This window comes from Dipodomys spectabilis, unplaced genomic scaffold (genome assembly GCF_019054845.1).
Source record: "Dipodomys spectabilis isolate Male_0828 unplaced genomic scaffold, ASM1905484v1 ptg000002l, whole genome shotgun sequence".
Classification (NCBI taxonomy): domain Eukaryota; kingdom Metazoa; phylum Chordata; class Mammalia; order Rodentia; family Heteromyidae; genus Dipodomys; species Dipodomys spectabilis.
In genome coordinates, this window is record NW_024870679.1 from 19,149,825 (window position 1) to 19,293,286 (window position 143,462).

General features: G+C 45.8%; 2 protein-coding genes across 4 annotated transcripts in view; one reads left to right on the forward strand and one right to left on the reverse strand.

Moving 5' to 3' along the window:
• Window positions 1-1,340: 1,340 nt before the first annotated feature.
• LOC122110210 (phosphodiesterase 4D interacting protein) lies at window positions 1,341-113,848 on the reverse strand. 3 transcript variants are annotated; one of them, XM_042682709.1, is made up of 47 exons: window positions 113,756-113,848; window positions 102,627-102,682; window positions 101,259-101,410; window positions 93,076-93,186; window positions 77,987-78,063; window positions 76,084-76,207; window positions 75,284-75,459; window positions 73,945-74,062; window positions 57,811-57,942; window positions 57,227-57,346; window positions 56,962-57,054; window positions 56,610-56,822; window positions 54,536-54,694; window positions 52,805-52,918; window positions 52,488-52,625; window positions 50,964-51,143; window positions 50,400-50,594; window positions 49,127-49,294; window positions 48,886-48,967; window positions 46,995-47,086; window positions 46,747-46,863; window positions 46,381-46,518; window positions 45,426-45,538; window positions 44,084-44,211; window positions 34,041-34,129; window positions 26,644-26,876; window positions 25,405-25,831; window positions 23,848-24,037; window positions 22,672-22,788; window positions 20,708-21,239; window positions 19,594-19,829; window positions 18,582-18,633; window positions 17,761-17,984; window positions 16,660-16,812; window positions 15,000-15,176; window positions 12,589-12,819; window positions 11,051-11,182; window positions 10,354-10,473; window positions 9,219-9,408; window positions 8,715-8,839; window positions 7,893-8,129; window positions 6,923-7,039; window positions 5,924-6,150; window positions 5,093-5,236; window positions 4,674-4,812; window positions 4,078-4,124; window positions 1,341-2,221 (listed from the first exon to the last, which is right to left on the reverse strand). In XM_042682709.1, exons 1-47 carry the CDS (start codon window positions 113,773-113,775, stop codon window positions 2,180-2,182), a joined length of 7,197 nt encoding a protein of 2,398 aa, XP_042538643.1. In that variant the 5' UTR covers window positions 113,776-113,848; the 3' UTR covers window positions 1,341-2,179. The 3 variants fall into 3 exon arrangements, with proteins under 3 accessions (XP_042538643.1, XP_042538651.1, XP_042538657.1); XM_042682717.1 differs by lacking the exons at window positions 1,341-2,221; window positions 4,078-4,124; window positions 4,674-4,812; ... (25 more) ...; window positions 102,627-102,682; window positions 113,756-113,848 and adding exons at window positions 31,940-32,114; window positions 64,737-65,911; XM_042682723.1 differs by lacking the exons at window positions 1,341-2,221; window positions 4,078-4,124; window positions 4,674-4,812; ... (26 more) ...; window positions 102,627-102,682; window positions 113,756-113,848 and adding an exon at window positions 64,737-65,909 and having other exon boundaries at window positions 43,707-44,211.
• A 19,966-nt stretch (window positions 113,849-133,814) lies between these two features.
• Window positions 133,815-143,462, forward strand: part of Sec22b (SEC22 homolog B, vesicle trafficking protein) — a 15,571-nt gene continuing 5,923 nt past the window's right edge. The window contains exons 1-3 of the mRNA XM_042682099.1: window positions 133,815-134,029; window positions 140,264-140,373; window positions 142,240-142,400. Coding sequence (XP_042538033.1) covers window positions 133,955-134,029; window positions 140,264-140,373; window positions 142,240-142,400 — 346 coding nt within the window. The 5' untranslated portion in view covers window positions 133,815-133,954. The remainder of the gene's footprint in view (window positions 134,030-140,263; window positions 140,374-142,239; window positions 142,401-143,462) is intronic.

Below are 143,462 nucleotides of genomic sequence, written 5' to 3' on the forward strand. Positions count from 1 at the left end.
TGGTAGAGTGCCAACCATGAGTAAGCAGCCAGCCCTGAGCTCAAGCCCCAGTTGCGGCACCAAAACAACGACAACAACAACAAAACCACCTAATTTGTGAAGATAGCCAGAGAGACGCCTTTGGATAAAGGGAGGAGTCATAACTGCAGGGATGATAAGCAAGGACCTTTGCTCTGTCAGTTCTCCTGATTTCCCATCACCAGCTACAGGAATCCAAACTCACCCAGGCTGTCTGTCTCCTGGGCCGGGCCAGCCGCCACCTTAGAGCAAGGATTGATTGCCATTCCTCCCTGCATCACCACTGAGGAGATCTCACAAACCATGCCCGCCCAGCATGCTGCCTCCAGCCAGGACACTGGAAATATCCATGATGTGTTCACATTGTGTGTGTGTGTGCACGCACACGCGTGCGTGCGTGCGTGTGTACCCATATGATTTGTGTGTACATTCAGGATTGAGGACCACTGCTGGACCCCCTCCTAGATAGTATATATTATTATGTGTAAAAATTGATTATAGGCAAGCTGCCAGGGGCTCATGCCTATACTAGCTATTTGATCTGGAGGATCAAGGTTTGAAGCCAGCCTGGACAGAAAAGGAGTGGAGGTAGAGGATCTGAGTGTGAGGTTAATGGAAAAGGTTGAAGACGTAGCTAAGAATGTTTTTCACAGAATAGTTTGAGATTTTTATTTCAGTGGTTATGTACCTGACAGATCTTTTTGTTTTGATTCAGTGATCTACAGCAATGTGTTTTATACTGTGGTTTGCAGCGACCTATGGGGAGGCTTATGTAGCTTATGTAAAAGGTGCCCAGGCTGACAAAGCCTCTTGCAATCACTTCCCAGGAGCTGGTGCCTGCCACCTCACAGCCCATCCCAAGACCTGCAGGTTTAGGAAACACTCCATGTTTCTGGACTGGGGCAAAGGAGTGGCAAAGCATCTTTGTAATCTTTTAAACTCAGACTCGAGGTTTCTTTTATTTTTTGTTTTGTGCCCATATTGGGGTTTGAACTCACACACTTGGTGGCATTTTCATTCAAGGCTGGTACTCTGCTATATGAGTCACAACACCACTTCTGGAGTTTTGTTGGCTAATCAGTGATAAAAGTCTCATGGATTTTGCAGCCAGGACTGGCATTGAACCGTGATCCTCAGATCTCAGCCTCCTGAGTAGCTAAGATTAGAGATGTCATCCACTGCACCCTGCTCAAGGTTTTTAGTGACAATTTCTCTTCACTATTCTTGCACACTGGTTCTAGAGACTGGTGTTGAGATGGAAAACAAAGCACAGACAGAACAACGATTTCTTTATACGCATTTTAATAGCCACTAAAAGGAATTTTATTTCCTCTCACTTGTGGGTCTGCGTGTTGGCTTCAATTTCAAGGCTGCAGCCACATCTAGCAATGTCTATCATACATTTATACACACATGCCCACACACGCTAAGCACCAGCGAGGCGGCACTGGCCTGGCCGGCCTCCTTCCCTGGGCGCCCAGTCTGCTAAACATCTGCTGTTTGTCTGCTGTGTGCCAGACATTCGAAAAGCTTGGTGTGGCACCAGCCCTCATTTCTGCATGGGAAGTTAGGATGCCAAACTGGGGTTGCCTATTTGGAGGTTGTATGAAGAAAACAGAAGGTGCTCGACTAAACATGAGAGGGCAGCACGGAAATCCCCAGGGTCCACGCATGGCCATGGAGGCCCCGTGGTGCTGCCACGGTCGGGGCAGATCTGTAGGCCCGGCAGTGTGCCTCTATTGCTGCCCTGGGGCCTCCCCTGTCAGGGCCTTGTGCCCTTCTGTAGCAGGCAGGGCCCTATTTCCCCTGAGCGTGTGGAGCGTGTACAGCTCGCGGCGTGGGGCCTGCACTCTCAAGAGCAGCACTGCAATGTCCTCGGCGCCATCTGCGCGGGCCCTGCTTAGTCCTGGGTATGCAGACCGTGGCTGATGGTATTCTGTCACTGCCATGAAGTCCTCACGCCTTGCTGGCTGTGGCCTGGGCTCTGCCTCTCCCACACTTTGGAGACAGTGGGGTCACCCCTTCAGCACATGGGGAGCTGCCCGGGATGGGCGTGGGCCCCGGCTTCCAGCTCTGGCAGCCATGTGCAGGCCAGCTGGCTGGCTTCGCTTCCCAGCTGGCTCCTGGAAGGCAAGGGTTCACAGGTCCTGGAAGGCGAGGGTCACAGGGCTGGCGTGCACAGCAGAACCCCGAAGGATTTCACCTGCGGGCAAACATAAGTCGTACGTAACTCCCAGCTGGCAGTGCCTGCGGCTGGGGTTAGAGCAGCACTGGAAGCTGGTTATGGGGATGAGCTGGGGATTTGCTGGATCTAGACGAGACACAGAGCCCCCTGGAGAGGAAAAAGCCTCTGTGCGTTCAGATTCCTATAGCTCAAGCCATTCCATCCTCCAGGGTGGGACCCTAATATTTCCTTGGGGGGCGGGGGGAGACAGCCCATGCTCCAGGAAATTGGAGCCAGAAAGAAAAAAAATAAATAAACAAGGCCTTTTCCATCCTCCCAAGAGAAGAAATGCTGAGCAAAAACAGTGCACACAGGGCAGCTAGCTGCAGGGAGAGAGGCCCCCGCTACGGTGAGGAGCGGCCCAGCCAGCCGGGCTCTCAGATCATCCGAGACGAGGCCAGCCAAAGCCACGCATCCTGTCAGCCACAGCCTGTAGCGAGCCGAGGCAGAGGGGAGGCAGAGGGGAGGCTGGCACACTGGAGGGCTGGGCCTGGGACTGCTGAGTTACCTTAGCAGGGGCAGGAGAAAGGCTGCACAGAGGTAATCTTGTGAGTGAGGTGCTCTCAGCTCGAGAGAAAGGGATCACCAAAGAAAAACCAAAGGATTAGAAAAGAAAGAAATACCACGAGTGAGTTCAATCACGACCTAACCCATTGCCCACCGGGCTCAGCACAAGGTCAGGTTACGCTGTAGGTACACTTGTAAGAAAATGCTCAACGACTCTGACATCCGTTATTACGAGGCTGGGTGTGCCCTCACACTCCCCTAGCTTCTTAACTACCTCTATCATCCGAGCCACACTTCCACTTCCAGCTTTTTGCTGGTTAATTGGAGATAAGAGTCTCACAAACTTTTCAACCTTGGCTGGTGATCCTCAGATCTCAGCTTCCTGAGCAGCCAGGATGGCAGGTGTGAGCTGCCAGCACACTGCTTACTCTGGCACTGCAAACCCAAGGTTAAAGGTTTAGCTTCTGATCTTTAAACCTGTTTTAAGCCAGTTTTTCCTAGGGAAATTTTAGGACATGGCATTTTAAATAAATGCAGAGAATGTCTGGTCTGTTTTAAAAACCTCTCCCTTTCTAGTTCAGTGTTTATTATCTAATTTTCTTTTAGATCACAGAGAGTCAGTGGATCATGGTATTCTTTGTTTATGTGTGTGAGTAGTACTAGGGTTTGAACTCAGGGCCTAAGTGTTCCCTTAGCTTTTTGGCTGAAGTCTTAGATACTACCTGCTTGAGCTACAGCTCCACATCCAGCTTTGTACTGGATAATGGAGATAAAAAGTCTCAGACTTTTCTGTCCAGACTGGCTTGAACCTTGACTCTCAGAGCTCAGCTTCCTGAGTAGCTAGGATGACAGGCGTGAGCCACTGGTGCCTGCTTTCATGGTGTTGTTTAGAGGAAAAGATAAAAGTCAAATTACAGCTCTCAATCTCACAGGGCACAGGAAAGCCAATTTAGAAGTTTGCATCTGGTGTTTCACAGCAGTGTACAGGCCGCTCCAGCATGCACACCATCTGCAGCCTGCCTGATGTTCGCAGACTCCGAATGTGAGAACCAACTGAACTGCATTTCCCCAGACTCTCATGTGATGTAAAGGAGGGGGTGTGGGAATGGAGGGAGGATGAGGATGAGGATGAAGATGAGGTCAGGAAGGGATGAAGACAGCAGAGTAATGGAAAGGAAGACAGGAAGAGGCCCCTTGAGGAACAGAGACCCAGTGCAGGGTAGAAACCCCTCGGAAGGGCCAAGTATGCCCAGGTCATCCACAGACCAATGGCAGGTGGTCCTGGGGTGGAGACAGGCACTCTGGCCTGCGTCTAGTGGCTTCCCTACCTCCAAATTTGTCCTCGCTTTCTTCAAAACGTCATGTGTCCTTGTCACTGAAACAACAAAACATCCCACAGAGCACAAGTTACCAGCTGCACCCTACTCGCTTTGCAGATGCGTTCTCAGGCATTGCCTTCTGACCCCTCAGTTTGAGGATCTGTCTCTATCACTCTGTCTCTCTCTTTGTCTCTGTCTCTCTCTTTGTCTCTCTGTCTCTGTCTCTCTCTCTCATGCTGCTCAAGGGGCTTGAACTCAGGGTGCTGGCACTGTCCCTTTCGTGTTCACAGCTAATGCTCTACCACTTTTGAGCCATGGCACCATTGACAGCCTTTTGGTGGTTTATTGCAGATAAGAGTCTCACAGACTTTCCTGCCCAGGCTGGCTTTGAACCCTATTCCTCAGATCTCACTCAGCCTCCTAATTAGCTAGGATGACGGGCGTGAGCCACCGGCACCTGGCTGGGAGTCTCTGGGTGGCTGGCCTGTTCCCTTATTGGTGACACAGGGGTTGGGCGTTTTGCAAGGGTCTCCCTCCCCAGCCCCCCATCCATGGCCTCTGTGCTGCACAGTAGGATGTCGGGGGGCCCAGCTCGGGGGACCCACGCTGGCTGACGATGAAGTGCTCCATGGTCTCCCTCTGCCGGCTGGCAGCCCGCAGGCGCTCAGCCGAGCTCTGGAGGAGCTTCTCCTGCGTGGACACCTGGCTTCGCAGGTCCTGCAGCTCCCTCTCCACGGACGCTCCCTGGGGACAAGGGGCAGGATCTCAGATGGCAGCAGAAGGCCACACACTCACCTGTGTGGTTCTTACCAAACCAGAGCAGAACCCTGCCATCTCCCGCCCTCTCCTGCCATTTCTGGACTGAGTCCGCCCCTTCAGAAATGCCTCTCCAATGCACACCTCAAGCATGGGGAGAATTCCCACAGCCAGGCCCCTGGGCAGGTGGGCCCACTCAGCACTCAGGCCTTAGTACTGGCATGGAAGGGAGGGAGGAAGGGAAGGGCAGACAGACATGGCGTCTTACCACTTTGCCTGATGGCACAGGACCTCGGGAGCTGGGCAATGCCGCTCTCCAAAACATGGAGAGGAGGGCGGCCGCCTCGTCCAGGCTGCGGCTCAGGGCGCCCGCACTGCTCCGGAGCTCACGGTAACCTGTGCTGCTCCGCACCTAGGGAGGGCAAAGGAGGACTTAGTAAACATCACTGCAGTGGAGGACTTAGTGAACAGCACTGGCTGCCATGTGGGGAGCCAACACATGAGCCTTCGGAGCTCATCCATGTGAGCTCATCCATGCAAGCCAGATGCTGCATGGATGCTGCCTGACAGAGCCACGGCCCCGTGCGGGCCTCTTGAAGGTAGGCCTCCTCGAAGCCAGGCCTCCCTTGCAGCCACTGACCCACAGTCACGGGTGTCTGCGAAACAGGCTAGGAAGCTTTGCAATTCGGCAGTCCTGCCCTGCTCTGTGTAAACAAGGAATCCCTAAGCTATTAGGCTTCCCACCCTGTCCATCCACAAGAAGCAGGGAGATCTGTCCACCGCCAGCCACGTGCAGCCACAGCTGTAGCCATGACCAGGGTGCTCAGCACAGCATCCTAGTAATACTATCAAGTGTCTGCCGAGGATGGTGACAACGCTCCTGGCTTTCTGTGGTTCTGAGGGACAACACCCTATCAACTAGATGGTAGCAGAGGAGAACTCGGGGTGTGGCCCAGGACGGGGCGTGGCTAGGGTGAAAGGACTTCCTCAACTATTGGCAGATGGAGATAATGGAAATAAATATAATTGGCAGAGGAGGGAAAAGCAGAGGAGTAAAGGCCCAGGGACAGAGTCTGCCTAAGAGCGCAGGTGTGATTACCTCTGTGTGCTGAGGTTCAAGGCCAGGGAAGGCGCATGTCGGCAGCACAAGGGATAGAATCTTCTGGACCAGCAGTTTGCCTTCCCCAATCTGCCGCCTTAGAGCACTGTAGTCGTCCACGTGACCTATGACATGGCGGCCGTTCTTGTTGGCAAAGCAGCCATCCGTGGCTTCACCCTCCAGCAAAGGACCGTCCCTTCTCGCTGGAGAAGCTTCTGAGCCCGGCTCTGAAAAGAAAAGCCACAGAAAAATTCATGAGTACCAACTCAGTTCAGTCCAGAGACCAGGACTGAGAAAGGCAGTCTTTAAAAATACAGGGTGGGGGCTGGGAACATGGCTTAGTGCTTGCCTAGCATGCATGAAGCCCTGGGTTCGATTCCTCAACACCACATACACAGAAAAAGCTGGACGTGGTACTGTGGCTCAAATGGTAGAATGCTAGCCTTAAGCAAAAGAGGCTCAGGGACAGTGCCCGGGCCCTGAGTTCAGGCCCCAGGATTGGCAAAAAGAAAAAAAAATATACAGGATGAGCCAGACCTGGGGTTCATGCCTGTAATGCTAGTTATTCCAGAGGTTGAGACCAGAAGATTGGGATAAAAAGCCAGGCTGGAGGCATGGCTCAAGTGATAGAGTACCAGCCAGATAGCACCATACTTTGAGTTCAAACCAACAAAAATTGTACAGAGTGGGCAACGTTCATAGTCATTCTAGATTCTCTAGTCAAGACAAATGTTAGTACAAAATGAGTTTTTAGAGCAACAAGAAAGTCAGCTGTACAATAGGGAATGCAAGGAGGAGGAGGAGGAGAAAGAGGAAGAGGAGGGGGGGGGAGTGGGAGGGGAAGGAAAAGCAACCAGAAGAGTACAATGAGTTTGGGACAGGCAAATTTAGAAAACACTTGGAATTCAGATAATGCAGTTATAGAGAACCAAGGATCATTTGCATTGGTGAATGGAAGCAGTATTGTCTCTGAGACCTTTCATTGCCACCCAAATTTACCCTTTGTCCTGGTGACCCTGGCGGCATCTGACCCAGGGGCAGAGTAAGAGTTGTCGGGGAGGACCAGAGCTGGGGAACTCAGACCAACATCCCGGACTGGCGGGGAAGCAGCTGAATCTAGGGAGGAAGGACAAACGCAGTTTTCAGGCCCCTAGACCCCAGCACACACTAGGCACTGGGCCACCTGCAGAGCCCAGGGCTGTGGGACTTGGTGGATATTATTGGTATTCGCTCCTGAGGCCATCATGAGAAGCAAGAACCAACAGGTGGCCTCACTTGCTGCTTCATTCTTCAGAAGCACAGCAATGTTCCTTTACCAAAGGGTATTTGAGAAAGAACAACTTCTGATGGTGAAAAAAACTAAAGTTTTGAGTATAATTTTGTATGTGGGATCTAGAACATTGCCTTATAATAAAATATAAATACTAATGGTGGGTGCTGATGGCTCACACCTGTCATCCTAGCTACTCGGGAGGCTGAAATCTGAGGATTGAGGTTTGAAGCCAACCCAGGCAGGAAAGTCCATGAGACTGTTACCCCAATTAACCGCCCCCCCAAAAGCTGGACATAGAGCTTTGGTTCAAGTGGTAGAGTGCCAGCCTTGAGTGAAAAAGCTAAGGGATAGCACCCTAGCCCTGCGTTCAAGCTCCAAGACCAATACACACACACACACATACATACACACACACACAATTAATGTCCCAAATAAAACCATGCAATGTATTTAGTATTAATAGTAATTATTGCTCCCATCTTCAAGTTGAAAAAAAACTGAGGCTTAAAGACTTGAAAGTTTAAGTACCTTGCACAAAGCAAACATCCTGGCTCTGAATCCTGGCTCTCATTCAGAAGGGCACATACCGCTTCCCCAATGTCAACCCAATGCTGTCTACTCGTGGAGCGCTGGCCGCAGCAGCCACCATGCGCCCCCTGCTGTCCAAAGGCTTCCGTGGTCCCTTTTCCTTCCTACCTTGGAAGAGTGGAGGCTGGTCGCTGGGCTTGGCATTGGCTGGGAAGCCCTGGCTACTGGAGGGGCTGAGGCTGGCTTTGCCAACTCCACCATCCAGTTGTTGCTCCAGCTGCAGCCGCAGGCCGGTGTTCACCTGAATGCTCTGCTCCAGTTGTGCCCTCAGAGCGCGAATCTCTGCCACTAGGTGGCTCAAGTCGCCGTTCACAAGGACCTGAGTCTGGGTGTCCAGGCTGGAAGCTGAAGGAAGACGGGGGAGGGGTCAGGTGAACACGACCCAAGAACCCCCAACGTTTGTAAGGATGCTGCCCTGTGCCATCCCTTCCTACCAGGGACCCCACTGTCGCCACAGGCATTTAGGAACGTATCTACAAGACAAATGTCACTCGTCTGGGGTGGCACTGGGGCCTGCTGGGACAGTACAGAGCCAGCCTGGAATTTCTCTGGGGCTCCAGCTATGCACGCACACCTTGAGGAGAACAATTATGGCAAGTAATTATGAACCTAGGGTTTCATTTTTGTATTAACCGTGCATTAGGGAGCCAGACCTCCTCCCCCCAGCCCCCAGGCAGGAGGTCAGCCATGAACTACAGAAGGACATTTAATGAGTGTTGAACTCAACAACCAAAAAGGAGAAGGAGAAGTCAGTCACTGATGATAGCTCACACCTGTAATCCCAGCTACCCAGCAGGCTGAGATCTGAAGATCATGGTTCAAAGCCAACCCAGGCAAGAGAGAAAGTATGTGGAACCTTCATGTGAAGTTTAATTCTTGTGGCAGCCCCTCTGCCCGGGACTTTGTAGGAGAGGGGAAGGGAACGCAAACCTTTCAGGCTTTGCTCAGAATTTCCATAAAGTGCCTCGTAGATCTGAAGCTCCGACTGCAGGGAGCGGAACAGCTGCTGCTTTTCCTCACACTGTTGCTGTAGCAGAGTCAGCTTGTGCTGCAGCCTGTGGGAGCGGCAAGGGTCCACTGAGCTGGCAGGGTAATGGAGCCTAAGTCCCAGGTTAGGAAGACCATCCCTTTTAACTGACAGGTTGAAGGGAAGAGTCTGGGACAGGTACATTACTGAGCCTCAAGATGCAGCTTTGGTTATGTCCACTGGGAGCATCAGAAACACACCAGCAGCCTTGTGCTTGTGCACGTAGTGCCCTTCTTGCTAATGGAAGCCAGTGTTCACTCTAGCCATGCTGGTACAGTTTGTGGTCAGAATAACTGGAAAGCCCTTCCTTTTGCTCAAAGTCACCCATGAAGAAAAACTGAGGTGTCCGGAATTGGTCTTGCCCATCTCCCTTCTTTTAAACTGATAATGGGCAGGTCTGCTCTCACCTGGAGTCATTTTCCCGGAGGGACAGGCGCTCCTCCCTGAACCGCAAGACCTCCTGCTGCTTCTCCTGCAAGTCTTCCAGCAGCTGCTGCTTTGACCCCTTCTGCTGCTCCAGCTCCTTCTCCAGCTCTTGGAGTCGGGACTGGGCAGAGAGCAGAGCCTCCCTCAGATGTCCCAGCTCCTGGGAGTGTCCTGGTGGGCAGAACCGAATATTTAGGGCTTGGAGGCAAACCTCAGCAGGAAGAGCAGCTGACAGCATGCCAGTCCTGACCAACAGAACCCAGCCAGTTGCAGGACATGGGGGGAGATTGGCTCACACTGGGGGACAGTTTGCCCCTGTCTTTGCAGTTCCTTGAGCCTCTGCTTCCCTTGCTTTTAGAGGAGATACTCTGGCCCATTGTTCTCTAGGGACATGTAGGCTATCGATTCAACAATCTACTACATTTTGCCAAAGATCAACAAAGTTTTCTTGTGTATGGTTTTTAGAATATTTTTTTCATTATTTTGAAAATTGGGGCAATTTTTGTTTCCTAGGCTGTCAAAATCTTTTTTTTTCTGACTCTCTTTTTGTCTCTTTCTCTTGGTGTGTGTGTATGTGTGCAGTACTAGGAGGACTTGACCTCAGGGCTTGGATTTTGTTCTATAGTGTTTTTCACTCATGGCTGGCACTGTACCACTTGAACCACAGTTCTGCTTCTAGATTTTTGCTGGTTCATTGGAGATTAGAGTTTCATGGGCTTTTCTGCCCAGGCTGGCTTCAAACTGTAATCATCAGATCTCAGCCTCCTCAGTAGCTAGGATTACAGGTATGGGCCACCGGCACCCAGCTTTCAAAAATCTCTCTTGGTCACAAAATCTCCAAAATGATGTGCGCATTCCCCACCCATTTGACATCTCCTGGCTTCACAGAAGTAATGGCCTCCAACAGCCACTCATCCCAGCAGCCTGGGAGTCTGAGGGCCATCCATGGCTGACACCTCTGAGGGTACAGCCTGTTGTAGACCAAGAACAGCTATGAAAATACTGGATGGGTCATTGGGTGTCCAGTCGATCTCCTTGCTGTTCCAATGGGTGATGGGTATGCAGGGAAGGAAACAGATGCAGAATGCCCCAGTGTGTGACTTCTCCATCGCCCACCTCTGGAAATGTGACTCAGCTGAGCCTGGAGGCTCCGGTTTTCTTCCTTGAGGACTCTGTTCTCATTACAGAGCTGGGACATGGAATCCAGGCCCTGACCACCAAAGTGAGGGGTGGATCCTGTACCAGAAAAACACACGTGAGTAACAGATGCTTCCAGATGTTTCCCAGTCTCCATCTCCCAAAGATCTACTGTGTCAAACCATTCAAAAGCCCTAGGAGTCAAAATGGAGGACTTGACTAACTAGGCACAATGGGCTGAACGCCCGGCACTTTGGTGCCTCCTCTCAGTGGCTTCTGGGCATGCCACCACCACATGCCATAGCTGTAGTTCTGCTGCAGGCTCCTTCTCCCTGTCTGGCTGCCATTGTAATGCAGAAGAGCAGCCATGTGGGAAACGTGGTCTCCAAGAGGATTCAGGGAAGAGTCTGACTTGGGGAAGGGTCCTCACAAACCTGGCCCTACCTCTTCCCAGGATGAGGCCAGGAGTCAGGAGACCCTCCTGCCTTAAGCAGAGCTCCTCTGTACCCTCAGACACTCCCCTAAAGCAAAAATCCCCCCACCATCACGGCTGGGCTGCAAATAACAAGTGACATAAAGCATAGGAAAATGCTCAGAGCGCTGGGAAACTCTGCCTAAGGGTCCTCCCGTGTGAAGCTCCTGAAGCCCAGCCCCAGATGGTCAGGGCCAGGCCTACCGCTCCCTCGGGTGGTAGAGCTCAGACGGTGCTGCAGCTGCTCTCGCAGCCGGTCATTGACACAGATGGACTCCTCCAGCCGCTGGCGCAGGTTCCGGATCTCCCCCAAGTGCTCTTCTAGCAGATCGGCGCCTGGACACGGAGAAAAGTGGGGAAGAGTACATGTTGCCAGGAGGGTGGGGAGCTCAGCACGTGGGATCTCAAGATCACTAACCACTACCATCTAATGCCAATGACTTCCTCTCACATGGGCACCCAGGGGACACAGGGAATTTGTTTTGCAGGGCACTGGTGGCTCACGTCTGTAATCCCAGCTACTCAGGAGGCTGAGATCTAAGGATTCCAATTCAAAGCCAGCCCCCAGCAGGAAAGTCTGTGAGAGTCTTACCTCCAATTAACTAGCAAAAGGCCATAAGTGGAGGCGTGGCTCAAGTGATAGAGCACTAGCCTTGAGCAGAAAAAGCCAAGCAAGAGAGCATAGGTTCCCTGAGTTCAAGTCCCATTATCAGCAAACAAGAAAATAAAAAAAGAGTAGCCGGTCTGGGTAAGCATGGGCCAGCCCTGGCTATGGCGTCCTTGTGGGCATCCTCCCACACAGGTTCTGGAAAGTGGAGGCCACGCCACATGGCTTAGAAAGGAAACTGCTCTCCCTGGATGGAGCTACTTTCCACCAGAAAGTTGTGGCTATCTCCAGAGCATGGTGTTGAGATGACAGCCAAGGCCTCCCTCCAACGCCACCTTTCTCCTAATACCTTTATTCTCACTCATATATGACTGAACGATTTTTACCAAGGGCCAAAGTCCCGCCTGGTCCACTCAGAGAGATGGCCTATGGTACCCACATGTAACCTTCAGCTCATTCTTCATGGTTTGATGACTGGCACTGAAAGATTCCTTCAAAGCACTAGTACTTGGGCTTGAACTCACAGCCTCATGTTCTTGCTTGGATTTTTTCACTCGAGACTGGTATTCTACCTCCTGAGCCACACCTCTCCTTGCAGCTTTTTGCTGTTAATTGGAGATAAGAATCTCACTGATTTTGCTCTGCAGGATGGCTGTGAATTGAAATCCTCAGATCTCAGCCTCCTGAGTAGCTAGGATTATAGGGGTGAGCTACTGGCTCCTGGCTGTTTGGGTTTTAGACAGGGGACATACATCTATGTCTGGTGAAGGAATTGTGTTTCTTTCTATAAAATTTCTGACTGATGGGAGCCAGTCTCTGTAAATGTCTGTGCCTGGCCTTCTAGAAGCCTCTAAGATAAAGGGCTGTAAAGCGGTAAGGGAGCGAGGGACAGGAGCATGACAGTATGGGAAGTGGGTCCCCAACTTTCTTGTGGCTCTGAAGAGCACTTGAGCTGTGGACAGAGCGAGTGGAGGGACGGCCTTAGGAAGGATGGACACTATGAGAGTCCTTTGAGCTTTTCCCACTGTGTTAGCCAGCAACTACAGGAGCACTGCACAAAGCCCTGCCCAGGTAGGAAAGAAGTGGTCAGGAGGAGATCTGCTGCCAGAGGTTGCCCCTCAGCTCTGTGCCTTACCTGTGGGCTTGGAGGTAAGCTGGTACATGGACGAGCCTGAAGACAGATCTCCACACACACTCCCTTTTTGGGGCCTCAGCATGTCCCACTGGCACCCAGGCTCCAGGCTTTGTCCCAGTTCTTGGGGGCCCCTCCTGGGGGAGTGGGGGGGCCCGAGGTAGGGGGAGGAGCTGGCATGGGAACGGGTGCTCAGCAATGGAGCTGTGGGCGTAGGAGGCACCGTGCCAACACCTAGGCAGAAAGAACAGTGAGGACATGAAAACTACCAGGGGATGGACAGACAGACCCCCGGTAATGCACAACCCCAAGCCTGTAAACGCCACCTGCTGTCTTTCCTAGCAGGAGACCCTGAAAGGCAGAGGATGGAAAAGATAAGTCAAGTCATGTGTGTACCCAAACGACAAGACCAGGGGCCCACTCATGGCTCCTACTGTAATTCCTGACAGAATCCAGGAAAGTTTCAGAAGCAGAACTCTTTTCCTATGTTAGGAGTCAAGAGGATAATAGGGGACTGGCACTGGTGGCTCACGCCTGTAATCCTAGCTACTCAGGGGCTGAGATCTGGGGATCGTGGTTCAAAGCCAGCCCAGGCAGGAAAGTCTTTGAGACTGTTATCTCCAATAAACCCCCAGAAATTTGGGAGTGGTGCTGTGGCTCAAGTGATAGAGCACCAACCTTGAGTGGAAAAAAGCTAAAGCCCAGGCCCTGAGTTCAAGCCCCAGTACCAGCATAGAAAAATAAATCACCCCAGGAGATTCTAACAGGATGCAAAATTTGAAAAGAACCATCACAGTTCTATACTTGTCCAGTTTATAAAATATTAAATGTTCATTAGAATCACTGTGAGTGAAAGAGATTAGAAACATAAGTACTTTTTCTTTTTAGTAGAGATTCAAATAAAGAGCGTTGCCTACCCCTTTCGTACCCTCTCCATCCTCACCCCAACACCCAGCAAAGGAGAGATTAGTGGTTACGCACAGCTTATTTTTTAGCCAAGAGCACAAGCGGTTTGGAGATGACCAGTGGATGAGCAGAATTCTCCTGCTCCGCCTCCGCTGGCCACACACACAGTGTGCGTGTGCCACACCATGCAAAGCGGTACCACAGGGATGTGCGAGGAGCTCTTCCCCCAGCACCCACCCAGAAGAAGCAAGATAGAGCTGTCCACTGACGCACTGCGTGCTAACTGATGGGCCAAAGCCTCTGACCATCTGCAACTCTGGTTCAACTCACAACAGATGTGTGTGTGTGTGTGTGTGTGTGTGTGTGTGTGTGTGTGTGTGTGTGTGTAAGACAGACAGACAGAGAGAGAGAGAGAGCGCACGCCAGTGTACTGGGCTTGAACTCAGGGTCTGGGTGCTGTCCTGTATCTTTTTCATACAAGGTTGGCATTCTGCCACTTGAGCCACAGCTACATTTTTTTTTTTTTTTTTGCTGGCTAATAGAAGATCAGGTTTATCTGCCTGGGCTGGCTTTGATCTGAGATCCTCAGATCTCAGCTTCCTGAGTAGCTAGGGTTGCAGGCGTTGAAACCAGGAATGGATTCCTTTTTCTGCACAGTGCAATCCTTCTGTCTTTACCTGTGGACAAAGACAAGGTGGCAAATCTGGAAAGATAAAGGGAAGGAAGTTGTTGGGAAGAAAAGGAAGCTAGACAATACTGCTGTCATGTTGGCACAGGCATATTTGTTACCCAAGCTGCCGGTGCCACGAGTTTCAGGTTGCAAATGGCAGCACCTAGGGCCCTTCCTTCTCTAAATAGAGGGGGAAGCACTACTACAGGGGCTCTGCAGAGGGACCCCACCCCACCCCGCCACCGCTGAGCTTGGCCTGACTCCCGTAACAGGATGGGAACAATGATCCTGAACACAGAAGGTTTGTGGACACCCAGAGCCAGGAGCAGAGGACACATCTGGCCTCACCAACCACTTAGCAGCTCCTTTGAGCCTTCGTTCCCTGCTCTGATTATGTTCCACGTGGTCTGGCCAGGCACCGGCGGCTCATGCCTGTCATCCTAGCTACTCAGGAGGCTGAGATCTGAGGATCATAGTTCAAAGCCAGCCCAGGCAGGAAACTCCGTGAGACTCTTATCTCCAAGAACTACCAAAAAACAAAAACAAAACAAAAAACCGAACCCAGAAGTGGATCTGTGGCTGAAGTGGTAGAAAACCAGCCTTAGATGGAAAAAGCCAAGGGGCAGCACCCTGGCCCTGAGCTCAAGCCCCAGTACCAGCACACACACACACCAGGAAGATGACAGTAAACATGGTCCAAAGAAAGCAAGCAGAGATTTCCCCTCCATCTGGACTGCGCGCCCCCGGGAGTTCACTCCAGCTCCCCTCAAGCCAAAGCCATGCAGAGCCACACTGCGTGCGCTGCCACCAACACGCACGCACGCGCAGGAGTGCTCACTTTCTCCCAGCTGCTTCTGTAACATCTGCAGCTCCTGTTGAGCCTCAGCCAAGGACACCACGGGTGTCTCGCAGCAGCCAAGAAGGGGAGGACCAGGGGGACTGAGAGGCAGGAAGCCCAGCGGAGCTGGGGGCAAGGGTGCCTGGGGGAGCAGAGGGCTGGAGGTGAAATGAAAGCCTGGAAACAGAAAATGAGGCAGAGATGAGACACGTCATTAGAGAGAAGGGGGGGGGGGCAGAGAAAAGCACAGGAAAGGATTGAAAAGGGGAAGGCTATGCTGGCCTAGAATGATCGGTACTCTAAGGAAGTGGGTCTGGCTACCCTTTCCTCTCCACCCCTGCCAGGGCCATCCCATACACATCTTGGGAGCGACTGGCCGCAAGGTGGCATGCCTGAGCCGGCCCAAGATCAGGGTGGCTGTGTCCCAGTGCTCCCTAAGACTCCTGTAGTGCTCTGGCACCCGAGAGAAGACTCTCCCCACAGCCAGCACTCTTCTCTAGGGGGAGGGAGAGCAAGAGTGAAACTGTCCTCTCCAGTAGATGGAATCTGGAACGCGGATGGAAATAGAAACCCAAATCAATGTGCTCATATGCCAGATGAAAAGCAGACACTGTGTTCAAAACCAGCAGACAAATTCGAGAGATTCTTATCTCCAAATACCAACAAAAAAAGCTGCAAATGGAAGTGTGTCTCAAATGGTAAAGCATCAGCCTGAACAAAAACAGCCAAGTCAGAGAGTGATGGCTCAGTACTGGCACCAAAAAAAAAAAAAAAAAATGTCAGAGAAGATGCTGGTGCCTGGCCAGGACACAAAGGCCTACAGCCCGCCTGGGCATTTAAATAATCACTTACAGAAAACTCTTTTGACCCAGGCTTGCCTCAAACTTGCTATATAGGTCAGACTAGTCTAAGATGCATACTCCTTTTGTCTGACTTGTGCCACCAGGCCCCGCAAGACAAACTCTTAACACAAGCAGATTCCCCAGGTCTTAATACAACCCTGCAGGAACCTAAACTATAGGAGTAGGACTTGGAACTTACATTATAAAACTCCTTCCTAGGTGATCTTTGTGCTGCATATATACAGACAGGTCTTTAAGAGACTAGCAAAGACCCAATGTTTGAATACACTTCTTCTAGTTGGAGGGCAGGGAGCCCTAAGAAATCAATGCTGCTGTAATCAGAAGGCTGATTACCTTCTAAAACACATCATGCTTGCAATCCTACCTACTGTGGAGGCTGACATCTGAGGATCACAGTTTGAAGCCAGCCTAGGAAGACAAATCCTCAAAACTCTTATGTCTAATTAACCATCAAAAAGGTTAAAGTGGAACTGTGACTCAAGTGATAGTCAGCCTTGAGTGAAAAGCCAAAGGAAGTATGGGGTCTTGAGTTGAAGCCTCACTATGGGCACCAAAAACCAGTCATCATCATCATCATTATTATTATTACTATTATTAGCTAACTTTAGGTCAAAACTTTGTACGCAGATCAGAGCCTGCTGTGAATTATTTACTCTCTACAACATTTTTTCATCAAACACAAATGGTGAGTGAGATGGTAACTGGATTGCATCTAGAACTTGGGATACACAGGCCTCTAACAATCAAATGGGGCACTGAGGAAAGAGAAGCCGCTTGTCCCGCTGGCGGGTGCATACCTGGTTGGGCCTGGCTGTTCTCCTGGGGGGGGCTCTGGGGAGTTGGCAGGCTGATAGGGTTGCTGGTGGATCCGGCCTGAACCCCTTGAGATGGACTGGTTGTTGATGGTTTAGAAGACAGTACAGCGGGATGACTTGAATGATGGATGGAATCTATAAAACCCATGAATGAAAGAAAAGGTTTGGTGGAACTCTGGCCTTCCATTTACCCAGGGAACCAGGGCTACAGTCTTGCTGTCCCAGAGAGCACGGAGCCCAAGCCCTGCAGTGTTTATTTTCTTGCTTGTAAAGTGCTCTGTCTGTGAGGTGACACACCTTAGGCTGACAGTGGAGCCAGCCGCCCTGAAATTTAAAAAATGGCCCCACCAAGACTGGCGACATCTGTGGAGACCCACAGATATTCAGGGCACATTGGAATTGTAAGCACAAGATTGTTGAAGGACAAATGGGACAATCTAAAGAAGGATATCTCTTTGCTAAAGTCATTCACCGAGAGAGAGAGAGAGAGAGAGAGAGAGAGAGAGAGAGAGAGAGAGAGAGAGTTGGGCACAGTGGCTCATGACTATAATCATAGCTATTCAAGAGATTATGATCTGAGGATTGAGGATCAAAGCCAGCCTAGGCAGGAAAACCGGTCAGACTCATCTCCAATTAAGCAGCATAAAGAAATGGAGGTATGGCTCAAGTGGTAGAGTGCTAGCCTTGAGCAAAAAAGCTATGCGACCGGTATGTCCAGGCTCTGAGTTCAAGCTCCAGTACAAGAAAGAAGAAAGAAGGAGGAAGAGAGGAAGGAAAGAGGGAAGGAAGGAAGGAAGAAGGGAGAGAGGGAGGGAAGAAAAGCAAGCAAGAAAGTTCTGCTAGCATCTTTTCCCTTTGTGCTGGTTTGTCTTGGGGAGGCTAGCATGGGCACACCGGTGGAGACAGAGTGACAGAGCACATGTAGACTCAGGAGCAAGGGCAAGGATCCGAGCCATGGGGGCCTGTGGCTGATCCTTGAGAGCCATGTTCAGCCAGGTTACACACCCAGGTGGAGCTATAGGGCCTGGTTCCTAAGGTCTCCTCAACCTAGGCAGGAATGGCACAGCTCACAGTGGAGACTACCTGAATGGCCAGGGGAAGCTTTCTTCTCTTCGTAGTTTGTGTACTCGCTGGCTACGTCCATGTCAGAGCAGCCTTCCAGCTCATCCGATAAGAAGGAGGCAGTGCTGGCAGAGCGGTGGGAGTCTGACAAGGCGTGGCTGCAGGGGGGCGAGAAAGACTGAGCATCCAGCTTGGCCTGCAGGACTTCAATGACCTTCTCCTTCTCCTGGAGCTCCTTGCTAAGCCTGGTGGGGAGGCAGAGAGGCAAATCGAGGTTACCAGCCAGGCTCCAGCACTCACGCCTGTCATCCTAGCTCCTCAGTAGGCTGAGATGTGAGGATCACAGTTTAAAGCCAGCGTGGGCAGGAAAGACTTTTACCTCCAATGAATAAGCAAAAAACCAGAAGCAGAGCCATGGATCAAGTGGTAGAGCACCAACTTTGAGTGGAAGAGCCAAGAGAGAATGCAAGGCCCCTGAGTTCAAGCCCCAGGTACTGGCACAAAAAAAAAGAAAGAAAGAAAAAGAAAAAGGAAGAAAAAAAGAAAAGCTTATCCTGGTCATTAAAAAACTACAAGGAAAAGAGGAGAGAAGGATCCCAGGAGCAAGAAGACCTGAAACATAGCTCGCTTATATAGGTAGACAGCTTCTGGTTGCCAGACCTGGAGAATTAATGTGCCAGTAGAATTAAGTGAGAAAAGGATTACACAACAGCAAAGTGTGCAGTGAATCAATGAACTCCTTCTATTCAGTGTGCCCATCCCCGGCCCCATGTTATACTGTTCACTGCCCTTGACACCCTGGGCCCTGTCAGATCCCCTTACCAGATTCTCTTCTGATTTACCTGAGGGCCAGTGGTTCAAGTCCAGCCTGTTCTTTCTCATGCTTATGATCCTCTGCAAAACAAATTCAGAAAGAAGTCAGATGGTGAACAGGTCTCACGCCATCCATTACAAACACGGGGGCCTGTTCATGTGGTCCAGATCAGTTAGGTTGAGGGCTTTAGCTTCTATCATTTTTGCCTGTGTATGCCAGTACAGGGGTGTGAACTCAGAGATTTATGCTCTCATTGAGGTTTTGGCTCAGTGTTGATGTGAGCCACACCTCCAATTTGCTTTTTGCTGGTGAACTGGAGATAAGAGTCTCACAGGGTTTACTGCCTCGGCTGGCTTTGAACTGTGATCCTCAGATCTCAGCCTCCTGAGTAGCTAGCATGACAGGTGTAAGCCACTGGTGCCCAGCCTACTCTTTTCACTCTTTTGTTTTTTTGGGGGGTCTGGTTGTGGGGCCTGAACTCTGGGCCTGGGCGCTGTCCCTCAGCTCTCCAGCTCAAGGCTAGTGCTCTACCACTTGAGCCACAGCGCCACTTCCGGCTTTTTTCTTTTTGCTTATGTGGTGCTGAGGAATCGAACCCAGGGCCTCATGCGTGCAAGGCAAGCGCTCTACCACTGAGCCACCTTCCCAGCCCCTCTTTTCATTCTTAACAAGGCTCTCATCTATCTTGGATCTCATCTGTCTTTCTCCTCCTTAGCACTAGATGTTTCTGCCCCAAAGGTCACCTTCTATGTGTGAGGAAGTCTCTGTAGTTGGTTTGTGTTTTTTGAGCCCAGACTGGCTCCAGCTTATGATCTTCCTACCTCAGCCTCCTGACTTAAGTATGCCTGACTTAAGTCTATACAATGGCAACCATGGCATCTCCAACCCTGTGTGTACCTCTTGCACCCACCACCTAGTCCTCCAATGCCTTTTGGGAAATGAAGTGAAGAGGAACTAGTGGCCCTGAAGGTATGGTGGCCACCTGTGTCTGGGATACTAGGAATGATGGAGAATATTCCAGAGCTCCAGGGCCAACTTACTGGTGCTGAGTTTGCTGGTGAGCCTGTGGGTCAGCTGGCTCCCCTGGGCAAGCTGCTCCCGGAAGCTCTGGCCCAGGTAGTAGTCGATGTCGTTGCTCCTCAGCAGGTCCTCAAAAGACTTCACCGTGTCTTTGGCGTGCTGGGTGAGAAGGTAGCAGAGACCCCTCCCTTCTCGGACCTTTTGCCGCAGGTATGAAAGCTCTCGGGCCTGGTCCTGAATCAAGGAATCGTATTTCCTAAGGCAAGAAAGGGAGGTCTAAGAGCGGAAAAGAGTGGATGGCGAGGGATGGGGATGGCCTTGGAGATGTTTGTGAGAGCCAAACGAACACACTCCCCTAGGCTAAGTTTCACATAACCCATACCCAGGAAGCATTTAAAAATACGGGTTAGAGCCAGGCACTGGTGGCTCACACCTGTAATCCTAACTACTCAGGAGGTTGGATTTGCAGTTCAAAGCCAGCCTGGGCAATAAAGTCTGTGAGACCTTTATCTCCATTTCACCACCCCCAAAACAGGATAGAGTTGTGGCTCAAAGTGGTAGAGCCTTGAGCAAAATGAAGCTCAAGGACAGTGCCCAGGCCTGCGTTCAAGACCCATGACCAACAAAAAGAAAAATAAAAAGTATTAAAAATAGCCAGGCAGTGGTGGTTCACTCCCGTAATCCTAGCTACTCAGGAGGCTGAGATCTGAGGATTGCATTCAAAGCCAGCCCAAGCAGGAAAGTCTTCTCTCCAATTAACTACCAGAAAACTACAAGTGGCACTGTGGCTCAAAGTGGTAGAGCACTAGCCTTAAGCAAAAGAACTCAGGGAAGCGCCCAGGCCACGAGTTCAAACCCCACGACCGACAAGAAATAAGTAAAATAATAAGCAAATAAAAATTTACAAATATGGATTGGGTTCTCATTATTATCATTTAATAGGTAAGCAAATAGGCTCAAGTAGATGACACAGCTAATAAGTGGCAGAGTTAGTGTTTGAACTCAGGCAGTCTGATATCTAGTCTTACCAATACCCGAGTGTGCTTGCCCTGCCCAGAGCCTGGCTTCTCTCATTCCAGGCACAGATCTAAAGCATCATGGATCAAGAAAGGACCCCGCTGGTGCCACCTTTACCCGGGCCACGAGGCTGGCTGTGGCTGCTCGGCCAGCTTTCCCTCTACTTCAGTTTTTGGAAGCTGAGCCTCCAGCTGGGACACTCTCCGGATGAGACTCTCCAGATCCTTCTGGGCCTGAAGTCCAGGGGGATAGAACGCGCCAGTGCCGTCCGACAGCCAGCCCTCGTCCTCGTCGGTGACACTGTGAGGCAAGAAGCCTTCCAAGGTGCCAACTGCCCTCAGCTTTCGAGGTCTTTCCAGGCTCGAGGAGTAATCGCTCGTCACCGAGAGGGAGCGGACCCTGCTCTTGAGATTCTGGATGACCTTGTGCGCATACTGCAGCTGCCCTTTCAGATCCTTGATGTCCTTTCTCAGGACAGCGATGTCTTCGGACTTTCCGTAGGCCTGGAACTCATCCTGCTTCCCTAGGTGGCTCTCCCAAGGCTTCTTCCCGGAAGGAGCGGCCGGGGTGGGGCTCAGAGGGCCCTGCAGAGAACCTAGTCCTTCCATGAGCACCAGCGAGCTCCTGGGGCTGTCTTGCTCCTCACACTCTGCAAGACAGAGAATCTTCCTGAAGGAGAACTGGAGGGCTGCTTGGCCACACCCTCATGCCCTCTGAGGGGAACAGCCAGGTGGTAGAAGAAGTACTAGAGGCAGAGCTGCAACAGGACTTGCTTCAGCTCTGACTCTGGCATTCGAGGATACTATTCCAAATCCTTCCAACAACTCTGCAAGTTAGGTATGGTCAAAAAAAAAACAAAACCAGAGAGAGGTAACCTAGCTAGTTTGTAGATCACTCAAGCTAGCCCACCAGAGAGCCAGCATTCAGATCTTCAACTTTTCCGTGGCTTCCCACCCATGCTGATGATTCCTAAGTAAGACATTAACACAAAACGTATGTATTTTATTCCACCCTCCACCACCGCCCCTATTACTGGGGCTTCAACTCAAGGCTTCCCATCCTTCACTTGGCTTTTTCTACTCAAGATTGATGCTTTCCCACTGGAGACACACCTCTACTTCCAACTTTTTGCTGGTTAATTGGAGATGCAATCTTGTAGACTTTTCTGCCCTGGCTATGTTGGAACCTTGATCCTCAGACCTCAGCCTCCTGGGTAGCTAGGATGACAGGCGTGAGCCCCCCAGGCCCAGTTTGTTTTATGACTATTTTAGGTGAGGCACAGAGAATTTTGCAAGCAGTTTGGCCTCAGCTCCCATGATATGCCTGCAGGGTAGGAGGAGTGAGTTGCTCTTCCTCCTCTGCTTCCCCTGCGGAGATGCTTTGTAGTTTCAATCCTTGACAATGCAGAAACATTTTAAAACAACAACCACAACAAAACCTTATGGGTGGCGGGGCACCTGCAATCCTAGCTACTCACAAGACTGAGAGCTAAAGATCATAGTTCAAAGCCAACCCTGGGCAAGAAAGTTCTTAAGATTCTTATTTCCCATCAACCAGCAGAAAGCCAGAAGTGGAGCTGTGGTTCAAATGGTAGGGTGAGCACAAAAGCTCAGGGGCAGTATCCTGGCCCTAAGTCCAATCCCCAGGAATGACAGAAAACAAACAGAAGACTTACAGTTTACAAATACCCCCAAACTCATATGGTCTCTTCCTTGATAAATAGGCCTTAATATTTTCTCTATAACAATTCGTCGTTGGTATATGTATCTGTGATATATATGTGTGCATGTGTATATACATATATGTGTGTATACATACACATTTATATATAATATATGTTATATATTATATATGTGTGTCTATACACGAATTTAACAGCAGTCTTCTGAAAGCAAAGAAGTTTAAACTCATACCCACCCTCACTTTGGACCAGACTTCTCCAAGCTCCCTGACCTCTGCCCTGTGTTTCCTTCAGAGCCACCCCCTGCGCCACTGCCCATTTATAGAGGGCGTGGCCTCCTGCCCCCACCATGACGCTGCCCCCAGGGAAGGAGGCGAGCCCCCCCATCCCGAGCCCTTACCAGGGCTGGTGCTCTCCTCCCGCTCGGCCTCATTCTCGCTGCGGCCGCACGTCTCATAGCCCAGGTCCTGTAGATCCACCTGGACCTGCTTGCTGTCCTGCTGCACTGGGGATTCGCCTGCTGAGAACAGACAGTGTCATCTGGTAACACACGTGGCCTTGGGGGTCCAGTGGTCAGCAAGGGAGGGGGACTGTTGTCTGGTCTTGAGGTCTTCCTGCAGAAGGACTTACGCCCCTCCCCCAGCCTGTACCTGGGCTACAGAATCTCATTTCTGATCATGGAGCAGACATCTGTGACATTCCTATACTATTATCTCTCCTAGCCCCAGGGAGACTAACAAGTCCTCTGATCCCAAGGGTCAGGGAGCATTCGGGGTGCCTCTGAACTGACTTACAGTCCCAGGACATCTGGCCTGCACCCTCTCATCAAGTACATTAGTAACCATAGGTGGCTCTTTTGTATTAAGCTAATGAAAACGAAAGAAAGAACAGCATTTTTGGGTTTCACTGGCTACATTTCCTGTGTTCGATAGCTCTATGCAGTGTGGGCATACAGCAAAAACTTCCATGGGACAAGGTCGATTCTAGACCAACAATGACAATGTTTGGTGGGGGAAAAATCAGTTGTGCCCAGAGAAAGAGGAGAGAGACAATTATACTGAAAGAGGAAAGGGAGTTTACTGACTGTTTCAGAAATCAGCTAATCTAGATGTTAGTTCTTTTCCTCTCCATACCCTCCCTGCAACTTTAAGAAATTCTTTTGGCCAGATACCAGTAGCTGACACCTGTCATCCTAGCTACTCAGGAGGCTGATATCTGAGTATCACAGTTCAAAACCAGCCTGGGTAGAAAAAGTCTCTGAGACTCTAACCTCTCATTAACCACCACAAAACCAGAAATGGAGGTATGGCTCAAATGGAAGAGCACCAACCTTGAATGAAAAAGTTCAGGGACAGCACTCAGGCACTGAGAACAAGTCCCCAGACTGGCACAAAACCAAAATCTCTTTGTTCTTCTCTGTCCTCTGAAACTTAAAGGAAAATATCCACTTCCACAGCTGTAGGACTGTGGTCAGGACTATTGTTCTGAGCTTGGGGAAGTAAAGTAAAATCTATAGAACACACAGCTTGTCCAGGCGAAGGAAGACACCTAGTGATGGTGAGCTCATAGTACTTACTGAACAGGACCCTGTACTTCTCCAGCTGGTTTGCCTGGGCAAAGACTGTGGCTTCGGAGATCAGCAGCTTCTCCTGGAGGTCTTGGTAGCGCTGTCTGCACTGCGCCAGCTGGGAGCGCAGGTGCTTGGTGGAACTGGGCAGGCTCGATTCTGACTGAGGCCCAGCGGTCTGGGCTTCACACTGGTGGGACTAATAACAAAGTGATTAGGCATCCTGAGGCCACCCCACGCAGGAACAGCCCCTTCCCCCGGAACTCGACTACATTCACAGTCTGAGGCACTTATGCCATCTGGCGCCATCCGAGAGCCAGGGGATGTTTTATTCATCCCCGGATCTACAGCAACTGCCCAGGGCCAATCAAGTCTGCAGAAGAACCCTCAGGTTAAATGATAGTGGTTAAAGGAAGGGCAGAACTGGAACACGCTCCCCCCCCCCCAACCCTCCCCACAGTCCTGACCCTGGTCTCCTAAGAATCCTCTGCAGTCTCCCTTTCGCCGCCTTCTCAGTAAAGCCACCTCCCTTTATTGGGGGAGCCAGTAACCCTTTCTGAGACCCAGGCACAGGTGCTGGCATGAAAACAGCAATGATAAGGAAGAGATGTCATTACATGCCACTTGTCTGGGCTGCCTCAAAACCAATGCGAGCTGGGTGCTGGTAGTGCACTCCTGTAACCCTAGCTTCTCAGGAGGCTGAGATCTAAGGATCAAGCTTCAAAGCCTTCCTAGTCAGGAAAGTCTGTGACTCTGGTTTCCAATTAACAAGTTTTTTTTTTTTAAAAAAAGACAAACAAACATTAGTGGAGGTATGGCTCAAGTGGTAAGGTGTCATCCTAGAGTGAAAAAGCTAAGGCATAGTGCCTAGGCCTTGAGTTCAAGCCCACAAAAAAGTAAAAGAAAGAAGGAAGCAAAAAAAAAGGAAGGAAGAGAGGGAGGGAAGGAAGGGAAGGAAGAGAAGGAAGGAAAGAAGGAAGAGGAAGGAAAGAAAGAGGAGGAAGGAAGGAAAGAGAAGGAAGGAAGGAAGGAAGAAAGGAAGGAAGGAAGGAAGGAAGGGAGGAAGGGAGAGGGAGGGAGGGAGAGGAAGGGAGGGAGGGAGGGAAAGGAAGGAAAGGAAGAGAAGAAAGGAAGGAAAGAGAAGGAAGGAAGGAGGAAGGAAGAAAGGGAGGGAGAAGAAGGAAGGAAGGAGAAAGAAAGGAAGGAAGGAGAGAGGGAGGGAAGGAGACAGGCCCATGAGGTAATGATGTTGCCAACCACTGCCCAGGTGACAGGTGTCAAAAGTGTCCTTTCCTCAGTACCCCTGACCCACAAGGCAGAGCCATCTAAGATAAAAACTAAACCCTTGGTGAATAAATACAGCAGTGGCACTCACTAGACACCATGTTGGAAATGAATTATACAATGTGTGGTTGGGGATGGGAGGGAAAAACAGAGAGAGAACGAGAGAAGGGGTGACATTGACCAAAAACAAACGTGCTCTTTCCCTGGCTTGTGTCACATCACCTTTATAATAACAATGAAAACAGCCCTCTCCCAGGGCCTGTCTCCCATGCCCTTGCTTACCTGGGGGGCCTCCACAGCAAGGCCGGCCGGGAGATCGAGGCTCTGGGGTCTGCGGGTTGGTCTGGCGGTTGCAGGCTCCTGCTCCGGGCGTGGGCGCTTGCCAGGAGAACAAGTTGGGCCTGAGTTCGCCTCCACGGCCAGGGGCCGAAGGAGGGCAGCGGTGAGCTCGCTCTTCCCTTCCTTGGGGCTCAGAAGCAGCTGTTCTTTGAGGAGGCTGATGATGTTGTGGGCTTTCTTCAGTTTTCCCTGGAGCTTTCGGAACTCAGCCTGAAGGCCGTTCCCCTTGGGAGCCTCCTGGGCAGGCGCAGTGTGCCCCATCCTCTCGCCCTGCTCCCTGTCCTCCTCCATCTCCCATCCATCAGACATGGCTTCTCCCATCTGCTCTTTCAGCTCCGCGTTCTCCAGGCACAGGCTCAGCATGGTGTTCCTGTGGGGACACATAGTCAGGCGTGGCCCCGGGTTCCTGGCACCCACATCTAAGTCCACGACAGAGTCAGAGCGGCCTGCTGATGTAGAGCAAGCCCCTTCTTTTAGATAAAAGAAAGCCAGACCTGGGAAGGTGGCTCAGTGGTAGAGTGCTTGCCTAGCATGCATGAAGCCCTGGGTTCAATTCCTCAATACTCCATACACAGAAAAAGCCAGATGTGGTGCTGTGGCTCAAGTGGTAGAGTGCTAGTTAACCTTGAACAAAAGAAGCTCCAGGACAGTGTCTAGGCCCTGAGTTCAAGTTCCAGGACTCACAAAAAAAATGTAGATAAAAGGAAACCAAGAATGAGGGAGAGTGAGAGATCTCCCTGGCACCAGAGACTCCCGTATATATTTCCCTAGGGTTTGAACTCAGCACCTTGCACTCCGACTTCGCTTTTATACTTAAGGCTGGTGCTCTACCACTTAAGCCATACCTCCACTTCTGGCTTTTTCACTGGTTACTTGGCGAGAAGAATCTCTCAAATTTGCCTGCTTGAGCTGGTCTTGAACCTTGATGATCACATCTCAGCTTCCTATGATTACTGGCTCAAGCCACTGGCTGATAATAGGCATGTCTACATTGAATTAAGACCAGCTTGTTTGAGTCACAAACGTGATTACTAATATCTATTAGTATTAACTTGTCTGTAAAGAATCTGTAGCATTAGTGTATGGTACCTGGGATGCAGCCTAAGGAAACACGAAGTAGGACAAACGCCTTGTCTGAGGCAAGGCTGTCACTGGGCTCTCAACCCTGGGGAAGAGTCTCACCTGATATGAGCCACAGAGGAGAAGCCGGCTTCCTCAATTTGAGCCTTTAACTCCTTAAGTTCCCCCTCGGCTTTTCTCTTCTCCTCCAAGTGCTGGTGGACCTCAGCCTTCAGGTGGAGAATTTCCTCCTGAAAACACCTGTGACTGTCCTCGCCTGATGGGGAAGGAGGGACAAGAGAGAGGTCCTGCGGCTCCACAGTTGCTAGACTTTTCTCCAAAGCCACCTTGATGAGCTGCAAGAACAAATCATGGTTTGAAGAAGTTAGGTCAGTCAAGAGGCTACAAGAGAGACATGAGATCACTTATGACACTTTTAATGGGGAAAGACAAAATGAAAAAGAACTTCCTTCCATCTGGGCACTGGTGGCTCATGCCTATAATCTTAGCTACTCAGGAGGCTGCAATCTAGAAGCCATCAATTACATTTGAGACTTTTATCTGCAATTAACCAGCAAAGAGTTGGGAGTAGATGTGTGGCTCAAGTGATAGAGTGGCAGTCTTAAAAAGCCCAGCAAGAGCACTAGGTCTAGAGTTCAAGTCCTAGTACTGGCAAAAAAAAAAAAAAATGGCAGGAATAATTTCCCAATGCTTTTCTTCTTCTTGAGGATTCTCTTGAAGTTATTCCCCAAATGCTTCCATTCAGGCAGATCTTACAGATTTTCCTCAAATAGGAATTTGTATACTTTAGACTTTATCATCCATTTTCAGCTCTCCTTCAAGTTGTCTTCCACATTTTTTAAAGCGAAAAAAATAAAAATCAGAGTCTGATAACCTGTGTAGTGTGTGACTGGGTGTCTTTGTTCAAGAATTTCCTGCCTGCCTGTCCAACAGTGATCTAAACACAACCCTAAGTCATATAGCTTTCTTCTCAGCAGCAGTAGTCAGGAGTTAACATTCTCAACTCCAGGTCAGATCCAATTCCTAATTTCTCACCCCCACCCCCACCTATTTGCGGGTCATGCTGTTTTCTTTTCTCTCTACAAATATTGTGACTTGTAATTGTCATTTATAAATTCATTCCTGCTAGACAGAATCATTTACTTCATAAATCATGTAGTGGTTGCTTAGCTAGGGGTGATTAACAGAATTAATTACATGTTCATATCATTTAGGTCAACAATATATTTAACAAAACAGGGCTCGGAGCAATGTAGCTAAGTCAATGATGGACACCACTGCTTAGGTTTGACAAAGCCACTGACTCTTGATATTGCTCACAACAAAGAGTGGAGGATCTGGGTGCTGGTGGCTCATGCCTGTAATCCTAGCTACTCAGGAGGCTGAGATCCAAGGATTGTGGTTTGAAGCCAGCCCAGGCAGGAAAGTCCATGAGACTCATATCTCCAATAACCACCAAAAAGTTGGAAGTAGAGCTGTGGCTTGAGTTTGTGGGAATGGCTTTCAGGCCCTGAGTTCAAGCCCCAATACTGGCATCAAATACATAAATAAAAATAAAGGGCGAGAGGGGGAAGGGGGGAAGGAAGGAAGGAAGGAAGGGAGGGAGGGAGGGAGGGAGGGAGGGAGAGAGGCAGGGAGGGAAAGAAGGAAGGAGGGAAGGAGGGAAGGAAGGAAGGAAGGAAGGAAGGAGGGAGGGAGGGAGGGAGGGAGGGAAGGAGGGAAGGAGTACAGTATCCAAGCCAGAGGTTGGTGGCAGGTTAGTTCACAGCACGTGTACACATAGTATTTAGAAGCACTGCAGTTGTGTAGCTGTATAGCTGTTCAGACAGTGTCACAGAGATGCTACTCAGCCTGTAGGCATCCAACCCCATCTGGTGTCTGAGAGCCTGACACGTGACTGGTTGTGAAAATGGTGGTCTCTAAGACTCTACTACCTGCCTTAGTCAGCCTCCACATGTGCCACCAAGCAGTTGGGACACAGCAAAGGATTGGGTTCAGAATAAAACTTTTGAAAGTCATGATCATACCCTTCATTTAACCGGTATGATATTATTTTTAAAAATAAAGTCTATGGACTAGCATAAGGAAAACCCTCAGCCTTGTTTATGGGTACATGGGTCTTTTCCCCAACTTTCAGGATTCCTTCTGCTTAAAAATAATGTCTTAAGATGGTGCCGGTGGCTCTCTCCCAGTCATTGTAGCTACTCAGGAGGCTAAGATCTGAGGATTGAAGTTTGAAGCCAGCCTGGACCTTCCTACTTTAAAAAAAAAAATAAGGAAATAAACCATTGCCTAGAAGAGATCTAGTTTTTGCCTGAGCCAATTTGAGTTTCTCTAGTTCTGTCTCAAAGGGTGTTTGATTTAACATTATCTTGGCTAATGTTAAAATGTGTATATAAATGCATGAAAACCAACTCAGGATCTAGCCTTCTTGTTCGTTTCCAGTTCCAAAAACATAATATTTTTGTAAATATTTCTGTTCTTCTTTCAAGTGAAACCCTGTTCCAGTATGTGAGATGGTAGACGAAACCCAATAGGTCTATTTTCAATTATGTCTCTCGTACAGCTTGTTTTTTCACATGATCTTATTCACTTGTGTGATTGTATCCACACATTTAACCTTTTGGATCCTGGGATACTTTATTAAAGAGATTTAACAGAGTTGTTTTGTTTTTCCTTGTTTTGCTTCTCTCACAATGTGAGTAGTTTTTAGGCCGAATTCAGGGCATTTTCTCAAATGCTGACAGCATCACTAATCATCAATGCAAGCTGGGCATTAGTGGCTCACACCTATAATCCTCAATACTCAGGAGGGTGGGATCTAGGACTGAGATTCAGAGCCAGCCCTTGGCAGAAAAGTCTGTAAGACCCTTTTCTCCAATTAACTAGCAAAACCTAGAAGTGGAGGTGTGGCTCAAGTGGTAGAATGCCAGTCTTGAACAAAAAAGCCAAGCAGGTGGGATAATAAGGACTTGATGATACAGAGAAATTAAGCTTCATAGAGAAGAATATGTTTTCTGTGCAAGCCAGTTCTAGGGCTTGAACTCAGGGCCTGTACTCTTGCTCAGCTTTTTTTATTTTTCTCAAGGCTAGAACTCTACCTCTTGAGTCACACCTCTACTTCTGGCTTTTTGCTGGCTAAACGGAGATAAGAGTCTCACAGACTTTTGTGCTAGGCTGGCTTGGAACCATGATCCCCAGATCTCAGCCTCCTGAATAGCTAGGATGACAGATATGAGCCACCGGCACTTGTATAGGAATAGGTTGAGATCAATTATGTAACAATGTAACGACTATCAATAATAATCTATATTTCCAACTAAATTTCAAAATATCTTACTAGAAAAATGATAGGAAAGAGAGATGATGGATGTATTGACTTGATCATTCCCTATCTATCTATCTATCTATCTATCTATCTATCTATCTATCTATCTATCATCTATCTATCCATACACACCACATTGTTGTCTCTACTCTGTGTGTAATTATGACTTGACAATAAAAATATTACTATTTTGGGCTGGAAAGGGGGCTCAGTGGTAGAGCGCTTGCCTTGCATGCATGAGGCCCTGGGTTCGATTCCTCAGTACCACATAAACAGAAAAAAAATCTGGAAGTGGCACTGTGGCTCAAGTGGTAGAGCGCTAGCCTTGAGCTGAAGAGCTGAGGGACAGTGCCCAGGCCCAGAATTCAGGCCCCACGACCGGACCCAAAAAAGAAAAATTACTATTTTAAAAATCATTTTTCTCGGGCTGGGAAGTTGGCTCAGTGGTAGAGTGCTTGCCTTGCATGCCTGAGGCCCTGGGTTCAATTCCTCAATACCACATAAGCAAAAAGAAAAAAGCCGGAAGTGGCGCTGTGGCTCAAGCAGTAGAGCGCTAGCCTTGAGCTGAAGAGCTGAGGGACAGCGCTCAGGCCCAGAGTTCAAGCCCCACGACTGGACCCAAAAAAAAAATTATTTTTCTCAAGTTCATAATATGTAGTTTACTGACCTCTCTCCTTTTTACTTGATTCATGATTAGCTTTTCTCTATTATAAAATTTAAATGAAGAACAGCAATGGCCAGTTGCTCTGCTTTCTTTCATGAGAATTTCCTAGGAGTTTATTATAGCTCTTACCTCGCTTTGCAACTGGGAATCTGTGATAGCTAGGGACAGTCACCATCCAGACTAGACCTACTGTTTTCTAAGGGGACTGAGTCCAAAAACCAAGGAGAAATGCTGAGTTTGGCTTTAAAAGTGTGTCTCGCTCAGGCACAAAGCTGGATGTGTTTTTAAGGGGTTTTGTGTGTGCGTGTTGTGTGTGTACATGGTCTGAGGAAGGAAGGGAACAAGGTGTCAAAAATAAAGTTCACCTTCCAAGAGTACCATCAAAAGGACCTCAAAGACTAATCTTAAGGAACCATTTCCTTGGAAACAAGCAAATAAATATGTGAAAATCTGGACACAATATGGTTATAGCAAAGTAAGCTTTATTTCATTGGTAGCAGGAGAATCACAACCTCAAACTCCAGAAGAGATAAAATGAACTTACAGTGACTTCACACACCCAGGTCCTTCCTGCACAAAGCTGGAGACTAATTTTCAAGGAAAGAAGTTAGAAAGAAAAACCATGCTTACCCAAGAGAGTCTTCATCCATTAGGTCTATACTTTGTCTACCAGGAGCAAAGCCCTAACCCAAAGTTTATGCTATAATTGTCTTCCCTGCCAAGTCATATGGCAAACACTTATTCCAGAGTGTGAATTACCTCAAAATAGGGTTGGATCATATTCTTGATGCTAGGTTACAGAAAAGGAAACTAAGGAAGAAATTACTTTAAAAACCAGTTAATTGTTGGGCACAATGGCTCATGCCTGTCATCCTAGCTACTCAGGAGGCTGAGATCTGGGGATTACAGTTCAAAGCCAGCCTGGACAGGGAAGTCTATGAAACTCTTATTTCCAATTAACCAGCAAAAGCTGGAAGTGGAGCTGTGGCTCAAGTAGTAGAGCATTTGCTTGGAGCAAAAAAAAAAAAAAAAAAAAGTTCAAGGATAGTGCCCAGGCTCTTAGTTCAAGCCCCAGTGCCAGCTAACACACAAAAATTCATTAAAAGCCAAGTGCCAGTGGCTCACATCTGTAATCCTAACTACACGGGAGGCTGAAATCAGGATCGCAGTTCAAAGCCAGCTCGGGCAGGAAAGTTCATGAGACTCTTATCTCCAATAAGCCACCAGAAAACTGGAAGTGGCACTGTGGTTCAAGTGGTAGAGCACTAGCCTTGAGCTGAAGAGCTCAAAGACAGCACTCAGGCCCAGAGTTCAAGCCCCACAACCGCCTAAAAAAAGTAATAATAAAAACTATCTATAGGATTTATACTACCAGAACTAGTTTGGACAATGTCAGTCAGAATCTGCTTGTCCTCATATCTGTGTCTCCTATTTGTTTATCCTGAAGTTACTCTTGTCCAGTTATACCCATTAGGGAGCAGCCGACAGTTTGCATGGTTAGAGTGAACAGGTGTTCATCTTGTAGACTCCGCCCTCTTACCCAGGATCCTCTGTGATATCAGGGAGTGAGGGCGAAGGCATCTGCGCACATAAAGTCACAAGCATCAGCGAGAGGACTCAGAGGAAGCTGTTCAAGCAAAAGGAGAAGCAGAGCTGATGCCAAAACTCAAGGGAGAAGATTAGTGAGGGCCAGAGCAACAGAAAAGTAAAGAAAGTCTGAAGGAGTCAGGTACCGGTGACTCATATCTGTAATTCTAGCTACTCAGGAAGCTGAGATCTGCAAGCTGAGATCTGAGGATTGAGGTTCGAAGCCAGCTTGGGAAGAAAAGTCTGTGAGACTCTTATCTCCAATAAACCAGCAAAAAGTAGAAAGTAGAGGTGTGGCTCAAATGCTCGAGAGCTAGCCTTGAGCACAAAAGCTAAGTGATAGTGTCAGGCCATGAGTTCAAGCCCCAGTTCCATCATACATTATTAAAAACAAAAACAAAATACAACTCAAGGACTAGAGGCATACCAGACAACTCTTGTCTTCCAGAACCTAAGACTGATCCAAATTTTACAGGATCTGGGGACTGCTTACTGGGGATCTTACTAGGTTCATGGACGTCTTCTCTTTTTCTTATGCAGGAGATGTAAGAGTAGACTTACGGATATCATTTTCCCCACCATGTTTCTAACAGAATAAAAATACATGGCCTTCACTGGATGTGCACAGCTGACTTCACAGATCTCTCCTAGTAACTCACTTTCTCTGTAAAAACTTAAACAGGGTGCAGGTGGTTTGTGCTTGTAATCCAAGCTCCTCACGAAGCTGAGATCTGAGGATCTTGAGGATCTTGAGCCAGCCCAATGAGAAAATTTGTGAGATTCATCTCCAATGAACCACCAAGGCCAGAAGTGGAGCTGTGGCTCAAGTAGTGGAACATAAAGCTGGAGTGAAAACGTGATGGGTTAAAGTGTCCAGGCCCAGAGTTCAAGCCTCAGTAGCAGCATAAAAATGAAAACCAACAAAATCCACAAAACTTAAGAAGAGTCACCGACATGGTCCCTTTAGGGGATGTGTTTGTTAAATGTCACTGGCCCTGGGGAGACATGTAAGTGTGTCAATGAATGCAGTAGGATCACTGTTGGTGACATAATCTCTGAAGTCCAGGATATCCATTCCTGGGTTTGAGAAGGGGTGTGTTACAGCTTCTTCCATGGCAAACATGAAGCGTTTGGGCCTTGGATACCAAAATTCTGATGCTCAAGGTAGCAGTTTGCTGTTGAAGTGCCACCAGCTGGTCACGAACTTTATGATGATATGGGGTGTTTGCACAGCAAAATGCTCTTCTGTTTCATGAGATTTAACAGTTCCGATGCTTTGGAGTTTCTCAGTGAGTACTGTTCACGCAGGTCCCAGGCCCTGCCACCTTCCCCCATGCTCTTTTGGTGTCTCCATGTCTTATGTGATATGTTTCAGTTATCAAAGCCCAAGAGGGAACAAATCCATTGTCTTATGATTTAAAAAAAAATCTTCTGAAGCTACAGCTACAGTCACTGAAGTAGCTAGAACAAAAGAGTGGAGTGACTGGGCATGGTGGCTCACCTCTATAATCCCAGCTACTCAGGAAGCTGAGATCTGAGGATCCCAGCAGGAAAGTCTGTGACCCTCTCATCTCAAGAAAAACCAGAAATGGAGGGGTGGCTCAATTGGTAAAGTGCCAGCTTTGAGCACTTATAAAGCTAAGGAAAAGTGCCTGGCCCCAAGCGCACACCCCAGTAAGAACCAGCACCCAAATAAATAAATAAACAAACAAATAAAACTAAAGAGGGGGGTAAGTGGACAGAGAAAAAGGGTGTGCATATGTTTGCGGAGCTCAGAGAGGAAGGGAAGCAGACTGGGAAGTGGTTTCTAGAAAAGATGTCTTCTGGAGGCAGATGCACCAAGACCAAAGGTGACCCTCAGACCCCGGGAGGCTGTGCGCCTTTCACCCTGGCAGCCCCGGGGAACTGACCCGGACTTACTTGCTGGTGGCTGTTGTGGGCAGCTTCCTCCTCGATACTGTCCGTGAACTCAGTGCTGGCATCCTCCGTGTCATCCCCTGCAGCTGCTCCTGCAAGCAAGGCCACAAGAGAAAGGTGATTCTCTTCCCTGATGGCTTCCAGCAGCAGCAGGGAAAATGACACTGTGCCGTCCTCCTCTGATTTCTTTCCTTGCATGCATGGCCCCTGCACCAGTGGTACTTCCTTCCTAACACTCAAAACGAGCTGGTTCTGAAGGCAAACATCCACACAACAAGCCACACCCACACCTCACAAACCATCCAAGGGGATGCTCCTGTGTGTGCCAGTACTGGACCTTGAACTTAGGGCCTCATGCTCTTGCTTGGCTTTTATTGCTCAAGGCTGGCACTCAGACATCTGAGCCACACCTCTATTTTGGGCTTTTTGCCCAAAGTCTCTATCTGCTTTGTCTGGCTTCAAACCTTTATCCTTAAATCACAGTCTCCTGACCAGTTAGGATTACAGATGTGAGCCACCAATGCCTGGCTTTCTCTCACCTACTTCAACATAGCCAAAATTATCCCCTTATCCTGGTCATGTAACAATTTTCATGTGTGTGTGTGTGTGTGTGAGCGCGCGCGCACGCCCCAAAACTGGGGCTTGAACTCAGGGCCCAAGCACTGTCTCTTAGCTTTTTCACTCAGGATTGCCGCTCTACCATGTAAGCCATAGTTCTGTTCCTGGTATTTTAGTGGTTAATTGGAGATAAGAGTCTCACAGACTTTCCTGCTCAGGCTGGCTTGGAACCATGATCTTCAGAGCTCAGCCTCCTGAGTAGTAGGCTCACAGTTGCGAGATACTGGTCCTGGCACAACTTTCTCTTCTTAACAAACCTTTCTTTAGTCTCTATTTCTAGGGGCTGGGCATCTCTGTAGCTCTCACTATACAGAGGCAGTATATCTGAGGATCTCTTCTCTGGGAGGCCTGTGTATTACAGAAGTTAAGGTCTGGTCAGGATTTGAGGCACAGAATGGTTTGATGGTATCCTAATTCTTTCCTGTAACCTTCTCTCCTCTCCATCTCTCAAACTCTGCTCAGTGCCAGCATCCTTTGCCTGCAGTTTCTTGAACTGCTTTGTACAAACAAGGTTTAATCCATTCTGTCATTCCCCAAAGGAGGACGCAGTCACCCCAGAGTCTTGACCTCTACCACCTGCTCTAAGGAACAACTAGATGCCCTTAGCATTTGGACAAAGGTGTAGGGCAGGGATGGCTAAGAAACTTTGTGTGTACTAGCAGTGGGGCTTGAACTCAGGGCCTGGGCTTAGCTTTTTGCTCAAGGCTGGTACTCTACCACTTGAGCCACAATTCTAATCTGGCTTTTTTGGTGGTTAATTAGAGATAAAGAGTTTCACAGACTTTCCTGCCCAGGCTGGCTTTGAATCTTAACCCTCAGACCTTAGTCTCCTGAGCAGCTAGGATTATAAGCATGAGCCACCAGTGCCTAGTTATAGAACTGTCCTTTATGATAGCAGTGTTGTGGCTGCACTGTCCAAATCCCTGTCATACGTGGCTCTATTATGCCTTTGAAATATGGCTAGTATGACTGAGGAAATGAATTTGCTTATTTTTACCTTATTGAAATCCGTGTATATTTAGTCACATTTGGTTAGGGGCTACTATATTACACAAAAATAGAGGATATTTCCTTTTTAACTTGGTTAGAACAAAAGCCAATCCATATGATTCTAGATCAAGCACTGTAACCCACATTACGGGTGTTTTGTTTTTCCTCCACAGCATACACAAGGACTGTGCACTGTGACACATGCTGGAGCTTACAGAGTCTGCCCAAGTCAGACAGTCTCAAGCTCCACTTCTGATCCTGCCCTCAGCAATGACAGTTCAAATCCCTCTCCTGACCTCTGGATATCCTGGGCCTCCAAAAGGTTTGGGAAGCAAAGGGAATGGCTGCACAGCGGTCCTGCCACCAGCTGTATCGTGTGTCAGAAGTCAAGCATGTGGACTCCTAGGGGCCATTCAGCTTCTGCTCATTACAGCTCAGACTGTGATCTTCTTCCAACACCAAAGATCCTGCGTCTGCTCAGGTGCCTGAGTCTCTCCACGGATAGGAAGCATTTGCTGCCAGTGTTCCTGTCACCTCTTCCAGGCAAGGCTGTTGTTCCTCATGCTACTGATGAGCAGAATGGGGACAGCTCGGGTCTGCATTCCATCTCTTGGCATCTTCAAGCTCATGCCAGAGGGTCTGCAGGGGCTCTGGTCTGATCTCAGCAGCAGGAAGTAGGGAGCATGCAGCCCCAATAGCTGAAGTTCTCCTATCTTCCCTTGAAGGCTGTACTAACTTCAGACCAAGGCAGGATCCCATGCAAGACCTTGAGGAGGGTTCATGTATTTCTTAAGCTCTGGCTGCTTTGCAAACTCTGAAGCTAGTATGCTAACTCCCCTGACAATATCCATATCTTTTGCTTGCTTTGAAAAAATCTTTCCCATTACAACAGCAAAGATCATAACCTTTGATTTTTTTTTTTTCCTGCAAAGAAAATGAGCCTAAGAAAACACTTGTCATATCATTTTCTTTTGGGACATGGGGGCTATAGAATATGTCTGTGGGTAGAGAGAGCTCAACACTGCCGTTAAATGTTTATCTCTAGATCATTCTCCGTGGGCTGTGTAGCTCACACTTAAGCCTATGCTAGGTTCCAGGCAGGATTGTTACTTACCTTTTCTTTTTTGGTGCTGGGGCTTGAACTCAGGGTCTGGGCGCTGTCTCTGAGCTTTTTTTGTTCAAGGCTAGCTCTCTACCACTTGAGCCACAACTCCACTTCTGGCTTTTTACTGGTTAATTGGAGTCTCATGGACTTTTCTGCCTGGACTGACTTTGATCTCAGCCTCCTGAGTAGCTAGGGTTACAGGAGTGAGCTTCTGGCGCCCAATGACCTCCACTTACCTTTCTTTGTGGGCCTTTCTGAGCCACATAGCTTTCCTATGTGACATTCTACCTTTAATTTACTGAGTCAGGCTACCTTGTCTCTAAATTCATTAGGAATTAAACAGAAACGATTGAAGGATGCCCATCTATTCCAACTCTGCTACACTGGGGTTTTCCTTCCCCCCCCCCCCCCGCCCCCCCTTCTACTTTTTTTCTTTTTGTGCCAGTACTGGGGCTTCAGATTAGGGCCTGGGTGCTGCTCCAGGCTGGTGCTCTTCCACTGAAGCCACATACCCACTTCCAGCTTTTTGTTGCATAACTGAAGATAAACGTCTCACTGACTTTTCTGCCTGGGCTAGCTTCGAGCTGGGATCCTTGTTGAGTTGCTAGGATTACAGACATAAGCCACCAGCACTTGGCTTCTCTGTACGAATACTAAAGATGGCATAATGATTAAGAACCTAGGCTCTGCAGTCCTATTACCCATTTGAATTCTGCTTTAGCACTGGGTATGTGACTTCAGGCATGTCATGACCTTTCTGCAACTCAGAGTCCTCATTTATTAGAATTTGTAATGTTATCAGGGTGTTATCCGCTCCATGCAGTTTTGAAGGTCAAAGGCTTTGCTGATTTTGAAGTGCCTGGAACATGGCTGGGTGCAGTGTTCTCCTTAAGTCTTAGCCTTGAGCAATATCACCGTCTTCCTGTTACCGCTGGGGATGAACTAAAGCAGTCCTTGTGCTGAACATTGGAGGCTGACAAAGCTCAAGGCCACAGACACCAAATACAGTCAACAGGGGCAGATGGAGACCTGATGTTAATTACTGGACGATCTGATAGATTCTACCTGTCACATAGGGGCTCACTCCTGAACCCGTTTACCTCAGCAAGAGGCTTGAAATAGTGCATTTTGCTCTTCTTGAGTTTTAGGACAACTGAAAAAGCATAGGGCTGCCGGTAGCCCCTGGTCTTCTGAAAAAGTACCATAGAACAGGATTCATGATCATTCAATTATAACTTCACCTAACAACTCCACATCCTGAATAAGCTTTATAGGGAAAAAAAAAATCTATGAAGTATCATTTAAAAAATACTAATTACTAAATTACTAAAATTACTAATAATGAGCCAAAACAGTGAGGTAGGAGCTATTTTCTACAGTCATTATTACTTGTCCATTATGCCATCTTGACGAAAACAAGAGGAAAGAACTAATATTTTCCCCACAGTTACTTAGAACATAGTAGTCTTATGTTACTAGTGTGTGTGTGTGTGTGTGTGTGCTGGTACTAGGGCTTGAACTCAGGGTCTAGGTGCTGTCCCATGGCATGTTCCACTAAGGCTGACATTCTACCACTTAAGCTACACCTCCAGTTCTAGCTTTTAGCTGGTTAATTGGAGATAAGTCTCACAGACTTTTCTGCACGGGCTGGGTTAGAACCATGATCTTCAGATCTCAGCCTCCTAAGTAACTAGGATTATAGGCTAAGACACTGGCACCTGGCTTCAATAGACGTTTTGAGTTCCTACTTTCAAAAAAGAGTGGTTATTTAATAACTGAATCACCTATTTTCAAACTGAGCAGGATGTATAAATTCAGATAGTCCTGGGAGATAGAAAATATGCCCCAGGTGTGATTGTTCTGTAATGGCAAGGACTCTCTGCTTAGGGTCTCTTGCTGAAAGAGCAGAAGTGAGGGGCTTTTGTGGGAACATCCAAAGGACGAGCACCCACCATAGCAAGTGGATGCTCAATTCTTTTCTACCACTCTCCCTCAGCAGAGAACAAGAAAGGATTTTAAGGAAAAAGTGGCCCCTGTCAATTTTTCTCTGGAAAGTACAATGCTGTTTCTTTGCCTCTTTTGTGAGGAGTAAAATTCAGGCTGCTTCTTCCTTCCTTTAGTTAAGTAACTGCTCATTCCACAGATACTGACTGTGACTTGAAATTTTAGTATAATGATCAATAGATTGATTTTCCTATAAAGGAAAAGAAAAAGAAGGTATGAGCTTTCTCTATTTCTTTGCAATCTTTTAAGAATGAAACCAAATAGTTTGGTTAGCCTTTGATACTTTTATTAGATCAGTAACAATTCTTTTGTGTCTTAATCAAAGTAGCTGAAATTCTAAGTTACATATCAAAAAGCATACTCCTCACTTCAGTACAAATATTAACAGTTTCATGGCACAGTTCTATAAAAAAAAATAATGATACAGCTTATTGGTGTAAAGTCCTGAAAATAATTTAATGCCAGCTCTCTGGTCATTTACTGTTGCTTCTTTCTTCATCTCAAGTTGTCATAAATCACTTTTTCTCAACAGCCCACCACATTTTAAGTGATAAAAGTGAGTAAATCCTTTTTTTTTTTTGGTCAATTGTGGGGCTTGAACTCTGGACCTGGGTGCTGTCCCTCAGCTCTTCAGCTCAAGACGAGTGCTCTACCACTTGTGCCACAATGCCACTTCTGGTTCTCTGGTGGTTAATTGGAAATAAGAGTCTCACAGACTTTCCTGCTTGGGCTGGCTTTGAACCAGTATCCTCAGATCTCAGCCTCCTAAGTAGCTAGGATTACAGGTGTGAGCCACTGGTGCCCAGCTTAAATCCATTTTTTATTATCAAATGAATCGTATTTCATGCACATAGAAATTCATGATTTATAAAACATACTTGTATGTATACATGTTCTCTAAAGTTCATAGATTGAAAAGTCCCTACTTTAGGGCTTTTTTTTTTTTTAGCAGCACTGTGCCAGGCACTGATGGCTCACACCTGTAATCCCAGCTACTCAGGAAGCTGAGAGCTGAGGATCCCAGTTCAAAGCTAGGCAGACAAATCTGAGATTCATATCTCCAATTAACCAGAAAAAAAAATTGGTGACTTCAGTGGAAAAAGCCAAGTAAGAACACAAGGCCCTAAATTCAAGCTCCAGTTCTGGCATAAGAACAAAGGGGGGGAGGGGGGAAGCAACACTGTACATCCATGCTCTATATTAAGAGCAAAGCTACAAGGATTTGCTACCCTAGTAGAAGTTCTTCTGGGAAATAAGAAAGCTAAGTTGGTTCATGTACCTAGCAATCTGACTCCTTGTATTCTGTAGACAAGTCATGTTCTGATATTGCTGAACTTTGTATTTTATCCTTCCAACTGTAGCAAGAGGAAGACAGTATACTAATAAAGGTTTTTATTTCTGGAATTTGACCTCAAATAACAACAACAACAACAACAACAAAGGAAATCATACAAAAATAACAAGTACAGTACTTTATAACCTTATTCTTATTTAAAATTGGGCAAAATTAGTCCTTTCAGTTCTATGGTTTTGTCTTTCCCTTCCAAAATCCCCTCTCTGTTGGAAGCAAATAATGCCAATTTTTGTTCAGAAAATTCATCCTGACTCATGTGCTTACACAGGAAAAAAAATTGAGAACTTACCTTCTGTAAACACTCAGACTACATAAAAATCATGTCTTAATCTAGCTATCTCTACAAATGATAAGGGAGTTGTTTAAATCCATACTCCAAAAAATCACTAAGACTCACAGACTTTAAGTGTGTAACTAATAATTTTTTCCTAATTTCATAGGGAGTTTTTCAAGTTTGCCTGGAAGACATTAGCGATGAACCTGCCAAATACAACCCAGGATCCTATGGAAGAGACAACTTGAGTTTTTCCACAATATTTTCCCCACAATTTTATAGGCAAAGATTCTATGACTTCATATAAAATTCCATGAAATCAGAAACCAATGACTTTATCCACACAATGGGAAATAAGGGTTTTCTAACACTAGTTCAAGGAAAACAAGAAGACTGGAGTTGTTATAAGACAGCTCAAAGGAAACTCAAAGAAGGAACAATTTTTGCTGCACTGTGAACTGTTCCTTTCACTAATCAGAAGATTCCAGATCCAACTCAAGGGTCAAAGCAGACAGAGTTCAAATCAACCCCTTGAAGTTTTGAAGCAATGAGCCCAACTTCCTACATACTAAATCAGCAGTGGAGACTGCCCAGCCTGCAGGCTATACAAGGCTACAAAATTATTTGATAAATGATGGGATAGACATGTGTGCTTCTCCTTGGCTGCCTGTGTCCTACCTGTATTGCTAACTTTGTATGACCTTCAAATGATTTATAAATGACCAAATGGCCCTTTGCAGAAAATAACATTCCCACCTCTGTGCTAGATGATGAATACAAACATACAAACAGAGCTTTCATGCATTATCTTTCACAGAAGTCACTCATGTATAAACATGTGAGCTGAACGTACTAAAGAACCTTCTGAGAAAATACTTCTTGTGGCTGGGATCCTATTCAGGTTAAGGTTTCTTTGATTCTTGCTGGGTGCCAGCGGCTCTCACCTGTAAGCCTAGCTATTCAGAAGGCTGAGATCTGAGGATCCCAGTTCAATGCCATCCCTGGCAAAGAGTCCAAGAGACTCTTACCTCCAATTAACTAGCAAAAAGCCACATGTGGAGGTATGTATGGCTCAAGTGGTAGATTACCAGCTCTGAGTAAAGAAGTCAAAGGAGAGCATGAGGCCCGGAGTTCAAACCCCAGTACTGGCACACTGACACATAAACATACACACACAAAAGACCAGAAAATTAGTACCCGATTTTAGCCACATTTATGATAGCATTCTTAATTTATCCTTCCATCAATCTACTCCTATTATACATTGTCAGAAGCAGTAATTAATAATGCAAAATACTATAATCACTAGAACTCAAGAATGATTTAATAGTCAAACTTAACAGAAGACTTTAAAAAAGTTTCCTTGGTCTATTAGTAAAATTAAAAAAAGGCATTTCCTAAATGCCCTGCTATAATAGACTAGTGTTTGATGGACTGACATCTCTACAGCTCAATTTCATTAGTTTCCTTAACTCTACTTGGGAGAAGTTAAGTTTTGCACAGGAAAAGGTCTCTCTAAAATAAAAAGACTAAGATAGTTCACTTCCTATCATTTCTCCCTTGTGTTACTCCTTTGTCCCCTCCTAAAGACTATTAGAAGTTGAATGGAGCTGGGTACGGTAGCTCATGCCTATAATTCCAGTTACTAGAGAGGCAGAGGATGGAAGATCACAAGACTGAGCCCAGTTTGGGAAAAATGTAAGATGCTATCTCAAAAAACAAAGTCAAAAGAGCTGGGAAGCTGTGACTCAAATGGTAGCCCTGGGCTCAATCCTTAGTACCACATGAAAAAGAAAAAAAAAGACCGGAATGGTATAAAGCATCAAAAGGCTTTTGGCTATCAGTCCCCGAAAATTACTTAATCCGATTATTCTGGGGTATTTTTCCAATAGAATATTTTCTCCCTATCCAGTAGTTTGGTGGCGATTCTATTATAGACATGGCTATAGCTAATAAACTGGTTTAGAATTTGATATAAGCCATGTCAATATCTGAATGTGAAGAAACCAGGTATCATGCAAAAAACAGAAGCAAAAAGAAAAGTTATTATTCCCCCCATCCTTCCTCCCCCACCTACACTCCATGCTAGAAAGTTAGAATACTAGTTTCCTTAACACCATGTCTAAAGTAACTGAAATCTTAGCTTCTAATCTAGGGAAGTTATTATCCACAGAAATAACAATCTCATGATGCTGAACCTAGAAAATCTTGGTTACTTTTCATCCGCTTAACATTGAAGATATCAAAAATCTGCTCCCCAATGTCCTTTCTAAACTTAGCCATGGCTGGAATGGACACAGATCAGTGAATTATATTCTAAACTATTCAAGTACTTAAAAGCCTAAGGCCTATGACATATTTTCACATGAAAGAATGCATCCACACTAATGGAAAATAAAGGACTTCACTTTGTACCACCACAAAATAGAAATATACAAGTTGTAGGGGCATACCTACTGAGATACCATTGGAAGCCAGCCCAGGCAGACAAATCTGACAGATTCTTTTCTCCAACTAACTAGCAAAAAGCCAGACATGGAACTGTGGCTCAAGTGGTAGAGCACCATCCTTGAGTGAAGTAAGCCAAATGAGAGGGTAAGGCTGAGTTTAAGTCCCACTACTGGGAATACTCTTCTCTGCCTATATGAAGTATTTGAGAAAACACTTGTTTTAAAGGAAAATATTACATAGAAAACTGTCTTCATATATAGAGAATTCTGACTGAGGAAGACCTCTCTTGAAGTCATGTTCTGATAAATAGCATGATCTTGGTTAAATAAACCTAAGGAAGTTGGAAACTAGTGATTCACACCAGTAATCCTAGCTACTTTAGCTACTTACAAGGCTGAGTTCTGAGGATTGAGGTTCAAAGCCAGCCCCAGGCAGAAAAATCTGAGAGATTCTTATCTCCAACTAGCCAGCAAAAAGCCAGAGGTGGAACTATGGCTCAAATGGTAAAGTACCAGGCTTGAAGAAAAAAGCCAAGCAGAATGTGAGGCCCGAGTTCAAGAGATCAAAAAAGAAAAAAAACATTAATGAAATTTAATGTGCACCAATCTAATTTCATCTGTTCTGAAGTAATATAGAAAAGTACTTAATAATCTATCTCCAGCTCTTTAACTTGGTACTCTCCTGGTTTTGATTATCTTAGGAAAAGGCTATCACTTTTGCAAAGTCATTCTTAGAGATTCTCAATCTTTCTCTCTCTTATCTTGAAATGTTTTCTTTATTCTTTTGATTAAGAAGGGCTCTCAAAGAGCAGGAGTTGATTGAGTGGCAAAAATAATACACACACATGCATTAATTATGACATGATACGGAACATATGACTGAATGGGGGGAGGGATAAACTTTATTGGCCCATACGAGGGATGGAGGGATGAGGAAAGGCTAGGGCAAAGAATTGATATGCATGGGAAAACTAAAGCCGAATGATTTGAAATGTGCAAAGTACACACTACAACCTCCACCACTCAACTGAGAGAGAGAGAGAGAGAGAGAGAAAGATGCACAGTGAGATACAGGTAGGCTAAAGTGAGCTTCATTTGAAGTTGATGTTACTTGTACCAGTTCTACCATTAGTAAGTCACCATTTAATTCTGGTTAGTGTAAACAAGGCTTTCCATCCGGGGCAGCAGTCTGACCCGCCAGTGCTCAGAAGGCATGCTTGGGACGAACTCGCACACTTTCCAGTTCCCCACCTCCAATGGCGGCCAGGGTCTCCAGCCTGCTCAAACGCTCCAGGCTTCTTCCAAGAACTTCTTCTAGTCGACTACGTAACACCTGGGCCCCTTCCAGTTCCACCTGCAGAGTTCGGTCTCTCTCAGAGCTGATTGAACATGCCATACGGAAGGAAAACAGGTTAGCCATCAACTGTAAGGTGTCTACATGTGAATACAAAGAGCCATCAGCAGCACTCTGGGCCATGAGATTTTTCTGAAGTAGTTGTTTCCAGGACATAGCAAATGAATGCATTCTCCATTGAGACTTGTGTTCATTGCTGATAGATTACCAGGCTCTGCTCTTTTCTTTAAAGCTTGCCCCTTTATACTAGATTCTGGGCTGATCATGCATAAAGTTATAGCTCCTGGATGATCTTATACTTCTATAGCTAACAAAAGAGCAGTTTCATTATGTGATGATAAACTTTAGTGCCTGAAAAACTTAAGCCCAGGAAAAATTAAATGTAAACTAAAGCAAGTCTGAGCCAGATAGGATTGCTAGTGAAGGCAATCTGCTTTCTAGTGTTTCCCAAATGCATGACACTGTGGAAAGAAATCTAGTTCACCAAGAATAATGATCCAGAGCTCTTTAAAAGGCAACATAAGCAAGTGGTCTTATCCTATTTTTACTCTACTTTCATTTCTCTGAGGTAGAAAGAAAAGTTTTTCTTTCCAAAACCCTAAGATATCAAATAATACAGGTTAAAAAAAATGGTGTGAGAGAGAAAAACAGAAGAGGAAAAGCAAAATGAGAAAAAAATGAAGGAAGTATAATATAAAATGAACAAGAAAGACATAACACACACGATCAATTAAGAGGTATAAGAATTAAGAGGTAGGAAGTGGCGCTGTGGCTCAAGCGGTAGAGCGCTCACCTTGAGCTGAAGAGCACAGGGACAGCGCCCAGGCCCAGAGTTCAAGCCCCATGACCGACAAAAATAAATAAAATTAATTAATTTAAAAAAAAGAATTAAGAGGTATAGGAAAACATATTCATCATGATGGTTTAGTGATTCTGGGGTGATCACAGCCATCAGAATGAATATATTGTTTTTCAATGATGCTCAGTGATATTGAGTATAAATGTCCTCTACAGCCTTGAACAGGACACGGACACAAAGGATGGGAATGATCTCTTTAGATGTACAGCTGCCTTCTCTTTGCAACCACTGGGAAATGCACACTGTTCCCTGACATAATGCTTACACACTAAGGCTGAATAATTCACACAACAGATGACGAAGTAATACTATAAGCAATGACACTTAAGAAAGAAGAAAGAAGAATAACAGCAAAACAAAAGAGCAATAGTCTTTCTTACTTCTCGGGATGGGCATGGAATTTCACCAGACTGCTATAGAGCTGTCTTTCAGCCTGTAAGGCCTCATTAAGTCGACTCCGTTCATCTACTAGTCCTTCCAGCATAAGCAGCAACTGAGGAAAGAAAGGAGAAGTCATGGCATGCAAACAACCAAGTGAGGCATAAAGTTGGGTTTAAATTATTAATATTAATAGTAGTAGTAGTAGTAGTAGTAATATTCTGCTTGCCCTGAGGCTTGAACTCAGGGCCTCCTCCCACTCTCAACTTTGCTCATGGCTAGTGACCTCCTTGAGCCATGCCTTCACTTCCAGTTTTTTTGCTGGAGATAGAAGTCTCTTAAATTTGTCTCCCTGTGCTGACTTCAAACCATGATCCTTAGATCTCACCCTACTGAGGAGCTAGGGTTATAGGTGTGAGCCACCAGAACTTGGCTTCTCTTTTTCTTCGTAACAGTGAGAGGTCTGAATATGGCTAAACGAGGGCAGATGAGAAGATTCCGTTGTGGGGTGACTTCTGTATGAGGAGGTGTTTGTGGGGTTTCGGGGTGGGTTTTTTTTTTGGTAGTATTGAGGATTGAACTCAGGACCTCATGCTTGCTAGGCAGGCACTCTATCACTTGAGCCACACTCCTGGTCCCAACAGATTGCATTTGTAAAGAACTGCAACTCCTTTCATAACTTCAAACATCCAAAGGGGCATCAATGGCTGCTGACTGTGTGAAGAAACTGCAGAGCACAGATTTTCTACAAAATGTCATCCACTGACCTTTCCACCAGAGGTTGAACCTGGCAGTGCCTGTACTGCTTATCCCAAGTAAAAATAGAAAGCATTTATGGAAGTAGAGGTATGGCTCAACTGGTAGAGTGCCAGCCTTGAGTGAAAAGGCAAAGGAACAACACCTAAGCCCCAAATTAAGCACACCCACACACAAAAAGTTTACATTCCAATAACTCACTTGTTGTCTTCGGTTTCCTGAAATTTCTTGACCCTGGGACTCTACTGAAGCCACCTTTTCCCGAAGAATTAAGACTTCTTGGGTGAGGCGTTCCATAGCTGGTATGTCTTCAGGATCTACTAGTTGCATTTGCAGGTCCTGGAAGTGGTATAAAAATAAGTAAAGAGATAAAAATAGCATGAAGAGACCATTTAACAGAGGCTCAAGGGAACAAAGGCCCTTAAAGCAGTCTGTTGTATGTTCCAGTGAAACAATGAGTTCCCTGGCCAAGGGACTCATAGATTCATATATATCTCATTCAAAGATGCCTGCCAGGCATGCTGAGCCGCACCCACTTCCAGTGGACATCACACAGTTTCACGAGACCTTTATGAGATCCTCTTTTATCTGAATGTTCCTCGTCAGGGACTCCAGATCAGCAGCCTGCACCTGTAGCTCTTCCTCCTGTACAGCCATCATGGACTGTAAAGCAGAAAGCTCCATCTGTGAAGGAGAGAAATACTGAGGTCAGAGAGGAGACAGCAGTGTGTGGCATACTTCCAGTTGAACCTGGAGGCAAAGGCTTTTCCAAACCGTACCACAATTAGCCAATGAGCTGAGATGAGAAAACTCACCTGACTCTCTCTCTCTTTTTTAGCCATGAGTTCGAGTTCCTCCTTGGCATTACTCAGTTCCTTCTCCAGCCCTGTAACTGTGTCCAAGTCTCCTAAAAGAAATGCACACTTCTAATCACTAACAATGATGGATCTCCACTGCCTCAATTCTGAGAAACTCATAACACTGAATATATATATATATATACATATATATATATATATATATATGTATATATGTATGCATGCATGTACATATATGTACACAGGCATTATTTTGTAGCTTCAATTAAGCTACATGCTCTAAACGAAAGTGGGACAGCTGGGCTGGGAATGTGGCTCAGTGGAAGAGTGCTTGCCTTGCATGCTTGCCTCATGCATAAGGCCCTGGATTCCATTCCCCAGCACCACATAAGCAGAAAAAAAAAAGCCGGAAGTGGCACTGTGGCTCAAGTGGTAGAGTGCTAGCCTTGAGCTGAAGAGCTGAGGGACAGCACCCAGGCCCAGAGTTCAGGCCCCATGACCGGACCCCCCCCCCTCCAAAAAAAAGAAAGAAAGTGGGATAGCTTTCAATGCAAGCACACAGTGGATTCTATACAGCTATAGGAAAGAATGAGGAACATAAATGGAATGGAGTGATTTCAAGGATACACTAAGTAAAACAAGTAAAATAAAAAGAAGGCATCTACAGAAAAGGGGAAATATACATTTCATATATATACACATAGATTCATCTGCTTATTTTTGCCAAAAAAAAAACAACACATGGGCGGGGGGGGGGTAACCCAGATGTGAGACTGGCACCTTTCGATCGTGAACAGAAACAAGGGAGAAAGGATAGGAAAGTAGATAGGACCTCTAAGTATACCTTTTTATAAACTTGATTTTTGAACTGCTTCAATGAGTATTGTGTATGTGCACGTGCTAGTCCTGGGGCTTTAACTCAGGGCCTGTGAGCTGTCCCTGAGCTTTTTTTGCTCAAGGTTAGCATTCTACCACTAGAGCCATAGCTCTACTTCTGGCTTTTTTGCTAGTTAATTGGAGATGAGTCTTAAAGTTTTCTTCCAGGCTGGCTTTTAATTGTGATCCTCAGCCTCCAGAGTAGCTGACATTATAGGGTTGTATCTTTTGTTTTTCTAACTGGTACCAGAGTTTGAACTCAGGACCTGGCCTGTAGCTCAGCTTTCTTTTCCTTTTTTTTTTTTGCCAGTCCTAGGACTTGAACTCAGGGCCTGTGCACTGTCCCTGAACCTCTCTGTGCTCAAGGCTAGCACTCTACCACTTGAGCCACAGTACCACATCCAGCTTTTTCTGTGTATGTGGTACTGAGGAATGGAACCCAGGGCTTCACGCATGCTAGGCAAGCACTCTAACATTAAGCCACATTCCCAGAACCTGGCATGTAACCTTTCTGTTGTAGTATTAATAGGATCACCACCTCGTCAATCATCCCAAGTTCCTGCCTCTGGAATTCCCTGGGAAATATTTTCCTTAAGGCAACCCTAAACACCAACCTTTGTTCTGTAAATGTCAGAGACTTTCCACTTGAGTTTTGTTTGTACTATGTATGGAATTCAGTTCTCTTTCAGAAAATCAAGCCCTACAGTCTGAGCCCTAAGGCTGAGCTTAGCAAAAATTCAATTACAGTTCATATCCCTCCTAATACTTCAGTGTAGAAAACGAAGCAAGCGTCTGCCCTATAGTCCTGCCCCGCACTGGTAGCACTACCTCTGGCATCTTTGAATCCCCACAAAGCTATCTGAAAAGGAGAATAAACATGCAGTTTCCTTAGGCCAAACTGTGAACCTAGAGAAAGAATTTCTATCCAACAGGTGAGGATGGATCTTAGAATTGACATGTCTTCCGCCTTCCAGGAAATCCAAAGTTTAGAAAACAAAATGGAAATACTTACCTAATATAGATCTGGGTATGCTGGCATCTTCTTTAGCAGTTAATGAAGTGCTCTCATCTCTGGAGGGTATTTGCATTGAACCCTGAAAATTGGAAGGGTTAGGGATTTAGGAAGATGTGGGAACTAAGATCACAGTGACAGGACATGGAAGATACTCACAGAACTTGCTAGCCAACTAATGCCTTATTTATAAAAGGAAATGCAGTCAACACAAATATCTACAAGAGTCTACAGTTATTACTTGATCAGTCTGCTCTCCAAGATGGGGGCCGATGGAGGGAGCATCCACTTGCTGGTTAGCGATGGGAGTCTGGGATATTGTCAAGTCTTTCCCTCCTAAGTACTGGCGCAAGGCCTGTAGTTCTGAATTTCTTTCCATCAGCGCTTGTACCATCTTCTCTGCGGCAGCCTAGCAAAGAAGAAATCATGAAGTAACATAAGAGATGATTTGCTAAGTGCAAAGGAAGGAAAGGTGAACAAATACAATCATGACATTTAGTATATACTATGTGGAAAAAGAACTATGTAACCTGTGGGCAGGGATAGGAGGAGGAAGTTCAGTGAAAACAAGAAAGGAGTGACACTACCCCAAAACAGAAAATGTACTCATTACCTGATTTTTGAAATGGTAATCCCTCTGTACAAGACCTTATTAATAACCATAAAATCATATTTTTTAAAAGCTAATTATATGAATCTTTTGCATGTAAAACTTGCAAAGAACATGACTGCTACTTTTGTTGAATTAAAAATCATGTGTAAGTGGCGCTGTAGCTCAAGTGGTAGAGCGCTCGCCTTGCGTTGAAGAGCTGAGGGACAACGCCCAGGCCCAGAGTTCAAGCCCCACGACCGACAAAAAAAAAAAAAAAAAAAAAAATCATGTGTAGACAAACACTGGTGACTCACATCTGTAATCCTAGCTACTCAGGAGGCTGAGATCTGAGGATACTGATTCAAAGCCAGCCCAGGCAGGAAAGTCTAAGAGACTTATCTTTAATCAACCACCAAAAAAGCCCAAAGTAGAGCTGTGGTTCAAGTGATACAGTACCAGCCTTTAGCATAAAAACTGAGAGACAGCAGCCAGGCCCTAAGTTCAAGTCCCACAACCAGCACAAAAACAAAAACAAAGAATAATCATTTGTGTTTCCATGCACCAGTAATCCTAGCTACTCAAGAGGCTACAGTCTAAGAATCACAGTTTGAAGCCAGCCTGGGCAGGACAGTCAGTGAAACTCTTATCTTCAATAAACCACCAAAAAACTACAAGTAGAGCTGTGGCCCAAGTGGTGGAGTGACAGAAAGCCTTAAGGGGGAAAAAGCCAAGCAACAGCAAGAAGCCCTGAGTTTAAGCCCCAGTACCAGCAAAAAAAAGAACGCATAACTGTAGTTAATAAAGAAACTGAGCTGACTATAAGAAACCAAGTAAACATACATGTGCTATGAGGCTCAGCTGCTCCCCATATGCATGCCGCAAAGCACCTTGGGACAGCTCCCATCCAGGCACTAGTCCTTACTTGGCTCTCCTGCTCCCGAGTGCTCAGAGATTGAAGCAGGCCTTGGATCTCCATCTCATGCTCCACAGTTTGTTTGCTGCGGTCACTCAGCAGGTCCTGCAGCATCCTTTCCTTTCGCTGCAGACGCTGGCACAACTCCTCAGCTATTTCACTCTGCCCTGGGCCAAGCTTGCAGAGCAATGTTGCACTAAGACCCTAATGTGAAAGGAATAGAGTCAGTTTCTGGAGGGAAGCACTCTTCCTATTGCATATATAAAGATACAAAGGGTGTATAAGGACCTATTATAAACTGGTGGCTGATATATGAAGATTCCAGTTCAAAACAAACCATGGCAGAAAAGTCCATGAGACTGTGGAAATGGAGATGTGGCTTGAGAGGTAGATCACCAGTCTTGAGTGAAAAGTCAGGGGAAAGCACAAGGCCCTGGGTTCAAACCTCACTTACTGGCACCATATGAAAAAATAGTAATAAAGATTTGGGACAGTGACCAAGACCTCAAGGGTCCTTATCCAGGCTGGGCCTGCATGGCCCCTAAGTGACTTCTAAGTTAGTTGAAGCCTTACCTCAACCTCTTTGTTCCTGTCGTGCAGAGATGTCTGCAACTGCTGAACAATACTCTCTTGTTCCTTCTGCCAGTGGCTCAGTTTGGTTTCCAATTCTTCTTTAAGCCACTGGAGGTTCTGACAGGTAGCTGTTAACTGTTCTACTTCCAGGCCTTTGGCCCTCAGCAGACTCTCCATACTCTACAGAGAGAGATAGAAGTATTAGCCCAAGATGGCACCCTACCCTCTTTGGAATACAAGACATTAGATCTACCTTTAAATGATCACATATCAGCTTTTTTTGCAAGTAGAAACAAATACAGTATCTAATCTAACTGCTCCAGACTAATCTATTGTTGTTTTTAGAACACTTAACTGTAGTTCGTGAAGAGGTAAATGGAGAGCCTGTGCTAAAATAAAGCATGTGGAGAAAGTACTTTCTCAATGGGGAATGTGAATGTCTTCTTTCAAAAGTGATGTGTTTTAGCTACCTAAGTTCTAGAATAAGTACACAGGGCTAGGGGCATGCCTCTCCTGGTGGAGCACCTGCCCAGCAAGCAGGCAAGTCCTGAGTTCAAATCCCAGTTTAGCCGCTCAAAAAAAAAAAACCATCAGCAGCTAAAATAAGTAGGCAAAAAAGAAAAAGCTCACATTATATGCTAAGAAAATAGACAAGCGCCGGGCACTGGTGGCTCACGCCTGTAATCCTAGCTACTCAGGAGGCTGAGATCTGAGGATGGCGGTTCAAAGCCAGCCTGGGCAGGAGAGACCGTGAGACTCCGATCTCCAATAAACCACCAGAAAACCGGAAGTGGCGCTGTAGCTCAAGTGGTAGAGCGCTCGCCTTGAGCTGAAGAGCTGAGGGACAGCGCCCAGGCCCAGAGTTCAAGCCCCACGACCGACAAAAAAAAAAAAAAATAGACAAGCATTCTAACTGTGACAATACATGAAAATGTACAGAATATTAATGGACAAAATATAATAGGTTCATCCTGAAAATGCTTATGTAAAAGTATATCTCTAGTATTATATAGCTGAGAATTCTAAATAAATTAGAACTATATAAATAGAAATGAATAGTCATTGTCTCCCTCTGCAAATTTTATTTTACTTCATTCATTCATGTACTTTTGGGTCGGTATTGCAGCTTGAACTTAGGGCCTGGGTGTGTGCCTTAGCATTTTTGCTCAAGGATAGCCACAGCTCCCCTTCCAGCTTTTTGGAAGTTAATTACAGATAAGACTCTCACAGATTTTCCTGCCCAGGCTGGCTTTGAACCACGATCCTCAGATTGCAGCCTCCTGAGTAGCTAGGATTACAGGTGTCAGCCACCAATGCTCTAAAAATTTCATAATAAAAAAGAAAGCAGAAGTGATAAAATATCTCATAATGAAACAATGATGGAACTAGTGAATGGTATTTTTGGTTTTTTTCTTCTAAAGCAAACACTGAGATTTCCAGAATAATGATGGCAGGTGCCAAGCCTTCAGACTTAGGACACAAGTGAGAGAGAGATGCCAGGTCCAAGGCAGAGTCTGCCCCTACCTGCATGGTAGCTTCGTTGGAAGAGAGGACACCACGCAGCCTCTCTAAGTCATGATCTCGCTCTCTCACAGCAAGATGAAGCTGACGGAGTTCCTTGTCTTTTTCTTCTAGAGCAGAGAATTTTTCATCTATAGCTCGCTGCAAGGAAAATAAGACTACTGAAATCTTGAGATTCACTACACCAATTGCACTTACTAGGTATGAAGGAATAGGAAACTGACACGCCAAAGTGGCAAATTAAAGCAGACATAAATTTCTATAACGCTTTTGCAGACAGAATAAACCCATCGTGGAATAAGAAAAATTAGGGTTCATACCTCTAGAGCAATAGCTCTATCCTGTATCCGTTGCCGAAGTTTTTCAAGCAACAGCTCATTTGTTTCAAGGGTTTTGTCTGACTTATCGCGATACTGTAAGAGCTCCTGGTATTCCTAATGAGACCAAAAAACAAAACAAACAAACAAACAAAACCCTTTATTCATGTATCTACAATTAACTAAACTTCTACATTTTGTCAAGTAATTTGTTATTCAGGATGAAAAGCAAACTTGATTCTTCTTCTCAGGGGGAACAAGTGTAGCAGAGATAATAGATACAAATGGTTGGCAATTCTGCAACAAACATGCTAGCAAGCCTGCCAACTGCTACTAGGGGGAACTCAGGGTGCATTGCCTGACTCTGCCTAAAGGTGGCAGTAAAGAACTCCCAAAAAAGGTCTACAGCGCTGAAATATATACCAATGGAAACAGTGCATTCTCAGGGAAATTGAAGGGATTTGTGTGACTTGCTGAGTTGATCCCTCTTCTTAGTGCCCCCATAGTCCCCTAAAACTTCCAGTTCATCTCCATTCACTCTGTGTGTGTGTGTGTGTGTGTGTGTGTGTGTGTGTGTGTGTGTGTGTGTGTGTGTGTGCGCGTGTGACATGGAACTCAAAGTTTCAATCTTTCTAGGCAGGTGTGCTATCACTTGAGCCACATCCCTAGGCCCTTTGTGCTTTAGTTTAACTTTTAGATAGGGAATCATGTTTTGCCTGGACAGGCCTTGAACCTTTCATACACCTCCCACATAGCTAGGATTGTATATGTAAATCACCATGCCTGGCTGGTTTGTTGAGACAGGGTCTTACTAACTCTTTGCCAAGGTTGAATCTCAGTCTTTCTGTCTACCGCCCAAGTAGCTGGGATTACAGGACTGAGATACTATACCTAGTATGGATTATATTTTCTGCTTGTTTTAAATCTCCCTGATTTGTACCATTTAATGTTGTAATGTAAACCTACTGGTGGCTCACACCTGTAGTCTTAGCTACTAAGGAGGCTAAGATCTGATGATTGAGGTCCCAAGTCAACCCAGGCAAGAAAGTCCATGAGACTCTTATCTTTAATTAATCAGCAGCGGAGGAGGAGGAGGAGGAGGAGGAGGAGGAGGAGGAGGAGGAGGAGGAGGAGGAGGAGGAGGAGGAGGAAGAGGAGGAAGAAGAGGAAGAGGAGGAGGAGGAGGAGGAGGAGGAGGAGGAGGAGAAGGAAGAGAAGAAGAAGAAGAAGAAGAAGAAGAAGAAGAAGAAGAAGAAGAAGAAGAAGAAGAAGAAGAAGAAGAAGAAGAAGGAGAAGAAGAAGGAGAAGAAGAAGGAGAAGAAGGAGAAGAAGAAGGAGAAGAAGAAGGAGAAGAAGAAGGAGAAGAAGAAGGAGAAGAAGAAGGAGAAGAAGAAGGAGAAGAAGAAGGAGAAGAAGAAGGAGAAGAAGGAGAAGAAGGAGAAGGAGAAGGAGAAGGAGAAGGAGAAGGAGGAGAAGGAGAAGGAGAAGGAGAAGGAGAAGAAGAAGAATCAGTCGCTGAAGTGGTAGAGCATTAGTCAGATATAAATCTAAGAGATAGCACCCAGGCCTTGAGTTCAAGTCTTAGTACTGGCACACGCGCGCATGCACACACACACACACATGCACACAAATGTTGTACGTATAGCAGGTAATCAACACAGTTATTTAAGACCTGGGGACCATGTGAACCACAGCTGTAAGAACCCGAAACTCACCAAAATCATGCCAACTCACCTGAAGCAGCTGCTCTTTGTGACTCAGACTATGGTTTAGGTGCTGAATGGTTTGCTCCTGTGTTCGAATCTCATGGTATTTTTCAGCCTCCAAGGTATGAAGCTGTTGGCTCTTAGTTTGCAGTTCTCCTTGGAGTTGCTGCAAAGCTTTTCGCAAATCCTGAAATAAATATATTCCCTTTTGAAAGCAATCAAAAACTTTCAGATGGCCATTAAATGCCTTAAAACTTTCAAGGTAAACTGAGCACAGTGGTGTGTGCTTATAATCCTGGTCACCTGAGAGGTTAAGACAAGAGGATCATAAATTCAAGGTAGCCTGGTAATAAAACAAAGCCAAACCTTTCAAGGAGTATAATGAAATATAAAGTGACAGAAAGTGTCATTATTAAAACTGATACAGAAATATTATATAGAGCTGGGTGCTGGTGGCTCAGAAAGTGGAGAGCTGAGGATCATGGTTCAAAGCCAGCACAGGCAGACAAATCTGACTCTTGTCTCCAATTAACCAGCAAAAAGCCAAAAGTGTAGCTGTGGCTGGGCACCAGTGGCTCAGGCCTATAGCCCTAGCTACTCAGGAGGCTGAAATCTGAGAATTGAGGTTCAAAGCCAGCCTGGGCAGAAAAATCAGTGAGACTCTTATCTCACACTAACCACCAAAAAAGCAGAAGTAGTCTGTGACCCAAAGTGGTAGAGTACTAGCCTTGAGTTTATCAAAGCTCATGGACAGAGCCTAGGCCCTGAGTTCAACCCCACAACAACAACAACAAACAAAAGTGTAGCTGTGGCTCAAGTAGTAGAGCACCAGCCATGAGCAAAAATGCCAAGTAAGAGCACAAAGCCCTGAGTTCAAAAACCAGTACTGGTACACACAAAAAAGAACTATTATATAGCACATAGGTCAAATAAGGTATGGAAAGCTGTGTAGACTTTGGGAGGAGGAGGAGGAAGCACATGTGAATTGCAATTTAATATTTACTCAGGCCCTGTCCCACAGTAAACTTATACCCTTTACTTTACCATAGGATCCACAGTTCTACCCTTCTCCTTTCTAAAGAACACATGAAGCTTAGCCTATCACTTATTCCTGGTTTTATTAGCACTTACCAGCTGGACAAAGGGTTCATTGTGATATTCCCGTACATGGATAGAATACACTTTGATCATATATGCCCCTCAATTATTTCTTTCCATCCTATGTTTTTCTTAGTGTGTGTGATTGTATGTGTGTGTGTGTGTTCATACTTGGGCTTAAACTCAGGGCTTTGAGCTTTCACTTGACTTTTTCATTGAAGGCTGGCACTCTACCACTTGAGCCACAGCTCCACTTTTGGCTTTTTGCTGGTCAGCTGAAGATAAGAGTCTCACCCACTCTTCTGTCTGGGCTGGCTTTGAACTTTGATTCTCAGATCTCAGCCTCCTGAGTAGCAAGGATTACAGGTATGAACCCCTGCTAATATTTCAGTATTTCTAAAGGACATTCAGAAGCAATTAATTTGCAGGCTACTAAAGTAGGAATGTTCTTCAAAAAGTACACTTCTAAATATGAGTGTTTAGCCTAGGAAAAGACAGAAGAATAATAAAAGATCATTAGACTCTAAAAGCATAGAGAAAAGGTAATGCATGCTCTAATATAATAATGCAAAGGAGCCATTAAACAATTATGAATCACACATAACTATGCACAGCACTGAACATGTGTCAAAAAGCCCTGAAGGATCTTCCCTATTTTCTATCCAGTTTACTTTCATCCATCCTTACAGAGAACCTCAGCTAGTTCTTCCTTTAGCTTCCTGACTCCCTTTCTCTGCCTTTCCCAGCTATCTCCACAAGAGCCAGGCAGGCCCCTCCACAGTAACCAAAAAGGGGCTGGTGGTATTCACCACGGTGTTCCAGACATGCAAGCCACAGGACAGTCCTGATGTGGCCCATTAACAGGAGCACAACAAACTTTGTACGGAATTATTTAGATTAAGCAGATGACTCAAGGGTTCGTGTTGAACACAAACTGTCTGACTAAAAATTTATTAGCAGGGCGAAGTCAGTCACGAGGACAACAGTTGGTGTTAATGATTTACCTGGTTATGTTTCCAAGAGGCTTCTTTCTGCCTTTCCCTGTCCTGGGCCGCCGCCTCCACAAGCTGCATGTGTTGCTTGGAATTGGCCAGCTGGCGTTCTTTCTGTTGCACCGCCCTCTGCAGCTTCTGTATTTCAAGCTGGCTACAGAAGAGCGCGCTCTGAAGATCAAGCAGCGCCACCTGCTGCTGAGCTGGGGTAATGCCTTCCTGGCTCTGGGAAGAGCAGAAATACGGATCACACAAGGAAGGCCAGTGGATTGCCTGAGGGGCCTGAGACCCCCATTGGGACAAGAACTCAACCCACACATCCCCAGCTGGAGCCTGTCCCCCTTTCTCTGTGACCCTCACATACATGGAGTTGTCCAAGCTGGCTTTGGTGCAGCATTTCCCGAAGCTTTGCCATTGTGTCATTTTGACCTTCAATCACCTGGTACAACTCCTCAATCTGGAAATAAGGAGTGTCCAGCATGTTAGGAAATGTAACAGGAGTTCCATTATCCCACCTGTTCTTATTTTAAGATGAAGACTGTTCCAAAAGTATGACAACATGCAGAATACTTGTCTCCTATGGTAGGCAAATCGTGTCCTCGTAAGATCACCACTACTAAATACTTTACCTCACTTTCTCTGCTTTTTAGCATTTCCTTGAGGCTTTGAATTGTACCATCTTGCTTTTGCGATGACTCCTGAGCAGACTTTAGCTCATAGCTCATTTCATTGAGCTTCTCTTGAAGGATCTGAATTCAGCAAAGAAACTCTGTTAGGTCAATAATAACTTGTGTGTGTGTGTGTGTGTGTGTGTGTGTGTGTGTGTATGAATGCACACATGCATGTGCCAGTATTGGGGCTTGAACGCGAGGGTCTTGTGCTCTTCCTGGCTATTTTGTTCAAGGCTGGTACTCTACCACTTGAACCATGCTTCTACTTCTGGCATTTTGGTCATTAATTGGAGATAAAGGATCTCATGGATTTTTTTCTGCTCAGGCTGGCTTTGAACCATGACTCTCAGATCTCAGCCTCCTGAGCAGCTAGGATTACAGGCTCACACCAGAGGTACCTGGTAAGGACTATACTTTTAAAGGCAATGTTCCCCCAGAGCATCAGGAGCTCACAGTATTTGTCTCCACAGCCTGCTCAAGTTCGGAGCCAAGCTAGAGCCAGTCACAGGCTCAGGAAAACCCTGTGAATTCCCAGCTCATACCTTGTTGGTGGCTTCTGTTTGCTGGATTTTATGCTGGAGTTCTGCCAAGTGGGAATCACATACAGTCTGCTGGGTTATGATGGTCTCATTTGAATTCAGCTTCTGTTGTTTGAGTAGGTCTTCCGATACAGACTAGGAAGCAACAAGACAAGTAAACAGAGTTAAATGCAGCCAATGATGAATTTCATTTTTAAGTGCAAGGGTGCCATTTTTTGCCAGAGATCTAGAAAACCAGAATTGTGTGAATTACCAGTATATTTTGAAGGAGTCCTGTTCCTTGCTCAAAGCAGTGATTCGCCTCTCTCCTTGCTATGTTCCCCACTCTCTCCCCCACTGTGCACAGAACACAGGGATTCAGGTAAAGTAAATGGTATAGACTTTGATTTTTGTGTGTGTGCTGGTGTTATGGTTGAATTCAGGGACTCACACTCTGGATTGGCTTTTTCTCTCAAGTGCTAGAGCGTCAACTTTGAGCAAGTAAGCCAAGCAGAGTGCCAGGCCCCAATTTCAAGCCCTGTATCAGTACAAAACAAAACAATATGCGGACATGCACACGTACATGTGCAAACACACACACACACTCAATATGTCTGCACAGGCAGAAGGAAGATAAAGCTGGTGTAGCAGAGCATCAACAGTAATCTGGGGAAGGAATTTCCTTCTAAAGTCTCTGTGAACTTGAAATGGTTTCAGAAGGAAAATAAAAATAAATTTTAAAAATATATATATGCCTACTTAAAGATAAATATATAGCCCCTGCCTGGATAAATAATCCACAGTGGTATGGGAAAGATATATTTAATTAAAACTCATTTAAGAAGCTGGGCGCTGGTGGCTCACGCCTGTAATCCTAGCTACTCAGGAGACTGAGATTTGAGGATTGCGGTTCAAAGCCAGCCCAGGCAGGAGAGACCGTGAGACTCCTATCTCCAATAAACCACCAGAAAACCGGAAGTGGCGCTGTAGCTCAAATGGTAGAGCGCTCGCCTTGAGCTGAAGAGCTGAGGGACAGCGCCCAGGCCCAGAGTTCAAGCCCCACGACCGACCAAAAAAAAAAAAAAACTCATTTAAGAGACATTAAGAAGACAAGAGAAAAACAAAATATGTATACAAGGGACAACTGATCGGAATAAAATTAATTACTGAACTATACCCAACAACAATCACTATATCAGGAGGCAGAGACCAGCTAGGAGGTGGCTGTAGTAGGTTACAGTTAATAGGGGTTTGGATCACTGCAATTGTATTGATCATATTGAAGGGGAGATGAATGAATATATCTGGCTATGTTTTGAAATATAGGTAGCAGGACTTGCTGGCACACTAAATGTGGAATCAGCAGGAAAGGAAAGAGAACAAAGCTCCCAGACAAATCACTGGAGATCTCTGTGGGGGGTATAACAGAAGCCTTCCCCCGACTATGTCACACCATAGGTTACAAACTTGTATTTTCAACTCTAACTGATATGGTTTTCATTTACTTTAAGGATACAGAATAGCTTGATGCTGCTGGTTCATACCTGTAATCCTAGTTACTCAGGAGCCTGAGATCTGAGGATCAAGATTCAAAGCCAGGCAGACAAATCCCTGAGACTCTCACCTCCAAATTAACCAATAAAAAGCCAGAAGTGGAGGTGTGGCTCAAGTGGTAGAGCACTAGCCTTGAGCAAAAAAGCTAAGTATCAATGTGCCCAGGCGCTGAGTTCAAGCCCCAGTAACAGCACCTCCCCCAAAAAAAGAAAACAGCTGTATAAAACCATAATTCTGAAATGTAAACAATAATGAGCAAAATGAAAGAAAATAGCATGAAGATTAAATGGCAGGGAAGGGGATTGTGGTTATTCACATTAAATCAAAAAATCTTTGCCGGATTTAAAAACTAACCAACTGACCCAATTCCATTTTATATAGAAAGGAATGGAAACTTACAGAATCTGTCCAAAATTACAAAGGGAATCAGGCAAAGTGTCCACTAATACTGAATATATCCCGGGTGTGGTGGCATACATCTATAATCCCCGATTACAATCCCAGTAGAAACAAAAACAAATAGAAGCTAGTCACCTAGTTCCCGATCTAATGGCTCCCTTACAAATAGAATCATATATATCTGTGTGTATGCACAGGGATATGCATATAGACATATATACTTTATACATACATACATTTTTATATAAGCACAAACATATATGAATAACAATTTTAAAGCCAAAGAATACCACAGTAAAGTACATAATGAATCTGGATCTCATGTCAACCCATTTCGGTATGAGTAATTATAAGACACTTCCAATTCTATACATGTAATACACTGAGATAAAAGCTAGAAGATGTTTGTTTCTCATTTGTTCATTAATAGCTTATTTTTTATATCTAAGAAAAAATGTCTTTTCTGAGAACAGTCTGCCAAAAGAGCACTTAGTAAGCTCCACTGAGTTTAACAGCTCATAATGAATTCTTAAGAAGTAACAAGCACATAAATCACTCCTATGATTTTATAGGCCCCCAAGTAAGCAATCCTTTAGTTGAACGAGTGTCATCCCCCTGACTCATAGCTACTAAGATCATGTCACAATGATAATGTAGCTTTAAATGAAGTCACTTTTGACTCAATTACTACAGATGCTGTCCCACATCAGAGAGAGGATTGCTTTCAGGCTGAATATTGCATAATGTGCCTCTTAGGCTAAAAGGCAATTATTTAGATCTTTTGGGATAACAGCATTTCTTTTCTTGGCACTCTCTAATCCATATAAGAGTCCAGATTTCAAACCACTATAATTTCCTACCCTACTGTTACTAATAAGAGGTATAAAAGAACTATCAGTTAACATACAATTAAAGACCTAATCTTTAATCAATATCTAATACCATTTTCTAAAGAGTGGCTACTCAACCAGCCAAGCTATGAATGGTATTAATTTACCATAGTCACAAATGAACAGACTTTGACACTTAAGGGTTTGAGGTGAAGATTTATCTGCTCTTTGAATTGAGAAAGGAAACTTGCACGTGGACAAGAGCTCTCAGAATTGCTATTTGCAAAGGACCACACCCCGCCTGTCATGGCTTTTGTACTGTCAGACAATAAAGAACAAAATGACTACCTAGAATAAAGCTTCCGGTATGGCTTAGAAGTAAAGGACCTATATAGAATAATGCATTCAAACCTTGCTTTAGGTATCTAAAAAGCCTTCAGGCATAAATTTCATGGAGACAATAAATTATTTGCATATCACAAAATCAGTAAACAGGAAAATATACTGTTGTGGCAGGAAAATATACTGTTGTGGCAGGAAAATATTTTGAAAGGAAAGGAAAAAGAAAAAGAAAGGAAAGAAGGAAGGAAAAAGGAAAGGAATGGAAAGAAAGGAGGGAGGAAAAGAGAAAGGGGAAGGAAACTAGAAAGAATATAAACACTGATATTTAATAATACATACTATTATGTATTATTATTATGGAGAAATCCTTAAGCAAATGAATCAAAATGACAACATTATTGAGTGGAAACTACTTTGTACAACTACTTAAAGATAATAAAAACATAAGAAAAAATTTAAGTAATGGGTTTCCTTCCTATTTATAAAGTTTAACTGGATGGCATTTTTTTTCCCATTCCTTTATACAAACTAAAAAGAACTGCGAGAGAGATTATTTCTATTCTATTCACATTTGTTCAGAGAAAGACAAAAACCTGTCATCTGCCTTTGTCCCACTTAGCTCTGGTTTTGCCCTAAAGTAGAACGGCTCTTAAGGAGGTCAAAAGTCAACAATTGATCGAGTGTGCAGAATAAAATCCTGTGCATATCTTACTTACAAATACTTTCAGCTCAAGTTACCTATCTCCTCCACATCTTTAATTATTAGAGAAAACAGCACAGTAACTGCACACGATGTGTTTTGAAGTTGAAGGTTATTTTCTCTCTCCTCTCAGTATTTTACTTATAAAGCAAGCCAAATGACAACAGAAAGCTCACACCCTGCTACTTTAAAGTTCTAATATCCAAAGTTTGCCAAATAAAAGGGACATGGGCTGAAGACACAGGCACTGTAATTTATACATACTCATACAGAAGTCTATTTCCTTCACACTCCCCTAAAAAACAAATCCTCCTGGAATCCTTAGCACATTGGAAGAGGACTCCTGGCTAAAAGTAAATCCTTAAGCTGTTCCATTTAATGTACAGAATCTAAGTCTTGGATGTGATAGTCAGGATCTTTGCTCAGCATGGGCTGTTATTTAAATTATGAGAAACTGTGTGAGATGGCCTTTAAAATCCTTCCCAACTCTAAATTGATAAATCCAGGTACCAAAGATTTAATAGTCCAAGCTGGGTGCTGGGAGGTCATACCTGTGATCCTAGCCACTCAGAAAACAGATCTGAGGATCGAAGTCCAAGTCAGCCCAGGCAGACTTTCCTAAGTCCTCCTGCTTGTGAGACTCTTACTCTAATTAACCACCATAAAGCTGGGAATGGAGCTGTGGGTCAAGTGGTAGGGGAAGCGAAAAAGGCAAGTGAGAAGGTGAAGGCCTGAGTTTAAACCCAGTACACACACCATACACACACTAATCTTCTGTTCAATATAATGAAGATACTAATGCTCTAATTTTCATTAAATATGGAGAAAAATACTCCTCATTTTAGCCAGATTTTCTATGACTTTATCTTTCTACAATATTGTTCATATTTAAGAGAGGGAAACAACTTATTTCCCATCCTTGATGCCTAGTCTACTTTTAGACCAGAACATGAGAATACTACGTTTAATTGTAGCATCTCTATCCGGTCACAGAAATATTGTTAAACCCATATTTAGCAGTGAAGTTCCACAAAAATAAAAAAAAATAAAGGGCTGGGAAGGTGGCTCAGTGGTAGAGTGCTTGCCTAGCATGTATGGGGCCCTGGGTTTGATTCCTCAGCACCACATAAGCAGAAAAAGCCAGAAATGGCAGTGTGGCTCAAGTGGTAGAGCGCTAGCCTTGAGCTGAAGAGCTGAGGGACAGCATCCAGGCACAGAGTTCAGGCCCCGTGACCGACAAAAAGAGAAAAGAAAAAATAAAGCAACAGAAAATGTACACAAGTGTTAGGCAGACAACACCTACATTTCATACAGGTGAAAACATTGGGCTTTTTACTTCTTCCTAACATATTCATACATTTGGTTCCTGGTAATTTTATGCAAGTTTAAAACTTCCATTTTCTGATCAATTTCTTACTGTGATACAATTTAACATGTAACAATAAACAATTTCATTTATTATCAAGCTCTAAATTTTTGCAACTATGTTGACCACTAACCAGCTTTCCAAGAATGCTTCTACACTGTCTACTTTTGCATTGGTCCCACTAAAGAATCTGTGGAGTTGAACACATTTCAGTGTTTCACAAAATTAACTAAATCTATTACTCTGTCCCTATAGAAACAAAATAGAATCTGTCAAGTCCCTGTATACAGCTTAATTCCAAAAGGTAGTATGAACTCAATTGGGTAGATAGGAATAGCTCAAATTAAGACCAGCTGCCATTGTTTAGTCATTCAAGTCAAAAGAGGACCCAATTCTTTCTGAACTTCACTTTTCTTCTAGTAGAACTTAGTATAAAAGCTGCAACATTTTGAGTGAAAATATGTGAATCCCCAAGTGTCATCTCTGAAAAAGTCATTGTTAATCTTCAAATGATCCCTTAATTATAACAGAGATCACCTAAATGTTATATTGTTTTTCTGGTGAATTAATAGGTTTTCCCCAAACCTTTACTATATACTGTCATCATTTTTGAGGCATTTGGGGACGAAAGTCTTAATTCTCCAGAGAGAAACTGGAGCAACTGACTCCAGTAGGAAACTGGTGGCTCACATCTATATTCCAAGCTACTCAGGAGGCTGAGATCTGAAGATCAGGGTCCAAAGACAGGCCAGGCAGGAAAGTCTGTGAGACTTTGTGTCCTGGGGCAAACTCAGGAATACTGTCCCTGAGCTCTTTTGCTCAAGGCTAACATTCTATACAGCTCTACTTCCAGCTTTTTGGTGGTTAATTGGAGACAAGTCTCAAGGACTTTCCTACCAGGACTGGCTTTGAGCTATAATCCTCAGAGCTCAACCTCCTGAATAGCTCAGATTACAGGTGTGAGCCACTGATGCCAGGTCCATGAGATTATCTCCAATTACCCACCAAAAAGATGGAAGTAGAGCGGTGGTTCAAGTGGTAGAGTACCATCCTTGAGGGAAAAAAGCAAGAGGCTCTGAGTTTAAGTCCCAATATCAACACACATGCAGCATGCACATGCGTGAACACACACACACAGAAAATTAAACTGACTCAGTTATAGAAAGCCAAAAGGAGAAAACTACAAATCTAAAAAGAAACTTAAGATGGGGGGGAGGGGGGAAATGGAAAGGACATCAGGAAAAAAAAAAAAGGATTCTGTTGCCAGAGTGAAATTAAATGTCTTCTTTCTATAGGAGAAAAATGAATTGATTATCTTCACCTTTTTATCCTAAAATGTAGCAACTTTGATAATTCATGGGAAGGCCGATGGGTAATGTCACGAAGAGGAAAAGCAGATTTTCTTTTCTTTTTTTAGGAAAAGCAGATTCTAGGTGCAAATCACAGTTGCTAAATGGGACAAGCAAAAGGTGATGGAACCAGGTAACTGGGCGCTGGAAGAGATGGGGGTAGAATGATGGGAGTAGTGACACTTGACCCCGATGCATTGTGCTCACAAGCTGAAATGTGGAGTTGGAACCCTTTCGTACAATTACTACAGGACATTTTTAAAAATTAACCAAAGAGCAAGAGGTGCAGCCAACGTTGAGTTCAACGATGTCGTTTTCTCGGGTTAATACTATTAACTTTCACCTAAAGAGAAATCCTGTGAAACCCGAGGCCAGCTAGCTAATCAGGCCCACGCAGCCGGGTTGTATACCTGGACCCGAAGTGGCAAATACTCCTCACAGAGATCATCCCACAGCTCCTGCAGGTCTGCAATCTCCAGGGGATAATTTACAGGTGTCCTGTAAAGGGGTTTCAAAGACCTGTTGAGGAAACCGGAACTGACTCCATCTGTCCCGCCGTGGCCAGGCTTGGTTCCAGGTGGGCTGGATTTCACGGGAATGGGAAGCTTGCTCCCGCGGGGGCTCTGAATGGGTTTGTAATCAAGCCCTTTAATCATACTGAGAGCCAGCTCCAGTCTGGGGTGACACAGATGCTGCTCCTCGCAGCAGCAGTCACACTTGGCCAGCTCCCGGACACTCTTCTCGGCCTCGTCGTCCTTGTGGCGGGGAGGGCTGGCCTGGACGCTTGCATCCAGAGATTCCACGGAGGAAGCCGGCGTCCCTTCCTCCATGCTCTCTCCGTCCGGGGGTCCTTTCGCGCTGGCGGCATCGGGGGCTCCGACCTCGGACAGGGCCGGATCTTCCGTGCCGATGCTGGTGGACCACCGGCTCGAGGGGCCGCAGGAGATACTCCTGGCCACTTTTCGCGGCACCTTGCAAATGGCTTCGTAGTCAGCGTCTGCCACTCGCAGAGCCGCACAGCCCCGGCATCTCCTGGGTCGGGCTCCGGGGCCTTCGGGAGCGTGGCAGCTGTGCGGCTCCTGGAGCTGATGATCTTCATTTTCCACCCAGCACTCGAACCCGGAGTAGGCGAAGTCTTCCTGGAGCAGGGCCGAGTACCTCACGTCGGGCAAGCCGGAAATGTCCACCGTCCCGCCGCCCGCCGCCCGGGGCTCGGCGCCGGCGTCGTCGTTGTTCTTCCGATACAGACTGGCGATGCAGAACTTGAGGCGGTCCTTCTCCAGCAGCAGCTTCTGCAGGCGCTCGATGGAGAGCGCTTCGATGCGCGCGATGACCGTGTCGAACCGGTAGATGCGATCGAGCATGAAGGCGCACTTACTGCAAGCGAACTCGGCTCGGCCGTCGCGACAGACATCTTTACCCAGGACGTGCGACAGCAGGACCTGGAGGTTGAGCTTGGACGCCGTGTGGAAGATCCAGCGCCGCTGGTTCCCGCACAGCTCCCGGCCGCAGATCCGGCACAGCTCCTTCATCGTCGCGGCCGGGCGGGAGCGGGAAGCGCCCCCCGGGGAGGGACGACGCGGACCCGGCGGCGGCGGCGGCGGCGGCTCCCTCAGGGACTCGCGCCCCGCCGGCCGTCGCAGCGGCGCTCCACAGCGGGCATGGCCCGGCGTCCCCGGGGACCGCGCGCCGGCCCCGGGTACCACAGCGCGCGGCCCCGCCCCTCGGGCAGGGGGCGGGCACGGAAGCGCCTCAGGGGGATGCTGAGTGACAGGCGCGCGCGGGGCGCGCGGGCCTACCCATGTCTAGCACAGCTGTCGCTCCGGCCAGCCTCCACCGCCGCCGCCACCGCGTCCTCAAGGACCTCGCGAACCGAAGCAGGCCAGCTTCCCGGGACACTGGCGGCCGCCCGGGGCTGACGCAAAGCCGGCGGATTGTGAGCATCAGATTTCAAGATGGCGCCGGCGGCCTTTTCGCAAGGTTCCTCTGGGAGTTGTAGTCCAGCCCGCAAGCGCCTGAACCCCTCCCTCCCCCCGAGCGCATGCGCGCTGGAGGGGGCAACCCCAGGAGCCGAGTCCAGAAATCAACGCACAGCCGCGATGAAGCGTGGAAACGGTCCACCATGGGTACCGAGAGGACAGCGGGATGGCTGCTTCGTGCTGTCAGAACACTTTTTATCTGCTACGATCTCACTGGAGAGGCGCCCCGGTTCGCCTCTGCGGGATGTCTGGGGCTCCTCCCCTTGGGTCCACCCGCGGTGCCACGTCGTCGGGATGGAGCAGCTTGGCAGCGCCCCGGGGTGCCGCGGTGCGCGCGCCGCCTCCCCGCGCGGCCCCTCCTCCCCACCCCGGGCTGGGGCCCAGGGCAGCGAGCTACGGGCGGGCGGGCGGGCGGGCGGGCGGGGAGGGGCCGGTTAAGGGAGAGGTGGGAATCAGAATTCCAGCCCAGCCCCTTCCGTGGATGTGTGACTGGAAAAGAGAAGATCAGGTAATCTCCGTTGGATGTTGGGGCAGGGCTAGGGGGAGAGGCGGGGCCGAGAAGTTACCATTTTAGGGGGTAAAAGAAAAAAATCAGGCAAAGACACAAAGTAGTCACCTGGGAAAATGTCCACCAGATAACTCCCGGGATGCACCGGGTTCATCACTATTTAGAAGATAACGAAAGAAAAATGGGCTTTCTCCAACCACCGAGGAGGCGATTCCCTTCACGGTATTCTGTGGGGCTCGGCTAGACTACACACCCACTTAGGGAAGGAGGAGGGTAGACAGACGAGCTAAAGAGATAGGGACCCAGCTTCCTGGACCTGGGTGCTGCTCAATTCTGAATTAGGGCTGGGAACTCTGTCTTCAGAACCCCCACACAGTTGCACTTCCCCTCCACTCCCAACTTAGAATGCACCTAAAAAAGAGAGAGGCCAGAGCTGGATCTGGAATTCCACAATTCTGGTAACAGCTCTTTATATTCAAGGATTTTCTCCCTGCCTAGAGGGCAAGCAGATAACAGACCGGAGGAGTTATAACCTCAGCCACCACTCAAAGGCCACCTTTTATAATGCTAAAATCCACCTACTTGACCTTAGGAGGTAGGTCTGGAAGAGTCAGTTTCTAACCCTTAATCTGCAGCACAAAGCCCTGGTTCCTAAATTTAATGACCCACAAATGTCAGGCTTTTCATTGAGGATTCAATAAGATGATCTGCCGGAAAATGTTAACGTTTAGCTTACTATTAACATTCTTATTTTAATATTATCAGAATAAGAGTATATTAAAATAATTTTAAAACATAGTTGTACTGTGCTAATCACCAAAGCAAAATCTTGTAGCTTCACATAAAAGCTAGACTTGAGAGCCATGACAGACTTTGTCTCTATAATCTCATCTAAATATACATGTTCTGACCCTCCACGCAAGACTGTAACATAGACTTCCAAATGGAAATAAAGCTGCATTTTAGCAGCTAGGATGTGAGCTTACTATAGTCTTGTGAAATTAACCCATAATCTTTGGATTGATTCTTCAGTGATCTGTAGAAAGGCAAGGAGTTTTTGAACACACCTTGAAAGACAAACTGCTTAGACCCAGCCACACCTCTACATACCCACTTACTTGTCCCAAAGAGCAGCAAGGACTCAAAAATCCATGAAAACATTAATTTATGTGCTTTATTGAAATCTTTAAGAGCCAACCTTAAGACTTTGCATGTGACTGATGTCCTCTAAATTTGGGTAGGTTTTTTTTTCATTATTGTTTTTGTTTGAATTCAAAGTCTTGGTTTATCCACTCAACACTAGCATTCTACCACCTGAGCCATACCACCACTTCTGATTGGTGCTTAATTGGAGATAAGAGTCTCCTGGATTTTTTTTTTTCTGCCTGGGCTGGCTTTAAACCTCCATCCTCAGATCTCAGCCTCCTGAATAGCTAGTACCCAGCTTCCCTCCAAACTTAATGACACAAAATAGATGATTTGCCTTAGAAGCTCAAGGCCCTACATTCAAATAATAAGAAAACAGTGGTGCCACTGAAGTATATATTTGCTGGGCTGGGAAGGTGGCTCAGTGGTAGAATGCTTGCCTTGCAAGCATGAGGCCCTAGGTTTGATTCCTCAACACCACATAAGCAGAAAAAGCCAGAAATGAGGCTGTGGCTCAAGTAAGTGGTAGAGTGCTAGTCTTAAGCTAAAGAACTGAGGGACAGTGCCCAGGCCCAGAGTTCAGCCCCCACAACTGACCAAAAATAAAATTAAATAAAAATATGTTTGCTATAGGTAAACACTAAGAGAACTATACATATCTGGCTTCCCACAGGAATAATATTCCTTATTTAACAATCAAAGAAAATACTTAAAAATTGTATCTCAGAGCTAGCAGTAAGCTATTGTACTAGACTTAATCCTAACATGATCATCTGCTATTAGAAAATAATATAATCACAAAAAGATGACTTGTATGTGGACAACAACCTTAAAACTCAAAAAAACCTTATAAGAAAACATGTTACAACAGAGTTAGCACTTCCTGATCTCTATTAATACCTTCATCAGGTTTTTGTAGTTAGTTAACACTGACTGCTTATTGGCAAACAAAATTGAGGGAGAACAGCTAAATGATATTTTTCTCTTTATTCCATGTACTATGTATCATTTGAATTTTGGGCAATGAATTCAGGTAACACTTTTGATTTTCTTCTAAATTTAGAAAAGATTTCATAGTTAAAACTAAGGATTATTCCAGTTGAACACACTAATCATCTGGGTCTAAGACTAAGGAAAGTGAAACAGAAAGTGAGAATTTCCGTAATATATGATAACTGTATGTATATGTATATATACATATAAATAAAATGTGGACAATTTATTAACAAAGTTTCAAGCCAGCCACTGGTAGCTTATACCTGTAATCCTAACTACTCAGGAGGCTGAGATATGAGGATCGTGGTTCAAAGCCAGCCCCGGTAAGAAAGTCCATGAGACTTTTTATCTCCAATTAACTAGCAGAAAACTGGAAGTGGCGTTGCAGCTCAAAGTGGTAGAGTGCTAGCATTGAGTGAAAGAGCTCAGGGACAGTGCCCAGGCCCTGAGCTCAGGCCCCACAATTGACAAAAAAATAAAAAGTTTCAAATCAAATATACAAATTATAAGTAGTGGTTTTATCTGGAGAGTGGGATTATGGGTAATTATTTGTTTTTGTTTCCTCATTTGTATTCTGTAGTTTTTCACAACAAATACATGTTGCTTTTGTGGTAAGAAAAAATGTGTTGCTAAAAAAGTGTAGGATAAACATATTTTGGAATGTTCATACAAGGTAATATCAACCAGCAATTGAAAAGAATGAACCCTGATACAAGAAACATACATGAAGCTCAAAAACATTGTAAGTCAAATGGGTCATATGCAAGTGAGTACATCCTGTATGATTCCATTTATTTGAAGTCTAAAAATAGGAAAAGCATCTACAAGAACAGAAGTCATGGAGTGGTTTCTGGGTGATGCAGATTTTATACATCTTGCTTTGGATGTTAATTACATGGGGTTGTGCAATTGTCAGATCTCATTGAGCTAAAGATTTACATCTATATAGATTCTATGCCTGTTTATATATTTCAGTAAAAAGGTGCAATTAACTTAAGAGAATTTGTCATAGTACCTGAACTTGAACTCAGCCTCATGCTCTTGGTTGGCTTGCTTGTTGTGCTGGTGCCCTCTCATTTGAAGCATGCCTCCAGTCCCGTATTGTACTAGTGAATTGGAGACAGTCTCTAATTTTTCTGCCTGGGCTTTCTGTGATCCTCAGCCTTCTGAGTAGCTAAAGTGACAGCCACTGGCTTCTGATTTGGAAAACACTATTTTAAATGCTTAAGGACTCACTCATGATTACACTACTTTTGACTGAAATAAAGAATGTTGTTAGCAGGGTGCTGGTGGCTCACCCCTGTCATCCTAGCTACTCAGGAGGCTGAGATCTAAGGATCACGGTTCAAAGCCAGCTCGGGCAGGAAAGTCCATGAGATTCTTATCTCCAATAAACCACCAGAAACTGGAAGTGGCACTGTGGCTCAAGTGGTAGAGCACTTGCCTAGAGCTGAAGAGCTGAGGGACAGTGCCCAGGCCCAGAGTTCAAGCTCCATGACCAACAAAAAACATTGTTTCTTTTTTTGGGGGGGGGGGTCTGGTAGTGGGGCCTGGGTGCTGTCCCTCAGTTCTTCAGCTCAAGGCTAGCACTCTATCACTTGAGCCACAGCACCACTTCCGGCTTTATTTCCTTTTTGCTTATGTGGTGCTGAGGAATCAAACCCAGGGCCTCATGCATGCAATGCAAGCGCTCTACCACTGAGCCACCTTCCCAGCCCACAAAAAACATTGTTAAGGTGAGACTAAGGGCTTTTGTGTGATGATTTATATAGTAAATGTGTTGTAAATATATATAATACAGCAAATGGGTAGTAAGATGTATTGAAGGCACATAACAAAGGCAAATGTGAGAACAAGCTTCACAGAATGAAAAGCTATTCTGAATTAAATAATAACGTTAAATTTATGTAGTAGCAGTTTATCCTCAAAATGAATTGATAAACCTATTCACAACATGTATTAGCGATACATTCCAGGTGAAGTCACTTGTGCCTGGCCAGTAATTTCTTAATATACAATATGAATGTTAAATTTAATCAGTGGTTTTCTATTCTAACTTTAGCATGCATCAGCATCAGCTACAGGGATAAGTTAAAATGCAGAGTGCTGGGACCTGCCACCTAGAGATGTGATTCAGTAAATAGATTTGGGGTGTGCCCCAAGAATTTGCATTCCTAACAAATTCTCAGATCTTGCTGACACTGCTGTCTGAGAACCACACTTTGAAAGCCACTGAACTAGAACTGTCCAAAGCTATATTCAGAAAAACAAACTAACTAACTTACTCATAGCCAGGTAGCAGTGGCTCACTCCTATAATCCTAGCTACGCTAGGGGCAAAAATCTGGGGATCAAGGTTCAAAGCCAGCTCAGGCAAAAATGTCTGTGAAACCTTTATCTCCAATTAACCACCAAATGCTGAAAGTTAAAGGTGGGGCCCAAGTGGTAGAAAGCTAGCTTTCAGGGAAAAAAAAAAAAAGCTCAGCAAGAGCATGAGCCCCACGAGCCCTAGGTTCAAGCCTCACGACTGGCACACACACACACACACACACACACACACACACACACACACACACACACACACACACACACACACACACAACCTGAAGGAAAGAAGAAAGGAAGAAAGAAAGGGGGGAGGAAGGGGGAATTAAAAGTTGCTCTAAACTCAAATCTCCTTATATGAAGTTGTAGCTGCCTGGTTACCAGTGCCCACAAGGCTTTCAGCCTCTGCTATGACCATTTACAACACATTCTTGCCTTTTCCCTCCAAGTCAGACCTCTCCCTGGTGATGCTGGAATGTTCGCTATTTTAGGAAATGAGACTCATTGCTCTCCATGCTGTTTACATTAGGTTCCAGACCAAGCATAAATGTGTGAGTGAGCAGGTCCTCCATACTGAAGGCAAGCCCTTCCCTGATTTTGTTCTGGGTCATTTTAAAGCAAATGCATAACTATTCAAGAGGTTGAGATCTAAGGATGGAGGTTCAAAGCCAGCTCAGGCAGAAAAGTCTGTGAGACTCTTATCACCAATTAACCACCAAAATGCAGGAAGTAGAGCTGTGGCTCAAGTGGGAGAGCTCTGGCTTTGAGCAAAAAGAGCTGAGACAGTACCCAGGCTCTTAGTTCAAGCCCCAGTAACAGCACAAAATAAAACTGAGGTAAATAAAGCTTCTATCATTCCATAGAAAGGAGTAAACCAATAGCTCAGCCAGCCACCAGCTGTTTCCTGCCGGGTGTGGCTACCTTCAGTGAAGAAGAGAAAAACACTGTAAACCAGTAACATTCCTGACTCCCTACAGGAAAGAGGAGAAGAAACTAGGGTGACAGCTACATCAAAAGGCTCCTGGTCTGGGACTGGTGGCTCATGCCTATAATCCTAGCTTCTCAGGAGGCTGAGATCTGAGGAACTCAGTTCAAAGCCAGCCAGGGCAGGAAAGTCCACGAGAATATTATCTCTAATTAAAAACTGGAAGTGGAGCTGTGGCTCAAGTGGTAGAGTGCTAGCTTTGAGCAGAAAAGGCTCAGGGAAAGTGCTCCAGCCCTAAGTTCAAGCCCCATGACCAACCAAAAAACCAAACAAACAAAAAAATGGCTCCTGAGCACTCTGAGTACAGCTTCCTGTTGAGAGGGCATCACAAAATGGGAGCAAATCTGGAGTGACATCGTTCTGTGGCTTGTCTTTGACTTTTTTTGCTTTAGGTTTTTGTTTTATGAGTGTGAGTACTGGAGTTTGGACTGGGCACTATCCTTTGTTTTACTTAAATTTTGCACTCTACCCGTTGAGCCATAGTTCCACTTTTGGCTTTTTGCTGGTTAATTGGAGAAAAGCAATGTATGGCCTTTACTGTCCTGGCTGACTTTGAACCACAATACTCAGATCTCAGCCTCCTGAGTAGCTAGGATTACAAGTAGGAGCCACCAGCACCCAGTCTCAGGTAAAGGGACTGCTTTTTTATTATTTTTTAATTAAGCAGCCTTTGCATAGCCAGAAGCCAAGGAAATGAAGGCCAGCACTAATTACAACTACCTCTTGGGTAACTTCCAAGATTAATAATACTGAAAGCAATTAATGTGATTGTTTTTACTGTAGCGAACCTTCTTTGTTTGGTAACAAAGCCATATTCTATGTTCTACATAGTTAAAAGTCATTTGAGGTCAGCAAAATTCTTAGGTGGTTCCCATAATCCCTATCCTTGGCATTCACACTTCTGTGTAATCCCATTCCTTTGAAAGAATTTCAGAGCAAAGACCTTGATTTGCTTCTGACCAAGAGGATATGTCACATCACAGTTGTGCTACTAAGTATGACAAAAATGAGATTTTTTTTTTTGTCAGTCATGGGCCTTGAACTCAGGGCCTTGGCCCTGTCCCTAAGCTCTTTTGCTCAAGGCGAGTGCTCTACCACTTTGAGCCAGAGCACTACTTCTGGGTTTCTGGTGGTTAATAGGAGATAAAAGTCTCACAGACTTTCTTTTCCCAGGCTGTCTTCAAATCACAATCCTCCAATCTCAGCCTCCTGAGTAGTTAGGATTACAGGTGGGAGCCAACAGTACCTGGTGTGGCTTTTTTTTTTTTAAAGACATAATTAACTTTGTTCATCATTGGACTTTAGTCAAAAGGAACATACATAGGTTCACCTATGTAGGTAAACCCTTGAAAGAAGGTCTGGAAGTAAGAGAAGCGACCATCTCATCTCCACTTCTGGCTGAGGTGAAATAAACCCTGTATTTTCCACAACCACCTAGAAATAAATTCTGCCAACAACTCAAGGGCTCTTAGAAGCCTCCTTTCCTAGGAGAGTGGAAACATAAGTCAGCAAGGGAGAACTCATCTGAGCTATGCCTGAACTCCTGACTCACAGAAACTGAGATGATAAATCTGTGTTGTTTTAAGTCTGTAGTCTGTAGTCACGGGTTATGCAAGTCATAGGTGATCAGAAGTGGGTCTGATGACAACACAGAGCAGCCTGGACATAGCCAAGCCTTACCTGTACTTCCATGCTGGCGGGCTGCTCCAGCACGCCTTCTAGCGGCTGTTTCCCTTGAGACAGTTGTTCTACCAGCCTCTCCTGGGCAGCCAGACTCTGGCTCAGTTCTTCAATTCTCCTGGAGTAGAGCAAAGGAAGGACAAATCGGTTACCTGACTTCACTCCATCTGTTCTTCCATGGGCTCCTGATGATCAAGAAGTGAATACCAATGGGGCTGGGAAGGTGGCTCAGTGGTAGAGTGCTTGCCTTGCATGCATGAGGCCCTGGGTTCGATTCCTCAGCACCACATAAGCAGAAAATGCTGGACGTGGTGCTGTGGATCAAGTGATAGAGCACTAGCCTTGAGCTGAAGAGCTGAGGAACAGTGCTGCCCAGAGTCCAGGCCCCATGACTGACCAAAAAAAAAAAAAAAAAAGTAGATACCATTGAAGATTCCATCCTAGCTGGGCACCAGTGGCTTGCACCTGTCATCCTAGCTACTAAGGAGGTTCAAAGCCAGCCTGGGCAGGAAAGTCCCTGAGACCCATCTCCAAGTAACCACCAAAAAGCTGGAAGTGGAGCTGTGGCTCAAGTGGTAAAGTGCTAGCCTTGAATGAAAAAAGCAATACCTAGTCCAGAGTTCAAGTCCCAGGACTGGCATAAAAAATTAATATATAAATAAAAGACTCAGTCCTAAAGAGAAATTCTTGCTTGTGGGGGCCACGTAGTGAAGACACCATGATCACTCCTCCAAAGTGAGCATTGTGGCTGCTGTATGTCCACAGCCTAGAGAACTAATAAAAGCCTCCCCCCCCACACACAAAAAGCATGCCCAGGCCAGGAGCTGGTCAGTGGCTTATGCCTGTCATCCTAGTTACTCAGGAGGCTTAGATCTGAGGATCATGGTTCAAAGCCAACCTGGGCAGGAAAGTCTATGAGACTGTCATCTCCAATGAACCACCAGAAAACTGGAAGTGGCTCAAGTGGTAGAGTGCTTGCCTTGAGCTGAAGAGCTGAGGGACAACACCCAGGCCCAGAGTTCAAGACCCACAACCACCACCACCAATAAAACAAAACAAAAAAGTTTGCCCAGGCCGGGCGCTGGTGGCTCACGCCTGTCATCCTAGCTACTCAGGAGGCTGAGATCTGAGGATCGCGGTTCAAAGCCAGCCCGGAAAGGAAAGACCGTGAGACTCCTATCTCCAATAAACCACCAGAAAACCGGAAGTGGCGCTGTAGCTCAAGTGGTAGAGCACTCTCCTTGAGCTGAAGAGCTGAGGGACAGCACCCAGGCCCAGGCCCAGAGTTCAAGCCCCATGACCGACCAAAAAAAAAAAAAAAGTTTGCCCAGATACCTACTTGTCCCTGAGGGCCAGGGCTTCCTGGAATCCTTGGGGCTCCCTCTGCTCTCCCTGCGGCTCCTCCCTGTCCTTGGTGACATCCTTCAGCTTCTCTGAGAGCTCTAGGTTACATTCCTTCTCTGCTTCCACCAGAGCGGCCATCCGTGCAGCTTCATCCTTCGCTAGTCTGGATTCCTGGACGGTGGGGGGAGGCGGGGGGGGGGGGCCGAGAGGACAGAGGGATGAGGGAAAACTGAGTGTCTGCACTGATCTAAGTTCAGGTCTCAGGAATACATGGTAGGTTTGGTAGAATGGAAAGTAGAGAGGGAAACTGGGGGCCAGTGGCTCATGCCTGTCACCCCAGCTACTCAGAGGCTTGGATCTGACACCAGCCCAGGGAAGGAACATCCATGAGACTCATCTTTAACCACCAAACAGCCAGAAATGGAGCTGTGGTTTATGTGGTAGAACACGAGCCCTGAGCAAAAAAAAAAAAAGTGACAGTGCCCAGGCCCTAAGTTTTAGCTCCGGTACTGGCACAAGGAAAAAAAAAAGTAGCTAGAGGTCTGGCAAAGTGGCTCAGTGGTAGAGTGCTTGCCTTGCATGCATGAGGCCCTGGGTTCAATTCCTCAGCCCCACATAAGCAGAAAAAGCTGGAAGTGGTGCTGTGGCTCAAAGCTGGGGGCCAGTGCCTAGGCCCAGAGTTCAGGCCCCACGACCAACCAAAAAAAAAAAAAAAGTAGCTAGAGAAAGCTGGGAGGGGGGGGACAGAAAGAGCCAAAGGGGGGGCCCTTGGTTGTGAACCCCAGCAGGCCGCACCTCCTGCAGAAGCTGGATCTTATTCTCCAAGAGCTCATAGACGTGCTCCGTCTCCTGCTGTCGCTCTTCAAATTGGCGTCGGAGCTCAGCTTCATTCTGGGTATTGAGATTCTCCACATCAGCCCTGAAACCACAGAGCATTCATCAGCCACACAATTGCACAGGCCAACTGAGGTTGGTCCACTGATGAGAGAAAATGAAGTACTGAACTCAGGGCCTTGTGCTCTCCCATAGCTAGTTTACTCAAGGCTTGAGCTCTGCCATTTGAGTCATACCTCTACTTCCAGCTCTCTGCTGGTTAATTAGAAAATTTAAAAATCTCATTGGGGCTAGAGGCATGGCTTAGATGGTAGAGCACCAGCCAATGAGTGAAAGCATCAAATACTGAGTTCCAGTCCCAGTCTCAGACAAAACACTCACACACACACACACACACACACACACACACACACACACACACACACTCAAATCTATTGAACTTTCCTGCCCAGATTGGCTTCGAATTGTGATCCTGTTATCTCAGCCTCCTGAGCAGCTAGGATTACAGATGTGAACCATTAGCGCCTAGTTTTCTGTCTGCTTTTCTCTGGTCCCATGCAGAGAACAGACATTTATTCTGTAGGGTCTGGGTTTAGCTTTGCTTCTCTGATATCTCTAAAAATGAAGTCCAGGTCTGAACTTGAAGCCTGAAAAGTATTGCCAGTTTATCTAGAGTGGACAATGTCTGCCCTTAGATATCTAAGAATTAGACATTTGAGTGATCTTAATTCCGGTTGGGTTTTATTTCTGTTTAAAGCCATTTGTTGAGAACCACAAATTATCTTCTTGCTCTCAATGTACAGAACAATATTGAACCTTTACAGGTTTACACAGCTCCAAGCCCACAGACGCTTTGGTGTTTGGTTCAGAAGGCTTAGTCCATGGAGACAAACTGGGCTCTTGGTAAAATGACAGATCACTTGGTTGCTGGTGGACACTCAACCCAGGAGCTGGCCTTGTCATACTCTCCCATCATTCTACAGTCCTTGGGGGAGAGTACCATTCTTGCTTGTACCAGGGACAAAAGTCAATGGAATCATCAGGTTTTACTAGGACTCTTTCTTCTGATAAACCCAACAGATGGTCAGCTGACAATAATCTCTGAAAAATGGACGCTATGCTTGGCACTGGTAGTTTACAACTATAATCCTAGCTACTGAGGAAGCTCAGCTTTGAGTGTTGAAGTGTAAAGCCAGCCTGGCCAGAAAAGTCCATGAGACTCTTATCTTGAATTAACCAGCAAAGAGCCAGAAATAGAGGTGTAGCTCATGGAAGAGCACCAGCTATGAGCAAAACAGCCAAGGCAGAGTTCAAAATCCCAGAGTTCAAATCCCAGTATGGGCACACATGCAGAAGAAAACAAATGAGGGCCATAAATATTTTGAGCAACTCAGCGAGGATGCCTGATTTAAGAAGCTATAGCTCCTGGACATTGATAGCTCCCACTTGTAATCCTAGGTACTCAGAAAGCTGAGATCTGAGGATCAAGGTTCAAAGCCAGCCCAAGCAGAAAAGTCTGTGAGATTCTTATCTCCAATTAGCCATTAAAAAAAAAAAAAAACAAAAAAAAACCCAACAACTCAGAAGTAGAGTTGTGGCTCCAGTAGTAGAACTGTAGCCTTGAGCAAAAAAGTTCAGAGACAGTGCCAGGCCCTGAGTTCAAAGTCCAGGACACACACACACACACACACACACACACACACACACCATTTCAGTTACCAAATGGGACACCATATTCACATGAAGGGACAAGGTTAATGACTTTGGTTCCAAAGCTCTGACTCAGCTGACTGAGCTTTTCCTCTGGAAAAGTAATAGCGTTGCTATGGTCACCTCTATTCAGCAAAGAATTCAACCAACGCACCATGTTTTATCCAGATGCTGTTTCTTGTCCTGCAGTTCTCGTTTCAGGCTCTCCACTTCAACCTTCAGCTCAATGTTCTGCAAAGTACACAAGCATTGATCATTGGCTGCCAAAGGTTCTCTATCCTGACACTAGATTACTACTTGAGTCTGACTTTAGTCCAGGGTCTCAAATCTCCTCTCAGCTCTTTTTATAATGTTTGACATAATGGAAACCCAGATGGACCCGCATCTGAGTGAAGGATAGATGAAATGCACAGCTTCAAGAATTGCCCCGTGCCCCTTCCTCATTCTCCAGCTGTGTGCAGCTGGTGGCCATTCCCTGGGACAACGGGCTTGAGCCAGGCCTTCCTGCTCATAAAACAGTAGAGAAAAGAATGTATATTAAGACAGTTTTCTTGCCAGGCACTGGTGGCTCACTCCTGTAATCCTAGCTACTTGGGAGGATGAGATCAGAGATCAAGGTTCAAAGCCAGCTTGGGCAGAAAAGTCCATGAGACTCTTATCTCCAATTAACCTGTAAAATACTAGAAGTGGAGCTGTGGCTCAAGGGATAGAGCACCTTCCATAAGTGAACAAGCTAAAGAACAGTCAGTGCCCAGGCCCTGAGTTCAAGCCCCAATACTGGTATGAAGGAAGGAAGGAAGGAAAGAAGAAAGGAAGGAAGGAAGGAAGGATACTCTCACTGATCAATTCTGTAAGCTAAAAAAAGTTGTTGTTTTAGCCGGGCGCTGGTGGCTCATGCCTGTAATCCTAGCTACTCAGAGATCTGAGGATCGCGGTTCAAAGCCAGCCCGGGCAGGAGAGACCGTGAGACTCTGATCTCCAGTAAACCACCAGAAAACCGGAAGTGGCGCTGTAGCTCAAGTGGTAGAGCGCTCGCCTTGAGCTGAAGAGCTGAGGGACAGCGCCCAGGCCCAGAGTTCAAGCCCCACGGCCAACAACAACAAAAAAAAGTTGTTGTTTTTAATTTAGCAGAAAGAATCAAAACTCCTAAACTCCTTAGAAAGAGACTTTCCCATAGTTCCTAATTACTTTTTTCCCCCAAAGTGAAAAGTAACTCTTAATGACTGAGTTTGATTTGAATAGTTTTCTTTTTGGGAATTGTATCCCTTCTGGTTCATGACCCATTTTTGTAGAAAGACTGGATTTCCTTTCCAGTGACTTCTGGGACACCATTGGGGGTCAGGTCACAGCTGTATGCAGCGTACTGGAGTAAAGTATTTCCATAAGGAATTGGCTCTTCCTGATCAAGCAACTAAAGGCAGGTTCTTGTAGGAGCCCTAGAAATACATGCTACGAGTTGTTAAAGCAGTTCCTCCATAGTGGAGGTTTCTTTCCATACACTAAGTTTTAGAGCAAAAACAGAACCCTCGTGAGTGTAGATATCACATTCTCTCATTAACTGTAGAGCCTGAACGAGCCACCACCAAGCAGTATGCTTCACATCAGTCAGTCAGTGAACCTAAAATCAGAGCCTTTCCTTCTTGTCCTTAACAATTCCAACCTTACTCATCTCTTACAATCACATGAGAAACCTGCTGGTCAGAAGGCATCAAGTGGGGGGCTGGGAAGGTGGCTCAGTGGTAGAGTGCTTGCCTTGCATGCATGAGGCCCTGGGTTCGATTCCTCAGCACCACATAAGCAAAAAGAAAAAAAGCTGGAAGTGGCACTGTGGCTCAAGTGGTAAAGCGCTAGCCTTGAGCTGAAGAGCTGAGGGACAGCGCCCAGGCCCAGAGTTCAGGCCCCACAACCGGACCCCAAAAAAAAAAAGAAGGCGTCAAGTGGAAAATAATACATCTTAGACTTTAAGACAGAACAGATATCAGGCTTGATCCACAAGTGTAACCCTTGGCTTGTCACAGATACGTGTGATTGCATGCAGGCTCAGACACACATACATACACACATGTGCTTGCATGTGCACAATACTGGGGCTTGAACTCGGCCTCACATTCTTGCTTGGCTTCTTCACTCACAGCTGGCACTGTGCCACTTGAGCTATACTTGCACTTCTGGGGTATTTTGTTTTTTGTTTTCTGGATTTTTTTTCTTCCTTTGCTGGTTATTTGAATATCAAAGTCTCATGGACTTCTCTGCCTTGGCTGAGTTTGAACTGAGATTCCCCCTATCTCAGCCTCCTGAGTAGGTAGGATTACAAGTGTCAGCTACCAGCACTCAGCAACTGCCTTTTAAAAAATTAAGTAGTTTTTATTGTTATTATAAAGGTGACATATAGAGGGATTACCATTTTGTAAATGAGGTACATTTCTTTTTGGACAATTTCACCCCTTCCCTCACTCTCGCTCAGCTTTTCCCTGCCATCCCTGTCCACAGGTTGTAGAGTTCATTTTCAACATCGTGTCTAGTGAGTGCCACTGCTACATTTGTTCAGCTAGCCACTGTCTTTTACTCATACTTCTCAGACTCAAATGAGACACAGAGGTAGATCCCACCTGGGACAAGGGTACTTCGTTGCTAGCAAAAGGACATAGAGCAGTGTTCCCAGCCTCAGTCATAGTAGACCAGGCAAGGTAAGGGCTCTCTCCGTCCAGAACCTACATCAGTACCAGTTCCCTAAAGACTGCAAGAAAGCTCTGAGCTCAGACAATGCAAATATCCATATCCAAATGGCAGAATAATGTTCAGGAGACTGTTTCAAACCCAACCTACGTCAGTCCTCAGTAGGTGCTGAATGCAATGGCAGTCCCTTCCCAGCGTGACTACCGCAACAGACAAGCACAGACACCCACACCCCAGCGAGCGTGGAGGCAGAACGTCTAAGAACATTAGATGTTTGGGCAAATAAAATCAGAGCTGTCTCTCTATATATGTATATGGATGTGTGCATGAGACAGATACACACACAGACCAAGAGATAAGAAGACTGAGAGCCAAAGCCAGACAAACACAGAAATCACTGTGTGTGTGTGTGACAGAGAGAGACAGAAACAGAGACAAAGACAGACAGACAGACAGACACAGAGATAGAGACAGTGACAGACAAAGGCAGAGAGACCAGCAGAACAGCAGACTGAGAAAGAGCCAAAGCCAGAGTGTTCTTTGGGCAGAAGTCAGAGCAGCTGACTTGTGAGATAGTATCATTTATTTATTCGTTTGTTGGTAAATTTAGTCATTCTTTTTTTTTCCATCAAATGATTAATGAGCACCTACTTTGTGTGCACAAGGTACTCTAATAGGTATTAGGAAAGACAGCCCCATGGTCCTGAGAGGATTTATAGCTTATGTGTCATCAATGAAGCAGTTAGAGCAGTGTGTAACAGGCACGGGAGAAGGGTCAGCTGGCTGGCTGGCACTGTGCACAGGTGGCAGACAGAAATAGCAGCCGGGACAGATTAGTGCTGGATCGGCATGCTCCAAAGAAACACTCCAGGCTTCACGCTCTTGTTTTTCCCATCAATGTTTGCTACTCTACCACCTGAGCCACACCTCTATTTGTGTTTTTTTTTATTTTATTTATTTATTTTTTTTACTTTAATGCTGATTGTTAGATTGTCTCTAGTGTAGTCTGGGCTGGTCTGAAATCGCATTCCTCAGATCTCGGCCTTCTGGGTAGCTAGGATTACAGAGGCAAAACACCTGTGCTTGCCTTGGACTTTGACAGTGTGGTGAGTGCTGCATGAAGAGACCCCTCGTGGCAGGCAAGGGAAAAAGGTGGGAAAGTGCTGGATCATCTGCCCAATGTTTGCCGTGAATCTAAAACGGCTCTAAAAGCAAGGGATTTTGAAATGGTGTGCTGCCACCAGAGGGCCGGTGATCTCACAGGTCTCAGTATCTGCCACTTTTCTTACACTCACTGCCAGTTCAGCTCTTCTCTATGAGTCATGAGCTGTTCTTTCTCACTGGGCACTGTTAAACCCTAACTGCTCTAAGACTGAGATCTGAGGATCTCAGTTAAAAACAAAAAAACCAAAAAACCAAAAACAAAACCTGTGAGATTCTTCTCTCCACTTAACCAGCAAAAAGCTAAAAGTGGAGGAGTAGCTCCAGTGGTAGAGCACCAGCCTTAAGTATATAAAGGTCAAACAAGAGCACTCTGGTCTTGAGTTCAAGCCCCAGTGCTGGCACACGTGCCCATGCATGTACAAACACATGCACCCATGCTCACACACACACAAATCTTAGTTGAGGCCCAGAAGCCTTTGTTGACCTGGCCCTACTAAGTTGGCAAGAAACACACACACACACACACACACACGTACCCCCCCCCCCACAAACATACACACAAATATCAGTGACTTCAGGGTCCCACTCCATCCCCAGAACATTCCTAGCAGGACAAAGCTCTCTCACTTGGCTGGAGTCTCTATTCACAAACAGGCTCCATGAGCTTAATTTAGCCAAATGCAAAGGCCCTGGCAGAAGCCAGGGGTGAGTCTGAAACCCCTGAAACTCCAGGACACCTTATGTGGACACCCCCCTCCCCAAGCCTTGCTTCAGGCAGCAAGAAGAATGACAGAAATTGTTTATTTCTCTCAGCTATTCAAATCAGATTTCACAGGAGCCATCCTTCACGTTCTCTTGACTTGTCACACAAATGTTTGCCACAGAACTAGAACTTGTATTTATTTACTTTTGTACTGTTACCATATCTTGAATTCAGGGCCCTCATGCTTTTGCTTGGCTTTTTTTTCCCTTCTCCCGCCCCTCTGCCCCCGCGGCTCCCCCCGCCCCCCCCCAGGCTGGCTACGGCTCTACTTCCAATTTTTTGCTAGTTAATTGGAGATGAGAATCTCATGGACTTTTCTGCCCAGGCTGGCTACAAATTATGATTTCAGATCTCAGCCTCCTGAATAGCTAGGATTACAGGTGTGAGCCACCAATGAATGCCCTGCTCATTTTTGTTTTTTGAGAAAAGGGTCTCAATTTCATAGATGGTCTCAAACTCCTGAATTCAAGTGATTCTCCTGTCTCAGTCTCAACTCCCAACTTGTAAAACGTCATTTCCTAATTTTTTTTATTTCAATAATTTATTACCTCCAGATTTCTGGGGTTCATATCAGACTCGGCACTAGTCTGATAAGACTATAAATGGGGTCAAGGACAGCTAGGGCTCTATGACATCCCACGTGGCAATTTACATCTGTGTCAGCACTAAAAAACAAGGTCACTGCCACCGTGCACTACAGACACGTCAATGAGACAATCTACCTTTTTTTTGCCACCATCCTGGCCAAAGCCACCGAGAAAATAGGTATCACTTTACTAAAGCTCTTTATTTTCAGTTAGACCTAAAACAATGCAGATTTATCCACTGAGAAACATGATTTGCATTTGAAAGAGTAGTTAACTTTAAATTCTGCAAAATGTACCAAGACGTTAAATGTAGAATTAGGCCTCTTCGCTGCTAGACTAGGTAGACTTTCTGAGGCTCTGAATGGCACATTTATTCCTGTGCAAAGACACCTCCCTTACAGGCCTATGTGGTTTAGAGAAAATATTTGTAAAATGCATAAAATAACAGCTGGCATAAATACTAAGTAGATCTCTGATGCCACCTGGGGATAGGGGTCAGTTTCTCTGCCAGGTACAGAATGAAGAGGCAGAGAAAGAGTATAAAAGCAGCACATTTACTGAAAGCAAAAGCAGAGTACAGACTCTCTATAGAGAAGGCCCCCAAAGATCAGAGTCCAGTGGCATCCTCTCGCAGGGCTCCTCCTATACCTCCTGCCCTGCACTCTGTGCTGATTGCTCATGGCTTGCATATGTGCCACCTTGGCTCTTTTTTACTGGTTGAAACCATTATGGGAAAAAGAAACGTTTCGGTGGGAACCCAGGGGCATTATGGGAAGAAGCACCATGACAAGCTACATGTTATCTGCCATATGTTATATCTATCACTTTTAAAAAATCAGTATCTACCTAGCAGTTTTTGTTCCCTCATTTCTTTCTCCACTGAATTAAAATTAGCCAGGTGCTGATGGCTCATGCCTACAACCCTAGTTACTCAGGAAGCTGAGGTGTGAGGATTATAGTTTGAGGCCAGCTGGGGCAGGAAAGTCTTATGAGACTCTTATCTCCAATGAATCACCAAAAAGTGAGAAGTGGTGCTGTGGCTCAAGTGGTAGAGTGCTAGTCTTGAGCAAAAGAAGCTCAGGGACAGGACCTAGGCCCTGAGTTCAAGAAGGAAGAACAAGAAGAAGAGAAAAGGGAGAAGGGAGAAAGGAGAAAGGGGGAGGAAGAGGAGAGGAGGAGGAGGAGGTGGTGGTAAAAGTTTGTGGTTTCCTTTCTTCCATCTTATATCAAGACCCCTAGTCATGAAAGCCCTTGCCCCTTGAGCAGGTGGAGAGAAAAAGGTCAAATTAGGTGGCAGTTGCTGGTGGCTCACACCTATCATCCTAGCTGCGGAGATGTGAGGGTCATGGTTCAAAGCCAGCCCAGGTAGACACATCCAGGATACTCGAGTCTCCAATTAACCAGCAAAAAGCCAGAAATGGAGGTGTGGCTCACATGGAAGAGTGCCAGCCTCAAGCAAAAAAAGGTAAAGAAGAACATGAGATCCTGAGTTCAAGCTCCAGTACTAGCATTTTTTTTTTTTTTTTTTGATGGGGCTTGAAATCTGGGCCTGGGCGCTGTCCCTCACTCAGCTCTTCAGCTCAAGGCTAGCACTCTACCACTTGAGCCACAGCGCCACTTTCAGTTTTCTGAGTGGTTTATTGTAGATAAGAGTCTCACAGACTTTCCTGCCTGGGCTAGCTTTGAACCTCGATCCTCAGATCACAGCCTCCTAAGTAGCTAGGATTATAACCGTGAGCCATGGGTGCCCTGCTAGCATAAATTTTTTTCAAGAGAAGAGCTAGGACTCTCCAAGACAAAATGACCCGGAAGGAAGGACTGACTGTAGGCTCTCCAATATGCACAGTCTCTTCCTTTTCAGCTAGAGACCACAGCCTAGAGACCAAGTCTCCCCAGCACTTAGAAGCCACCCCCCCATCTGTCTGTGGCTACATAAGGTCCTGTGCGCATGGAGAGCCACTGCCAGTCCTGGTGGCAGCAGGAGACGGCGATGAAAGGACAGCATGACAAGAGAGCCAGTGTCCTTCCTTCCCGCCCATCCTCTTCACGCCAAGTTTCCAAGGCGAGGGATGCTAACTGCCCAGTGTGGCCTCAAGTCACTTCTAGAGTTGCCTGGCAAAAAAAAAATCACCAGACTATGACTTTAGCTCTCCCAGAACGGCATGTACCCAGCCTGCCTCTGTGTGCATGAATTAGATGCTGTCTCACATGATCGAGTGGGCCCCTTTCCAACCTGTACCCGCCCTTGCTCGGCCTTTCCGTGGCTAATGCAGCCTCAGATGTGTGGGGTTTTTTTTTTCTGTGCAGTTAAGATGAGGTGGTGCAGGCAAAGAAGCAGGACCAAAAAGATCGGGTCCATAGTGCTTTGGAATCCTATTCTCTGCGTGTTCTGTTTCAGCTGATTCATGTCAAGGGGAAGAAAAACTCACTTCTCACAAGCACATGCTTTTCGTGTGTGTGTGTGTGTGTGTGTGTGTGTGTGTGTGTGTGTGTGTGTGTGTGTGTGTGTGTTGAGACTCAGGGCCTCACATACTGGCTTAGCTTCTTCCGTTCAAGGTTGGAGCTCTACCATTTGAGCCATACCTCCACCTCCAGCTTTTGGGTGGTTAATTGGAGACAAGAGTCTCATGGATTTTTCTTCCCAGGCTGGCTTTAACCCAGGATCCTCAGATCCCAGCCTCCTGAGCTACTAGGGAAACAGGGACGAGTCACGAGCACCCAACCTAAATTCACTTCAAAATGAGCCATTTTCTTAACAAGCAAAGGAATTACGGAAACCCTGCCAGACCCTGTCTGGGGCTAAACAGTGATTGCGTATTTTTATTTCTCGCTTTTCAGGTGAAAATGAGTCTCTTCCCAGCTATTCTGACACACCAAGTAGAAGTGTGCTCTACTTGTTCTGTCCTAGACAAGATGTTAATTAGCCAAAACCCAGTCTCTGTTGCAACCTAACCTGGAAAAAAGAAAAAAAAAGTGGAATTGTCCAAAATCACATTAAAAAAATATATATACCCTGCCTGTACCCTACTCTGTGTCTGCAAACAGGCATGCGGCCCCGGGGAAGCTGCCAGGCTCCAGCCTACGGAGCCTCAGCTTTCGCCTCATGGCTGTGCTAATTATAACTTGCTACCTGCTAATAGCTGTCCTTTTCCCTGACATTGGCTGGCAGGGCTAAAACCACCTCAGCTCTGCTGGCACCTCTCATCCTGCAAAACCTCCTGAAAGGGGGAGAAACTAGGAGGGAGGGAGCAATGGCCCTGCCGGAGAGGCTATAAACCATCTAAAACACACTGCTGCTGGACATGTGGATTCACTAAACTAGCTTTGGCTAGCTGTTCTCTGCTACAGTGCCTTTGCTATCACCTTGTTCTAGAAGGAAAGAGAAGATTCAGATGAGCATCTTGAGTGGAAGGCAAACCATCCCCACACTGACCATCTTAAAGCAAACAGCCAGCATTGCAAGAGACCCCTTGTTCTGTTCTGTCTCCAGATCCTCCAAGCTGGGCCGCACTGTGACCCAGGACTGTGTGAACCCCACAACAGGCCTTTCTCACCCTGCCCCAACTCTCCCCATTCCACTCAAGCCCAATGTCTGTACCCGGAGGACTGGCGATGCTCTAGGCACCATCCTCCCACAGCTGCTGTGGAGGAAATCTCCTTTCTCCACCTTCACTGCATCTCTTTATGTGGCCTGCGGGGGTGGGGGGGGGGCAGTGACCAGACCTTACTGGACTCTGGGCCTGGGTCTGCGACAAGCCAGTTCAAGGCTACCCAGAATGACAACATCAGATCTGGGCATGTGAGTCCGGGTCTGCCCACAGCCTTTGTGATTCCTGTCCTTCCATTCTTTCATCTCAATCACTAGGCCTAGAGATAGTTTAGCTCCTAAATATTTTACAGCCCAGTTTTCAGTTCCCTCCCCTTTCTTCTTATTGCCACACTCTCATTGAGACACGTATCTTTTGCTCTGCAGGTCTGTCCTGAATTCTTTCCTTCTCTGCTCTAATCTATCTTCTAAAGAGCTAGGACATGCTTTTTGCGGCTTGTTATCATACTCACGATAAAGTCTACATTAAAATAGCACAGAAGACAATGCTCTTTGGCTGGTGGGTGGTGGCTCACACCTGTCATTCTAGCTGCTTTGGAGACTGAGATCTGGAGGTTCAAGGTTTGAAGTCAGCCCAGGCAGAAAAGTCTGTGAGACTCTCCTCTCCAGTTAACTGCCAAAAAGCTGGAAGTGCAACTGTAGCTCCAGTGGTAGAGTACAAGCCTGGAGTGAAACCATGTAAGAGTGCAAGGCCCTGAGGTCAAGCCTCAGCATTGGCACATGCATGCACACACACACACCAAGTACAACCCTCAGATTGTTTAGAAAACAATCATCCATGGCTGGGAAGATGGCTTAGTGGTAGAGTGCTCGCCTAGCATGCATGAAGCCCTGGGTTCAATTCCTCAGTATCACATACACAGAAAAACCTGGAAGCGGCACTGTGGCTCAAATGGTAGAGTGCTATCCTTGAGCAAAAGAAGCTCAGGGACAGTGTCCAGGCTCTGAGTTCAAGCCCCAGGAACTGGCAAAAATAAAAGTAAAAAAATAAATCATCCAATGTCAAAACCAACAAAATCAACAAGTTTCACTCTTAAGTGAGTCCGGCAGTTTCAAGTTAAGCAGTTAAAGGTTTCTGAAGCAGCAGAACGCAGCCCTCTCAACTCTCCTCCAAACACCAGATCTTTAACCTTCCAGCATCAGGAGCAATGAGCCACATTTATGCACTGACCTTGGTCCATTCCTTTTCCCTTGACTTTCCTGCCGTTGGATCTAGCCCTGTCACGTTTTCAATGTTGATCTTTCCAAAGTGGAACCTTAAAGCCTTTCGAAAGGAACCTTGAGTAATACCAAGCCCACACAAATTGAATTATCAGTCAATTAACACAGTGGAGGAAAAGTCAGGGCCTGGATGGCGGCTCTGGGTGGTATCTGGGGCTTGGGTTGTGGACTGTGCAGCAGGGGATTTCATGGATTCCAGGGCCAGGCATGTTTCTAGTGGCCAAACACTCAGCTACTACAGGATTAGGTAATAACATCCTGGAAGTCAGCCAAGACACCACCCAGAGATGACTTAGCCCACCTGCTGTTGTCCACCGAGGCAAACATGCCAGCTTCCCTAGGAATGGGCCATTCTCGGCCATGGTCCCACCATGACACAGCCTCACTTTCTCATGCTCCAGAGCAGGGAGCTAGATGTCCTGCAAGGACTTCTCTCTAGCTTGCTTTCTACATTCACAATTGCCCTTCCCCAAGAACTCAAACCTACAATTATGGTATGCCACCAAGAGGGGGCAGTAGTATCTGTTCATGTAATTAAACATCTCTATCTTGCTGAGGATAAGCAGACTTCTTATCCTCCTTGCCCACCCTCCAGCCTATCCTGGAACTTGAACTCTGAGCCTAGGCACTGTCCTTGAGTTTCTTTTTGTTCAAGGCTAGCGCTCTACCGCTTTGAGCCACACTGCCACTTCCAGTTTTCTGGTGTTTCATTGGAGAGAAGAGTCTCAAGAAGTTTCCTGCCCCAGCTGGTCTCAAACAGCGATCTTTAGATCTCAGCCTCCTGAGTAACTAGGATTTCAGGTGTGAGTCACCTCAAGCTTGTAGCTTGTTCTTTTTTCTTTTATACTGTTGTTGTAAAGATGATTACAGAGGGGTTACAGTTAAGTAATGAGTACATTTCTTTTTAAACAGTGTCACCTCTCCCTCGTTTTCTCCCTGACCCCTTCCCAACAAGTTGTATAGCTCATTTTCAACAGTGTCCAGTGAGTATCACTGCTGTATTTGTTCGCCCTTTGTCCCTCTATTTCTGTGTTCCCCTTACTCTCCTCCAAACAGATAAACTTACGTATGAGACAAAAGGTACAGAAGTCAAAAACAGAGACAAAGGAGAGAAAAAAAACCCACATGGGCTAGGCTTGTTCTTGATTTAAAAAAATATATTATTAACACCAACAAATTTCAAACTTTAAAAAGTCAATAAAAAAGCAGCCAGTCTTGCAGGGCACTAGTGGCTCACACCTGTAATCTCAGCTTCTTAGGAGGCTGAAATCTAAGGTTAGAGACTTGAAGCCAGTCAAAGCAGGAAATTCCACAAGACTCCTAGAATCGCTAACTAACCAGCCTAAAGCTAGAAGTAGAGGTGTAGCTCAAGTGGTAGAGCACCAGCCTTGAGTAAAAAAGCCAAGTGAAAGTATCCAGACCAACCCTGAGTTCAAGCTCCAGTACTTATACAAGAAAACAAAGAAAGGAAGGAAGCAAGGAAGGAAGGAAGGAGGGAAGGAAGGAAGGAAAGGAAGGAAGGAAGGCAGTGAAGGAGGAAAGGAAGAAAGGAAAGAAGGAAGGAAGGAAGGAAGGAGTGAACAAAGGAAGGAAGGAGGATTGATTGTAGGAGTAACAGTAAGATTATAATCAAACCTCTATTTTTATTTTTTTTTAATTTTTATTTATTTATTTATTTATTCTGTTGTGGAGCCTGAACTCTGGGCCTAGGCACTGTCCCTTAGCTCTTCAGCTCAAGGCTAGCACTCTACCACTTGAGCCACAGTGCCACTTCTGGCTTTTTTTTTTTTTTTTGCTTATGTGGTGCTGAGGAATTGAACCCAGAGCCTCATGCATGCAAGGCAAGCACTCTACCACTGAGCACCTTCCCAGCCTTATTTGTGTGTGTGTGTAGGGGGGAGGGTACCAGTTCTATGGCTAGAACTCAAGGCCTGGGCACCATCCCTAAGCTTTTGTGCTCAGAGCTAGAGCTTTACCACTTGAATGACAGCTCTACCTTTGGCTTTTTCTGATTAATTGGAGATAAAAGTCTCTTGGACTTTTCCTGCCTAGGCTGGCTTTGAACCATGATCCTCAAATCTTAGCCTCCTGAGTAGCTAGGATTATGGTATGAGCCACTGGCACCTAGCTCAAACCTCTATTTTTAAAGATCACTAGCCACTAATCAGAATATAACTATTCTCTCAGAAATATGAAACAATTAAATTTACATCTGAGTATTCTGCTATTAATTTACAAAGTGTTATGGTGCAATTCATGTTGTCTTCATGTTTATTATTCACACAACAAATAATTTTCATTGCCTGCAGCAAAGCTTCCCCCTGTCCCAGTACGAAGGCTTGAACTCAGAGCCTGGGTTGAACTCACTGGACTTGATTGCTCATAACTGACATACTATCCCTTGAGTCACACCTCTACTTCTGGCTTTTTGCTATATTAGAGATGACAGTCTCATGGTCTTTTCTGCCCAGGGCTGGCTTTGAACCTCTATCCTCAGATCTCAGCCTCCTGAGTAGCTAGGATTATAGGGACTGGGTGGAAATAGGGCCCAAACCACCTCCAGCATGCGACCTAGATTCGAGACTGGAGTTGCGCACAGTGCTCATCACCTTTACATGAGACAATGGAAATTCACTCCCCTGCCCTAGACCTGCTCCTATCACCGTCCTGGGCGAAAAACGGTGCCCTCTCCATGCTAGCTTCACTTCCCAAAGACTGGCCAGCCAGTACAGACCAGGATGAGGGAACCAAATGATTCAAGCTAAAAAAGAATCCTTTTCCTTGCGTTGGACACCGTTCATGGGAAAATCTCCCTCTGGATGAAGAATAAATCCCTCACTCTTTCTACCCTCAGGCCAATAGTGCCAGTCTTCTTCTCATCCTTTCTCTACCTCTCTGAGTTGCCAGGCCTTGGGCAGCTCCAAGAAGGGTCATCTGTGCCCACAGCCACTGAAAGATGAAAGGTAAGCCTCGTTGCTGGGAGCCAGGGGCTCACACCTGTAATCCCAGCTACTCAGGAGGCTGAGATCTGAGGATCACGGTTCAAAGCTACTCTAGACAAAAAACAGAAAGAAAGAAAGAAAGAAAGAGAGAGAGAGAGAAAGAAAGAAAGAAAGAGAAAAAGAAAAGGAAGGAAGGAAAGAAGGAAGAAAGGAAGGAAGGAAAGACAGAAAGACAGAAAGACTATGGTCTCCAAATAATCAGCAAAAAAAAGCCAGAAATGGTGTGGCTCAAGTGGTAAAGTGCCAGTTTTGAACGACAAAGCTAAGGGTAAGCAACCCAGTCCTGAATTCAAGCCTCAGTACTAACACACACACACACACACACACACACACACACACACACACACAAGGTGAGCCTTGGCCAATCAGAAAAATTCATATTAAAACAACATATTCAGGAAAATCAGCAAGGTTTGGTCCCCCAGACTGAACATTCTGTATTATCTGGTTTCGAAATGATCATCTAGGCCTTAGGGTCCTCAGCTGTTCTTTGCTCCTTCAAAGATGTAACGTGGCTATAGCCAGGGCTCCCTGGGCACACATACAAAGCCACTGCGCCTGTGCAGTTCCCTGGCATAAACAGCTGGGAATTCAAAGCCTCTGATAAGGGAGAGTTGCCCAGGCTGTTAGGCCAATGTGGATGCTTTTGCCCAGAAAGCAAGAGGCCTGAAGAAACCTCACTTTAGGAAGCCTGACCCTGGAACCCAGAGAGGACTGCAGGTTCTTCACCAAGGCACTGCCTCATACCACCAAGCCATTTGCCATCAGCAACACTGGCTCAGATTAGTCTGGTCCCCAAAACTGCTCTGCTTAACTCTTCAAAAACACAAATCTGATGCAGCACTGTGTAAGCGCATAGACCATGACGGGGTGGAGGTGACACCCCTCCTCTTCCTGGGGGACCCTGGGGGACTGTGGAGACAGACCACCCAATCCCATGGAGCCTGCACGCCCTCCTCTTCCAAACGACCTTGGGAAAGTGGAGACCTGCCTGGTGGTGCCAGGGCCCAGCCTCTGGGCAAGTACAGAGGAGAAAGCAAATTGATGGCTCTGTAGCAGACCCTGCAGGGGACAAGCCCCTCCCCTTGGGGGAGGTGGGCAGTAACCTGGCCAGACACCAGGGCAGCAGACTCTGGAAGGACTCCAGGAGCCCATTTCCAGGCCTCACTCTCACCCCTACCACCTCCTCTTCCCCTCCTCCTCCTCTTCACCTAGGAAGCAGGCAGACAAGATCTCATAGGGCATAAGGCAGCCTTCCCAGAGGGGAGTCTGGGCTGGAGGCTTATCCCAACCTTCCAATAGCTGAGAGCATTCCCACAGTTTCCCCTGGCATCTTCCGCTCACTTTCAAATACCCTTCGCCCCTACTCCCACTTTTCCTCCCTTACAATTCTTTGTCTTCTGTTTCTTTGCTCTCTCCAATCCGGGGCTCTTTGCTCAACCCTCTGCATCTAACCCAATCTTCTTGGGATCTTTCCTGACATTCTTTGTAGGCTCCAGACAATGAACCCAGCCCCAAAAATGGAATCAGATTTCCCCACAGGAATTATCTTCAGCCACCTCATCCAGACATCCAGACATCCAGGGCTGGAATGGCGACCTGTGGATGCCACCTGCCAATCAATCAATCACCTGTGGATGCCACCTGCCAACCAATCATCTCCACCTGCCAACCAATCATCCGTGGAAGTCACCTGTCAACCAATCACCCGTGGAAGTCACCTGTCAGCCAATCACCTGCGGAAGTCACCTGTCAACCAATCACCTGTAGAAGCCGCCTGTCAATCACCTCGCCTGTATAAGTTACCTATCAATCACTTCACCTCACTTGTGTCAGTGCACCAGCCCTCCTCCTCCATCACTACTAGATCAGAAGCCTGGGGGGCCAAGCTGTGCCCTGGACATTTTTTTTTAAACCAGCCCTCAAAGTGTGAGATTGCGGGGTTCACCGCTGGGGCAGCTCTGGTCTAAGTCAAGACTCCTTCACAGAGAAGCAGAAGGGGGGAAACAGGCAGAGAGAGGTGACCCGGTTCGCCCAGGGTCACAGGGCAGTAAGGGCGGCAGACGAGGACTGGATCTGGGCTCAGACCCCCAGACCCCCGGCCCCCCGACTCCCCGCCCCCCTCCCCGCTCCCCAGTCCCCGGCCTCCTCCCCAGCACCACCCCACACACACCCCTGTCACCGCCCAGGCGCCCAGGTCCAGGACGGTGGGCGGTGGCTCACCGACTTGTACACGTCCTCGGGGCTGGCCTCGTACTTCCCTTGCATGCGCTCCTCCAGGAAGTAGATGCGCAGCTTGAGGCTGAAGTTCTCCTTCTTCAGGTCGTTGAGGTGCTGGGACAGAGTGCGGTAGCCATTAGACATGGTGGGCGCGCCCCCGGGAGGGGCCCGAGCGCGGCGCGGGCCCGCGGGGCCATGCACGGGGACCCCGGGGCCGGGGCTAGGGCCGCATGGCCAGGCAGGGCAGGCGGGCGGGCGGGCGGGCTGTCCCGGCCGGGCTGGCTCCCCTGCGCGCGGACCGGCTCTGCGCGCGGGCGCGCGGGGCGCTTTCCTTTTTTACCCCGGGCAGACATCCGTGGAATCCCTGGCCGAGTCCGCACACAGGCGCTGTAACCCGAGTCCCCGCCAGGCCCCGGCTGTCATCCCCCACCCTACCCCCCTCCCCAGCCTCCCAGGCCCAAGTGTAGGCTAAAGGGGGCGGGGGAGGGCGAACCCCAGGCCTTCCTGGAAATGGGAAGGTGGCAGAGTATGAAAAAAAAATGCTCACATTTTCCCGCTCCCCCACCCCCACCCCCAATGCTGTGCCAGGACTGAGATTGGAACTCAGGGCCTAGGAGCTGACCCTTAGCTAGTTCTGCTTTCGGCTGATGCTCTACCACTTGAGTCAACAGCTTTACTTCTAGCTTTTTGATGCTGCATTGCAGGAAAGAGTGTTCCACAGACTTTTCTGCCCAGGGTGGGCTTGAAACTCCCGATCCTCAGGTCTCACCCTCCTGAGTAGCTAGGATTGCAGAGGGGAACCCCTGGCACGGGGCTCTCTGGTCCATTCTTTCCCATCCCCCTCACTTCCACCCCCACCCATACCTCTGTGTCACAGACACCCCACAGCTATCCCCCACCCCACCCCCAAAGAAAGAGGGAATTCCTGCGAGCTGATGGCTTAAACCTGTCATCCCAGCTACTCAGGAAGCTGAGATCTGAGGAATCTCAGTTTGAAGCCGGCCTGTGGAGGAAAGTCTGTGAAACTCTTAGCAACAATCAACCACCCCAAAGCTAGAAGTGGAGGTCCAAGTGATAAAATACCAGTGTTCAGGTAAGGGACAACACCCAGGCTCTGAGTTCAAGCCCCAAGACCAGCACACACACACACACACACACACACACACACACACACACACACACACGCACACACACACACAAAGTGAATCTTCTAGCTGAGCGGAATGGGGTTCAAGTCTTATCGATGGAGCACACACAAAGGGAGGCTCCAGGCTCCAGGGCAGAAGAAGGGGTGGAAAGAGTAGGAATTCCAGAGAGAGGGAGCCGGCATCCTGGAGCCCAGAGATTTCAGCTGCCCGGTGCTGCTTAATCCTGGCACCTGCCAAGTGGAGTCAGGCACTCAGCACCAGATCCTGCTCAGAAAGCAACTTAAGATCCTGAGTGACAGCTGTGACATTCGCAGGAAGTAGTATTTATAGCACAGCACGTGGGGCATGGAAGGTAACTGTGAGATGGCCCCACGGCAGTCCAGCACTTCCCACCCAGCTTCTTGGTTCAGGAATATTGGATTGGAACATACATACATACATATGTGTGTGTGCCAATTCTAGGGCTGGAACTCAGATTCACCCTCCACATTGAGCATGAAGGGAATATTCTCAAAAGTCCAATAGGTTGTGCCGTTTCCTTGTTCAATGCCCAAACCAGCATGTCATCACTCTTAGAATAAAAGGAGCAAGGTGCTGGGCTCACACCTGTAATCCAAGCTACTTAGGAGGCTGAGATCTGGAGGATCTTGGTTCAATACCATTATGGCAAGAAAGTCTACATGAGGCTTACCCCCAGCAAAAAGCTGGTTCAAGTGGTAGAGCACCAGCCTTGAGCACAAAAGTCAAGTGAAAGCATGAGGCCCTAGTGCCAACACACACACACACACACACACACACACACACACACACACAGAAAGGATGAGTAATTAATCTCCTGTCTCCTTTGCCCTCATTGGATTTAATTATAATAACACTGAATTCAAGTTGAGACATAGTTGAGGAGAAAGAATCTATTTCAAAATATCACAAATGTACTTACAAATTGTATAAGTAAAATATATGATTCTAACAAACTGATGAGAGCTCATCTACTAGGCAGAACCTGGACGTTTACAAAAGTTCCAAGGGAAACGGACAAAGGACGGAATGAGTGTTGCATGTGGAGAAAATGACAGAAATCAGGAAGGAGGGATCATCAGGGAAGGTGCCAGGGAGAAGAGGACAGCTCAGTTTGGGGAGAGACACAGAGGAAGGAGGTGGGTGGAGATGGCACATACCATCTTGGGAGAGGAATATGGCAGAAGTGGTTATGACAATACATGCTGGGAGATACTGATTTGTTTCTTGTCCTAGATCCTGTCTCTCTGTGGATACACGAAGAGGAGAAAGGTGGTGGGATTGGGCCGAGCTGTGTGCTTTGAGAAGCTGCATAAAATTGCTTAGGAAATAAGTCTCCATGGCCTCTGGGGCGGCCTCCAGAATGGAAGGTGTTTCTACCTTTGTTCTTCCTTTCTCCCATACCCCAAATCTTTCCTCTTCTCTCAAAACTTTTTTTTCCTCTCAAACATTAATGGCTCTCCCCCTTGTTCCTTGACTGATTTCCTCTCTTCCCCCTCCTCCATACTACACTGATCCAGACTGGAAAGAAGATGGTACTAAGGACTTCATCAGTGCCAGTAAGAATGGGAGGATCACAGTCCGGCATTTGGCTGTCATGTTGCATTAACATAACCAACCATCAAGGCAGCCCTTAAACCCTCACCTTCACATTCGCTTAGTCATGTTCACGCCCCCCAGATAGCTCTCAGAATGGAACTGCTTGAAAACATTCTAATCTCTTAGCAAGCTCTCTCCTAAAAATAAAGATGCTCTCCACTAGCAGTGATTAATCATCTTAATAGACACATTCTTTCAAACACAATAACACTTCCATGATTTAAACTCTGGTAACCCGATATCCCTGACAATCTGTATCTTTACATTCCTTTAACATAAAAAAAAATGTTTAACTGAGTTAACAAAGCAGACAGAGGAGGGACAAGGAATGTAATACCGGGGTAGAATGCCTGCCTAGTTTGCTCAAGGTCCCAAGTTTGATTCCCAGCTCTGGGCGGGGAGGCTGGGGGGTAGGGGTGGGGGCAGGAAGTAGTGTTTAAGTAAAACTTGATAATTATCTAGTTACAAACAACTACAAATATGATCATATTTGTAGGAGGGGCTTGTGGGGTTTTTTTGTTTATTTGGTATTGGTCCTAGGGCTTAAACTCAGGGCCTGGGCACCGTCTTTGAGCTTTTGTGCTCAAGGCTAGTTTTCTACCACTTGAGCCATAACTCTACTTCTAGTGCACAATTGGAGATAAGAGTCTCTCAGACTTTCTCCTCAGGCTAGCTTTTAAAGAGTCTCTCAGACTTTCTCCTCAGGCTAGCTTTTAAAAGGCAATCCTGAGAGCTCAGCCTTCTGAGTAGCTAGAGGTACAGATGTGAGACACCGACACCTGTTATGTACATTTATCTAAGTGGGGTAGTATGGGATCCTCAGATCTCAGCCTTCCTGAGAATCTGAGGCACTGGCTTCTGGCCATATTTTATTCTTAATACATGTATATGTCTGGGAACCTCTACACTATCCTGACAAAACCTGAGTTGCATGAATGTCAAGGTTTAATCCTGGCTGTTTTCAATAATGTGTTATAAATAAATGGATGCAATCAGATTACCATTACTACAACAGTCACTTGCAGAGGACCTGAATATGGATAGCACTCCTCTGTACACTTCTTCTTTGTATCTTCACTATGACATTGGAAATACAAAACTTAGACATTCTTACCCACATTTTACAGGCTAGGAAAGAGGGACATCAAGAGATTAGCTGTCTTGCTGATCTAGAAAGAGGAGGTGTACAGACCACAACTTCTACCTTTGGACTCCATATTTCTTACTGATTGGAGCCTCCATCCTAGACTCTGAGAGCCAGGGATTCTGCCATCCTGGACCACGTGACCTCTGAATGCTGGGGAGTGTGGCCCATAACAGCATACTGCTTCCCAGCTATCTCAGGCCTCCTACCCTCTTTCCAAAGAGTATGCCTATAATCCTAGCTAGTCAGGAGGCTGAAATCTGAGGATCAGAGTTCAATATCAGCCCAGGTAGCCTCTTATATCCAATTAGCCAATAAAAAGCCAGAAGTTGAAGTGTGGCTCAGGTGGGAAAGCACCAGCCACACAAGAGTGTGAGGCCCTGAGTTCAAACCCCAATACCAACACAAAAATTAAAAATAATACAAAATAACTGCTAAGCTACCAATACCATTCAACATTCTGTGTAATTCTCAAAAGCCCTCCGGTGCATACTTGGCTTGGAGACAGGAGAGCTGGGAAGGTTGGTGACAAGTGCTGTGTCAGGAGGCTGACCGTATGCTTAAAGGATGGAGCTCCGGACGGTGTCTGTGCCGTCTCCCAGCCACACATACACACCCATCCTCCCCACGCCCGGAATAACAAGATGTCATCGTCACCATCTTCACCACAGAGCCCTGTGGACTATATAAAACAGAACAAACAACAACTTCGCTAGCTACCCAAAATAGATGGTCCAGCCAGAAATAGGGCTGCCAGAGACAGTCAAATGGACTGTGTGGAGCGTGGCCAATGGGTCTCAGTGATGCTGGCCCTCCTGGGACCTGAACTTGATTGATGCCCACCAGACCATTTCAATCAATGAATTGGATGCCCACTAGACCATTCCAATCAACACAGCTGGGTGTGGGGTTTGTCCACCTATGACTCATCTGCTGAGTGATTCCTTTGATGGGCATTACTCGATGAGCCCAGGGATCAGGGTTGATATGAGTGCTGAAAGTGGAGGATTTCCCACTCTTCATTGAACAACTTTTTGAATGTCTTAAGACATGGGTGAAGCCAAGCACCAGTGGCTCATGCCTTTCATACTAGCTATGCAGGAAGCAGAGATCTGAGGGTCATGGTTTGAAGCCAGCCTAGGCAGGAAAGTCCATGAGACTCTTCTCTCCAATAAACTACTCAGAAAAAGCCAGAAGTGGTTCTATGCCTCAAGTAGTAGAGTGCTAGCCTTGAGCACAAAGAGGTTCAGAGACAGTGCCCAGGCCCTGAGTCCAAACCTCAGGACCAGAAAAAAAAAAAGAAAGAAAAAGAAAAAAAGAGAAAAGAATGAGAGAGGGAGAGAGAGAAGGGGAGAGAGAGAGAGAGAGAGAAAGAGAGGTGAAGCTCAAATTAGAATGCTGTAGATGCTGAAGTATAAATGCCACTTTCCAAAATAATGAAAATATAGCTCACCAGTTGCACTAATTTTCCAAGGCTATAATTATAGAGAAACACTGGGAAAACACCGAGTTGCCTTTCCTAAAGGCAGTAGCCACATGACCCAGATTCAAATTACCCAGAATCACAGAGTTCCAGAAAGGAAAATAAGTTTAAATTTCTCCCCCATTTTAGTTCTCTTCCTTTTTGACCCATACACTTTAAGTCCCACCATGAGAGGGTTGCCAACCTAGACAGGGACCTAAAAGGCTGACTTACTGTGGCTAGATTCTGTCTGCTAGGGAAAGCTGGCTTTCATGTAGTTAAAGAGCAGGAAGCTGGCTTTGCTAGTATTTTCATTTTAAACACAAAATATTTCTAGAAAATCTGTACATAAGTCAGGTGGTAGAAGCTTTTTGCAACCAACTTGTCAATAATTCCCACTATTGCTTCAATTAACCAGAAGACAAGTAATTGAGATGTAAACTAACAACCAACCAACCAAACAAAAAACCTAACAATTCACTTAATATAGTACTGAAACTGTCTTTAAAAAAATCTGTGACAGGGCAGGGAATGTGGCTCAGCAGTAGAGTGCTTGCCTAGCATGCATGAAGCCCTGGGTTCTATTCCTCAGTACCACATACACAGAAAAAGCCAAAAGTAGCGCTGTGGCTCAAGTGGTAGAGTTCTAGCCTTGAGTAAGAGAAGCTCAGGCCTTGAGCTGAATTGTTCAGGGACAGCTCCCAGGCCTAGAGCTCAAGCCCCACGACTGACAGAGAGAGAGAAGAGAGAGAGAGAGAGAGAGAGAGAGAGAGAGAGAGAGAGAGAGATCTTTCATGCGATTGTTTCTAACATATTTATAAGATTATGTCTTTGTTGCCTTGTATGTCCCTCCCCCATGGTACAACCCCTGTTTTCACTATATATGATGTTGGTATATGTGGAGGGGAAGGGAAAAAACAAATTGTAAAAACAGGGATACAGGAGGACCCATTGCAACAGTGAGAAGTACAAGTCCTTATGTCGAAAAACGAACTTTACAACTTTGGTGGGGGAGGGGGGGGGATATGAAGGGATGGGAAGGGGAAACAAAGCAGGAGGCTGCAATGCTTGATAAGAAATGTGCTCATTATCTTACCCACGTAATTGTAACCCCTCTGTACAGTATTTTCACAATAAAAATATATTAAAAATAAAAAAAGAAGCTCAGGGACAGTGCCCAGGACTCAGTTCAAGCCCCAGGACTGGCCAAAAACAAAAACAAAAAACAAAAAAAAACCTGTGACTTGGAGCCAGTAAGACCGAGAGTATGCTTTTCAGTTGTTACACATCAATCATTAAGATTTCCAAATGATACCTGGGGAAATTTGTAGGAACAATTGCAGAAAAACAGGCAAGATCACTGCAACACTTTTTTTTTTTTTGTCACAGGGCTAGAATTCAGGACCTGGGCACCATCCCTGAACATTTTTGCTGAAGGCTAGCACTCTACCACTTTGAACCACAGTGCCACTTCCATTTTTTCTGGTAGCTAAGTGGAGATAAGAGTCTCACAGACTTTCTTGCCTGAACTGGCTCTGAACCTTGAGCCTCAGATCGCAGCCTCCTAAGTAGCCACCAGCATCTGGCTTAACACAACACATTTTTTTTTAAATGGAATTTCAGTATTTTATGTCTCAAATAATCAACTCAAGAGTGAAAGAAGCTGAGCACTGATAGCTCACACCTGGAATCCTAGCCATTCAGGAGGCTGCGATCTGAACATCAAGGTTCAAAGCCAGCCTGGGGCAGGAAAGTCCCTAAAAAGTCTTATCTCCAATTAAGCACCCAAAATCCCAGAAGCAGATGTGGCTCAAGTGGTATAGTGAAAATGCTAAGCAGAGCATGAGGCTCTGAGTTCAAGCCCCTGTACAGGCATTAAAAACAATAACAACAAAAGAAACCCCACTCATCTCAGGACCTGTTTGCAACACACTCAAGTGAAGTCCATTCCCATCCCCCAGGGGGCACCAAAAAGCTGTTTCTTTTTATAGAACAAGAGTGTTAGAAAGTCTGGCTTCTTTCTGGGCCATTGAAATCCCAGCAGACAAGTTCTGTGGTGCAGACTTCCTGGGGTCACCTGACTCCTAGGGAGCTGGGGGTCTATGGGCCACTATCAATCAGTTACTGCTCTTGGCCAAATCTAAGGACCCAGCAACTTTGTCCGTCCTTCCTTCCTTCCTTCCTTCCTTCCTTCCTTCCTTCCTTCCTCTCTCTCTCTTTCTTTTTTTCTTCCTTTTTTTGGTGCCAGCTCCTGAAACTTGAACTCAGGACCTCACTTGGACCTTGCTTGTATTTTCTGCTCAAGGTTTGAGCCACACCTCTATTACTGGACTTTTCCTTGTAAGTGGAGCTAAGAGTCTCTAGGATCTGTCTACCTGTGCTGGCTGGCTTCAAACCAAGATCCTCAGATCTCAGCTTCCTGAGTAGGTAGGATGACAGGTGTGAGCCACCATCACCCAGAAAATGAATGATTCTGGATAAAGTAGACGGTACCCAGGTGTCTGTAGTAGCAACAGGGAATATGATGTTGGCTGACTGGGCTGACACTCAGGATGCCATGCCATTTAGCCTTCCCGAGTTTATCTGAGAAGTGAGTCTGACAGTAAGATGGCCTCCACCCCACGCGCTGCCCCCTCCCCTACAAACCACGGCTCACAGCTCCTGGCTAACAGAGCACCTGCTCCTAGACATATGCTCCTAAAGGAAACACTTGTGGTAGCCATGCCCATGATCCAGACAGTCTATAGGTTATCATTTCATAGAGCATTGCTGCTTCTAGTTGAGATGACTGCAGTTCTCTAGCCATGTGTCTTACCTTCTCAAAGTCTCGCAGAGCCTGGGTCTGCACTTGTGGGAGCTTCTCAAATGCTCTCAAGGTGTGCGCCTGCGCAAAGCCCACCTTCTCCCCATTTCTCCAGATCTGTGGCTGCCCTGAAGGCCCTCGATCTTTGGTGTCGCTGAGAAAGGCTGAAATATAACCAGGAGTGTGGAATGAAGGCACTGCGATCCTTACAACCGGCAGGACAATTATTTTTTCCAAAATAATTTGGCTTTTGCAAAACACAAAGCCATTTCAGGCCATTGAAGAAAATTTGATCATATTAATAACAGTTTCCAAGCCAGATGCTAGTGGCTCACACTTGTAATCCTAGCTACAAGGGAGTCTGAGAGCTGAGGATCACATTGAGAACCCAGCTTGGGCAGGGAAGTCCATGAGACTCTTACCTCCAATTAATCAGTTGTTTTTCGTTTGTTTGTTTGTTTTTAAAACCAGAAGTAGAGCAATGGTGGCTAGGATTAGAAGCTTGCATCACAGATCCCCAGTCTCTAACCCCTTTACTAAGCCATTAAATTCTAGGATGGTTTGTTACATGACAAATAAATGGCCAAAATAGCCTTCAGAATAATAACGAAGCTTCTTAGAACTAAGAAGTGTTTCCACAAATCTCCCAACACAGGATTTTTTTTTTTCAGGAAAAAGAACAATTGCAGCCACCAATTTCTTGATAGGGTATTAATGGTTACAAAGCAATGTCATATGAATTCTTTTTTTTTTTTTTGGTCCGGTCGTGGGGCCTGAACTCTGGGCCTGGGCGCTGTCCCTCAGCTCTTCAGCTCAAGGCTAGCGCTCTACCACTTGAGCCACAGCGCCACTTCCGGCTTTTTTCTTTTTGCTTATGTGGTACTGAGGAATCGAACCCAGGGCCTCAGGCATGCAAGGCAAGCGCTCTACCACTGAGCCACCTTCCCAGCCCTGTCATATGAATTCTTAAACTCACAGAATCACTGCAATAGTGAGGCACACAGATAGGATCATGAAATCCACTTGAATAATCCATTTCAATATTAGATTATAGAGCTCACTTTAGCAGCAGGATTTATTGGAATCTTTTACATTTGCCTTTAATCTTGCCATCATAGTCTCAGTAGGGTGTGAAGCATTCACAGGAGAATCTCAGTTAGGATTTATGACTCTGTACTGCCTCCTAACACATGTAATTATCGGTGGCATATAATTCCCCCACTGGGGAATTCCACGTGGAGAATTATATACTACATTATGAGTATGTGCAAATTTGGAAATTCACAAATGTTTAAAAAGACTGCCACCATAACCCAAAAGGCAAGGAGAAGCCAGCCCCTGGCAGGAAGCCGAGATTCCAACAATGCTTGGCCTGCTCACCTGCAGCATTACACATTCTGGGTACCATCTCCCCCGCATCCTCTGCAAAATACTCTCTGTGGAGAGAAACACATCATTAATTAACAAGATTCCATTCTCCAGGGCTCCTGTCCCTGGGAGAGAAGACACTTACTGTCATTTGTTTCTTCCCAAAGACTCCGTTATAAATCGCTCCCTACATAGACAGCCAACCCTTGAGCAAATACCTACAGCAGGATTAATTACTAGTGTGGTAAATGAAGGAAAGTACAGAGGAATTTAACAAGGATTTGGGAAAAGGTACATTTAAACCTCTGTGAGGAGGGCAGAAATCAGATGGAAATAGGAGTAAGAAGGTATTCTATGGGGAGGGAATAATAAGGATTCGGAGTGAGGAAGATGCTGGTCTGTTAGAGGAACAGACCATGCAGAGCCTTGTGGGGTGGGCTAAGGATATTGAGTTTTATATGAGTAGGGTGTAAGTAACCATTGTGTGGGTATATGAGTGTGTGTGTGCACACGTATATGTGCACCTCAGTCCTGAGCCTTGAGCTTGGTACCTTGTGTTCCCTCTTAGCTTTTCCTCTCAAAGCTGGAGTTCTCTACTTCCAGCTTTTTTGGTGGCTCACTGGAGATAAGACTCTCACAGATTTTTCTGCCTGGGCTGGCTTTGAACCGTGATCTTCAGTTCTCAACCTTCTTGAGTAGCTAAGATAAAAGGCACGAGCCACGGGGCTTGCTTGAATGTTTTCAACGTTGTTTATGACACATAGTTTATCCAGTGACAGAAAGCTGACTAACATAATACCTAACCACAAAACCCATTTTAATATTGTCCAAGGATCCAGGGTTCTAGGCAGACATGATCTCACCTTCTTACTGGGCCTGTTCCACGGTACAGATCAGCCTACATGTATTGATCCTCCAGCTACCTCTCCTCTCCTCCCACCCACATCCACTCTGAGCTTGCTGCTTGCCTGGTATGAATCAATAACTGCCAGGATAGAGCAGTCACTTGAGATGCATGCAGAGCTAAAAGGCATACATGTCATCTCCCAGGAGATTATTTTAAAAATCACTTTAGCTCTATTAACAGCTCAAGTTCCTTGTTGAATGGCCAGAGAGTGAAGCTCAAAAGGTTGGGAAGGAATTTGATGCTCCCAGAGGGGAGGGGCTGATGGTGGAGAGACCCAGATTATCCCAGATTGCAACGCTAACAACATCCCATAAACCCAAGTGCAGAGAGACATGGGACTCACTCGAGACAGACTCTAACACACACACATACCAAGCAGAAATAAATGTCTGTATATTCTCCCTGATGACCCAGGTCTGGAAAAAAAATGTGTGTATCCTTGTCTTGGTTTCCCAAATCTAAATGTTCTGTTGTTGTTGTCAGTCATGGGGCTTGAACTCTGGGCCTGGACATAGTCTCTGAGCTCTTCAGCTTAAGGCTAGCACTCTACCACTTGAACCATAGCCCCACTTCTGGTTTTCCGGTGGTTCATTAGAGATAAGAGCCTTAGGACTTTCCTGCCCAAGTTAGCTTTGAACCCTGATCCTCAGATCTCAGCCTCTTGAGTAGTTAGGATAACAGACGTGAGCCACCAGTGCCTGGCTACATTTTAAAATTCTGTTTTGAAAGTTAAGCTGTGGTGCAAAGGGGTTGGTTTCAGTTCATCATGCCAGTTTATAAGTACAACACATCTTGATTAATGCCACCTCTTCCATTGCTCTCCTTAGTCTTTCCCAACCTCACTCACAGCATCAAGTTCCATTTTCACTTATATACACTGAATATAATGACTATCGCCCTTCCTCTCCCCATTTGTCTAGATTTAAAAAAAAAAAAAAAAAACAAGCCAGGTGCCAGTGGCTCACATCTGTAATCCTGGGTACTCAAGAGGCTGAGATTTGAAGATCCCAGTTGAAAGTCAGCCTGGACAAGAAAAGCCGATGAGACTCTTATCTATATTTAGCCAGCAAATAGCCAGAAGTGGGGGTGTGGCTCAAGTGGTAGAGTACCAGCCTTGAAGGAGAAAAAGCCAAGCAAGGCCTTGAGTTTGAGCTGGCACCATAAACCAAAACCCAAATCCAGGTCTATGAGTGCCTGATGCTTAGGCAGCTCATCCATCATGAAGGCACAGTTTCCATCCGAGATCTCTATATTATCTTTTCTCAAAATTCTTTTTTTTTTTTTTGGTGCCAGTCCTGGGGGGCTTGAACTCAGAGCCAGAGTGCTGTCCTTTGGCTCAAGGCTAGCATTCTACCACTTGAGCCACAGCTCCACTTCTGGCCTTTTCTGAATAGTTTATTGGAGATAAGAGTCTTATGGACGTTCCTGCCTGGGCTGGCTTTGAACCACGATACTCAGTTCTCAACCTCCTGAGCAGCTAGGATTACAGGCGTGAGCCTATAATCTGACTCTTTTCCCCAAGTTCTTGACTTTTTCTTTTCTTTTCTTGTGTAAGTGAAGAATGTCTTACTTTCCTCTGTCTCTCTACATCATCCAATGCCTCAATTTCGTCACATCTGCAAGTTGCTAGGTAAGCAAGCTACTGGGAATTTCCCACTCTGAACCAAATACCTGGTCTTGAAAATAGACCACCACGAAGTTCCTCTCTAACATCTCAGGTGCCATGTGATTTCCCTAAAAGGGAAATGACTGGCATGACTACTTATATAGTTCTTGTACTGAAAAATGAATCATTGTTACTTTATACTTCCCTCTCTCCAGTTTTTACCCGATTAGTCATACCTCCCCTTCTGTGACATTGCCCTTACCAAAAGGGATGAACGGGAAGGCAGGGAAGGCAACAGGATTCTACAGACACAACTGATGTGGGAACAGCTATTCATGCACAAGCTCTGAGACTCCCTCTCCCATCTTTCTCTCACTGAGACAGACAGCGAGTGGGTCACCCACATTCCAAATGTTGCCAAATACCAAGCCCCCCAATATTTGGCACCCAAATTGAAAAAAATAAAAAAAACAAAGCCCAAATGAATTCAAATGCAAATAGGGTAGATGTCACAGATGCAGAGCCAAGACTATTATGTAATAAAGACAGGGAGAGAATCACTTTATTCTCATCTCAAAGACTGTGATTACAACCTTTGAAAGTGAGGATTTTGCATTGGCAAACCCCCCCCCCCCCCCCACTCTCCAGGGAGCCCAGAGGTTATCACTGGAAGCCTCCCTTCTCCTGCTAATGGAAGACTGCCTTGGCACTGATTCAGAAACATCTACTTTCCTCCAGCACAAGCTACAATTATATCCTTCCCTCAACACTGTTTATTCACTGGGGGGAGTGGTGACCAAAGAGAATTCTGGGAGGCCATTTCCTGCAAGGCCTATTCTCAGAGCTACAACAAGCTACCGGTATTGTGCGCATCCACAACAACCCCTTGAGGATGCACGGTCCCCCCTTGGCCTGTCTTCACTCTTGCTTTCTTTATTTCTCTTACACATTAAGTATTCATCCAAAAGGGAAGTACTTTTATATATACGTGTTATATGTGTGTGTGTGTGTGTGTGTCCATACTGGGGCTTGAACTCAGAGCTTGATCTACTTGTTGCTCTACTTCTGGCCATTTGCTGATTAATTAGAGGTAAGTGTCTCATGGACTTTTCTGCCCAGGCTGGCTTCAAATCATAATACTCAGATCTCAGGCTCCTGAGTAGCTGGGATTCCAAGTGTGAGCTGCTGGTGCCTGGCAAACACGAGCCTTGAGTGGAAAAGCAAAGGGATAGTACCCAAGCCCCCAGCTGTGTTGATGGAACACTGAAGTGAATTCAAGTTAAGGAACCTGAGGTCAAAATGTGGCAATGATACTCACTCATGCCTCACAAGCTTGTAGAATGAGGCATGAAAGAAGGGTTTGTATAATTACTCACTATCATGTGTCCAGCACTGTGAAGTCTATCTGCTAAAATGAATTTAATACATACTTTTGTTGTGCCAGTCCTAGGGCTTGAACTCAGGCCTGTTCACTGTCTCTGACCTTCCTTTTGCTCAAGGCTAGCACTCCACCACTAGAGTCACAGCTCCACTTCTGTCATTTTTGTTGATTAATTTGAGATAAGAGTCTCACAAACATTCCTGCCTCATAGAGCTTCAAATCTCAGTCCTTAGATCTCAGGCTCCCCAGTAGCTAGGATTACAAATGTGAGCCACCAGTGCCTGGCAATACATACTTCTTCAACAATGATGCATATGCTTTGAATGCATAATAGCCTCACGCTTTGAGAACTGAACTCATCCCTTTCATAACAAGACTCCCAACAGACATTCCTATCAGGCTTTCCGAGACTGTAACCTGTGAAATTCTTCATCGAAGATCAGCCGAGTGCTAAAAATCAGTGTTAGTTGCTGAAGACTTAGAGCCATGGTCCATCTTCCAATACTTAAAAGAATGGAAAACACTGCAGAAACCAGCCACAGAAAATACACAGAACTAGGTACAGAAATAGTCCAACCGAGGGTATGAGGAAGGATCAACAGTCATCCTTGCAAAGGCAGGGCTAGGCATGTGGGTTGGAACAACTGCCTGAGAAAGCCCACATGCAGTAATTTTAGCTCAGGATGACTAAGGTGAATCACACTACAGTGCCCTTGGTCCACTGGAGATAATGCTCTTCTCATCACGCCAAATGCCTGACACTCTCAAAGCAACATGTAGGAAGATCTTGCTAAACCCACTTCATTTCCAAGTGTGACATATTGTAGTATGCTAAACACAAGTTCATTCCTTCCTGTTATAACTTAGTTTAAAGGTGGTTTAAAAGGGTGTTGCACATAATCCAATAAGCAAATGAGCTCCAGTGGCTCACATTTGTAGTCCTAGCTACTCAGAAGGCTAAAATCTGAAGATCGCAGTTTGGAGCCAGCTCCAGGCTGAAAAGTCTGTGAAACTCTTATCTCCAATTAGCCAGCAAAAGGCCAGAAGTGGAGGTGTGGCTCAAGTGTCAGAGCACCATCCTTGAGTGAAAAAGTTAAGTGAGAGTTTGAGGCCCCGAGTTCAAGCCCTAGTACTGGTACGCACAGAGACACAGACACAGTCACACAAGAAATTTCTATAGGGGCTGGGAAGGTGGCTTAGTGGTAGAGTGCTTGCCTTGCATGCATGAGGCCCTGGGTTCGATTCCTCAGCACCACATAAGCAGAAAGAGCTGGAAGTGGCACTTTGGCTCAAGTGGTAGGGCTCTAGCCTTGAGCAGAAGAGCTGAGGGTCAGTGCTCAGGCCCAGAGTTCAGGCCCCATGACCAACAAAAAAAAAAAAAAAAAAGAAATTTCTATAAAGCATAAGGAGCAAAGGACTAGAAATAACATGACAGTTTAGGAAAAACTGCACCATAGTTTATTACAATACTATGAAAACACAACTATTAATATTATTATTATTGTAGTCAGTGACTCCAAGTGCTTTGGCCATGATGGCTCAGCAAAACAAAATTAAGATCCTGCTCAACCTGCTGGCAACGAGATATTCTCTGCCTGAGGAAACACATCCCTTGATGCTTCTGAGAGTTTAAAACAGAAGCCAAGAGAACCACACCAGACCAGCAGGACACCTCTCTTCTTCTGGACTTTCTTCTCACTTTAAATGCGGTTTAAATTGTTTTTGCCTGAGACAACTTGCAGAATGTTCTGAGCCCAATTTGAATTTTTATTTATAAAACAAGGCAGATCTCAATAGAAGCAATATTTGGGGGTGGGGTGTGGAGAACCACTGAATGGACTGGGGGTCAGCAAGGCCTCACACAGCAATCCCTCAGCCACACAAGGTGAGCCTCCCAGAACTGATTGAGGGTTACTCAAGAGACTGAGGTCTGAGAATTGCAGTTTGAAGCCAGCCTGGGCAAGAAAGATCTTAAGATTCTTATCTCCAATTAACCATCAAAAAGGTAGAAGCAGAGCTGGGGCTCAAGCAGTTGAGTACCAGCCTTGAATGAAAAAGAGGCAGATGAGAGCATGCGGCCCTGAGTTTGAGCCCCAGAATTGGCACAAAATATAACAAGTAAACAAAGGAATAAAAACAAAGTAGATCGAAATTACCAAGACAGATTTTTCCTTCTCAAAACCCAGAAAATTAATTGCCAACAGCACCAACCAAGAAAAAAGGAAAGTTCATATCCAAGGATGCTTCAGTCACAGAATGATGAAAAAGAACATTTTCCTAATATAAAATGCTGCAGACAAAATACCAGCCAGATACTGGCATAAATGAATCAGACCTCTCTCCACACCAATGGCTGCTACCAGATCCTATGCCCTACCCCAGGCTCAGCCACGTTTCAGGGCAACACGCCATCTCTGGCTGTAACTGGGCCTCTGTAAACTGGACTCTATTAACCAGACCATATAAATGTCTGTCGTGCCTCTGGGCTAAGTATTAACACAGAGCAGACTAAATACACAGCAGCTATCAATGCAGACCTGTTAAGTTTCATGTTGCTATGGTAACAGGCATCTGGGCTTAGTGAAGGCTGCTCTTTAGAAACATAGCAGAAAACAAACACGACTATCATCTTAAAATCTGAAACTGGACTACAGTCTTCCTAGGACGCTACTTCCCTTCCCAATTTTCATAGACACAGCAGGCAAGTTTGACTAATGCTTGCATTTTATTAAATCTAATTATAGGGCTGGGAAGGTGGCTCAGTGGTAGAGTGCTTGCCTTGCATACATGAGGCCCTGTGTTCGATTCCTCAACACCACATAAGCAGAAAAAGCCGGAAGTGGCACTGTGGCTCAAGTGGTAGAGCACTAACCTTGAGCTGAAGAGCTCAGGGATAGTGCCCAGGCCTAGAGTTCATACCCCAAGACCAACAAAAAAAAAGGGGGGGGGCTGGGAAGGTGGCCCAGTGGTAGAGCACTTGCCTTGCATGCATGAGGCCCTGGGTTCGATTCCTCAGCACCACATAAGCAAAAAGAAAAAAGCCAGAAGTGGCACTAGCCTGAAGCTGAAGAGCTGAGGGACAGCGCCCAGGCCCAGAGTTCAGGCCCCACGACCGGACACACAAAAAAAAAAAAAAGAATAAATCTAATTATAGGCATAACAAAACAGACCAGTTTGCTTTCCTAATCTTCAATTTTTTGTTTTTTGTTTTTTTATTGGTGCTTGAACTCAGGGTTTCCTCCCCTTGCTTGGCTTTCTCATTCAAAGTGGGTGCTCTACCATTTGAGGCACGCCTCCTCTTCCAGCGTTTTGCTGGTTAAAGGTAAGAGTTTCACAAACTTTCCTGCCTGGGCTGGCTTTGAACCTTAATCCTCAAATCCTCGACCTCTTGAGTCACTAGGATTATAGGTGTCAGCCACCAGCACCTGGCTTGATACAGGGTTCTAATTTGCATTTTCCTTAGGACTGCACCACTAGATGCTTACTCTATGGACACTTGCCTTTGAAAATTCTCTTGTAACTACTTCAAAAAACAATTTGGCAATGTTTAAGCTGAAGATGCATTTCTGATTATCCAGGGACTCTACTTCTGTACATTTACCCAACAGAAATGTGTACATATGTTCACAAAATATATGTGGTCATATAGTCACAAAAGATATGTAAGCAATATTCATAAGCCTAGTGCTGGTGCCTCATGCCTCTAATCCTAGCTACTCAAGAGGCTGAGATCTGAGGATCTCAGTTCAAAGCCAGCTGAGGCAGGAAAGTCTGTGAGACTCTTATGTCCAATTAACCACCAGAAAACCTGAAGTGGAGCTGTGGCTCAAAGTGGTAGAGCATTAGTCTTGAGCAAAAGAGCTCAGAAATGGTGCCCAAGCCCTGAGTTCAAGCCCTAGGATGGACACAAAGAGAGAGAGAGAGAAAGAGAACACCATCATAACAGCCCCAAACTGTCTATTAACATCACAGCGGATAAATAAATCAATACATTTACATACAATACACTCCTATTTAGAAGCAAGAATAAATAAACTACAAGTACACAGTACAAGGTAGAAGAATTCTAGAAGCATAAGACTGAGTAAAGCAGTCAAATAAAAGTAGACAGCAAGCAATTCATTTACAGACATTTCAAAACCAGGTGAAACTAATTAAGTGAGAGTAGCCACCTGGATGGCAGTGGCTCACACCTGTAATCCCAGCTACTCAGGAGCTGAGAGCTGAAGATCTGAAGGTGTTCTGTCATTCGTGGTAGCCATCACATAGCTACACTCAAGTTTGTGTAATTAACTGGGCTCTAAATACATAACTTGTGATTTTTCTAAATTTGACTATAACTGTTATATATATTTATACACACACACACACATATATGGATAGCAGCTTTTTGTTTGTTTGTTTTAAAACAGGAACTCAATATAGAGCCTAGGCTTTTCTAGAACTTGCTCTATAGCCAAGACTGGCCTTGAACTTGATATTCTCTTGCCTGGGCTTTCTAAGTGCTGCTTACAGACGTGCCCTGTCATGCCTGGCTCACTTTTTTTTCTTTTTTCTTTTTCAATATATTTTTTATTGTAAAGATGCTGTACAGAGGGGTTACAGTTACATGAGTAAGGTAAGGAGTATGTTTCCTATCGAGCATTGTTTCCCCCTCCTTTGTTTTTCCCCTACCATCCCTTACCTCCCCACCTTCCCACCTCCTCTCCCTACTTCCCTACCCCCAAAAGTTGTAAAGTTCATTTTCAACATAGTGTCTTGTACATCTCCTTGTTACAATGGATCAACCTGTATCCTTATTTCAGCATTTTGTTATTTCCCTTCCCCTCCCCAAATTAGAAAAATGTATATACAAGATGCAGGGCACCTGAATCAAATACATGACAACAGGGGTTGTACCATGGGGGAAGAACATACAAAAGAAACAAAAGAAATCACATAGTACGTTATAAACAACAGCGACAAAGATAAAACCTCTGTGTCTTATCTTAGGGTTCATTTCACTTAGGATAATCTGATACAGTCATATATACATAGCTTTTGACCTTTTCTGCTTGTCTGCTAAGATTATCCTAAATGTATACTAACTAGTATACATTGCAAATAAGGGAAATCATGGTACCTATGTTTCTTTGGGTCTGGATTACTTCACTTAATATAATTTTTTCAAAGTCTTTCCATTTCCTTACAAATGAGGCATTGTCCTTTCTGATGGAGGCATAGAATTCCATTGTGTATATATATCACATTTTCTTGATCCATTACCTACTGAGGGGCATCTGGGTTGGTCCCATATCTTAGCTATGGTGAATAATGCTGATTCTTTCCTTCTTAAAAAAAGTAAACTGTCAAGCTTATTTATTGTCCTTAAATAGTTGTACCAGAAGGCTTCATTTAACATGTCAGTTTAGGAATACAACGCCTCTTAGTCAATGTTTTTGTTTTAGGCTGGGCTTCAAACTTGACATCTTTCTGCCTCAGCCTTCTGAGGCAGAAGGCTCAAGATTATAGCCGTGTGCCCCTACACTTGCTACTTGCTGGGGATCAAACCCGGGGTGGGGGGTTGTTTTTGTTTTGAAAGAGACAGAGACGAGCATCTGCTACTCTCCCCCATTACCACCAAAGGGTAAGGGGTCACCCAACCTGCACCTGAATACATCCAGGGACAGGAACCCCCTCTCTGCTCAGACCAACTTGTTAGAAGCCTTTACCCTCGCAGGAAGTAGTCACCTGCTCCCATGTGTTGATTTGGCCTCCTGAGGGATTCTAAATGGACACATGCCTCTGTGGCCACCTGCTCTATAGAGCTTTGGAAGAGCAGCTACGTCCGCCCATTACCCACCATCTCCCACCATCTCCTATCCAACAGACCCCTCAAGGGATGGCTTTGAGACTGCTCTGATTTTTTTTTTCCACTTAAAAGAAAAATCCAGCAATGCCCCAAACATAGCACATAGGAAAGGGAAGATGGGAAGGAGAGAGAGAGAGAGAGCAAGAGAGAGAGAGAGCAAGAGAGAGAGAGAGAGGAAGAGAGAGAGGGAGAGAGAGAGAGGGAAAGAGAGAGAGGGGAGAGAGAGGGAGAGGGAGAGGGAGGGAGAGGGAGGGAGGGAGGGAGAGAGGGGGGGAAGGCCTGAAAAGAGCAGAAAAGAGCCAAAAGTGGGATGGCACTCACACAAAAAAAGTACAATCAATATACACTCTCTGTAAATGTTCCCTCTCTGTAAAACTCACAGTAAATGGCTGGCTCACTCCTGTGGAGCCTGCCCATCAATGACTGACCTGAGTCTTTCGCAATGAGTACCGGTGAGCCTCGGGTGGACTTTCTGTGTGTGTACAAGCCTTGCCCTCTCAGGAACCCTCCATGCCCGCCCGCCCCCGCCCCCCCCCACCCCAAAATCCCAGGGAAATTTCCAAAGCTAAATCCAGGTACTGGAAGTGTGTCTGTGACCGAAACACCTCCTGAATACGACTAACTACCCCTCCAGCCACTGCTCCTAAGCCAGAAAGCCAGTCTGTGTGTGTGTGTGTGTGTGTGTGTGTGTCTGCGTCTGTGTCTGTGTCTATGTGTGTGTAAATGTGTGTGTCTGTGTCTGTGTGTCTGTGTGCGTGTCTGTGTGTGTGTGTGTCTGTCTCTGTGGGGGGGGGGGCGGGAGAGAAAGGGGGGACTCGGAGCTCCAGTTTAAGGTGTATTTGGAGGAAGGGGTGCGGGCGGAGAAACACGGAATTCCTCCAGCTTGCCCTCCCCAGGGGGATCGAATCCTTCCCGGCCCATGTGGGCCCCCCCTCGGTCTGCCCTTCGCCCTGGTGTGTCAGGGGGGAGGAAGAAGGTCAACGTGGCTGTCGGGGTGAGGGTGAATCTGACATTGTTCCAAGAGCAGGGCGCGGCGGGGCGGGGGGGGGGGGGGTGGGAAGAGGGGGGAGGACTCCTCCTGGGAACCCCCAGAGCAGGAGAAGACAGGAAGCTTTTCTACCCAAACTTCTTCACGTGGAGAGCAGAGGGAGGGAAGCGGGGTTCGCGGAGCAGGAGAACCCGGCTGAGGATCTGGGCTGGGGACGCGCGGGGGTGGGATGGGGCGGGGTGGGTGGGGATGGGGTGCGCTGGGGTGGGCGATGCCAGGCCCGGTTGGTGAGGGGGACCTCTACCTCTTTTTCCGAAGGCGCTGGGGGGCGGGGCGAGGCACCCCGAGTCTGCAGCTCCTCCCCCCGCCCTCCAGTCTGCAGGGCGCTGAGCCAGCAGATGCACCTACCTGGCCCAGGTCCTCTCCATCCTCCGGTCGCTCTCCTGGCCAGGCGCCCCTCCTTGGAGCGCGCGGGTCTCCAGAGCAAAGGGCGCCCCACTTCTGATCTCCCCGCCCCCCACAACTTCTCGTCCGGCCACGGTGGTGAGGAGCTAGAGGTCTGCCCCCCTGCTTTCTTTCTGTCTTTTTTTTTTTTTTTTTTTTTGAAAGCCAGCGGGCCGTGGCCGCACCTCCGGCGGGCGGCGGGCGGCGGGTGGGGCGCACGGCGGAGACGCGCGGGGCTGGCACCGGGCGCCCGCCGAGCTGTCAACCGCGCGCGGGGCGGGGCTCCCAGCTGCTGGGAGGGGAGAAGGGCGGACTCGGCCCACGGGACCCCGCCCTGACCACCCTCCGGATCCCCAAGCCCTCTCACGGACCCGAAGGAAAGATGCAAAGGGTCCGAGGGCTTGGAGAATCTTCTAGGGCCTCTGCCCCTGGGGCTGGGAGATACGACCAAGGAGCTGAGAGGGAAATGTGAGGTGAACGGGGGAGGGGAAGAGATCCCCCTCTCCCACCCCACCCCATCACCTGGCCCCAGGTAACCGACCAGCCAGAGATGGGGTCTGGAAGAATTTAGGGACGACCCTGGCTGAATGCAGACCTTAATACCAGACAGGGCACAGTGGGGTTCTGAGGGGTGACCCGTTTTACCTGGATTTAGGGGACACCCCTAGATCCTTCCTGGGGAAGGACCCCCCTTTATGACCTTGCCATCCTCCGTCCCCAGCACGCCTCCCTCCTCTGCTGTTCTAGCTCTTTTCAGGTTTCCGCAGCAACTGGGCTCTCCCTGGAGCTCCAAGGAGGCGGAGGACTCCTGGAACCTCCCAGAAGGCTGGGAAAGCTTCAGGGGACCGGCGCCAGCAGCGCCCTGAACCCCGTCCTCCCCCCACCAGTGGCTGCTGCAGACCCTGGGAAAGGCCGCCCCCACGCAGCCCTGCCTCCGCCCTGTGTGCCTTCGCGCGTGGCTCCGGTTTGCAGAGGCAGACAGGCCGTCATTAGCGTGCTCAGCGCCTGCAGCTCCGTTTTAGCTCCCAAGACCTTTTTATGAAGTGACATAACCACTGCTATTAATAGTAGGACCACTAGCTTTTCTTTTGTGCCAGTAGTCCCGCCTGAACTCAGGGCCTACATCTCTGCTTGCTTGGTACTCTACTGCTTAAGTCAGCCCTTCATTTCCCATTTTTTTGTTTGGGTATTTTTAAAAACTGTACTCTCTTTTTTGTACTGGGAATTGAATCCAGGACATTGTACTTGCTAGGCAAGCGCTTGGCCACTGAGCTACATCCCAGACCTCTGTTCCTCACATTTTGCTGGTTAATTGGGGATAAAGGTTTCTTGGGTTTATATATCTTGGGTGGCTTTGGACTGAGATCTTCAGAGCCCCACCCCCTGAGCAGCTAGGAATACAAGTACAGGTGTGAGACATCTGTACATGGTCATTTTTTTAATTAAAAAAGCAAACAAAGGTGTCTAGTACCCATAAGTAGCAACATTGATTTAGTTATACTAGTTTACAAATGACAAATTTGAGGCCAAGAAAGGCCCAAAGTCTCTCCTGAGAGAGACTTTAAACTAGGGGTTCCGGAGGACCAGGTAACAAAACACTAGAAAGTTTAGAGGAGTTTTCTAAAAGATCCCTAGCCTAGATTTCCCCAATCCCTAACACTTTGTTTGTAGATTAAAAACCACAGGACCGGGCTGGGAAGGTGGCTCAGTGGTAGAGCACTTGCCTCGCATGCATGAGGCCCTGGGTTCGATTCCTCAGCACCACATAAAAACAAAAAGGAAAAAAGCCGGAAGTGGCGCTGTGGCTCAAGTGGTAGAGTGCTAGCCTTGAGCTGAAGAGCTGAGGGACAGCGCCCAGGCCCAGAGTTCAGGCCCCACGACTGGAACCAAAAAAAAAAAAAAACCACCAAAAAACCACAGGACCTGGTGGCTCACACCTGTAGTCCTCGCTACTCAGGAAACTGAGATCTGAGGTTGTCAGTTCAAAGCCAGCCCAGGCAGAAAACTCCAGGAGAATCTTACATGTCCAAGTAACCAGCAAAAAGTCTCTAGTGGAGCTGTGATTCAAGTGATAGAGCTTCAGCCTTGAGCAGAGAAAGTTAAGAGATAACACCCAGACCCTGAGATCAAACACTAATAGTACAAATAAACAGCAAATAAGAAACACACTACTCTGGGCTTACAATGTTGCCAAGAAAAGTTTGTAGGATCCAATTTGACCTTAGACAAGACATGGGCCACCTGTCTTGAAAAGAATCTACTGTTGCCATTGAGGGAGGAAAAAACCCAGGCAGAGAGAGTCATATTTCCATCCTTCATACCAAAGTTGATGCTAAATTTAGTCATGTCTCCAGTCAAATTACAGGCTACTGGGCGTTGAAGAGGAACTCTGTCTACAGTCAGACGTGCATTCCTTAAAGCAGTAGTTCTAACAAGGTGAATTGTGGGGATTCAGATGTAGGCTAGAAAATAGGTTCATTTAATTCTGAATTAACACATTTCATAACATATTTATTGTAAGACCGTTGAAAAAGTACAGAGAGGTTTACAGAAAACAGAATTCTTTTTTTTTTTTTTTTCTGCCAGTCCTGGAGCTTGAACTCAGGGCTTGGGCACTGTCTGACTTTCTTTTGCTCAAGGCTGCACTCTACCACTTGAGCCACAGTGCCACTTCTGGCTTTTTCTGTTTATGTGGTACTGAGGAATCAAACCTAGGGCTTCATGCATGCTAGGCAAACACTCTACCACTAAGCCACATTTCTAACCCTGGAATTATTCTTAATACCCACAGATAATCATTTCTAAGTTTGTTGATTTTCATATGTTTTTTTTCTTCCTTATCTTTAAGAAGTTGTAAAGCTAAGCATGGTGCTTCACACTTGTAATCCTTGCTACTCTAGTGGCTGATATCTGCAGATCATGGTTCAAAGATAGCTAGGCGAGAAAGCCCATGAGACTCTTATCTCCAATTAGTCACTAACACATTAGAAATGGAGGTGTGGCTCAAATGGTAAAGCACCAGTCTTAGGTGATAAAGCTAAGGGACAGTGCCCAGTTCCTGAGTTCAAGCCCCAACAAATTTTAAAAAGGAAAGGAAAAAAGAAGAAAGACATTTCCAGCTCTATTTCTAGCTCTGGTAAGTCACTTAAACCCTGTCAATGACCATAAATACCAGACAGCACCACTGAGAGTAAATAAGATCACATATGAAAAGTGTTTAATTCATTGTTGAGCACATCTTAAATATTCTGTGCACCACAGACATATTTTCATTCATGTTTGCATGACACTAGGATTCCAACCTTGACTCTACTAGTACTTGGGAATGAGTGTGTATGTGTGTGTATGTGTGAGTGTGTATGGGGGTGGGTGAGTGGGGGCCGGTGTCAGTACTCAAGCTTAAACTTGGGGCCTCATGCTCTTGTTTGGCTTTTTTGCTCAAGACTGGTGCTCTATGAGTTTAGCCAGAGCTCTATTTCCAGCATTTTTTGGTGATCAGTTGGAGATAAGAGTCTGTTGGACTTTCCTGCCCAGGCTGTCAGAGACACAGACTCGCGTGACTCCACCTGAGGATACCTGTGCTGTGTGAAGATGTATATACTGACAATGGAAGAGAACGCTCCTCCATCAACCTGACAACAGTTGGGGTACCCAGCTGCAACCTTCAGGCCAGAAAAGAGGAAGCTCTTTCCCTATCTAGACAAAGGTCTGGATGCCCGGCCGCGACCTTGGTGGAGGACATGGGGAAAGTGCCTTTTGTGCTCCTCCAATTAATTCCGTAGAACAACGCCTCAAGCTTCCTTTCGTGTTTTTTAATGGAGTCCACCTGCACCTTGCTTTCTCTTTATTATTTTTGATCACATGGATCTGCTCCCCTTTTGTTGACAGTTCTTCCTGCTCACTGATTAAAGGTTGTTAACTCTCATTGTCTGCATTCCCCAAAAATTGTTTAAGGTTAACTTTCTGTCCCATGACTGTCCTGTGACTGCCCCGTCACTGCAGATCCACTTTCTTTGCCTGTATGGTGCACACAAGCATATGATGTTCTAATAAACCTTGGCCATACACGCACAGTGTGGTCCACTCTCTGCCTACCAGTACTGCATTCCCAGGTCTCACTGTATGAACAGCAATACCAGGCTGGTCTTTTGAACCTTGTTCCTCAGATCTCAGCCTCCTGAGTACCTAAGATTACAGGTGTGAGCCACTAGTTATAACTTTTATAGTTATAACTTTTAATTTCAGATCCGTTCCCAACTACTCTCTAGGGTAAGCTAGTGACCCAGATTTTCCATTTCTCAGCTTCCTGGGGCATCATATGAGACCAAATCTCTGAAAAGGAAGTTGTTGAGCACCAGAAAAGTGTACATTTCCTCCCTTTATCTCCCAACCTTCTTCTCATATCGTTCAGAGTGTGTGTGCACATGCCCGTGTGTGTGCTTGTGTGTATGTACACTGACACGTGCATATTCAGATCCGCCTCCTTTGATGGAAAGGCTTGTCTGTCAGCTGTAACAAAAACCTCAAGAAATTATGACCAAGCTTCCAGACAGCTGGTGGTAATTTACTCACACATCCCCCCTCTCTCCTTTCAACACCCACAATTTATGTACATCTGATCTGGGGGAGGGGAGAGAAATGCAGTATGTAAATTTCCACAAGGGGTTGGAATAGAATGGAAAGACGTGTGGGAATTACAGGAATAATTCTCCCTGCTTGCAACATCGCTGTCGAGTTGTCTTTAAAATTGAACAGACTGCTAATACGAACAAGAAATGAATCTCTGGACCCAGGAACAATACTGAAACCAAACATCTATGGCTCATGCCTGTAATCCTAGCTACTCAGGAGCTGAGATCATAGGATCATGGTTCAAAGCCAGACCAGGCAGGAAAGTCCATGAGACTCTTATCTCCAATGAGCTACCATAAAAGAAGCTGGAGGGCTAGGAAGGTGGCTCAGTGGTAAAGTGCTTGTCTTGCATGCATGAGGCCCTGGGTTCGATTCCTCAGCACCAGATAAACAGAAAAAGCTGGAAGTGGTGCTGTGGCTCCAGTGGTAGAGCACTCGCCTTGAGCTGAAGAGCTGATAGACAGTGCCCAGGCCCAGAGTTCAAGCCCCACAACCCACCAAAAAAAAAAAAAAAGAAGCTGGAGGTAGAGCTGTAGTTCAAGTGATAGAACACCAGCTTTGGATGGAAAAGCTAAAGGGACAGTGCCCAGGCCCTGAGTTCAAGACCCACAACCAGCACGCGCACACACACACACACACAAGTTTCAAAATGTAGAACAGTTGAAAAAAATAGTACAGTCTTGTAAACCCTGCACTTGATAAATCAGTTATTTTGCCACATTTGTCTTCTCTCTCTTACTTACACACACACACACACACACACACACACACACACACAAGTATTGCTGATATTCTGGTGAACCATTGGAAGAACAATGACCAATCTTCCCAGGTCAGCTTTCATCACTAGTAAGCAGATTCTTTCATCCCTTATAATATTATTTTATTTTATTTTTGCTAGTCATGGGGCTTCAACTCAGGAATTAGGTGCTGTCCATGAGCCTCTGTGCTCAAAGTTAACACTCTACCACTTGAGCCACAGCACCACTTCCAGCTTAGTTTATTGGAAATAAGGGCCTCACGGACTTTTCTGCCTAGACTGGCTTTGAACGGTGATCCTCAGATCTCAGCCTCCTGAGTACCTAGGATGACAGGTGTGAGCCACAGGTGCCTGGACCTCTTAAAATCTTAAGTACTTCAGTAACTTTCTTTCGGTCCTTTCTGTGGATGTGTTAGCATACATTCTTCTACAAGAGAGGAGGTTTCATTGTAACATTTCCACACATGTATACATTGTATTCTGACCAACCCCCCATTCCTCTAGGACTCAACCCATCCCAGTTTCCATTCTTAAAATAATTTTAACAGGTTCCATTATTCTATGTTCATACATGCAAATTAATTAAAAGACCATATTCCTCTGTAGTAATTCTGTGTGTGTGTGAGTGTGTGTGTGTGTGTGTGTGTGTGTGTGTGTGTGTGTGTGTGCTGTTCCTGGGGTTTGAACTCCGGATCTGGACATGGTCTTTGAGCAGCCAGCTGGCAACTCTACCACTTGAGCCATAACTCCACATTGGGCTTTTGGGCTGGTTAGTTGAAGATAAGACTCACAAACTTTCCCATCCAGATCTGATTTTGAATGTCCATCCTCAGATCTCAGACTCCTGGGTAGCTAGGATTATAGACGTGAACCACCCATGCCCAGCTGCAGTGGTGTGTGCGTGCGTGCGTGCGTGCGTGCGTGCGTGCGTGCGTGTGTGTGTGTGTGTGTGTGTGTGTGTGTGTTCTTTTTTAGGTACAAGGGATCAAGTCCAGGACGCTGCACTTGCTAAGCAAGTGCTTTGCCACTGAACTATATCCTAGCACTTGCAGTGATTTTTCTTAACCAGTGTTAGGAACTACCCCCATGGCTATTTGAGGCTCATATCTGCATAACCAAGATGGCTCATCAAAATAGTCATTCCCAGGTCAGACACCATGAATGAAGCCTGTAATCCTGATTACTTGGGAGGGGAGCATGGGGGAGGGTTTGAGGACCATGTAGGAGTACAATGGAGTCCAAAGACTCCATGTCAACCAACAGTTAGGCACAATGGCAACTGCCTGTCATCCCAGTGACAAAGGGAAGCACAACTAGGAGGATCACTGTCCAGTTTTGCTTGGGCACAAAGCAAGACCCTATCTGCAAAATGACCCACAAAAGGGCACGGGTAGAAGCGTGGCTTTAGTGGTAGAGTGCCCTGCCCAAATATGTGAGGCCTCAGTCCCACCACCACCACCAAAAAATAACATAAAATAAAATAAAATCCTCCCAGAACCAAGGCAAAACAGGCAACAGACAAATCCCTTTACTGTGTTTTATCTCTTAGCATTTTAAACGTCTGTGTTTGTCTTTCTTCCAGCTAGCAAGGGTTCAAAAATATTAACATATAGCTTCAGAAAACAACACAATCAAGAAAAGTAATTAATGAGAAAATTTTCACATTGCATTTCGCTCTTGTTTTCCTTTTCACTTTAGCATATAAAAAGGCTGAATACTAAGCTGAGTGCAGTGTGAAACATCTGGCAATTTTAGACAAAGACCAGCAAGCCTCTGCAGTCCTTCCTGGGTGGAAGAATTCCCCAAGCCCATCCCAGTTCTTCCCAATATGGTACAAAGACAAACACATCCAACATTGACCACTAGAATAATTCCTTTCAATTAAAATAAAATACTTCAGCTACATCAATAAGTGACATGACAGGCACAGAAGACCTTAGGTTTACTCTAAATCACAGCTGTGGTATACAGAAAATTATTGCAATCTGGGTACCAGTGGCTCCTGCTTGTAATCCTAGCTACTCAGGAAGCTGAGATCTGACGGTTGTGGTTCAAAGCCAGCCCAGACTGAAAAGCTGATGCTTCACATGCAGCCATGAAGTAATTAGAAGGCAATTTTTCAAGAACTTGTACTTTGTGTGTGTGTGTGTGAGTGTGAGTGTGTGTGTGTGTGTGTGTGTGTTTGGTGGTGTAGGGAACTCTGAGGCTGAGCTGTGACACCAGGAAAGGGTTAAGAGGTTGGCATGCCACCTCATCACCACTCAGCAGTCTGAGAGCTGGACCTTGGGAAGGTCAAACAGTCAAGGCAAGATAAATGTGTAAGCTACCACCCTATGGGTGTTTAAGTCTGATCTGTTTGGACACTAAAGGCTTGAGACCTTGGAAATAAGGTGAATATCTGTGTTACAGTTAAATGTGTATCACTTCCCTCTGCTCCCTAACCATTAGGAAGTCAGTTATCACTATGTGTACAAACGATACCTCATGTTGACTGTAACCACAGGTAGATTGATACCTTATTTTCTGCACATACCTGTTGTCATCTACCCTGTACTAAACTACATAAATAAGCTTGCTAATGAGAACTCGGAGTTCAGAAGCTGGAGAGCTGGGGATCCCCTGGTGTCCCCTTTCCCGTTCTCTCTCTCTCTCTCTCTCTCTCTCTCTCTCTCTCTCTCTCTCTCTCTTCTCTCTCTCTCTCTCATTTCTTTTTTTTTTTCTTTTTCCCAGTTTTTGGTCTTGAACTTAGGGCCTGGGCGCTGTCCCTGAGCTTCTTTTGCTCAAGGCTAGCACTCTACCACTTAAGCCACAGCACCACTTCCAGCTTTTCTGTGTATGTGGTACTGAGGAATGGAATACAGGGCTTCATGCAGGCTAGGCAAGCACTCTACCACTAAGCCACCTTCCTAGCCCCTCTTTCTCATTTCATTGGCCTGGTATTCCATCCCACTGTACTGTCCCTAGTTGTGGTTAGCAACAGGTGGTATTATGATTAGAGTTCAAAAATCTCAAGCTTGTTACTACTGAGCTACATTATTCCAGTCCTTTTTCTGCTCTGGTATTCTATTTTGTTCTTGGCAGTTCAGGACTTTGAGCTTGCTAGGCTGGCACTCTACCACTTGAGTCAAGCCCCTAGCGCTGTATTTTACTAGTTATTATGAAAATGAGGTTTCTTGGACTTTTCTGCCCAGACTGGCCTCAAAACACTATCCTCCAGATCTTAGCCTTCTGAGTAGCCAAGGTTATAGGCAAGAATCACCAGATGGTTACTTTTGAGACAGGCTGTCAAGTTGGCCACACCTGCCTATTTTATGCTTTTTTAAAGTTTTTATTGTTATTATAACAATATTTACAGTATTTCAGTTGCATAAGTCAAGTAAAAAGTACATTTCTTTTTAGACAATATCACCTCTTCCCTTGCTCTCTTCCAGTTTTACCCTCCTCCCATCCCACCCACACGTATAATTCAGATGTTTTGTAATCACTGAAATGACAGGTGTAGGCCAGGCTAGATCTTGGTTGAGAAAGGATTTTGCAAATTTTTCTGTCCAGGCTGGCCTTGGACCATGATCCTTCCAATCCTTTTTGTTTGTTTTTGTGGGTCATGGGCTTGAATTCAGGGCCTGGGAAATCAAAGCAGCCATGCTTCCTCCTCTGGACAGGCCATGATGAGTGAATGTAGTATAAGTGAGCTGCTTAGGAAACTTCAACCTGGAGCCTCTCCTTGGGTGACAGGCTAATTCTCAGTGCCACACCTCATGCTGGGACAATGAGAACGGCCTACATGTGCGCCCCCTGCTGGTGGGATCTGACATATACCTGGCCTCCCTTAGATTTGGTTTGGCCCTAAATCCTTCCCTCCCTCCCTTCCTTCATTTCTCTCTCCCTCCTTCCCTTCCTTCCTCCCTCCCTTCTTTCCTTCCTTCCTCCCTTTCTCTCACTCTCCCTCCCTCCCTCCCTCCCTCCGTCCTTCCCTCCCTCTCTTCCTGCCTGCCTGCCTGCCTTCCTCCTTGCCTGAGCCTCTTGAGTGCTGGTACCAGGCCTGTGTCACCATACCTAGTTTATTCCCTATGTTCTCACACCTGACCTACTTCAGTTATTGATGCTACCTGCCAGGTTTGCACAGGCCTGAGGCATTTGCATCTTCCTTCTGATCACTGTCTGTCTCACACAGCCTGCCCTTGTGTCACCTTTTTCACTTGACCTGGAATCAGAGCTCCGAACCTCAATCTGGAGCACTGAGCCACTGGCCATAATTTCAACCATCTCTTCACCTACGGCCCAATTGCTTCCAGTTTTCTTTTGCTGAAGTATATGTAGGTCAGGGCTAATCAGGGCAATAGCAGGGCCCTAAATTCAGCTTGATTTTTTTTTTTTTGAACAGTCATGGGGCTTGAACTCAGGGTCTGGGCATTTTCTCTGAGCTCTTTTGCTCAAGGCTAGAGTTCTACCACTTTGAGCCACTGCTCCACTTCTGGTTTTCTGGTGGTTAACTGGAGATAAGAGTATTGCTGGCTTTCCTGCTCTGGCTGACTTTGAACCCTAATTCTCAGATCTCAGCCTCCTGAGTAGCTAGGATTACAGGTGTGAGCCACCAGCACCCGGTTTCAGCTTGGTTTTATTTCCAAGGATTGAGCATTACTTCTTGATCATCTTTGACATCCAGTTTTGCCTGACCCCTGTGGTGACTGCACTGGAGGAAGGGGTAAAGGGAAGGGCCAGCAGAGACAAGAGGGTGACAGTGAGACACATAAAAAAATCTTTTAGCCAGGCACTGGTGGCTCATGCCTGCAATCCTAGCTACTCAGGAGGCTGAGATCTGAAGACTGCGGTTCAAAGCCAGCCCAGACAGGAAGGTCTGTGAGACTCTTATTTCCAATAAACCAGCAGAAAACAAAATGGTCCTGTGGCTCAAGAGGTAGAGCACTTGCCTTGAGCTGAAGAGCTGAGGGACAGCACCCAGGCCCAGAGTTCAAGCCCCAAAATTGACAAAAAAAAATTCTTTTAATAATATCTTCCAAGGATGTTTGGAAGAAAGATTGAGCAAGTAGAGCCTGAGGCTGTTACCATTCTGAGAAGGCAGGTCAAAATCTTTAAGGAGACTTGGGGCTGGGAAGGTGGCTCAGTGGTAGAGTGCTTGCCTTGCATGCATGAGGCCCTGGGTTCAATTCCTCAGCACCACATAAGCAGGAAAAAAAAAAAGCCAGAAGTGGCGCTGTAGCTCAAGTGGTAGAGTGCTAACCTTGAGCTGAAGAGCTGAGGGACAGCCCCCAGGCCCAGAGTTGAGGCCCCACAACTGGCAAAAAAAAAAAAATCTTTAAGGAGACTTATATAGCTTATCATAGTCTTCAGCCTCAGTTCTGGTTATATTCCCTTTTCTTTCCTCTCCTTTTCTTTTGCTATTTATTTATTATTTCTTTTGATGTGGGTTCTGGGGCTTGAAGTCAGAGCCTTGTGCTCTTAGGTGGCTTTTGCACTGAAGGCTGGGACTCTACCACTTGAGTTATACCACTATTTCTAACTTTTTGCTGGCTAATTGGAAATAAGAGTTTCTCATTTGTCTGCTAGGACTGGTTTTGAACCATGATCCTCAGATCTCAGCCTTCTGAGTAGCCACAGTTATAGGTGTGAGCCCCCAGCCCATCTTCATAATGTAATTTTACTTTTTACTAAGAATATTTCCCCTCCTTAGGTGATAGATGCAATTCATAAAGTCGCTTCTTGTTGAAATTATAAGGCTGTGCATTTTCATACCAATATTGGAGACTTCAAAGTCAAGATTGATGGAACTAAAAGATGCAACAGAGACAAAAAGCATGGTAAGACATGGGATCCTTTCTGTTTGTGCACTAGGTCATTCATCCATGCTTGCATTTATTGCACTGACTCCACTTCCTCTGAGCTCATATATAAGGTTGGATGGGGGAGTGGGTGAGCACACCACCCAATGGAGAAAATGCTGTGAGTGCCTGGACCTCGTATTCTGGGCCCTGTGCCGGCTGGCTTCCTGGAGGTCTTTGTTCTTTGAAGAGTGTCCCAGATTCTCCTTTGAAATGTGCAGCTCCCCCATCTTTATTAAACTGAATATAAAGCTGATGGCTTTTGGATAGAGTCTGTGGTTCCATTCTAGTACTCTTCCTTTTGTTTTCAACAGGTCATCCATTTCTCTGCTGACCCGCAAGGCATTTGCCATTTCAAATCAGAAAGCACATCCTTAAAAAGTCAGGAATCTAACAATGTAACATTTTCATATGTATGTTCATTTGGACGCCAGAGTATTTTTTAATCCAAATGGTCACAAATAATTTTGTTTTGCCTTGATTTGCTTATAATTCTGTTTTTATTTGATTTATAAGGTTCAGCTAGGACTGCGGATTCTAAACTTCTTGGGAGCAGTTTTACATCCAGTTTTAGTGTTCTCCCATCAAGGCTCAATAAATACCACAGATTGAGTTTGGATTATGCAGAGATGCTTTCTTATATTTTCTAATTAATTCATTTTTTTTTACAAAAAAAAAAAACACAACTTATGCCCCAAACACCACTTCCTCATTAAATCTGGGATACTGTAGCTGCTACAGTTATGTTTTGAAACTGTTCTCTACCTGTTCCTGAAGAACTCTGTGTGTGTGTGTGTGTGTGTGTGTTTATATGTGTATTTCTATTGGAACTGAGGCTTGAACTCGGGGCCTGGGTGCTGTCCCTAAGCTTTTGTGCTCAAGACTAGCACTCTACCACTTGAACCACAACAACACTTCCAGCTTTTTAGTCATTAATCTCCTGCTTTGGTTGGCTTTGAACTCAGTCTCTTGAGTAGCATGAGCTACTGATACCTGGCTGAGAACTGATTTTTAAATAAAGATCAGAATAAAATAACTTCAGTGAAGTTTCTGAAACTACTTCATTTGAGAACATATGAAATTTCAAAATCAATTCAAGATAAATGTGGAAGTAGTTTGTCAGATGGATAACTCCTTAGGAAACAGTGAACATTTGCTATCTATTTTCACAATTAACCTACAGGGATCGGATGCAGCTCAGTGATAGAATACTTGCCAAGAATGTGTGAGGCTCTGTGGTTTAGGAACACCCCCCTCCCCCCCTCCACAGAGTGAAATGTAATCTCATTTTGGAAGCCAAGGCAGGAGGCTCATGACCAGGAGTCTTGATCCATGTTGCATTTTGTTTCTTTCCAGATTAAAAACAAAACAAAACTATTAAAGCTAGAAACTGCTGGAGGCCAGAGGCTCATGCCTGTAATCCACTCTGGAGTCTGAGATCTGAGATTCAATGTTCAAAGCCAACCAGGGGCAGGAAAGTCCCTGAGATTTTTTTTTGGGGGGGGGAGGCGGGGGGCGGTCGTGGGGCCTGAACTCTGGGCTAGCGCTCTACCACTTGAGCCATAGCGCCACTTTCACTTTTTTCTTTTTGCTTATGTGGTGCTGAGGAATTGAACCCAGGGCCTCAAGCATGCAAGAGCTCTACCACTGAGCCACCTTCCCAGCCCCTCCCTGAGATTCTTATCTCCAATTAACCACTAGAAAATTGGAAGTGGGAAGTGGCACTGTGGCTCAAAGGGTAGAGCTGAAGAATTCAGGGACAGCGCCCAGGCACAGAGTTCAAGCCCCACCACCAACAAAAAAAAAAAAAAATAGAAAATGAAAATATCAAAGAATAGATACTTCTTGTTTCATTTCTCCTTAAAAACAGCAATTTTTAATGACTTCCTTAATAGAAATCTGATTCCTTTAAGAACTGTTATTTGACTGTCTTTGACTTTGTGAATAGCATAAGGAATTAAAACAATTAAGTTTTAAGCCAGTTGCCCCATGGATCACACCAGATTTCCAGCCAAGGCTGGAGGGATCATGGTTCAAGGCCAGCTCAGGCAGAAAAGTTCTCCAGGCTCCATCTCCAAATAAGCCAGCAAAAAGCAGGGCTGGGGTGTGGGCCAAGTGGTAGAGCACTAGATCAGCAAGCACTGGACTCTGAATTTAAACTCAAAGACTGCCAAAAAAATATATTTTCATAGACTGTCTCCTAGTTCACCAATATAGTGGAGTCCTAAATACAAATCTAATAAGTATATAGTTAGTATTTTTTAATCCAATTCCCAATTTTATACCTAGGAACGGAGGCCTAGAGAAAGGAAGCAATTTTAAAAAATCGGGCTGGGAAGGTGGCTCAGTGGTAGAGCGCTTGCCTTGCATGCATGAGGCCCTGGGTTCAATTCCTCAGCACCACATAAGCAGAAAAAGCTGGAAATGGTGCTGTGGCTCAAGTGGTAAAGCACTAGCCTTGAGCTGAAGAGCTGAGGGACAGCGCCCAGGCCCAAAGTTCAAAAAGAAAAAAAAAAATCCCAGTTAGTTCATGACAGCTTGGAGACTGAAGCCCTAACTGCTTTGTAGTTTCATTTGTAAGTTACTGGCCTCTCCTAAAAGACAAAGCTAACATTTTGTGACAAGGACACACTTATTATATCTATCTATCTATCTATCTATCTATCTATCTATCTATCTATCTATCTATCTATCTATCTATCTATCTATCTATCTATCTGTCTGTCTGTCTATCTATACATACATACATACATTCTATCTCCAAAATAACCAGCAAAAAGAAGGAAGACACTAGGAAAGGAAAAGGAGCAGCACAACCTCTCTTCTCCCGGAAATCTCACGCATGACAGATTGTCACGGGACTACATGGAGAAGACGAGGCCTCCTCTGCGCAGTTTTCCAGGCCAGCGTAGGGGAGCAGACTGGCTTTGGATGGAGCTCATCCTCCGACCCAGTGGGTCGGGGCTGCGGCTCTGCAGGGTTGAGCTGATCTGGAAGGAAGGCTCGTGGCCAACCCCCCTGCTGTCCGCATCGCACAGACAGATCCCCAAAGAAGAGGCCGAGGAAGCAGATCTCTCCAGCCGGCCCTGTGGTGCAGAGCTTAGGCGTGGCTCCCTGGGCCAACCTCACCTCCACCAACATGTCCCCAAGATCTTGGGGTGCGGGGCGTGAGAGCCAAGGCGCCCCACACCTTTTCCAGGACAATCTGGCGCCACATCTTATTTCCACGCTCCCCATCGCAGTCCTCCTCCTCCACCACCTCCTCCTCCTCCTCCTCCTCTTCGCATCCCTGCCCGCCCCCCGCCTCCCGTCTCCCCATCTTCTAGAAGTCCGGATCTCCAGCGCCAGGACTCCGTCCTGGCCTCCCCTTGCCCATCCCCTGCTTCCCGGGGCGCGGGGGGCCGTGCGCTCACCTCCTCCAGGGCGCAGCCGCCGCCGAGGCCGCCTCCTCCTCCTCCGCCGCCACTGCCCAGCTCCTGGCGGGCTCCCCACGTCGTCCTTCCTGGCTCGGGGGCGGCTGCGGGGACCGCGGGGCGCGCGCTGCGCCCCCGAATGGGAGGGGCGCGCGGGGGCGCGCGGCGGGGCGCGCGGCAGCGGCAGGCACAGGGGCCTCGCGGGCCGCTGTCGGTCCTCGGCATGGGGTCCCCGGCCTGGCCACCGCGAGCCCGGCGCCCGGGGCCTTCCCGGTTCCCTGGGACTCGTCGGCGCGGTCCTCCGGGCAGGGATGTGCAGCTGCCTCCCGTTGCTAGGGTCCCGTTGCTAGGGTTCCACGGGAGATGCTCTGGGACCCGCCTCCTCCCAGGCTGCCGACGGCTCCGCCCCGATTACTCGGGTCCCCCTCCTCCAAGCACCCCGCCGCCCCGCAGCGGCCGTCCCTTCCCTCCCCAGCCCTGGAGGTCTTTTGACTCTCAGATGCCACTCCAATATCACATTGCTCTCTCTCTCTTTTTTTTTTCCTTTTCCTTTTCCTCTCTTGTGCCCATACTGGGGCTTGAACTCAAGGATTTCTGCTCTTCCCTGGCTTTTTTTTTTTTTTTTTTTTTCTGCTCCAGGCTGGCTGTCTAACACTTGAGCCATACCTTCCCTTCCAGAATTTTGCTGGTTAAATTGGAGAAACAGGTCTCGTAGAGTTTTCAGCACAAGCTGGCTGCTTTCTGCGATCCTCAGATCTCAGCCTCCTGAGTAGCTAGAATTACAGGAGCGGGCTACCTGCATCTGGGTAAAACACCTTGGAGTATTCTAGAGGCTCAGTTGGGTCTTGTTCTATCAATATCAGTATTTTAACTTTTCTCAACAGCGAATCATAGAGCGTATTGAACAAAGTTTTGCAATGATGTAAGAATCGCCAAGAAGGGGCTGGGAAGGTGGCTCAGTGGTAGAGCGCTTGCCTTGCATGCATGAGTCCCTGGGTTTGATTCCTCAGCACCACATAAGCAAAAAGAAAAAAGCCGGAAGTGGTGCTGTGGCTCAACTGGTAGAGCGCTAGCCTTGAGCTGAAGAGCTGAGGGACACCGCCCAGGCCCAGAGTTCAGGCCCCAGGACCGGACCCCCAAAAAAAAAAAAAGAATCGCCAAGAACCCAAATCACAACTTCAGTAATTTTAGACAGGATCTTATCATTAATGGCAACAAAAAATGGTAGCTACCAAGAAAACCCTGTACCATACCCACCACAGAACATTCAAATATCAAAATAACTTTTATTTTTGTTATAAAATTCAAGTTGAATGCATATGAAATGCATAATAGTCAGATCCAAGCTGGGCACAGATGGTCAGGCCTGTAATCCTAGCTACTCAAGAGGCTGAGATCTGAGGATCAAGGTTCAAAGCCACTCAAGCGGGACAGTCCATCAGACTCTTATCTCTTATCAACCAGCAAAAAGCTGGAAGTAGAGGTGTGGTTCATATGGTAGAGTGCCAGCTCTGAGTGTCCAGGACCTGAGCTCAAGCTCCAGTAATGTAGCATGCTCAAACCTCTTCCTCTGTAAAGGCTGGCAGGGAAAGAACAGCTGGATTTTGAGGTCCCTACAACAATTGGCAACATCCCAGGAGAAAAAGCAGTTAACATGGCTTCTGTCTCCTGATAGGACTTAGGTTGTCTTCTGTACTGAGCTGTTCTGTTTCCTTCCTCACTGAAATCTTAAGTCTCCCAGTATTTACACACAGTGAGGCCAAAGGAGGACACGCCTAGGAGAGGAACACAAAGTGCAATGCCTATGTGCCTTTGATCATATAAAATAATATTTATTGAAATGAACTCCAGGAAATGGAAACAAGAGGGTTTTTGCTGTTTGCTTTTCTTTGTGTCTTGTTTGTTCATTTATCTGTCTTTGGGAGGGTAAAAGGGGTATAGAAGGGGAGAGAAAAAGGGTGAACAAATGCAGCAGTGGCATCCACTAGACACTATGTTGAAAATACAATTTGTGGGCAGACTCAGGAGGGAAAAATTGGGAAACAGCAAAGGAAGGGGTGACATTGTCCAAGAAGAAATGTACTCATCACCTGACTTATATAACTGTAACCCTTCTGTATATCATCTTTATAATAACAATAAAATTTAACAAAGAGATAAAAGCAATCACAAATAGATAAATTATTCATAAATGATCTAAAACTATCATTTGTAAATAACATTCCTTATATATGATATTAATGCATGATATAATTTATGATATATTAGTAATTTAAAAGGCATTCATAATGTGTTTTTTGTTTTTGTTTTCATAATGTGTTTTAATACTATCATATGCTCTTAATGATAATAATTTAAATGGTATTTGCTTATAAACTTCTATTTATTTAAATACTAAAAGTAAAGAAGTCTGCCAGTGATGGTTGACTATTTTGCAGAAGATGCTAGGCTCAGAGCAGGTGCCTTCTGATTTGCTGTCTGCCTTGCAGTAAGGAGCCTGCCTGCCCACTTGGAGGAGGCCTCCTGTTTTCAGCTAAATGGATGAAGTCTGCTCTGTTCCAGAATGAAACATTAGCAAGGTATTTGGGTGGGCTCAGACGGAAATTCACATTCTTTGATCATACTTTTCTTTTTTCTTTTTTCTTTTCTTTTTTTGCCGGTCATGGGGCCTGAACTCTGAGTCTGGGTGCTGTCCCTCAGCTCTTCTGCTCAAGGCTAGCGCCCTACCACTTGAGCCACAGTGCCACTTCTGGCTTTTTCTGTTTATGTGGTGCTGAGGAATCGAACCCAGGGCCTCATGCTTGCAAGGCATGCACTCTACCGCTGAGCTACCTTCCCAGCCCCCATACTTTTCTTTCAAAACAAAAAAACTCGTCCTGGGACTTGAACTCTAGACCTGGGCTCTGTCTCTGAGCTTCTTTTGCTCAAGTCTAGAGTTCTACCACTCTGAGCCACAGCGCCACATCCAGCTTTTTCTGAGTAGTTTAATAAAAAAAATAAGAGCCTCACAGACTTTCCTGCCAGGGCTGGTTCAAAGGAACCACGAATCTCAGATCTCAGCCTCCTGAGCAGCTAGGATTAAAGGCGTGAACCACTTGACACCAGATTGAAGAGTCTAAAAAGTAGTATCAGGCTGAGCGTGGTGGTGTCCATCTGTAATCCCAGCTGAGGCTGAGATGGGAGGAATCAGAAAGGAAGAAGCCTGTTCTCTTCTATTTTGCCCTCTTCCAACTCTTCCATTTCAGCTATGAGGATCAAATTACAGGCTGCGAAAAACAAAATCGAAGACACCACACACACACACACACACACACACACACACACACACACACCTGATTTCACTAAATTGGCACTGCGAGGAGCTTTTAACCAGCAGTGTAGGCACGGATCGTGACCAGTCAGGATAGAGTCTGGCTGCAGGGAGGGGGGGTGGGGAGAGGAGGGAGAGCGCAGGCGGCGTAGTGGGCGGAGCTTACGCAGCGTAGCTGGGGAGCTCTGATGAGTAATCTGTAATCCAGTGGTTCCATTTTAAAGCTATCGCTAGGATATTGATCTAGGGGTAGTTTAGTATGCCCACTACCAGCAGCAGTCTTCAGACAGGAGTGGCCACTATCTTTTTTCTAAAATTTCTAAGTTATTTTTACCTAGTTGAGCAGAGAGGTTTCAATTCAACCCATCAGCCATAAACAGAGCTCAGTTCTAAGTGCTGTGCTTGGTCTGGAGATGGATAGGGCCACAGGATGTTGGGATTGCCATTTTTCAATATTTATTACTGTCTCAGGGTCTGGCATACAATTAGGCACTTGAGGGTTGTTTGAATGGATACAAGCTTCTGTTACCTCCTCTGATGCTACTTGTAAAAAAAAAAAAATCTTTACATCCATCTGACAGCTGTCATCAACTCCCACCCTGTGTTTAACAGCTTAATGTAAGTTGATTTTGATATGTGCCTTGTACTCCGTTTCTTTGATAAAGTTCCAAAAATTTGCTGGTAGTTGTTGCTATAGTTTAAAAACATTTTTTTTCACTCCTAAAAATGTTATACACTTTAAGGGTTTTGTTGTTGTTGTTGTTGTTTGTGCCAGGTCTGGGGACTTGAACTCAGGGCCTCACATTCCCATTTGGATTTTTTTCTCTCAAAGCTGTCACTCTACTATGTGAGGTAGGCTTCCAGCAGTTTGGTAGCTAATTGGAGATGAGTGTCTGTCTTGATCTTCCCTGCCCAGATTAGCTTCAAACTTTTGATCCTCAGATCTCAGCCTCCTCAGTAGCTAGGATTACAGGGGTGAGTCACCAGTGCCCAGTTTGAGCCCTAAAAATTTTAAATTTTACTCATCACAAGGATGTTGTCAGTTTTTAGGCTGATGAAGGATATACAAAAGACCTTATAACTTCTAATATTCTGAAAGAATGGTTGTTGATACTTTGTTGTTTTTGCTATTGTAAAACAGTAGAGAGCCTTTCACATAGAGATACCAGCACTGGCTGTTATCTCATACTCCTTCAGTGCTCACAGGGTCAAAGGGCAATTGACCTTACCCAATCAAGAGCAAAAGTGAGTCAGATACTAGAGTTCCTAAAGTCTTAGTTGGGGTCTGATACAGACAAGTCTAGCCTTTTCCTGGTTTCTGAGGAAACTAAGAATATTAAAATCCTCTTCCTGGAAAAACAATTTTATTGTCTAAAACGTATCAAAATCACCTGGCACGCGTGGTTCATGCCTGTAATTGTAGTTGCTCTAAGAGGCTGCGATGTGAGGATGTTGGTCTGAAGCCAGCCTGAGCAGGAAAGTCGGAGAAACTCTTATCTCGAATTAACCACTAGAAAGCCAAAAACAGCTATGGCTCAAGTGGCAGAGTGGTAGCTTTGAACAAAGAGCTAAGGGACAGCACCAAGGCCCTAAATTCAAGCTCTAGTACTGACTGGCACCTACGTAAAAAAAAAATCTCTACTGATTTCTTACTGGATACTGTTAAGCAATCTTGGGATACAGCATAAACAAACAAACAGAAGGACTTAAAAATCTGTGCCTAGAGTATAATAATTTAGAAAATGTTATGTACATAAAACATATAATTGTCTACAAAATAGAAATATTAAGTATGGAAATATGTAGCCCCATTTTAAGTTGGTTCACAAACCTTTCATTTAAAGAATCCACTAACTCTCACTCTCCTTTCCAACCTTCTCCCCAAACTTAAAGGGATCAGTGTAGAAATTCTTTGGTTGCCCGCCCCATGTGGGCGGGGCCAGGCGCGATAGGCGGGGCCTTGAAACTTGGCGTCGCCAGGAGGGCCGCGGAACTAAGGTCCGGGTGGTTGCGGTTCCCGGATGGCAGCGGGAGGCGGCGGACCGGTAGTGGGACGTTCGGTAAGCAGCTTCCGGCCACCTCAGCGGGAAGTGGAGACCGGGGCTGGAGTGCGGCGCGGAGGTGGGGCCGAGCTTCTGGTGGCGGCCGAGGACGCGAAGACGACGCCGCGGCCGCTGGGCCACTGCTGCGTCCCTGTAGCCCGTGAAGATGGTGCTGCTGACCATGATCGCGCGGGTGGCGGACGGGCTCCCGCTGGCCGCCTCCATGCAGGAGGACGAGCAGGTGAGCGCCGCGCGCGCTGCGCCGTCCCCGCGGGCCTCAGTTCCGGGGTCCTGCTCGGACGTGGGGGACCCGCGCCACCCCACTCCCTGAGTCCCCCTACAATGTGGGGGTCCGCCCACATACCCTCGGTACCCATGTCATGTGAGGGTCCGCACGTACCCCTATCCTATGTGGAGGGGGGACTCCTCCCACCCCAAGTACCCCTATTGTGGGGTCCCGCACCACGTCCCCAGGACGCCTATCACGTGTGGCTCCCGTGCCACGTCCCCCAACTATACCTATCATGGGGGACACTACCCACCTCCCGAAATACTCCCATTATGTGGGGGCCCGTGCCACACCTCCACCCGAGTACTGCTACAGTGGGATGCCCACACAACGTCCCGAGAATCCTTGTCATGTGGGAACCCTTGCCACATCCCCCAAGTATATCTGTCATTTGGGGAATCCTCGCCACACTCCCCTCAAGGGCCCCTATCACGTGGGGACCTGTGCCACCCCCCTCCCCAAGTACCCCAATCCTTTGTGGTGAGAAACTACCTGGGTGAGGACAACACTCGAGAAGGGATTGTTATCATTGTTATAATAATTGTTATCCACCAGGGTTTCCTGACTTTTTAAAGGTACTTTCTTAAAGTTCAGAACTTCGAGTGTTTTTTTTTTCTTCCTGTCAAATTCGGGGGGAGGGGGGAGGTTGGGGGGAGAAGGAGCGGATCAACCCCTAAGTCCTTCACCTCATTTTTGTGTTGCACTAGAACCTTGACCTACCTAGCTGACATCTTTTGAAAGCGGATGAGATAATATGGCTACTTACTTGTAATCAGTTATCAAAGTTCAGTACACTATCTTCTTCCAGCTGATCTCCAACTTCCACCTACTTCATTATGTGCAACCAAAGCGCTGCAGTTCCTTATGCCTTACTCTTGGTCCTTCAGTAATCAGAATTAGTTCCTACCTAGGTGGACAATCTGCCCAGTCATCTTTGTGTTCTCCACAGCTCTTACAACTGCAGTTTTATGCCAATAAGTACTAAGAAAAATTATGTTGAACTGGTTAAAACATCATCTGCAATCCATATATCTATAAAGTAGGAAGCTGCTTTGTGCCTTAGAGTCACAGGAAATTGTCTGGTATGAGACAAGTTTCTAGAACAAGCTTAAGAGGTCCCAGAAGAAGGAAGGGTAAGAATGGGATTTATGGACTTTTTCTTGCCCCCAAAGTAATTGTACAGAGAAGTTCTAGTTCAACAAGTCTGGTTATTACATTATTACACGCATCTTCATCAGTGTCAGCCTTTCCTTGTTCTCCCTCATCTTTCCCAATCCCATCCATACCTTCGGAATTACATACTTCCATTTTTACGTGTCCACTGAATATAATGACTTGTGTCTTCCTCTCTCCGTTTGCTCCCTTCCACTTGCTTCCTCCTAGCAATATGTAAAATTTTAAGACATGATCAATTTTATTTGACTTAATTTTGCAGCCTACATAAAAAAAAGGTCATGGCTTAAAAAAGACAAGCTCTAGAAAAAAATACATTTTGCACATTTCTATTTTGGACATCTACTTGATGCTATTTGTGGGAGAAAATCCTACTGAGTACATCCAGGATGGTATGCATGTCATTAGAGCAGGGGATTTGAGGACACAGTGTCTACCTTCTTGGAGCTTCAGTGAAGTGGAAAAGTCACATGACTAGTAATTGTGATGTAATAGGACCGGTATAGCAGAGGAAGACTTTAGTGTTTGAACACAAAGATACTTAAGTTGATTGGGGGAAATCCAGAAAGATTTCCCAGAAATGACATCTAAGCTTGATATTAGGTGCTACTAGTAAAGGGGCTTCTCTAGATTGCTTTATGCTTTTTTAAGTTTGACAGAAAATACTTGCATTCACTTTTAGGAGAGTAGTGATAAGAGATAAGAAAGTCATAAGTTATGGCAAGTGAAATATATTTTATTTATTCCACTTAACCGAGACTGTTTGTTGAGATACACTGTGGAAAATAAAACACTGAAGAAAAAAAAAAAAGAAAACACTGAGAATTTTCTTTGTAATTCTTTTTTCCAATTGTGGGGCTTGAACTCAAGTCCTGGGCACTGTCCCTGAGCTCTTTTTTGCTTAAGGCTAGTGCTCTACCACTTGAATCACAGCACCACTCCTGGCTTTTCTCTGAGTAGTTTCATTGGAGATAAGAGTCTCATGGACTTTTCTGCCTAGGCTGGCTTGGAACCAGATGCTCAGGTATCAGCCTCCTGAGTAGCTGGGATTACTCACATGAGTCACCAGCCCCCAGCAACACTGTCAGTTTTTAAGTGTGAAAGTACTTTTAAATTTGTTGAGAATTTTCTTGCTGGGCAATATGGTGGCTCATGCCTATAATCTTTCAGAATAGTCTGAAAGCTGAGATCCATCTCAATACAAACCCAACCTGAGCAGAAAAAGTCTACAAGACTCTCATGTCCAATTAACCACTAAAAAGCTTAGAAGTAGAGCTGTGGCTCAAGTGGTAGAGCAAAAAAGTCTTGAGCAAAAAAGCTAAGGGTCAACACCTAGGCCCTAAGTCCAAGCTCTAGTAGTAGCATAAGAAAAGAGAAAGACAAGAATTTTCTTGACCCACTGCTGAAGAAGTGTGAATTATTCAGGTGAGCTCAAGAACTATAGTTTGAACAAAGGAGATAGCATGGGAACATTTCCTTGAAGGACACATAGTTTGAGAAATATTTTTCCCATGTGGGGTGGCAGTAGGGTAGAGAGGGACAGAATCTGGTCAGTTTTCCAACAATAGCATTGAGTTCTAACAGGGGCAAAGGATACAAAGTAAATTTGGAAATGTTAATATTACTAGACCTCCTGTTCTCTCCCTTGGTACTTTATTGGAAAATTAGTTGATTTTTTAAAATTTAAGTTTGGTATTGATTTGGTATTCTTTCAAAATTAGTTGCTTCAATTCATTGACAAGGAAAGAAACTACACAAAAAATACTTTCAAAGTCTTCCCTAAATTGTGTGTGTGTGTGTGTGTGTGTGTGTACGTTTGTACTGGTATCGGGGCTTGAACTCTGTCCTTTAGCTTCTCGTTCAAGGCTGGTGTTCTACCACCAATTCTCATTGTCCTGTGTAGCTAGGATTACAGGCATGAGCCATCCTGGAGTCCAGCCCTAAACTTTGAATAAACAAAACAAAAAACCATGAATCTTAGACTTATTTCTGCCCTTATAATGGTGCCTAGAACATTTATAGAGTGCTTACTACATACCAGGCACTGTACTAAGCTGTTAAATGTATTTCATTCCTTATATCAACCATATTAGAGAACGCAATATTTTCATGGATTCTATAATATAAACAATCATTCATTCATTCTTGTTTATTGCATATTTACAAATAGGATGTTACATGCAACTCGGTGTGTAAACTCTAAGAAAGGCAAGATGGAAGTAGAAAAAGGCAAATGAGGGCCGGAAGCATGGCTTAAATGTAGAGTACCAGCCCCACAAATGCAGTCCTGAGTTCAAACACTACTATCTAAAGAAAATACAAGGCCCACTCGCTTTTTGCCGGACACTGCTCTAATCGCTTTAAGTAATTTAACACATTGAGTCTTCACAGTTGCCTTATGAGGTGATTAGAATTTTATTTACCAACAATTGAGAGGTCAAATTGCCCAAGGACTCAGTCAGGGTGACAAGGGAAGGAGTGAGGGTTTGCAGTCAGATTGTATGGCTCTAGAGCTCCTGCTCCAGATGTACTTCAGTTATTTTAGAACCAGCCAACACTGGCTCACACCTTAATCCTAACTACTAGAGAGGCTGAGATCTGAGGATTGCAGATCCAAGCTAGCCCAGGCAGGTAAGTCCATGAGACCTGTCAATTAACTACCTAAAAGCTGGAAGTGGGGGTGTGGATCAAATGGTAGAGTGCTATCCTGGAGCAAAAGAAAGTCAGGGACAGCACCCAGGCCCTGAGTTCAAATCCCAGGACTGGCTTACACATGTGTGCATGCACACACACACATACATATACACACACAAATTTTAGTAATGGACTCACCATCTAGGTGATATCTTGCTATTTAATACTAACTAATTTATAAGACATTCTCAAGGAGGGCTGGGGTGTAATTCAGCAGCAAAGTGCTCGCCTAGCAGGTGCAACACTCCAGGTCCAATACCCAGAACCATAAAAGAAAGACAGAAATGTTTGAGGAATTGTAACTGATCTAGATTCATCACCACTGCTTCACAGATAGGCAGTTTGCTTTTACCATTAGTTGCAAAAAGTTCCCAGTCAGCTAATCTGCCCAAACACTTAATGCCTGACTCCACTTTCTACTTCACTGAGGACACATCATTCTATATAGTGATATCTATAAGAATCTAATAAAGTGGATAAGAATAACTGGATAAGTTGTGAAACAAACCCAAGGTTGACTAATAAATAGTATATTTAGGATTTGCCTGTGTTGTAAGGGGAACAAAGTTGGAATCACCCACACAACCACAATACTTTGTCTTGCCATCACCCAGCACTGTGGAACAACTAATTTTTATCAAATATCATCTTTTGCCTTTCTAAGAATGTTTAGCTAAGCTCTTACCATGCACAAATCCCTGCTGAGCTCGACTGGTCAAAAGCCAGCAAGCCCAAGAACCAACCATTTTCCTCTTTGAGCGATTACAGTAATCAACCTTAAATGATCGGGAGAGGAAGGCAATTTAACTGTACCACAGATTGTTTGCTTTGGGGGATCCTTGCTATCTACATGGTTAGGTCTAACACCTCTGCACAGAGTTAAAGAGAAGAGAATACAGTAATGTTCACTTCACACTAGAAGCATTGAGTGATTTTTTTATTTTTATTTTTTGGTCAGTCCTGAGGACTGAACTCAGGGCCTGAGTACTGTCCCTGAGCTCCTTTTGCTCAAGGCTAGCACACTACTACTTGAGCCACAGAACCACTTCTGACCTTTCCCACTTATGTGGTACTGAGGAATCAAACCCAGGGCTTCATGCATGCTAGGCAAGCACTCTATAAACAATCCAGGTGCTGGTGGCTCATGCCTGTAATCCTAGCAATTCAGGAGGCTGAGATCTAAAGATCACAATTCAAAGCCAGCCCATGCAGGTAGGTCTGAGACTTTATCTCCAATTAACCAGCAAAAAGCTAGAGGTGGAACTGTGGCTCAAATGGTAGAGTACTAACTGAGCAAAAAGCTAAAGGACCATGCCTGGGATCTGAGTTCAAGCTTCAGGGTCAACACACACACACACAATCTATAAATTGTTCAGGGAAATATTATGTATATGATTTGAATGTTTTATTCATTTTCACGTAAGGCTCCCTAGCCAGAGTAGAGAACCAAATTGATTTATACAATGAAGAATATTACTTGCCAGTCTTTGTCTCCACCCTGCTTATTTTTGCCTAGCTGCAAACATAGTGTTCATGTAGTTTTTAGTCATGGTGTACCCAGTTAGTTTTGCTTAAATGCTCTGTAAGCTAATACTGTGGGAAATTCTGCTTGAGATCCCACTGTAAACATGATGCTCATTATGTTCACGTGCCTCTGTATGTGCACGCACATGCATGCATGTATATGCCAGTACTGAGGCTTGAACTCAGGGCCTCACTGCTGTCCCTTGGCCTTTTTGCTCAAGGCTAGCAGTCTGCTACTTGAACTACAGCGCTATTTCTGGCTTTGGGGTAGTTAATTGGAAGTAAGAACCTCATGGCCTTTTGTGTCCAAGCTGGCTTTGAACCTCGATCCTCAGGTCTCAGCCTTTTGAGTAGCTAGAATTACAGATGTGAGACACTGGTGCCCAGCTTTCATTGTTCTTTCACTTCAGACTTTCCTCCAGGGCCCAGCACATGCTGTGCAATTCTGTGCCAGTAAACTGGCTTAGGAGGAGACTACTGACCTAATAGTGAGAAGAACAGTGCATTAAGTATAACCGAGTTATAGGCTTTTGCTTATTAGTGAATAATGTGATCTTTTTAGAGAACTAGGACTTGGGTCTTTCTGTTCTAATGGGAGGCCCTTTTTTCTTTCATTAAAATGAACCTTCCTAACCTGTAAATGAAGGATCTTATTCACATTATGCCATGAAAGTGAGCGTGTATTCCTAGTTCATGCATGGGGCTTCGGGCTGGAAGGAGGGGCAGATTAGCTCTGACTGATACAGCTTTTATTTTTTTGGTGGCAAATTCTTAAGTGAACATATCTTCTTTCAGTCTGGCCGGGACCTTCAGCAGTATCAGAGTCAAGCTAAGCAACTCTTCCGGAAGTTGAATGAGCAGTCCCCAACCAGATGTACCTTGGAAGCAGGAGCCATGACTTTTCAGTGCGTATATTCCTGATTTCTTCATTGTCATTTAAGTATGAAATACGGTCACAGAACACGTTTGAATACTAACTTATTTGAGGGCCATTACTAGGGCTTGAACTCAAGACCTTGATGCTATCTCTTTGTTGCTCAAAGCTGGCACTCTACCACTTGAACCACAGCTCTGCTTCCAACTTTTCCATGCCTAACTGGAGATGAGAGTCTCTCAGGCTTACGTTGCCTAGGCTAGCTGTGAACCACAATCTCACATCTCAGCCTCCTGAGAGCTAGGATTACAGGCATGAGCCACTGGTGCCCAGCGAGCTTTTTTTTTTTTTTTTTTTTTTAAAGTAAAGGTAAGTACAAAAATATAGTCTTTTCATAGAAGCAACTTTTCTTGTTCTTAATTGTAAAAAACTAAAACTTTGATTTGTTTATTGAGAGTGCTTGCAATGATGCCCAATAGATTATGTGCATCATACAATAGTAGATAGGTTCTTGCTTTAGGAATGTCTTGAAGCCAGACACATGTATAGATGAGTTCTCTTGTGTAAGTATTCATTAACAGTGTAATGTTGAATACTTCACATAAGCACAACCAAGCATGAGTTTTTACTCTAGAAGGTGGAAAACAATTATAGGAGTTTTATGAGGATTTAAGGGGATCCATGTTTATTATTTAGCATTTTGTTTGCCACATAAAGAATAATGAGTGAAGATTATCATTTGGGAAAAAACTACAAAACAATTCAAAAGTATCCAAATAACTATAGCACTAGTGATTTTGTTTTCTTGCTTTGTTTTTTTATTGCTAAGGATGGAACCCAGAGTCTTCATACCTAGACATGCACTCTACCACAAAGGCACATTCCCAGCCCCTTAATTGATATTAACTCACAATCTAACTCACGATCCTTCTCCTTCAGACTCCCTAATGGTAGGATTACAGGCATGTACCACCACACCTGGCGATTTTTTTTTTCTCCCCAGTGCATACTGGGCAAGTGCTGTACCACTGAGCTATGTGTCCAGCCCCCTCAAACAGTAAATATGGACAGGGCATGTGTCTACGAGAAGGATGAAGGGATCTTAGCATCCTGAGGAGCCAGGATTACAGGCATGTACTACTGGTATGCCTGGCCTTCATCAATCTTATGAATGTGTGTGTGTGTATGTATGTGTGTCCCACTAAAATTTCTTTTAAAAAAGAAATAAGAAAATACTAAAGAAGCTGAATGCAATACATTATGAGCATGTTTGGAAATATCACAATGAAACCTCTTTGTATAGTCAATATAAGCTAAAAAAATAGTTTGAGTAAAAAGTTAGGAAGTATCTTAATTTATTTCTAAGAATATTAGAGCTCACAGTTCTGGAAGTCAGTTCAGTAGTTGAATATTCCCAGCTGATTACAGAGTTTTTCAAGGTTCACTGGTGGTCACAGATGGCTGTTTTCTGTACCCAGTAAATATGTCATTTACAACTTTTAAGTATCTGCAGAAATTTTGAGTTTGTTTTGCTTTGAAGCTGGACAGGGTTTAATATGTGCGTGGTAATTTTTCATACAGACTCAAAGAGTGAATGGAAACCCCACAACTCTGGTTTTCCAGAAAATCTCTTAGGTACTGATATATATTGGTTAAAGAATTACATCATGAATAAACAATTGTAATAAATATACCTACTCCTTTTGGGATATACTTGTAATTAATGGGAAAATGTTTGCTTTCTGATCCCAAGGACTGGGGTCTGAAACTTCTGATTTAGCCAGGCTCAAGGGGTTTAGGCCAGACATTTTCGAAAGTTTATGTGTACAGAGAGTCTGCTTCGACCCAAGGCACTGTTCCTTTCAAACCACTCTTGTCTTGCTTTTTTGTCACTCAGCTACATCATTGAACAGGGTGTGTGTTACTTGGTTTTGTGTGAAGCTGCCTTCCCCAAGAAGCTGGCTTTTGCCTACCTAGAAGATTTGCACTCAGAATTTGATGAGCAGCATGGGAAGAAGGTGCCCACAGTATCTAGACCTTATTCCTTTATTGAGTTTGGTAAGTTCTGGCCCTTCACTTCTCTCTCTCTCTCTCTTTGTGTATGTGTGTGTATGCTGGTACTGGGGCTTGAACTCAGGGCCTGGTCAAGGCTGGCACTCTACCACTTGAAGCACATCTCTACTTCCAGCATTTTGCTAACTAATCAGAGATAAGAGTTTCACTTACTTTTCTGCCTGGGCCGACTCCAAACTTCATTCCTCATAGTTCAGCCTCCTGAGTAGCGAGGATTACAAGTGGGAAACACAGCTAGGATTACTAAGCAATATTGACTGCTTTATTAGAGTATCTAAAACAAGATAAAAGCTAGACATTGAAGGTCCTTACTTTTTTTTTTAAATTTTTTGGAGTGATTTTTTTTTTTAATTTTTTATTGTAAAGATACTATACAGAGGGTTACAGTTACATGAGTAAGGTAATGAGTACACTTCCTATTGAGCATTGTTACCTCCTCCATTGTTTTCCCTCTACTATCCCTTCCCTCCCTACCTTCCCTAAGGTTCTTTTTTTTTTTTAATTGTGATTAAGTGATTACATAATTTCCCAAATTTCACAGTATTGTGGAATAATGATGCTCATTTAAAGTCACAAGCTCATTCTAACTTTACTGGAGCAAATTGTCTGTCACGGTCTATAACATATAACGGTGTACACATATACACCATACATGTAATCAGCAGCATGGGGATATTTAGTAGTGGTTCGACCAGATGAGTGGAAGTTCTTTGTTTCTTAAATCCTGTTAATTTTGTCGTATCACCTAACATTTTGGATTTAACATCCACTTATCAGGGAGGGTCCTTACATTTTATATTTATGTCATTTATACTATTCTCTACTGAAGAAAAATATTTTTATTATCATTCTTACAGCTTTGAGAAATGAAATTGTAGGCGAAAGATGGATAAAGCTGCAGTTTTATATTGATACTTTGGGAAATTCCTTATTACACGTTTACATTACTTAAAGTTTAAGAATGGGATAACTGGCAAATATATTTTTAAAGAATACAAACATTTTTCAGCTTTTTAATGATCATTAACTCTTTTGACAACTAGGCTA

Excerpts from the sequence above, each read along its gene's own strand:
- LOC122110210 (XM_042682709.1), bottom strand. The coding sequence starts at position 113,775 with ATGGAGAGGACCTGGGCCAG. Across the intron at positions 22,789-23,847 it reads GAAGTACAGGGTCCTGTTCA|GCGAATCCCCAGTGCAGCAG; the intron begins GTAAGTACTATG and ends TGTTCTCAGCAG. Across the intron at positions 9,409-10,353 it reads GCTGAGTCACATTTCCAGAG|GACACTCCCAGGAGCTGGGA; the intron begins GTGGGCGATGGA and ends TCTGCCCACCAG.